The sequence below is a fragment of the Lissotriton vulgaris genome, chromosome 2_2, assembly GCF_964263255.1.
Source record: "Lissotriton vulgaris chromosome 2_2, aLisVul1.2, whole genome shotgun sequence".
Taxonomy (NCBI): Eukaryota; Metazoa; Chordata; class Amphibia; order Caudata; family Salamandridae; genus Lissotriton; species Lissotriton vulgaris.
In genome coordinates this window covers 51,401,600-51,545,778 of record NC_141688.1, presented here as the reverse complement: position 1 = coordinate 51,545,778, position 144,179 = coordinate 51,401,600, and positions in this window count along the sequence as shown.

Below are 144,179 nucleotides of genomic sequence, written 5' to 3'. Positions count from 1 at the left end.
GTTCTTGCCGCCTGCAGGCAGTTTTACATTGCCATGTTGGCTGGTCATTTGAAACCCCTTGCCAAGCCTTAATCACCCCATTTATTACAAATGTCACCTCTAAGGTAGGCCCTAGGTAGCCCATATAGTAGAGTACTATGTAATTAAACAGTAGGATATCTGATTTAAAAAATTTTATGTCCTGGTTGTGAAAAACCTCCAAACTCATATTTCACTACTGTGAGGCCTACCTCTATCATAGGATAACATTGAGGATTCCTTATTACATTTAATACGCTGTAATTCCTAATGGAGAGGTTGATTTGTCAGTCAATCATGAATTTGTAGAGCACGCTAATTCCCTGTGGGGGTTCCAAGCGCTAGGTCCAGTCTGCTCAGGATTTCAGTTGAAGAGCGAGGTCTTGAATCCCCTTCTGAATTCCTGGAGGGAGAGAGTGAGGGAGGGATATGTCCTCTGGTGGATGGGGAGTCTGTTCCGGGGGTTTAAGGTGAGGTAGGAGAAGGAACGACTTTCACTGTTGCTGCGGCTGATGCAGGGGTGTGTGACGGAGAGAGAGGCAGAGTACAGGAGTCTTGAGGGACGGTTGATGCTCAGGTGGTGGTTGATGTACGCTGGTCCTTGATTGTAAATGGCTCTGTAGATGTGCGTCAGGATCTTGAATTTGCATCTCTGTGTACAGGGAGCCGGTAGAGTTTCTTCATGTGGGGGTGATGTGAGTCTGGGGAGGTCGAGGATGAGTCTGGCTGCCGAGTTCTGGATGGTCTAAAGTCTCTTTAGGAGGTGTGATGTGATTCCGGCATAAAGAGTGTTGCCGTAGTCCAGGTGATGAGGACTTGAGTGATGGTACATCTAGTGGGTACAGGGAGCCATGCGAAGATCTTAAAAAGCATGTGGAGGGTGAGGAAGTAGGTAGAGGAGACTGTGTTTATCTGGCTCAGTTTAGTACCAATGGAATAGTAATGGTAAATCCTTAAAGTTGCATTTATTGTTAGTATTTTGAAAATGCCACTTTTAGAAAGTTAGGCATTTTCCTGCTACTAGCTATTTGGTGTCTGCTGCCTGTCTCTGATCAGTGCATGGGTTATGTGACTGATGGGCTGTGTGTATTCCCTCTAGATACCCACACACAAAGGGAGCTTAGGTATGACTGAATAGGTCTTCCTGGCAGGATAGAAGGGAGAACCGAGGTACAAGAAAGCAGATAAACAAACATGCAAAACACGCAAAGAGGGCAGGGTAGAAACAACCTGACTCCCTAGGCCTGCTAAGGGGGTCCCACAAGGACCCGCAAGGCCCCAATTTTTTTTAAAATCACAGGGTACAAAGTACCTTACTCTGCACTGTACTCTGTACCTTCCCGAGCACGAGCTGCATGGTCATTGGCTGTCAACACTCCAAACCAGGAAGTGTTGGCAGCCATCTTGTGCCTCAGTAGAACCGAGTCACAAGCAGGCAGGGAAACAAACGTGCAAAACACGCAAAGGGGACAGGGTAGAAACACCCTGGCCCCCTAGGCCTGCTCAGGGGGTCCAACAAGGACCCTCAAGGCCCCCCACAATTTCTTTTATTTAAAATCACAGGGTACAAAGTACCGTACTCTGTACTGTACTCTGTACGGTACTCTGTACCTTCCCGAGCGCATACTGGAGGTTCCTGGTGGGCTAGTTGGCCCCCAGGGACCTCCAGTATGCAAGGGGACTTAGTTCCCCCTTTGCAAACTCGCCAGGGGGCTGCGTTGCAGAGCGGTGTAAAAAGGGGCATGGCCTCATTACACCTCTCTGCAATGCAGACCCCTGGCGCATACTGGAGGTTCCTGGTGGGCTAGTTGGCCCCCAGGGTCCCCCAGTATGCAAGGAGACTTAATCCCCCAACTTAGAACGCGCTACAGGGCGCGTTTGCACAGTGGTGAATGTAGGGGGCAGGGCTTGAGTTGATGTGAGTGCAAACATTCCCTGTGGCACGTTTTAAGGGGCATATTAGGATGACGGACGGACCTGCGTCCGTCTGCCACCCCAGAGTAGGAGGGACCGTCTGCAGGGGTAGCGGCGGTCCCTCCGTGCAGATTAGGATGTGACCGCCACCCTGGCAGTCACATCCTGTATATTTAACATTGCGGCGGGTGCTGCTTGAAGCAGCACACGCCGCAATGTTAAAAAAAACATGTTTTCCTTTGCATGCACGAAGCTGCAGGCACCGTGTGGTGCCTGCCGCTTCGTGCATGCAAAGGCAGGGGGGCACCATAGGTACCCCCCCATGTGCATCCCCCCACCCCCCTTCATGCCTGGGGGCCCACAGCGGGCCCCCAAAGAAAAAAACGTATGCCTTTCCACGGCAGAAATGCCACCGTGGAAAGGCATAGGACCGCCGCCATCCTAACATGGCTGGCGGTGTCTGATAGACACCTGCAGCCATGTTAGAGCTTTTCCGCCGCAGACGGAAGGTGACTGCGGCGGAAAAGCGGCAGACGGAAAAAAGATCCCCCAGCCATCCTAATCTGGCAGGGGGTCTTTTTTCTGTCTGCAGCGGTTAATCCGCATCCTCTGGGCCGGCGGTGGCTTCCGCCGGCCCGGAGGATGCGGATTAACCGCAATCCTAATGAGCCCCTAAATTGGGGAATTATTTCCTCTTCAATCCAGAGGTCCCCTAGGGGGCAACTAGTCCAACAGGTATCTCCAGTAGCTCACGGAGCTGTGTTGCAGAGTGTTGTGAAAAGGGGGCGTGCCCTTTGAACACCTCTGCAACACAGTTTCCTGATGCATACTGGAGTTACCTGGTGGGTTAGTTGGCTCACAGGGGACCTCAGGATTGAAGAGGAATTAATTCCCCAATCTAAAATGCACCACAAGGCCTGTTTGCACATGTTACCTCAGGCCCCGCCCCCTTCCTTCTCTATTGAGCAAAATATTCCTGTAAAATCAGCCGAACTACGAATTCCGATTTACTCACCTGTTATCACAAGAAACGTCAGTGCTGCATCTTTGAGCTCACTACTGATCCTGAAAAGTAATTCTAACCATACTTACAGTAACTTGAATTTCCTTATAGGCTAACATTGACTGGTTTCACTTGGAAATTTTTTTAAGTGTGGAGTTTTGGAACTTAAAAAAATTCCTCAAAAATCAACCGAACTACGAATTCCGATTTACTCACCTGTTATCAGGAGATGCCTCAGTGCTGCATCTTTCAGCTCACTACTATTTCTGAAAAGTAAATTTAACTGTACTTACCAGTAACTTGAATTTCCTTCCATAGGATGTCATTGCCTGCTATATAATATATATATAAATTAAAACATATTAAATTAAATAAAAAATATTACAATTTCAATATTTTTAAGAACATTTTTTTCAATTTATATTAAAAATATGTAATGTAATTAAAAAAATTAAATATCAAAAAATAAATACTTTAAAACAATGTAGTAAATTAGTATGAAAAAATATAACAATTAATACATTTAAAAATTATCATTTACAAAACCTTTGAAATTCACTGAAAAAAACATAAGTTTCAGCCACGTTAAAGTTAGGAATTACCATTTGAAGAACCTTTGAAATTCACTGAAAAAACCATAGGTTTCAGTCACGTTATAGTTAGGAATTAGCATTTAAAAAACCTTGCAAATTCACTGAAAAAACCATAGGTGTCACACATGTTAGCTGGACATTTCACTCATACAAAACCATTGAAATTCCCCCGTTATAGTTAGTTCAGCTAACTATAACTTGCGCGCCTGCAATGCACTGCTGATGATGTCACATATTACATCACTCATGACATGGTCAGTGACATCACTCATGACATCTCAAAAGACATCACTGATGATATCACTGATGACATCATCCAGTGAATTTGTGTCTTTCTGAAAAATAAATATTTTTTATATATGTATATCTAAAAGTTGATGGAAGAATAAATGGGTAAATAAGTGTCTAAATGTTTTTTTATTGTAAAATTGATTGTATAACTGACTTATTAAGTATTGTAGCAGGGATTCTGATCCTACACAGTACTGTGCACAGAGACTTGGAACCTCAGTGAATTAGGATGTGCCAAAACTCACCTTAGTATCCAAAATCCCCTACCAGACTAGCAATCAGTGTCTCATTGGTTCTTACCGACCCCCAATGATTTAGACAACCCAGAACATGGACTTAGAACACCTCAGGTAACGTGGAACACATGAACACTCTTTCGTTATACTAACATATCAATCCAGAACGAGGAGTAAATGAAGACACGTGCAAGTTTGAAATGTTTATTTCTAATGCAGTGTTCTCAAGCGCAGTATCTTAGCTAATAAAAGCAAACATATTATAAGGAACAAGGTTAGCAGCATAGTTAATATTCCATAAAATACAAAGGGAGAAAGCATGTTAAAATGCTAAAGGAAAAAGGTCTAACTAGATCCTCAGTTTACCCTCCCTTGCTAGTATATTATATTATATCTACAGAAGGTCTCTTTGGGTTCAGAAGTGCGGGCCCATACCTTTGGTCTTAGCAGAAATGGATCACATCATCCCCTGCACCAACTCTCTGCATTCTCTGTGCAGTGCATTATTAATCATGCCTAAAACCCAAAGTTGGCCACAGCTGAATATGTATTATGTCTAGCCGATGTGCTGGTCAAACTGAACAACATGCGCTGTGTTGAAATTACCTTAAAGGCCTTGGCACTCACTGCACAGACAGAGTTTGCCAAGCAAAGCTGATATTATAAGCAAACATATTATTCTTGTGTGAAGCTAAATGTTTAACTAGGCGAAAAGCTTTAATAACAAAATGTGTTGTGTGCAGAGGCTGCAGAAAAAGGAAAATGGCGTTTACACTTCTAATAAGCTCATGCTAACATAACACAGTGCAAAGGCAAAACCAAACCAGTTGACACCCTCCCTTTGATCCGCGCACGGATATGACAAGTAAAAAGGGGAAAATTTTAGGAATGCAGAGTTCAAGATCGATAGTCCGAACACAAGTCTCCAATTTGGTACCTCAAGGGTAGTAGAAAAAAAATAAACATAATTGTTAAAAGAGAAAAAAATCTATCCTTTGGACATTGATAAAGTCAATAGGTTGGGGCTCAAAATAATTGTGCGAAAAATAAATCCCATTATACAATGAAAAGTGTCGGTCAAGGAAGCGAGACTGCAAACACAGTTCATCCTAATAATGAATACGCAAAATATGCAGCAACAGCCTCCAACAGGAAGTCACTGTTGTCATCCGCAAATAATTTGGCCTTCCAATTCAACAAAGGGAAAGAACATACATGTTCTTCAATTACTGGAGCCTCTTGCACCATCAGAGGACAACTCGGTGAGTTTTCGAGGAAGCTGCGAGCCAAGAAATCTTGCGCCGCTGCGAACACATTCCAACGACCCAGTATTCCATGCATCGCTGCAAAGGCCATATTCCCTCCATCAGAACAAAGCAATTCATGAGCAACTAAGAGGCTCATAAGTTGATTATAATCTGCATCGGAAGACACCGTATTGCAGAGACACAAATCCAGGGCCCATTCGAAGTCACAACTCAGGCAATGAAAGACAGGCTGGACACATGTAAAGTAGGAAAATCGAAACGATAATCCATAAACTGCACTCAATGTAGAGAGAGGCAGCGCTCCATAGTACTCAAGCTTCAGGGCACGAAGCAGCCCTAGCCGAGACAGCTCGTCTTGTAACGCAGGATGTGCATCCATTTTGAAATAAACAAAACAGCAATAGTACGCCACCAGCAAGAGCTAGTAGTAAGGGAAATCCACCGAACAGGCTGGATAAAATAGAATGAAAGAAAGCAGTAAAGACTCCGAAAATCTTTTGAAAGGAAGGGCCCGATTCACAGAATGAACTTAAGACTCAATCCTAAACTTACTACTACTTTGGTATTCACAGAATGAATTTACTACTTTTGGTATTCACAGAAGTTAGGATTTTGTCTTAAGTTTGTCTTAAGACAAACTTAAGACAGACTTAAGACAGACTTAAGACAAACTTAAGACAGACTTAAGACAAAATCCTAACTTAAGTCTGTCTTAAGTCTGTCTTAAGTTTGTCTTAAGACAAACTTAAGACAAAATCCTAACTTCTGTGAATACCAAAAGTAGTAAGTTCATTCTGTAAATGCCAAAAGTAGTAAGTGCATTCTGTGAATGCCAAAATAGTAGTAAGTTTAGGATTGAGTCTTAAGTTCATTTTGTGAATCGGGCCCAAGGGCCACTGCTTACAGCTTTAAAAAAGTGAGCCAGCCCCGATGTAGAGGATGCATTGAAGATTGTGTGAATTAATTCACCAAAATACAAGGGAAAATCAGTATTTAATAATGCATGCACCTCTGTGCGGGTGTTAGCCACGTGAAGGACAAATGTTTCACGAGCAGATGTGAGGACAACTTCTTTTTGGGACAATAGAGCTCTTATGCCCCTCATCTTATTGAACTCTGCTTTCAAGGTCGGAATCTTAGGCCAGATGGAAACATCAAGTTTCCCATGCGGGGGTGGATACATTACATTCTTGCAACAAACCACATGCTCACTGAGAGTAATGACATAAGCAATCCCTTTTATTAACCCATAGCAATCTTCATTGTTTAAAAGTAAATAACTCCCATTTGCCAGTAATGTGAATGTGGGAACGCTTGCAGGCATGGGGGTACCTGCAAAAATACAGGCTAAATTTGGCTTGTTTTGATTGCAGGAGCCATGTAATTGGATATGTCTACACATTAATGAATGATCCTGTGTTTCAGTGCATTCTTCACCATTCAAATAAACTTCCTTTCCCTCCCTAAGGCATCTATATGTAAATGGAAGCGACCAAGCTTCATGGAGATAAGAAATTCCAAGAGGCTCGTATCTACCAATGGCAAAGTACTTCATATAGTTTTTTAACTCAAACAAAGGAAACAGTAGAGTTATTAAACAGTGATTAAGCCACGTTGCAGAATTGGCCTCTGCCACAGAAAACGATAAAGGCTCCAACCTTTCAATGTGTAACATGGAAAATGAAGCCTCTTTCATCGACACTAAGCGCTGCTTGGCAGTCAAATTAAACAGGGCAAACATTGATGATGTATTTATGTAATGCCAAGGCACTTTTACTGCCTTAAGGGTCTGCAATGTCCATGCAAACTGCATGATGGAACGCAATTGATTTTGACCGTGGTACAAAACAGACACTTCATCTTGCACAATATCTACAACAGATGACACAATATTATCTAACGTGTAAATGCGGGAAGAGAGCGTGTTAATGCTGTTATCTTCAACTGCTAGCACTTTTTCTAAATTAGCTTGATCTATAGCTCTAAGGCGGGTAGCCGCCTCAATCTGGGATGTTTTCCAGAATTCGTTATAAACAGCATATATCCATCTTTTAGATCTACCTTTAGCCAGGCCTTTTATGAAATCATTCAGATCAACATCGTCAGTCAACTTAGATAAATGCAGTTTAACTGACGCCAAGGTAGAATGTCTGAGCCAATTCTGACATAATTTGCCTACAGAATAGGTAGTCACGAAATGGTCACTTTCAAAATGGGGATCCACCCTGACCTGTGTAAAGCCATGAGCTAAACCCTGAAAACGATGCTTGCATGAGTCAGCACTTCTGTGCCAGAGCAACCAGCCTTCGGGATCCAAGCTGGATATGTTAAAGGAGGAACTTAATAACAGAGTTTGCAACTCTCTCATGGAAAATTTAGTAATATTACTCCAACCGGAATATTCCTCTAAATCAGGAAAAGAAGGGGCATTTAATCTTTTAGGAGTGCCCAATCCAAAGCATGTTGTCTGCGAAATTATAGAATTCAAAAACAAGATATGGTTCGGGATGAGGCATGCACGGTGCAAAGCCTCAGTGCCTTGCACTGGCCAGCTTCTAGAACCCCAAACTGATTTAAGGTCAATGGTATCCTTCCACAACTCGTAACCCCCAACAGCTAAATAGGCTAGAAAGAAGTTTGAGTACAATAATTTAGTATCGGTAAGTCTAACTTTGGATGTGGACTTTTCAGTCATTTTAAAATAAAATGCATTGGGATTAGACTGATTATAATATGTAAAGTAAGTGAACCTTTTCAAAAAGGTAGTAGAACTGTCTTGTACAGGAGCTGGACAGTGCTCCCACTGGGTGTAATTTACAGTGAGCCTCCTGGTATTAGCTTTATGTAGGTAGTGATTGCCAAAATGTTGATAACAATACAAATCATCGTAATTAGCAGACTCCAAATATAAATCTTCAGCATCAAAAGCAGCATAATATTTCAAATCAGAAAACAATGATTCTACGGCCTGAACATCCCAATCATCAGAACGTATATTTTGTTTAACTACATCCCCCATAGATACTCTAAGCACATTAGGGACATTTATAACCTCAGTGAGCCCATGCATTCAAAATCGAACAGCATCCCATACAATCCCATCTAAGAAAGGCCAAGCAGTGATATTAACAAAAGCCAAGTCTCTCTTCAATCTGTGTGATGAGGAATGGGGAGCCAATGTTCCATTGATATGTCGAATGCATGTTCTCTCCTCGACATAGTGTCCATTAACGAGACGGAAAAAAGTAAAACACAAAGCCAATTGACATAAAAAGGTACATTGAAAAAAGTACCATCCAAATATAGGTCCAAGGGGGAATAAAAAAATGTTTTTTAGACAGCCTTGCCAGAACAGAAATCTTCAAAGGCTTTTTTGATGTGTGTGAATCAGTGTCAAATGAAAACCTGGATTCTGTAGCCAAGCGGGTTTGCAAATCAGGCATCGATAAGTCAGTTGGGTAAGTGTAATCAGTTTCATCATGTTGAGTACCAGGCAGTATGCTCATTAAAGGACTGGAAATAGCAGGCATCTCGAGAGCAACATCAGGTACAGGATTGGAAACCGGGGCCAAAACAGAATTTCTCAAAATCGAAGGACATGAGACTGCCGATGTCATACTAAGAAGAATCGGCCATTCTGTGTATCTTGACATTGTCAATGGAAATATACCTGTTATCCTTAAGACCTGGGAGTGGTGGTAAAATGACTGTTCTTGTGCCCTTCACACCAAGCACTGGAACCAGAGCTCGATAAGAGGGACCAAATTCTTTCTTGTTTTCGATCTTTTCACAAACCAGTTCTCCAACTTGGGGTAGCCAGCCTACTACCGAATCTGCAACGCATCATCCGAGGTGGAGGGCAAATGTTCCTTTGCAAGAATGTCTCTTGTCTTTTGTAGATCCTGTAAAACATTGCAATGTTCATCTACATCAAAGGAGGTAGCAAGAGCCACCGAGTCTAGACCGTCAAGGTCCGGGACATACATATTGATACCAAAGAGCATCTCTTTGGGGTCCACCTACCCAGAGACCTTCTAGAGAGATTATTAGGAGCACACTGCATGCCATTGAGGTGGGCCAGCCAGTTCCTGCCAGTGCCTATAACTCGAGCTGTCAAAGACTACTTTAAATCTCGGTTCATTCGTTCCACAACACTATTACCATCAGGTCTGTATGGAGACGAAAACTTCACTTGTACCCCCAACGAAGTCATAGCATCCTTATACGCCTTAGAGGTGAAAGCCGGACCCTGATCCGAATGGAAGGTACCACAGGCAAAAATTCCTACAAAGACACGCAAGTCTCTTATGACAGTCCGTGAATCAGCGCTGCAATGTGGCCACAACCACACAAAGCATTTTCATGAATCAACTGCTACTAAGATGTACATATACGCAGTATCAGAAGAAAAAGGTGGCAGTGATCTAAATAAACACATCCAAGTGGTTTATTAGAAATATACAACTGTGTCTGGGGCATAAGGGAAGCATTTGAAGGCTTAATCTGCTGGCAAATGTCACATTGTAGGACATAATCACACGTCTGTTTGTACAGTCACCCGCCACCAGAAATGTTGTTGTAACTGAGCTATAGTAGCCGAAACGCCCGCATGCGCAGACGCATCACCTTCATGGGCTGCGGTAACCAGTGTAGGCCTGCCGTCCGCGTTGGGAATTAACTTCTCACCATCATCAGGTATTTTCACATAAGGAACTCTATCAGGACTTAAGTGGTATGAATACTTCGAAGGGAATCCTTTTGGATATTTACTTCCCTTCTCAGTTGCAGCAACATCTGCCAAGAAATCATCATCACTCTTACTTTTGGAACGTGTAACTGCTTCAACCAAAAATGTAGATACTGCTGATTTTGCTGCCTCATCGACAAGCGAATTACCAACAGCGTGGACTCCCACGCGCTGATGACCAAGAGTGTGAATCACAAACACGAGCTGCAACTGCTCTTTAAGCTCAGCCACTCGGACCCAGATCATTTTATGTTTTATTGTGCTACCCTTCGAATCACGAAAATCATTCTGAATCCAAAAGAACAGGTTTTCATTGTGAGACTGGACACAGTAGTAAGAATCACTCACAATAAGAGTTGTCACACCAGGATGAGCGCACTCCAATGCAAGCATCAGAGCATGAAGTTCAGCAAATTGTGCGGTGCAGTCCCCTAGAGTCTGCGTGTGCATGACTCTGGACTAGAACTCATCATTCACCATGGCACCTACCACAATGGCGCAAGCTGAAACATATGCATGCTTAGACCCATGCGCAACCTACGCCGAACCATCAGTGTATATGATGCAATGGAAACCCTCCAAAGGCCGCATAGCCAAAGGCACATATTGCAAAAACTCCAGCGACTGTAAGGAGGCATCAAAAATAAACGTGACATCCGGAGATGTCAATGATGCTGCCCATTGTATCCACCGTGGGTGCAGACCTTTAGAATTTGGTACTGCCTCTAATGCAGGAAATGGGGTAACAACCAACATGCGTTTTCCCTGCGACAGCGCACATTCCTTAAGAATCGCCATTTGCACTGCTGTCGAAACTTTTTCCACAAAGGAAAACCGCATTTTAGCTGAAGTGTACAAGTGTGACTTGTAAGCAATAGGTACTGTGTCTCCTTCGTTAAAAGTAAGATCTGTGAAACCGACCGCCTCAGGGATGATTCTTATCACCAGGTTGGTGTGGTTGTCACGAGTCAGTAAGAATTTAGAATCTAGAAGATCAGACTGCAAAGATTGCAAAATAGCTGAATGTTCTGGCAACCAGCAAGATTTGGTAAAAGTTGGTTGTATCAAAGCATACAAAGTTTTGATACGCTGGGCATATTCTGGAATATATCTACGCCCGAAATTCAAAAATCCCAGCAAGGACTGTAATGTTTTCAGAGTTGATGGAGCGCGCAGCTATGCGCATTTCTCCAAGAAGTGAGGAGCCAATCCTCTACCTTCATTGTTGAGCTCAAAGCCCAGGAACAACACTGTGTACTCTGCAATGTGAGACTTTGCAAAGTTAAATTTGTAACCAAAGTCCGCAAAGTTACAAATTATGCGGTCAACGAGACACAGATGCACCCAAAGCTCGTCGTCTTTGAGATAAATGTCATCCATATACGAACACGCATCCGTATCTATCCTCTCTAAGAGAGAGACTATACGGGCAGCAAACAGGCCTGGACTATTTTGTAGCCCATAGGTAATCGTTTATACTGGCGTTGTTTGCCACCACAGGTAAAACTGGTCCACTGGGAACTCAGTCCATCCAAATTGTGGGCAAAAAAAACGTTGAATATGTCAAGTGTGGTTTTAAAATGCGTACGCACAAGACCATCCACAAGAGCAGAGCCGTGGGTATTCTGTACTGCACAGGTACGGCAATGCGAGTTTAAATGCCGGTAATCCAATACCAAACGGTATGAGACGTCAGGCTTGGTCACAGTCAAAAGAGGGTTATTCATTGGTGACACACAAGTTTCAATCACACCTTGATATTCCAATTTTTCAAGAATTTCCACAACCCAAGCCTTAGCTTCACGTCGGATGGGATATTGAGGTTGAGCCTGTGGCATAGACCACAAAGGAATCTCGTGGTGTGGGGAAAATGTATCCCAACCACACTGTGTACGGTACAGAGCCGGCGCAAGAAACTTAGCCTACTCTTCTGCAAAATTCAGCATGCTGTTTCGAGACAGTGTGCGCGAAACTAGGGAGGATTACCTCCTCCCCTCTCAGGGCTGCGAGCACAAAAGGTGGGGGCCAGTCAGCCTCCGCTAACAAAATGTCATAGGTAGTCGTAAGATTTTCCCAAAATTGATTGTACGCTGTATGTCACCTTCAATTAAAAGGACTATATTATAAAGTCTATCAGGGGGAGCTACTCTAGTATCAGCTGTCTCCACAGCAACATATTGGTCAGTCGCTGTCACCTGCAGTAGCTGATGCAGGGCCTCTTGTACTATGGTAATCTCTGCAGCACTGTCCAGCAAGGTCAGGGCCCATGTCTGATTCCGAAGCTGCGTTCTCACTATCTGTGGCATATCTCGCTGTTAAAGCGGCAAATTTCTTTTTCTGAAACTGGGGTATTTTCGGTGTTGAATCGTCCTGCTTGCCTTTATTGTCTTTCGGGCGGGGTTGGTCGCGTCCTTGCTTGCCACCCTGACCTCTGCCGCCTCCTCCACCACCAGTCGATGAGGCCGATGAGTCCTGAAAAGAACGAGGAGAGCATTGTTCAGAAACCTGAAAACGATCAGGTAATTTTATCATCGCGCGATCGCGCAAGTCATAAATGCGTTCTGTAGGCGCAGGCACTGCAGATGCAGGACGAGACTCCTGTTTCTGCTGTTGTTGTTTACCCTGTTTCTGTTATTTTGGCCAATTTTGCTTTTTAGCCTTGGGCTGTTCGTCAGTCTCTGACTTCGGCCCTTGGGGTTGCTTTTTCTCTTTAGTGGAAAATGGCTCGACTCCCAAACTATTGCTGCCCACGGTCTTATAAGCCGCCACAATAATTCTTGGTAACTGTCGGGGTTTGTCGGCATCAGGTACAGCCTGCAGAGCATTAGACACCTGAAAGGTCACAGCATCGCCCTTGACATTTGCAAGAACGAGATCGGATACTACGTCAAAACTGCTGCAGAGGCGCATACCCAATTCACCCGCTGCCTCAGGTCCGTGCTCATCTTGAACTTGCTTAACGACTGTTGGATGGACAGTCATTGACGGTGTGCCGAAGCACCTCGTATATACTGCCGCACAGATCTTACCCCATGACTCACAGTCACCAGTTTCTGGGATCAAGTCTTTAGGCATGCTAATTGTCAGAATCCTGTGTTTCTCACCAGGAGTCGTGTTAGGATATACTGCTTCCAGCTGGTCAAACTTCTCGGCAAGCCAGAAAGGAAAATCATCCTTATTCTGGGGGCGCTTGCCCATCACAGCGTTGACCATTACAGGACTAAGCTTCATTCCGCCCTGTCCGGCTGGAAGCGCTGCACCACCCGCGGCCCCGCCCGGGAGATTGCGGGAAAATGTATTGCAGTAACGACCTAATTACGCTAATTGCGACTACATGTAGTCATCTTATTTCAGCAAGGGTACACGCCCCGTGCTGAGGATGAGGTGTAAATCCAGCCAAAAGAGGCTAAGTCACGCCTGGAATGGACAAAGGACCTAACCTCGGTGCTGTCAAAGTGTGGGGTAGGGAGCAATTAAAACAAATTCGGTGTTGTCAAGCGTTAATCGGAACTTCCTGTGTCCTATATGGAGCATAGTCCAGAGGCACAGCAGTGGGAGTATACGTGTCGAACACAGTAGTATTTGTGTTCACAGCTGGGAAGGTCACCCACAAGTAAAAAATTTCGAATGGGTAAGCCACCTCGGCACTCACCACCATAATTACGGTCATGCCATCCACGGGGACATTATAAGTCTGCAAGTGATTGCGCACCGCAATGCGACTATGTTGCGGAATGTCCACCGCGGCCATAGTGACAGAAATAGGTAGAGAAACAATAAAAACGTTATAGCACAGCTGGGTAGTAATTCAAGGAAACCGTTTTGAAAGAATCAAGCTTGAAAAGACCTATGTAAGTATAGGTAGGTTTGCCCGACACCACTATTTTCCGGAAACAATAGTGAAGGGTGTTAAGTATCGATATAAGTACTACTCAAGTGTCATGTAATAAGACAACCAACGATCAGGCGCCATGTAGCAGGGATTCTGCTCCTACAGAGAACTGGGCATAGAGACTTGGAACCTCAGTGAATTAGGGAGTGCCAATACTCACCTTAGTATCCAAAATCCCCTACCAGACTAGCAATCAGTGTCTCATTGGTTCTTACCGACCCCCAATGATTTAGACAACCCAGAACATGGACTTAGAACACCTCAGGTAATGTGAGATACATGAACACTCTTTCGTTATACTAACATATCAATCCAGAACGAGGAGTAAATGAAGTACCAGTACTTAGACCGTACAGGCACCATACCTAGTTGATGGAGGATGTTCCATCTGGTCCTCTCTTGTCACCAGTAGGTTGTCAGTTGTATGGTCAACAAGGACTCCCAAATGATGAAGGGTGGTTCTGTGTGGTGACTGATGAGTATCCTTGGCTGATCACTACGAGGTCTGGGAAACTTTCCCTTTAATTAGGTTTGACACCTTAGTGTTTTGTCAGATTTCATATCACGGTAGACACCATTTCTTTAGACCCATTGACACTCTTGTGTTATTAATTCATGATAGAGAACGTGTCTTTGCTTGGTCTCTAAATTCCCTTGGGCCCCCTCCCACCGTAATCTTAATATTGATATTATAAGCAAACACATTATTCTTGCGTGAAGCAAAATATTTAACTTGCCGAAAAGCTTTAATAACAAAATGTGTCGTGTGCAGAGGCTGCAGAAAAGGAAAAGGGCGTTTAAGCTTCTAATAAGCTCATGCTAACATAACACAGTGCAAAGTCAAAACCAAACCACATGACAGTATATCTTAGTGAAAACATGTATTAGTTGTAATAGTAATGTTTAAATATGTGAATATCTGTATCAGTGTCTCACTTTGTGTATAAGTGACTGCATGGGTTAGTGAGTAGCTACATGAGTTTCTATATGGGTTATTATTTGTGTTTTTGAGTATCAGAATGAGTGTCTGCATAGTTTGGTGGGGGGTATTACTTAGCGCACAGATGCATGAATGACTGAGTCACTGTTTGTATGTGTTTTGAAGACAGCATGTGTGCAGGACTGTATGGGTGGATGAGTGTGTGTATGGGTGTGTTAGTGAGTGAATGACTGCCTCAAAAGCGTCTTTATGAGTAAGTACATATGTTTTAAACTAGTATATGTGAGTATTGATGTATAGAAGTAAGTATATATGACAGTGACAGATTGGAAGAGTTCCTGTATAAATAAGTATGTGTTTCTATAATTGATTGTTTAAGAGAGTAAGTATGTGTACGTTTCTGTAGAAATAAGTGTAGTGGTGTGTGTAGAGCTGTATATGCAAGTAAATGGATGCTTGATAGTTTATTTGCATGTGTGAGTGTATGTGTGAATAACTCTATGTATAAGTGTAGGTGTGTAACAGGATGTATAGGTGTATGAGTACATATGATGAGTGAATACATGTATGAGTGACTATATAGAACTATTGGATAATGAATGGATATGCATGTAGATTTTGGAATTATGAATAGGTTGTTCTAACTGGTATTGGTATATCCATCTTTTTGAAAATTTTAGGTTCGATTTTTTAATGTGTGTATCAAAGGTTATATTAGGGTGAGAGGAGGACTGCCACTCTTTCACAAGGATGATGTCATCAGTGATGTCATTTGAGATGTCATGAGTGATGTCACTGACCATGTCATGAGTGATGTAATATGTGACGTCATCAGCAGTGCATTGCGGGCGGGCGAGTTATAGTTAGCTGAACCAACTATAATGTGGGAATTTCAATGGTTTTGTATGAGTGAAATGTCCAGCTAACTATAACGTGTGAAACATATGGTTTTTTCAGTGAATTTGCAAGGTTTTTTAAACGCTAATTCCTAACTATAACGTGGCTGAAACCTATGTTTTTTTCAGTGAATATATATGTATATATATATATATATATATATATATATATATATATATATATATATATATATATATATATATATATATATAATCATATATATATATAAAAACCATATGTTTCACACCAGTTATAGTTAGGAATTAGCATTTAAAAAACCTATTAAATTCACTGAAAAAACCTTAGGTTTCAGGCCAGTTATAGTTAGCTGGAAATTTTACTGACATAAAACCATTGAAATTCCCACGTTATAGTTAGTTGGACTCACTATAACTTGCGCGCCTGCAATTCACTGCTGATGACGTCACATATTACATCACTCATGACATGGTCAGTGACATCACTCATGACATCACTGATGACACCATCCAGTGAATGTGTGTCTTTCTGTAAAATAAATATGTTTTACAAATGTATTTGTAAAGGTCGATGGAAGAATACATTTTTAAATAAGGCGCGCAAGTTATAGTGAGTCCAACAAACTATAACGTGGGAATTTTAATGGTTTTATGTCAGTTTTTATGTATATTGTTCATGGTTTTTTCTTTTTTTTGCCCTGGAGCGCTCCCGGTGCACGTCCCGGTGAGCATCCTGTTAGCGCATTTGCCGCGAATGAAAACATCATCGTGACGTATCGTGTAGCCGCGTCCGCGTGATACGCACGCCGTAAACGCACCCGGAAGCACTCGAGCGCATACGATCGCGCAACGTAAGCAACCGACGCCCTTACGCTACACGCCCCTTTCGTTTCCAAATGATGAAAGCCTTGGTCATGTGACCTTAAAATAACTCTTTTCATTGGTTGTTATCAGTTTTTTTTACAACTAATGAAAACCCCTCCCATTTCCTTCATTTCTTCTTTCACTTTGGAGACAGCAAGACCTGTTTTTTTCCGTCCTACCATTTTGTGCAAAGAATGGCAGCTAGACCATCCAGCAGTAGTGTGGACTCAGATGGCTTCATTGAGGATCAGCCTCCTCAGCCCAAGATCAAGGAGCATTTTATTTGGAAATTTTTTTCAATACCTGAAGGATTAAAAAAAGGTGAATGCTCCCAAAGTAGAATGCAAAATCTGCCAAACTGTGCTTTCCCGAGGAGACCCAAGAAGGAAGTACAGTTTTGGCAATTCGACAATGATTCGCCACGTCCAACACAGGCACCCCCAGAACTATGCCCGGGAGAATGTCCGAGACCTGGCACGTTATCCCCCAAAGGATGGTGCCTCTACATCTACAGGAGGAGCCACAACATCAGGGAGAGGACGTGCAGCGGAATTGGAGATGATTCCGAACATTCAACCTGTTTTTAGTGACATTACTATAAAGTGCAAGCAATGCGATGAAATGCTTTGCTATGGTGAGCAGAGCATCAAGCTCATTGCACGCAAGAGGCAAGAACACTGCTGCCTTCCCCAGCCCTAATTTGTCCCCTTTTTTTTGCTCCTGTTGAGCAGTTTTGCATTCCCTGTTTTTGTTTTTGTTCGGAAAAAAACATAAAAAAAGAAGAAAAAAACAGTTCTTTTTAGAACTACCTCCAGTTCTCAAAAAAGAGCTATATTCTTATCAAATTCAAAATGAGTAACTGAAGTGGTGTGCAGTGAGAGAGGAGAGGAAAGGAAAATGAGTGAGAAAGCAAAGAAAGGGGCGAGAGGGGAAGGGAAGTGAAGTAGGGGGACTGAAAGTGATGGAGCTGGGATTCGCGTGCAAGCGCCCTACTCTCATGCAAAACCCTTGTCTAAATTGCATAATCGTATTAACACTGTTGTTCGTCATTTATAAAGTGTTTTTCCCAACACGCGGGTGTCCCCAGGATGCTTGCCTGTATGTCTTTTCTCATACTAACGAAGCTTGCACTAAAAGCGGCTGCTTCGCTGAAATTCAGTCTGCGCATGCGTCGGTCATACCCATGTGATGTGACGCACTCGCATTCTGGAGGGAGTTTGTGCTCATGCGCACTGTTGCAAATATGGCTGCTTGACTCTCACCACGCTCTCCGCTTATTGCTGCTGCTTTTGCTTATCTGTCTTTTCGCACTAAACAATAACGCTATAGTCATTATAAAGTAAGGGTTGGTTAATATCTCATCATGGTATACAGTGTGATCATTTTGTATATGATTTTAATTTGTTCTCGCTTATTTTTCATGTACCGCGTCTTTGGGGGCTGGGGCATACGTGAGCAACGCCATCTTGAGGCTCCTCTGAACCCTGTCAGCTGACCAGGGAAAATCCTAACTGCGCAGAAGCTAAAACTAGCCAGCTGGCTCCTGAAGCTCGATGCGCCTGGGAACCCATCCCGAAGATGCAAGGTTGTACCTTGAACTGTCATACACTGTTGCTATATATTGAACTCGTGTATTGTACTCTGTATTCCTATGCCTGGGAACGTGAACCCGGGGGGCGGGTATGCAAACCTGAATATTAAATATGGGAAAGCTGAATTTTAGGAGGTGGTAATGATCGCACCACCTCTCTTGACCAATCATAATATGAGAAACTGTCACTTGCAACATTAGTGGGTGGTCTGAGGGTCCCCAAAACTGTATAATTGCCCTAGTTTAGCTTAGGAAAATTGTCCGACTTGTCCGAGTAGCAGACCTGTCACTGACCCTACGAACTCTATAGGTGCTCAATCTGAAGTGCTGCGGAGCACTCTGTCCATACTTTCCACAAACTCCTAAGGGGTGGAAAAATCCTAAGTGCTGGCGAAGCACTTTGCTGGGGAATTCGAAACCCAAATCGGGGTTATTGGCGGATTACTTGCAGAGAGGGGTAACGCAGGCGTTGCTGTCCGAAGCTGTGGGTGTTGGTCGTACCCTGGGAGGCCCAGTCCTTTTAACCGGAACCTGAGGGGTATCCTGTCCTGATCTGTCCGCGAGCTGTACCTGCTTGCATTTCTGGCATTCCTTCCTGAAGGTCCTTGTCCCCGTCTTCCCATCCGACCCGTGGCCAGGGTTGGACTTCAATCTGAACTTAGGTAATTATTAGACCGAGGGTTTGCGTCTCTCTCTTCTTTCTCTCTCTCTTTTTTTTTTTTCTCTCTCAAGATTCTTTCAGTAAAGCATTACTTGCCAATGATATTACTCTATTCTCTTTTTTGCGAACTATACGTGATTGTTTAATAGGCTTGTCCCACTTCTCTCCCCACCCTTAGCAAATTGTCAATCCGTTTTTTCAATAGTATGTTCCCGTTTTTCCCTTACCTTTAGTTGGTTGCAGTGAATTTAGTAAGAATAGTTTGAGGATAAGTACATGTTTTAGGTCCCAACCTTAAACTCGTGTCCTAGTATAAAGTTGCAGTGATTAGTTCTGTTCTAAAAATTCCTACCCCTAGTCTTCCCATATATTCTAATGGTTATAATTCTAATACAAAGTTACATATTGGTGTTGATGTTGATGTTTGATATATTATTCTGCATATCGCTTATTGTCTTGGCATCTTCTCTTTGAATCTTTATATAAAGTTTAAAACTTCATCAGGTGTCTGTGGTCATTTTACAGAAATTGTGGATAAGTATGATACTAATGTTAGAAAGTATTTGATCTAGTCCTGTCTGCTCTTTTCCCTGCTAAGCTCCAGATCTGTCGTAGGAATTGTGCCTGTGGTAAGTCAGGTACATGGTAAGCAGAGGTGAAACCAACCTTAATTACTCATAAGAGCGTGTAGCAGAAGCCAAATCACCCAGTTCACCCCGAAAGTCAATGGTGTATTAAATCTATGTGCACGCCGTGGGCCCAGTGCGTGTAAGAAATAGGTGAACTCGGTGACCCGGGTGAACTGCGCGCTCTATCAGTAATTTTCTGGCAGCCAGAGGATGGTTTGGACTAGTTAGATTAGGTAGACAGGATAAGTCATAAACAAACCGTGAAAATAAAACGTGCTGCTGATTTCTACTGTAATTTTTTTCAAAGTTTTGAAATGTTTAAATTTATATGTAAATGTACATAATTTTGCATTGCTGCTATAGATATTGCATGTTGAATTAACCCAAAAATTGTTTGTGAATGTTCAGTTTAGTCCGAATCCCCGGGGAAGTATTTAGCTAACGGTGAGCAGAATCCGGTTAGCTGTTGAAGTCACTAGGGTTTGAATCATTAGTGCAGGGTTAGGATAACTGGAAGCACTAATTAGGACCTTTGTTTTCTAGAGTGAATGATAGCTACGAGTCCTTTATAAAACTTTCATTGCGATATCACCTAGTAAGGGTCGCATACGGGAGGAGTAGTAGGGTCTCCGAGGCTTGTCTGGTAAGTAAGATAGTTCGCTGGTGAAATCCTGGCTCAGTACATATCCCCGACTGAGGTGGATGAGTCAGAAGAATAACGGGTTCTATGTTACTAGTGTGAAGGGACAGGCAAAGAAGTCTATCCAGAGTGAATGAGAAGTAGACAGAAGTGGTTTACTTGTACCGAGAGAAAGTTTTTCTATCTTTTTAGAACACTCAGACATAGTGGCAAACGTTGCGTGTTGGTAAATAAACTCTGTATTCGCACTTTAGGGAAAGTAAAAAGTTTCCGTTACCTTGTGAAGGAGGGAGTCAGTCGGAGAGCTGCTCTGACGTCACTCCGTGCCGCGCTGGTATTGGTCAAAACAGCGGGTGTGTAGCGGAGCTGAAATTGTGAAGGAGGGGTGAGTGCCGAAGAGTGAGACTCTGTCTCGCGAAAAGGCCGCGCACCCATTGGACAAGGGAATTTGTAATCACTGACCTGATTGGGTATTGTGAAATAAAAGTCGCGCTAGCATTGGAAGCACAAAGGTAAACAAAATTAATCAAGCCGAGTTAGAAGAGAGTCTGGAAAATTATATGTGGTATCCAGATTTTATACCGAATCCAAAGCACCTAGGATTTTACAAGGAGCAGCTTATACGAGGTAGACCGCACATGATGTATGGGGTAAAGAGGAAATTGTCATTTACTGACAAAGTAAAGAATTTTTTCAAAACCGACAAGCCCATTAGGACGAGGGAAGGTGTGCTTATACCCCCGCCGAATACCCCTGCTTCTTTTATGTTGTTTGATAAAGGGTATCACACTTGTGTCTGGTTAGAAAATTGGGCAAAGTATACTGTAGATGACGGAGTCCTAGCATTCCCTGTTGAAGGTACATTTAATGGTCGGATCCTGTTTAACCTAAGGACCCGCATGAATGAATTACACCCTAGACCTAGGCTGACCCAGTACGAAGCTCTGGAGGAATGGGAAATTGAGGCTGCAGAGCGAGATAAACCCCGGATGGATAAGGGAGTAAGTAAATGGTATCCCAGGCTTCCTACTCCAACTAAAGAGCAGAAAATGAAACAGTGGAGGCAATCTATGTTGACGGAAGGATTGTTTCCCATGATGGGGGTAGTAGAAGAAAAGGGAGGTAAATGTAAAGCAAAGACCCATCACCTAATGACTGTAGGGGATTCAGAAGATGAGCACCTGGAAGATTTGTTAATGAAAAATCCACCTCCCTATGTTGCAGAGTCAGAACCTGTGCATTCCCCAAATCCCTTTTCAAAGTATCCTAGATGTAGGAGGGATAGTGATACAGATGGAACGGGTACAGACAGTAAAACCAGTGACGGGGATGGATTTTGCAGACCTAAATCCACGGTCCCAAACTATCAGCCGTTCGGAGAAGGTCCACCTCGAGTGGTCACTCCGACTGCCCCGAGTATTTATCCGTCCTTAGTACCACAGGTATTGCATGACAATTCTGCCGAAAAAGCATTGCGGGAAAAGGAGAAAGAAGCCCTGGCTAGACAGCGGGAAGATTTAGTTCGAACCATTGCCCAGATACATCCCCATCCTGATTCTCTGACTATTCCAGTAACTATTGGCCCAGCTATTCCACTGTATAGAAATGACCTGACTAGTCCCCATCCTCCTGTTGTTCCCCCCATACCACCTACTCCTAGTGTCCCTTCCTCGAAGAAAGAAGTATTCATAGATGAGGACCAGGAAAGTGAATGTGAGTCTGTGGTGCTGATGGATTTGCCCATTAGAGAACCTAGGACTAGTACAATAGGGACAAGAAGTCAGCCTAGAATAAGAGAAGTGTCGATTGAAGGCGCGACTGGGATTAGGAGTGCTACTGTAGTAACCCCAGAAGAATTAGACAGATGGTCAAAGGAGCTGGAAAAGGAGACTACCCCCCAACCCAAAGCATTAGAAATATATAAATTGAGAATAGAAATAGAAGAAATGATGGCTGGAAATGTAGGAGTTGAACGCCTAAGCTCGTACAATGAAGAAGAGTTACTGTTCATCAGCAAAAATCTTACCCGGAGTGCTAGATTGCTCCATGAAAGGATAATGGATACAGCCACAGAAATGGGAATTGATGTCAGTCGTTCCAAAATTCTTCAGAAACCCTACAGAGTAGACTTTTCCGACAAGGATCTAGAAAGCCTGAATGTAATGGGGAAACAGATCCAAGTAAAAGAGTTGTTGAAGCTCCTGCAGAAGTGGGGAGAGGTGGGGAAATGGAGAACCCGGTGGGCAAAGAAAAGGGAAGACAGCAGGGCGAAGTCTCAGGCTTCAGAATTCATGTTAAAGGAAGTAACACCAACAGAAAAATTGTGCCCCATGAGAGAGGTCCCGGGAGGGAAATATGTCCATGTCCCTTGGTCCCGACAGGATATTGTGTCATTTACAAATGACTTCCCGAAGTTACGAGAGAAGCCAGTTGACTGGTACAGGCAGGTAGAACGCTTCATAAAGGTTCAGAAATGCCTCTTGAAAGACCTGGATGGGTTTTTCGATATTGTTGTCCCTGTAGACCTATGGACTGAATGTAAAATCGAAATTGATTGGCCCAGTGAAGAGTTCCCTAGAGATGAGAAAACAGGAGCTCCTGCACCTGAAGTAATGAGGAAGTATGAACAAGTCATACAATATCTCAAGAAAAAGGTTCCCGCAAAGGAGACAGATTGGACCCGAATAGATAGAACCACACAGGAACGTGATGAAACGGTACATTCATTTTATGAAAGGCTGTTGCAGGTATTTAAAACTTACAGTGGTATTGATAACGTAGACATGAAAGACATGACTCACTTTAGCTACAGATTCGTGCTAGGATTGAGACCTGAAATCTCACAATGGATTCGAGATAACAAAATCAGTTGGCAGGGAAAGCCCATAGATGATGTCCTGAAATATGCTAAGTACTGCGAAGATGAAATCGAAAACAAAAAGAAGGCCCTCAAGGAAAAGGTCATGTGGGCACAGGTAAAATTAGCTGAACAACAAGAAAAACAGTTAAGTCAGTTGACCACTGGTAACAATGCTCAAAATGCCACTGCTGGGGGAGGAGGGAAACCCCGCACTAAATTGAGTAGGGAAGAGGCCATGAAGAAATTTCCGTGCCATGGGTGCGGCCAGATGGGGCATTGGAGAGACGAGTGTCCACACCTGCAGGCCGGTAATGCCCCTGTAAATGGTTTAAATCCACAGGTGCCGAAAGAGGGGACGAGAAAGAACCAGCAACAGGTAAAACTACCTCCAGTACCTCGCGCTCCCAGACAGAATTTTAAGAATCAGGGTCAGCAGAATGAGAGGGCGGAAGTATGGGAAGTCGAGAGTGAAAGAAACGCAGTCATTCCACAGTATTTGTTAAATGATACCTTCCTCTGTGAAGATCAAGATTGACGGGGCCTGAGGGGGGAGGATGAGGAGTGCGTGCTTGGCGCCTCCTTACCGGTAGACCAGACTGGACCATACATTGAAGGAAAGGTTGAAGGAAAAGATGTCACCTTTCTGTTGGACACTGGCGCTACCAGATCTACTGTAAGAACAGTGGATGTCCCTAACCTACCCCTCTCGGGAGAAGCGATCCAAGTAGTGGGCGTCTCAAATCAGATAATAAGTACTCCAGTAACTGAACCGATGGAAATTTCTATAGGAAATTTCAAAGAAATGCACCGATTTGTGGTCTGTGATTCCAGTCCTGTAAACCTGTTAGGACGTGATTTGTTGTGCAAGATGCGTTGTACCATTTTCTGCACACCAAATGGCGTCGAAATTCAGACCCCTGATGAAGATGGCCTGTACAAACTGATGTTAGTCAGACAAGATTCTGATATTAAGCCTTTGACAATTGAGGATTTACCTGAAGAGCTCCAAGTAAGAGTAGTTCCAGAAGTATGGGATTTCACAGGAAAAGATGTAGGCTTAATGGCAAATGTGGACCCAGTTAAAATAGCAATAAAAGCAAATGCTATATACCCGAAAACCAGACAGTACAAAATGAGTGCAGAAGTAAAAGCTGGAGTGGCGACTGAAATTACCAGGCTACTCGAAGCAGAAATAATAGAGGAAGTGATGAGCAGTCCCTGTAATTCACCAATCATTGGGATCAAAAAGCCTAGTGGAAAGTACAGGGTAGTGCAGGATCTGCGCAAGGTGAACCAAATTGTTGTGCCTTGCTGTCCTGTTGTGCCCAACCCTGCAGTGATTCTATATCAGATTCCCTGGAATGCAGAATGGTTCACTGTCATCGACCTGTGCCATGCGTTCTTTTCCATCCCATTGCATCCAGAAAGCAAATTCCTTTTCAGTTTTGAATTTGACAGCCATATCTATGTCTGGAATCGTGTCCCCCAGGGGTACACCGAAAGTCCATCGATTTTCAACCAGATACTGAAAAAGTGCCTTGAATCCCTAGTGCTGCCAAGAGAGTCTGTTTTGGTGCAGTACATAGATGACCTGTTGGTGGCGTCTAAAACCCAGACTGACTGTGTCACTGACACAATTGCCTTGCTGAATCACTTAGGAAAGGGAGGACATAAAGTGTCGCCTGACAAGTTACAATTCTGTAAAAACTCAGTAAAATATCTGGGGCACCAGATAGAAAAAGGAATCAGGAAAGTCACTTCTGAAAGGATTAAAATAATTAAAGCAATGGAACTACCCAGAACTCAGAAAGAAGTGAGAATGTTCTTGGGAGTCGTGGGTTACTGCAGACAATGGATTGTAGGATTTGCGGCTCTAGCAAGACCCCTGATAAAAATGACAAAGAAAGGAGTAGAAGACCCCGTCAGCGGGGACAACGAAAGCATGAATGCTTGGGTAACTTTGAGAAACTGTCTATGTACCGCTCCTGCATTGGGTATGCCTGATTACACCAAGCCTTTTGAACTATTCTGTGACACAAGAGAGAATTGCGCTCTTTCAGTCCTGACCCAGGAGCACGGGCTGGTTAGAAGGCCAGTGGCCTATTTCTCAGCTACTCTAGATCCAGTGGCTGCTGGATTGCCTGGGTGCTTGAAGGCAGTGGCTGCTACTTGCGTCAGTCTGGAACAGAGTGAGAACATTGTCATGGGACATCACGTCACTGTATATGTTCCTCATTCCGTTGTAATCCTACTGACCAGAACTAAGACCCAGTACCTCACGCCTAGTCGACTGACTAAGTATGAGAGAATTTTAATTGGCGCCGAAAATATAACTATTTCTCGGTGCAACGTCCTGAACCCTGCAACCCTGTTACCGGTCCCTCTGGATGTAGAAGATGAAGAGGGGGGGGGAACATAATTGCATCGATTTTACTGAGTACAGTACAAAGCCCCGTCCGGATATCCGTGAAGTAGCATTACTTGATGGGGATAAGACAATGTTCGTGGATGGCTCGTGTTTAAGACATGAGAGTGGGGGCCTGAGTGCTGCCTATGCTGTGGTTACATTGACAGAAACCATAGAAGCATCTTACCTGAGCGAGGTGAAATCTGCACAAGTGGCAGAGCTCATCGCGTTAACTCGAGCATGTAAGAGGGGAAAGAACAAAAGAATTACTGTTTACACAGACAGTCAGTACTGTTTCGGGGTTGTTCATGACTTCGGCCAATTGTGGCTGCAAAGAGAATTCATGACTTCCTCAGGCACTCCTATCAGAAACGGAAAAGTGGTGCATAACCTACTGGAAGCTATTCAATTGCCCAAAGAATTGGCTGTGGTCAAGTGTGCGGCTCACAGATCTGGAAATGATGATGTGACTGCCGGTAATAGGTACGCTGACCAAATTGCACAATTTTGTGCCCGACACCATATGTCACTCCAAATTGCCTTGTGGAGTGGAACCAGCTGCCAACTTATGTTGTTTGAGAATGTGTCAACATGGGAAGAATTGAAAGAGTTGCAACAGGCTACAGACAGACAGGAGAAGGGAAAATGGGCAGCGGAAGGATGCAAATTGAGGGATGATGGTGTGGTGGTAAACACGACTGGTGTGCCCGTACTGCCTGATAGCTTGATTGACCCCATGATCAGAATGATACATGAACCCACACATATGGGAAGAGACGCAATGTGCAGAGTGTTTGAAAAGGTGTTCTGTAACTCAAAGTTCAGGAACCAGGCGGAAAGGCTGTGCCAGAGGTGCCTAGTGTGTCAGCAATTCAATGCAGGAAAGAGGACTGTAGTAGAACAAAGTACTGTTGGAAAGGCAGTAGGTCCCTTTGTTAGAATGCAGGCAGACTTTGTAACCATGCCCAAATGCAAGGGATATAGATATATCCTGGTCATAGTTTGCCTGTTCTCCAGGTGGGTGGAGGCTTACCCAGCAAAGAAAAATGATGCCCTAACTACAGCCAAGCTATTGCTCAGGGAGTTGATACCTAGGTACGGAATCCCAGAGACTATCGAAACGGACCAAGGTGGGCATTTTGCCAACGATGTCCTAGAAGAACTCTGTAAAGCATTCAAAATGAAGCAAAGACTGCATTGTGCCTACCGTCCAGAGGCTTCTGGGGTAGTGGAACAAATAAATGGCACCCTGAAATCCAGATTGGGAAAAATGTGTGACTCCACAAAGATGAACTGGATAGAAGCTTTACCCCTTGTGCTGATGAGTCTGAGGAGTATCCCGAACAGAAAAACTGGCCTAAGTCCCCATGAAGTGTTGATGGGAAGAGTGATGCGACAGGCATGGGTACCCGGACACAAACTGCTAAGCATTTCTGATGATATGGTATTAGAATACTGCAAGCAGCTGGGTGACCAAGTGCGTTCTCTCTCTCAGCAGATTGGAGAGACAGAAGACGAGTGGCCAGAGACTCCAGCGCATAAACTGCGACCAGGAGATTGGGTGGCGTTAAAGAAACACACCCGGAGCAGTTGCCTGAAGCCAAGGTGGGGAAAGCCACGACAAGTGATCCTCGTCACTACTACTGCTGTAAAGTGTGCTGGTGTATCGAAGTGGATCCACGCCAGCCACACGAAGCGGGTATCTGGAGAAAACGCGACTGGAGCTGAAGGCAGCGCAGCTGAAGACGCTTCTGAGGAAGAGAGTCCGGAGCTAGCTGACATTGAACTGCCGAGCACAAGTCGAGACGTTGAATGGTATCCCGCCGACGAACAGGTTCATGATCCAATACGAACCAGGAAATATTCCTACTTAGACAGTGAGTGGGATAGTCCAGGTGAGCTAGAACTAGAAGAAGAAGGTCAGGTCAACGAGAATCACATCACACCTGATCAGGAAGTAGGCCAAGTAGGGTCAGATCGAGACCTCGAGAACTCTCCTGAGACTCCAGAGAGTGAAGAGGGACAGTTAGAAATTAGAGCTGACGTTCATGCAGAAGAAAGCGAAGAGATCGAAGGGCATGAACAGGAACAGATAGAACTAGATCAAAGTGCTCAGACAACGGAAACAACAGTAACCAAAAATAAAAAGAAAGTGCGATTTGAATCTGAGCAGGGTCAGAATAGGGACCAGGCAGAAGAAGTAGATGAAAGACCTGGAACTAGTCAGACAGGCAGGAAAACAGAGGTGCCACAACAAAAAGTGAAAAGGGTGCACGAAGAAGGCCAAGTCTCCTCAACCACTGGGAGGCACGGAGGGAGAAGTGCACCCCGATACGTAAAGAGATTGAGGCTCAGACTAAAGACAGTCGAAGAAAACGATAAAGACCGAAAAAGGGCTCAAGGTGAAAGAAGGGCAGCCCAAGGAAAATCGCTGAGAAAAAGCGACAGACTAAAGAAACAGAACCGACGGTATCGAAGCCCTGAGTGGACTTACTTTGTGTTGGAAGAAATAGACGAACCACACCACAGTGGCAACAGTGAAGAAGAGTCCATTGCTGATCGGAGCTCTGACGAAGACCCTCCTTGAAAAAGCCCAGAAGTGAGCCTTTGGTGCAAAGAAACGAAGAGGGGTAGCGAAAGCCACCTGTAAGCTAAAAATGTCTGATCCGAGTGTCTCTGGGAGATCCCGGTGTGGGTGTCTCAAAACCTGTTGTAAGATATGCTTGTGTAGTATAGCCATGCTAATAGTAATGTGGATAGGACTAACAGTTTTTCTACCTTTTATGATAAGTAAAAATCCTAACTTGTCCCCCACTGAACCCGAAGCAGTAGACGTAGGAGATGTACAGACTGCAGAAACACCACGAAGCTTAGAAAGACGTGACAACCAAATCAGACTGACACACACACGACCTAATTTAGAAGCATCAGATGAGGATGGACTACATTTTCACAAAATGAAAAACAGGACGCATCTAAATGTTTTTGCTAACTTATTAGTGCATTACGTAGAAGCTATGGAAATAGAGGACTGTTATGTCTGCATGAAGCTGCCAACTTCAGTGGCTGAAGGCGTGACATACCACCATCTACCTTTGACCTATGGAATCTCCTGTAGTATATTAGCTAGCTTGTTCTATAGAAGCACCTTGCAATACTATTATTCAAATGATGACGTAGTATTTTCTGAACTGCCTATTAGAGGACACTTGAACCGTGTACATACTACAAGTGACGTGACCCGTTATATGGGAGAATATTTTCTGACTATAGGTAACATAGATTTAAATGAAGCTAGAGAATCTAATCTGACCTGTTCTCTGCAAGAGCAGGAAAAGATGTTCATTAAGATGGCAGACAGAAGGAGAGAAAAGTTTCAAAAGAAAGCAAATGATGAAAAGGATAGAGTCCCTAGGTGGGCTGAGCACATGGATAACACCTCGCAAGGCGAAGCTAATCCTGCCTTGTTGCTGGATTTTGAACGAAAGGGGAAACTTTGTATCCATAGGGAAAAGACAGAGTACTATAACAATGTATTCATCGGTTCCAGCGAATGTGAACATAATTACAAGGTAATTGGAGGTTGGGGTTTCAAAAATGGGTCAGAACCTGTGTTTCCCGGAATATATTATATATGTGGGAATAAGGCTTATTTTAAATTGCCGGATCACTGGTATGGAAGCTGCTACTTTGGCATTGTTTTCCCGAAAATATACCATGTGAATAATGCAGCTGGAAGCGATGAAGATACTAATGGCTTAGTGCGTAGTAGACGTGAAAGTGTAGGTGAAATTATAGGTGATATTTTTAGCGCACTGATACCTGGAATGGGGGTAGTTCTGAACACCCATAGAATCTGCAAATTGTCTACAGTGGTGGACCGGTTATCAACGGACACTGCTGCAGGATTCCTGATGGTCAATACCGAAATGGTTGCGATCAGATCAATGGTTTTACAAAACCGTCTTGCCCTTGACACCCTATTAGCAAAAGAGGGCGGAGTCTGTAGAATGCTGAAAGCGCAACATTGTTGCACTTACATTCCAGATAAAAGTATCGAATTAAAACAATATGTGAAGAACATAACTAATTTAGAAAAAGAACTCAAACCATTGGAGGTTGACAGTGCCTGGACGAGACTGACTGGAGGTCTCTCCTCTATAGGTAGTTGGTTTGCTAACCTAGGTAGAAATCTTTTATGGAAAATACTGATGCCAATAGTTGTAATAGGTATAATTATATTGATCATTTTTATCTGCTGCAAATGCCGGAAGTGTAAAAAGAAATATACAGTAAATAAGAGGGGGGTGAAAAGAAATATTGATGATTTAGAATTGGAAGAATTAAAGAGTGAAATTTACAAAAAGGTGAAAAATCACCACTCTCATAGAGAAGCTGCAAGGAAGCTCAACGAAAAGTTTGTTGAGATCCCGATGAGTGATATGGATGAGTGAGAAAAGTTGGCATCTGTTTCCTTCTGTATGGTGATGATAGTAAATATCATCAAAGAGGGGATTGATGGAGCTGGGATTCGCGTGCAAGCGCCCTACTCTCATGCAAAACCCTTGTCTAAATTGCATAATCGTATTAACACTGTTGTTCGTCATTTATAAAGTGTTTTTCCCAACACGCGGGTGTCCCCAGGATGCTTGCCTGTATGTCTTTTCTCATACTAACGAAGCTTGCACTAAAAGCGGCTGCTTCGCTGAAATTCAGTCTGCGCATGCGTCGGTCATACCCATGTGATGTGACGCACTCGCATTCTGGAGGGAGTTTGTGCTCATGCGCACTGTTGCAAATATGGCTGCTTGACTCTCACCACGCTCTCCGCTTATTGCTGCTGCTTTTGCTTATCTGTCTTTTCGCACTAAACAATAACGCTATAGTCATTATAAAGTAAGGGTTGGTTAATATCTCATCATGGTATACAGTGTGATCATTTTGTATATGATTTTAATTTGTTCTCGCTTATTTTTCATGTACCGCGTCTTTGGGGGCTGGGGCATACGTGAGCAACGCCATCTTGAGGCTCCTCTGAACCCTGTCAGCTGACCAGGGAAAATCCTAACTGCGCAGAAGCTAAAACTAGCCAGCTGGCTCCTGAAGCTCGATGCGCCTGGGAACCCATCCCGAAGATGCAAGATTGTACCTTGAACTGTCATACACTGTTGCTATATATTGTACTCGTGTATTGTACTCTGTATTCCTATGCCTGGGAACGTGAACCCGGGGGGCGGGTATGCAAACCTGAATATTAAATATGGGAAAGCTGAATTTTAGGAGGTGGTAATGATCGCACCACCTCTCTTGACCAATCATAATATGAGAAACTGTCACTTGCAACATTAGTGGGTGGTCTGAGGGTCCCCAAAACTGTATAATTGCCCTAGTTTAGCTTAGGAAAATTGTCCGACTTGTCCGAGTAGCAGACCTGTCACTGACCCTACGAACTCTATAGGTGCTCAATCTGAAGTGCTGCGGAGCACTCTGTCCATACTTTCCACAAACTCCTAAGGGGTGGAAAAATCCTAAGTGCTGGCGAAGCACTTTGCTGGGGAATTCGAAACCCAAATCGGGGTTATTGGCGGATTACTTGCAGAGAGGGGTAACGCAGGCGTTGCTGTCCGAAGCTGTGGGTGTTGGTCGTACCCTGGGAGGCCCAGTCCTTTTAACCCGAACCTGAGGGGTATCCTGTCCTGATCTGTCCGCGAGCTGTACCTGCTTGCATTTCTGGCATTCCTTCCTGAAGGTCCTTGTCCCCGTCTTCCCATCCGACCCGTGGCCAGGGTTGGACTTCAATCTGAACTTAGGTAATTATTAGACCGAGGGTTTGCGTCTCTCTCTTCTTTCTCTCTCTCTTTTTTTTTTTTTCTCTCTCAAGATTCTTTCAGTAAAGCATTACTTGCCAATGATATTACTCTATTCTCTTTTTTGCGAACTATACGTGATTGTTTAATAGGCTTGTCCCACTTCTCTCCCCACCCTTAGCAAATTGTCAATCCGTTTTTTCAATAGTATGTTCCCGTTTTTCCCTTACCTTTAGTTGGTTGCAGTGAATTTAGTAAGAATAGTTTGAGGATAAGTACATGTTTTAGGTCCCAACCTTAAACTCGTGTCCTAGTATAAAGTTGCAGTGATTAGTTCTGTTCTAAAAATTCCTACCCCTAGTCTTCCCATATATTCTAATGGTTATAATTCTAATACAAAGTTACATATTGGTGTTGATGTTGATGTTTGATATATTATTCTGCATATCGCTTATTGTCTTGGCATCTTCTCTTTGAATCTTTATATAAAGTTTAAAACTTCATCAGGTGTCTGTGGTCATTTTACAGAAATTGTGGATAAGTATGATACTAATGTTAGAAAGTATTTGATCTAGTCCTGTCTGCTCTTTTCCCTGCTAAGCTCCAGATCTGTCGTAGGAATTGTGCCTGTGGTAAGTCAGGTACATGGTAAGCAGAGGTGAAACCAACCTTAATTACTCATAAGAGCGTGTAGCAGAAGCCAAATCACCCAGTTCACCCCGAAAGTCAATGGTGTATTAAATCTATGTGCACGCCGTGGGCCCAGTGCGTGTAAGAAATAGGTGAACTCGGTGACCCGGGTGAACTGCGCGCTCTATCAAAAGAAGGTGAGTGTGGGGAACGAGAGTGAGGAGAAGGAGAGTGAACATGGGGAATGTGGAAAGTGAAGAAAATGTAGTAAAAGTACGGTGGAGTGGAAGGGTAAGAAAAGACTGACGCAAGCCCTTTCACATTATACCTGCGCCAGGTGTAATGTATGCAAAGGGGGCGTATTGACGCAAGAAAGGGTCGTAGAAGTGACGCAGTGAAATCTATGAGATTTCACTGCCTCACTTTTAGGACACCGTTGCGTCAAAATCTTGCGCCTGCCTCACAGCAGGCGTAAGCCTGATACAGGCCCTTTCACATGGGGCTGGCCCCATGTGAAAGGATGCATTGCTGGAGTTGCATCACTTTTGTGACACACTCAACCAATGTATCACTACCTCTAAGCACTTTAAATTATTATTTTACTGTTTCACTGGGTTTTCACCATGGGTGCTCCCCCCGCGCAAATCGAAAAAAAATATTTATTTTTTTTGCCCCGCGGGGCCCTTTTATGGCCCCCCACATCAAACCTAGGGGGTCAGGGGGGTCAACCCTGCCACCTTTTGGACATTTCCCCCTTTGTTTTTGCCACCTCTTGTGTCTCGATCCTACCGAGACACAAGATGGCGGCCGATCCGGACTGTTTGGAATGTTGACAGACACCCGAGAGGCAATCAGCTTTCCGCGCTTCAAACTCGTGTAGCGTGCCCGGTGCGTGTACCGGGGCGCGCCTATAGAAATATATATTTTTTTTAACCTAAATTACTCAAAATCCACTGGAGCACATATCTTGAGACATAGCAAAGGCACTTCGGGCTACCAGTCCGTACAATTTTGCCAAGTTTGGTGGAAAACCATTCAGCCGTTTGGGCTAAAAGTGAGTACAACCGCCCTATGGAAATTAACATGGAGAAAACATGTTTTGGGACCCCCCTTTTATCTCGGCCCCCGCTTGACGAATCCCCCCCAAACTTTCAGGGAAGGAAAATTTCAGGCAGATTCCTCAACCGGCGCCAAAGTTATTCCCAATAGAATGTTGCGAATTCCCTATACAAAATAATCCTAACTATAACTACCTACTGGCGACCGCCAGTAGGTAATATATATATATATATCTATATATATATCTATATATATATATATATAGATATATATATAGATATATATAGTTAGGATTTTTTCTCTATGGCATTTTTGAAAATTCTATGTCTAATAACTTTGGCGTTTGTAGACGGAATTGGCTGAAATTTTCAGGAAAATGGCACATTTTGTTTCTGAGCAGCTCCTGAAAATTTGGGGGGTGTTCGTCAAGGGGGGGCCGAGAAAAAAGGGGGGTCCCAAAACGCGTTTTTCCCATGTTAATTTCCATAGGGCGGTTGGCCTCACTTTTAGCTCGAACGGCTGAATGGATTTGCACGAAACTTGGCAAAATTGTAGGGACTGTTAGCCCGATGTGCCTTTGCTAGGTCTCAATATATGTGCTCCAGTGGATTTTGATAAATTAACGTTCAAAAAAATATATACATCTGTAACAGCGTCCCGGGTAGTGCTCCGGTTCGCGTACTTTTCGCGTAAAGGAACTTTGCGAAGCGAAGCTGATTGGCTCTTCGGTGTCTGTCAACATTCTAAACAGTCCAGAGCGGCCGCCATCTTGTCTCTCGGTAGGATCGAGAGACAAGAGGAGGCCAAAATGAAGGGGGAAATGACCATAAGGGGGCATAGTAGATCCTCCCTGACCCACTAGGTTTGATGTGGAGGCTTTAAAAGGGTCCCGCGGGGCAAAAAAAAAAAAAAAATGTTTGCGTTATCAATAGTGTTGTCCGTATTCCCAGTCAGTACCCTTCCCCGCCCGCCATGTGCACAAAGACCGCATACATCCCCCATAACGTCAAGGCTAAGTAACTAGAACGTCATAAGGAGTTGCAAGTCGCTCCCATACTGGCGCCATTTTGGTCGAGGTCAGGCAGGTTCAGAGTATAGTTCAATGTCTCCAATAAGTAGGGGCAGGACCAGAATCCCTTTCGGCAGTTTTGGCTTCGTCATTACAAGCACTAGAAAACAAGACATTCTGGGCAATACCACCCTTGAGGCAGCCCTTTATTGTACAAGATGGTGTCTTTCAAAAGCCAGGGGTATAGCAGTATGTAACAAGCGAGCCATTTAATTGAAAAAACTAAACGTGACAAACGGTTGTAGGATCAGTGAAGGTTGATTTTTTAATTGAAAGTATAACAGGATCAGTTACAATAAAATCCTTCATACGCACACCATGGGCGAGTATCATGGGTAATATTACTTCGAAGCTTTATTAATACAATAATCAATAATGAAAAATCGACATCAATAGGGTTGTCCGTATTCCCAGTCAGTACCCTTCCCCGCCCGCCATGTGCACAAAGACCGCATACATCCCCCATAACATCAAGGCTAAGTAACTAGAACGTCATAAGGAGTTGCAAGTCGCTCCCATACTGGCGCAATTTTGGTCGAGGCCAGGCAGGTTCAGAGTATAGTTCAATGTCTCCAGTAAGTAGCGGCAGGACCAGAATCCTTTTCGGCAGTTCTGGCTTCGTCATTACGAGCACTAGAAAACAAGACATTCTGGGCAATACCACCCTTGACGCAGCCCTTTATTGTACAAGATGGTGTCTTTCAAAAGCCAGGGGTATAGGAGTATGTAACAAGCGAGCCATTTAATTGAAAAAACTAAACATGACAAACGGTTGTAGGATCAGTGAAGGTTGATTTTTTAATTGAAAGTATAACAGGATCAGTTACAATAAAATCCTTCATACGCACACCATGGGCGAGTATCATGGGTAATATTACTTCGAAGCTTTATTAATACAATAATCAATAATGAAAAATCGACATCAATAGGGTTGTCCGTATTCCCAGTCAGTACCCTTCCCCGCCCGCCATGTGCACAAAGACTGCATACATCCCCCATAACGTCAAGGCTAAGTAACTAGAACGTCATAAGGAGTTGCAAGTCGCTCCCATACTGGCGCCATTTTGGTCGAGGTCAGGCAGGTTCAGAGTATAGTTCAATGTCTCCAATAAGTAGGGGCAGGACCAGAATCCCTTTCGGCAGTTTTGGCTTCGTCATTACAAGCACTAGAAAACAAGACATTCTGGGCAATACCACCCTTGAGGCAGCCCTTTATTGTACAAGATGGTGTCTTTCAAAAGCCAGGGGTATAGCAGTATGTAACAAGCGAGCCATTTAATTGAAAAAACTAAACGTGACAAACGGTTGTAGGATCAGTGAAGGTTGATTTTTTAATTGAAAGTATAACAGGATCAGTTACAATAAAATCCTTCATACGCACACCATGGGCGAGTATCATGGGTAATATTACTTCGAAGCTTTATTAATACAATAATCAATAATGAAAAATCGACATCAATAGGGTTGTCCGTATTCCCAGTCAGTACCCTTCCCCGCCCGCCATGTGCACAAAGACCGCATACATCCCCCATAACATCAAGGCTAAGTAACTAGAACGTCATAAGGAGTTGCAAGTCGCTCCCATACTGGCGCAATTTTGGTCGAGGCCAGGCAGGTTCAGAGTATAGTTCAATGTCTCCAGTAAGTAGCGGCAGGACCAGAATCCTTTTCGGCAGTTCTGGCTTCGTCATTACGAGCACTAGAAAACAAGACATTCTGGGCAATACCACCCTTGACGCAGCCCTTTATTGTACAAGATGGTGTCTTTCAAAAGCCAGGGGTATAGGAGTATGTAACAAGCGAGCCATTTAATTGAAAAAACTAAACATGACAAACGGTTGTAGGATCAGTGAAGGTTGATTTTTTAATTGAAAGTCTAACAGGATCAGTTACAATAAAATCCTTCATACGCACACCATGGGCGAGTATCATGGGTAATATTACTTCGAAGCTTTATTAATACAATAATCAATAATGAAAAATAGACATCAATAGGGTTGTCCGTATTCCCAGTCAGTACCCTTCCCCGCCCGCCATGTGCACAAAGACCGCATACATCCCCCATAACGTCAAGGCTAAGTAACTAGAATGTCATAAGGAGTTGCAAGTCGCTCCCATACTGGAGCCATTTTGGTCGAGGCCAGGCAGGTCCAGAGTATAGTTCAATGTCTCCAGTAAGTAGCAGCAGGACCAGAATCCTTTTCGGCAGTTCTGGCTTCGTCATTACGAGCACCAGAAAACAAGACATTCTGGGAAATACCACCCTTGACGCAGCCCTTTATTGTACAAGATGGTGTCTTTCAAAAGCCAGGGGTATAGGAGTATGTAACAAGCGAGCCATTTAATTGAAAAAACTAAACGTGACAAACGGTTGTAGGATCGGTGAAGGTTGATTTTTTAATTGAAAGTATAACAGGATCAGTAACAATAAAATCGGCTATACGCACACCATGGGCGAGTATCATGGGTAACATTACTTCGAAGCTTTATTAATACAATAATTAATAATGAAAAATCGACATCAATAGGGTTGTCCGTATTCCCAGTCAGTACCCTTCCCCGCCCGCCATGTGCACAAAGACCGCATACATCCCCCATAACATCAGGGCTAAGTAACTAGAACGTCATAAGGAGTTGCAAGTCGCTCCCATACTGGCGCCATTTTGGTCGAGGCCAGGCAGGTCCAGAGTATAGTTCAATGTCTCCAGTAAGTAGCGGCAGGACCAGAATCCTTTTCGGCAGTTCTGGCTTCGTCATTACGAGCACTAGAAAACAAGACATTCTGGGCAATACCACCCTTGACGCAGCCTTTTATGCTACAAGATGGTGTCTTCCATTCAGAAAATATTGTTGGCAGCATTTTGAAAGGAAAGATAAACGGCCGTTCTCCTAGTGAGTCTCACATTGTTACATTTATGAAGAATGTTGTAGAGTAGTATGTTGAAAATCTGAAGCCATCGTTCTACAAACTCTCAACCAGCCTTGGATGGAAAAATCCTGAGGAATGTACAAACTGAAAACCAGTTTTTGTTTGCATAGCATCAGCAGCAACACTTGAGTCAGCTTTGTGTGAAGCCGCCATCTTGATCCAATCAATACCGTCCCGTTGCACACATTCAGGGACCAGGCCGCAGGACGTGTCTTCAGGTCAAACGGATTGTGGGACAACGGTCCAGAATGGAAGAGTCACCAAAAGGCAAAAAGTTCAGCCGGACCCCGGGAGACGGCCGCCTATGTCGGGGGCGATCTCAGGCCACACCAGGGCAACAAGACTTGGGGAGGGGGTAGGAGCCAAGCGCCCCCTCCCAGTCCGCGCCACCACACCGCCTCTTGGGGGCCTCCGTCAAGCGGTTCAGGGAGGCACTGCATCACATTGCTTTCCAATGCAGTCAAGTCCTCAAACAGCCCCCACTTACACTCACCTATGAAAATCTTACTATTGATGCTTGACTGAGACCAAGGAGATCAGAGTGCATGTCTGTGTAAGGTGATGTACCTCTGGGGAGACAAGGTCCAGAATGGAAGAGTCGCTGTATCGCAAGAGTGGGTGAAATTTAGCCGGATGGCGGGTGAGACGCTGTAATAGCAAGAGCAGGTGCAAGTCAGCTGGCCGAGAGAGACTTGGGGAGGGGGCAGGAGCAAAGCGCCCCCTCCCAGTCCGCGCCACCACACCGCCCCTGGGGGGCCTCCATCAAGCGGTTCAGGGAGGCACCGCAGGCAGCCGTTCTTCAGATCAGTGGCTCTCACCGGCAAGGCTCCCCTCCTTTAGCAGCGATCGTTGGCGCTGTGGTTGCGGCCGGAGGCTCTTGCTTAGTCAACGCCCCGGCCTCTCCATGTCATAGGCCGCAAGAGTGGGCGCAACTCAGCTGGCCGAGCGAGACTTGGGGAGGGGGCAGGAGCCAAGCGCCCCTTCCCAGTCCGAACCAATGAAAAGTGTTATTTTTAGGTCACATGACCTAGCCTTACAATATTAGGAACCCAAAAGTGAAATGAACCAATGAAAAGTTTTATTAACAAGTCACATGACCTGTTATGCTTACGTTACGCGCTCCGCGCCGCGCCCCGGATCACTTCCGGGTAGCTGCTTTTCGCGCCTCGCGCACCGGAGCACTTCCGGGTGCGCTAACGCGGCGCGTCATATGACAGAAGGGACAGGCAACAAGAACCATCAGTCAAAGAGGGGAGGGCAAGTTCTTCTCTACTGGGTCACATTGGGGCTCCACCGGAACTGGTCGAATTGGTAGTCTACAGTGTTTTTGGATATTTCAGACTGAAGCTGGCGTCAGCATGAGAGCACCACCATCTCGTGACTCCGTCGTGGCCATTCCGCAAGCAATCATGGCAGTCGCTCCCCACCGTAAGTCTGCGGGAGTCAGGTGCCCCGGTGACTCTTGTAGAATCTTCAAGGCTGAGGGGACGCTTTTGGGAATGGGGCCCATGCCCTAGCAGTCAAGCGTCCGAGTTCCAGGGTTGCCCAGAGCCATCCTTGCAGGCCAGTCCCAAGTCTGTGGAGTCGACCGCCATTTCCTGAGCTCCGTGGCAGCCGCCTCTCGCTGTACTGCAAGAGTGGGTGCAATTCATCCGGATGGCGGGTGAGACGCTGTAATAACAAGAGCAGGCGCAATTCAGCTGGCCGAGGAGGCCCTGTGCCGCAGTAGCGGGCGCAACTCAGGTGGCCGAGTGAAGCGCTGGGGTGTAGCTGATAAACCTCCACCTGGGGAGGTGGGGGAGGCTCGTTCACGCCGCCTCTCCCTTTCAGTGCCCCCACGCCGTGTCCTGGCACAGGTATATGTGATGGTTGGACCAGGGCACCGCAGGACGTGTCTTCAGGTCAAACGGATTGTGGGACAAGGTCCAGAATGGAAGAGTCACTAAAAGGCAACAAGTTCCGCCTGACCCCGGGAGCCGACCGCCTATGTCGGGGGCGATCTCAGGCCACACCAGGGCAACAAGAGTTGGGGAGGGGGCAGGAGTCAAGTGCCCCCTCCGAGTCCGCACCACCACACCGCCCCTCGGGGGCCTCCGTCAAGCGGCTCAGGGAAGCATCGCAGGCAGCGGTTCTTCAGATCAGTGGCTGTTAGCAGCGATCATTGGCGCTGTGGTTGCGGCTGGAGGCCCCGCTTAGTCAACGCCCCGGCCTCTCCATCTCGTAGGCCGCAGAGTAGTCGGGGAGAAATCCCGGGAACGGCGGCATGCATTTGGATCGATGTTGCAGCAGGCTGCCATGTAAATAGTTATTTAATAAAACGTTTTACCCTGTTACTTTGCTGGTGTGTTGTATATATTTATAATATTTGCATAGTGTTTGTCGTTGTTTTGGGCGGGGTGGGCGGCGGAGCCGAGCTGTCTTGCAGCCATCACGGCGTCGAGCTCAGTTCCTCTCACTAGTTTCATATTTCTCATGAGGGGTTGTTCCTAATGTTTCTATTTTAGCGGGGTCAAAAAGAGATCCCATTAGTGGCTTACTGATTTTGCTTGATTCCTTTTGTTGTTTCTAACGATTTTTCACTATCTGCAAAGAATAAAAAGAGTATTGCGACTCTGTGCTTGTTTGTAAATAGAGAATGAACCAAAGAGAACCAATTCTAAAACAGTAAATGCTTGGATAACAATAAATCAAATGGAGAGGGAAGCAGGCACGACGTATTACAACGGGGGCAAAGGCCTGCGTTACCTACCCTTCACTATCTGCAAAGAGAGAATACTCCTAAAAGAAAAGAGGGGGGAGGGAGGGGGGGGGCAGCGTTCAAAGCACATCAGCGTGCATAGACACGAAAATGTTTTTAACTACCACGTACTTGACATTTTAAAGCTTTTGATATTTGCTATTAAAAAACCATTGAAATTCACTGAAAAAACCATAGGTTATTGCGGGTGCGCGAAATATAGTTAGTAAAACTAACTACATAGGAGCAATTTCAATGGTTTTCTAAATGCTAATTCCTAACTATACAAGGCCTGAAACCTATGGTTTTTTGAGTGAATTTGCAAGGTTTTTAAAATGCTAATTCCTAACTATATAAGGCCTGAAACCTATGTTTTTTAAAGTGAATTTGCAAGGTTTTTTAAATGCTAATTCCCAACTATATAAGGCCTGAAACCCATGGTTTTTTAAGTGAATTTGCAAGGTTTTTTAAATGCTAATTCCTAACTATATAAGGCTTGAAACCTATGGTTTTTTCAGTGAATTTGCAAGGTTTTTTAAATGCTAATTCCTAACTATATCAGGCGTGAAACCTATATTTTTTTCAATAAATTTCAAAGGTTTTGTAAATGCTTATTCTATTAGCGGATAACGTTTATATATGTTATTATCCTTCTGGGACCACCTGAGCAGCCATCTTGTTTCTCAGGAGAAGTGAGGCACAAGAGAGCACAAAACAAGAGTGGAAAACGCAAAAAGGGGACAGGGTTGAGACCCCCTGACCACCCAGCCCTTCTCAGGGGGTCCCATAAGGACCACCAAGTGCAACATTTTTTTATTTTATTTTTTAAATCGCGGGGTACGCGCACAGTACGTGACTATACGCGTACGGTGCGCGTACCCCGCAATTTTTTGGGGACCCCCTGAGAAGGGCTAGAGGGTTGGGGGGTCTCAACCCTGCCCCCTTTTCGTGTTTTCCACTCTTTTTTTGGGCTCTCTTGTGCCTCAGTTCTCCTGAAAAACAAGATGGTGGCCAACACTTCCTGGTTTGGACAGTCTGGAATGTTGACAGTTGACTGCCAGCCAATCAGAAACTCGCTCAAGCACGTAAGGGTACGCGCACGTACGCGTACGGTGCGCGTACCGTACGCATACGGTGCGCGTACGTTGAGCGCATATAGATATATAATTTGCTCATATTCAATTTTCTCAACAACTACTGGAGGGATTTTCACCAAATATAGAAAAGGCACTACTGCATACCTGTCCCTACCATTTTGCCAAGTTTGGTGTAATTCCGTTCAGCCGTTTGGGCTGTAACCGTGTCTAAAGGTCCCATAGAAAATGCCATTTGAAATTTTTCAAATTCAATTTTCTCGAGAACTACTGGAGGGATTTTCACCAAGAATAGCAAAGGCACATCTGCATACCAGGCCCTACCATTTTGCTAAGTTTGGTGTAATTCCATTCAGCCTTTCGGGCTGTAGCCATGTCTAAAGGTCCCTATGGAAATTAACATGGGGAAAACACGTTTTGGGACCCCCCTTTCGGCCCCTGCTTGATGAATCCCCCGGAAACATTCAGGGAAGGAGCAGAGCGGAGCTGGCCAAAATTCTGGAAAATTACATACAGATTCCTCAATTAGCGCAAAAGTTATTCCCAATAGAATGTTGAGCGCATATAGATATATCATTGGCTCAAATCAATTTTCTCAACAACTACTGGAGGGATTTTCACCAAATATAGGAAAGGCACTACTGCATACCTGTCCCTACCATTTTGTCAAGTTTGGTGTAATTCCGTTCAGCCGTTCAGGCTGTATCCGTGTCTAAAGTAAGCATGGGCGAAATTTGCGAATACGCGTTCTGTGAATTAGCAGATTTCCCCGCGAAATAGCAAAAAAAATCTGCGAATTCGCACATTTTCCAGTAAAATCGCGGGTGTTTTTTGCGATTTGTCCTGGAGTACTTTCTAATGGCTAATCCAGTAAGTGCTCTCTCATTGGGTAAATGTATAGTGCTTTTACTATACTGCAGCTGCGTAAAAAGGCCAGAAGATGTGTCTCCAGTGACCATGTGTGCCTGTAACACAGGCACCGGCACACATGGTCTCTGGAGACACATCTTCTGGCCCTTTACGCAGCTACAGTGTAGTAAAAGCACTATGGGGCAGATTTACAAGCCGCTTGCGCCTCTTTTGCGCCGCAGTTGCGTCACTATTGTGACGCAGCGGCAGCACAAAAGATGCGCCATGGTGCTGGGTATTAACAACGTGACGCATCTGAGAGATGCGTCACGTTGTAAAGCCCTGCGCCATCAGGAGGCGTTCCGGCGCAGGGGAGGGCGTTACTGCGCAGGAACGCCTCCTAAAAGTGGCTGAGTGAAATCTACAAGATTGACATAGCATTGTGGAGATAGGGCCCCCCAGAGCATTGCTGGAGCTGTGACGCGCTTGCGGCGTACCTTCAGCAATGCGCTCCTTTTACGGCACAGATGCGTGATGCATCTGTGCCGCTTTTGCCACATGGTGCGCCTTGAGCACTTACTGATTGGACAGTAGAAAGTACTCCAGATTAGTAGAGGTATTACACAAAAAGGTGGCATCTTCGTGGACAAACACGCAGGGCGGGATTCATTCTGCCCCCTGTTAGACTCGTTTTTTGTGCCCTTCTGCCCTCTGTTAGACTTGTTTTTCCCTTGTTTTTCTGCCCTTCTGCCCTCTGTTAGACTCGTTTTCCCTTGTTTTTCTGCCCTTCTGCCCCCTGTTAGACTCATTTTTTGTTCCCTTCTGACCTCTGTTAGACTCATTTTTCCCTTGTTTTTCTGCCCTTCTGCCCTCTGTTAGACCCGTTTTTGTGCCCTTCTGCCCTCTGTTATTCCATTGTGTTTTTTTCCCCTTCTGCCCTCTGTTAGACTCGTTTTTTGTGCCCTTCTGCCCCCTGTTAGACTCGTTTTTTGTGCCCTTCTGCCCTCTGTTAGACTCATTTTTCCCTTGTTTTTCTGCCCTGGTGTTCTCTGTTAGACTGGTTTTTTGTGCCCTTCTGCCCTCTGTTAAACTCGTTTTTCCCTTGTTTTTCTGCCCTTCTGCCCTTTGTTAGACTGCTTTTTGTGGCTTGCTGCCCTCTGCATCACCACATCATCACTCAGCGCTACCCCAGCATCAGTCAGCACCACCACATTATCACTCAGCACCACCACATTATCACTCAGCACCACTACAGCACCACTCAGCACCACCACAGCATCACTCAGCACCACAACAGCGCCACTCAGAATCACAACAGCATCACTGAGCACCACCACAGCACCACTCAGCACCACCACAGCACTACTCAGCGCCACCACAGCATCATTCAGCGCCACCACAGCATCACTCAGCGCCACCACATTATCACTCAGCACCACCACAGCACCACTCAGCATCACCACAGCACCACTCAGCACCACTACAGCACCACTCTGCACCACCCCAGCATCAATCTGCGCAACCATTCAACAACAACTGATTCAAATATGTTCTCTCAATGTTTCAAGCTTTATTACAAATGTCACAAAAAGATGTTAATATTTCACTTCTGTTCTTGGATTTTCATCACAATAAAATACACTGAACATAATCTTCACAAACGTTATTTACAAAAGTTTAAGCTATTGTCATTATAAATTAAAATCACTTTTATTTAAGTATTAATTATTTTAAAAAATTAAAAGCCATTGCAATTTTTAATATCAATACATCTAAGTCACGTAAATACAAAACATGTTGCATTATAAATGCTATAGGTGTCACATTTGCAAAAGATATAACTATTGGCATTGTAAATGACAAAGCTATTAATTTAGCTATTTTCAAAACCAACTCATAAATAAAAAAAATTGTCATTTACAAGACCAATAGCTCAAACTTTCCTAATGCGAGACCTTTTGCATTGCAAATGCTTGTTTTTATATCTGTCAGTGCTTCCTGTTGAGGTTTAATTTTCGTGAGAGGAGCCTCATTGCCTACTTGTAATTATTCTCTGACCCTGCTTCAAGGGTCAGAGAATAGTTGCAAGTAGGCAACGAGGCACCAGGAAGCACTTACAGGCTTACAGCAGCAGGTGCCCAAGTTGAAGTTCATTTCTTTGTAACCCTTTTGTAAAATGTTACAAAAAATTAGCTTCAACTTTTGCACCGGCTGCTGTAACTCTGTAAGTGCTTGGCTGAAAATTCGTCCTCGCTGATTCGCGGATTTTTCAAATTCAATTTTCTCAAGATCTACTGGAGGGATTTACACCAAACATACAAAAGGCACTGCTGCATACCAGTCCCTACCATTTTGCCAAATCTGGTGTAATTCCGTTCAGCTGTTCGAGCTGTAGCCTTGTCAGAATGTCCCTATGGAAATTAACATGGGCCCCCCCCTTTTTTTTCGGCCCCCTCTAGACGAATCCCCCCGAAACTTTCAGGGAAGGAGCAGAGCGCAGCGAGGCAAATTTAAGGAAAATTACAGGCAGATCCCTCAATCGGCGCCCAAGTTATTCTCAATAGAATGTTCAGAATTTCCTATGGTAACTAGGTCCTAACTATATATACCTACTGGCGACCGCCAGTAGGTAATATATATATGTATCAACACAAGGTCAAAGGGACATTATAATTAGGAGTTGTAATGATATCTTACTTTAAATTAAAAATTAAGGGGCAGATTTATGATGCCCTTGCGCCGCAATTGGTTCACTTTATTTGACGCAACTGCGGCGCAAACAATGCGCCCTATTTACAACGTGACGCAGCTAGGAGATGCGTCACGTTGTAAAGCCCTGCGTCATAAAGAGGCATTCCTACGCAGGGGGGGGGGCGTTCCTGCGCAGGAACGCCTCCTGAAAGTGGCTGAGTGAAATCTATGAGATTTCACTCAGTCACTTTCAAGCCAATGCTGCGTCAAAACCCTGCGCCTGCTTGAAGCAGGCATAGGTCTTGATGCAGCATTGTGTAGATGGGGCACCCCCGAGCCTTGCTGGAGCGACGCAACTCCAGCAATGCGCCACATTTCCGGCACAGATGCGTCACGCATCTGTGCCGTTTTTGCACCATGGTGCGCCGCATTATAATAGCGGCGCACCATGGGTGGCGGAGCTGTGGCGCACTGTGGCGCACGTTAACTGGCGCATCCCTGGGGATGCGCCAGTTAACATAAATCTTCCCCTAAAACCTTAGAAATTCACTGAGTGAATTAAAGGCTAAACGTACATTATACTTAGGTGAAAAAGACAGTTAAAATATGCCATTTTAAACTAAAAAAATTGCAATTCACCAGTTATAGTTATCTCAAGTATTTATAAGTTGCGCTGAGTTGAAACACCAGGATTCAAACTGTGAGTGGAGAATGTATGACGTTACAACACATACATTTACAGCGCTTGCACAAAGTAGTTTTTACATCACACCATCCACTACAAAGCATTCCATTACATCGCATGACACTACATCGCATATTAAAAACCTATCTTTACAACGCATTCTATTACATTGCATACTACCTTTACAACACATACCATTACAATGCATACCATTACAGTGCATTTAAGGGAAGTATTGGATAGTATAGGGGTAACAATTACTATTCTAACTCCAGGGGGTGCAACAGTAGGGTAAGTGTTGGATAGTGTAGGGGTACAAATTACTATTGTAACTCCAGGGGGTGCAACATTAGGGTAAGTGTTAGATAGTGTAGGGGTACTTTGCATTGTAATGGCATTTATTGTAATGGTATGCGCTGTAATGCCTGCGTTGTAGTGACATGCGATGTAGTGTCATGCGTTGTAATGGTATGCGTTGTAGTGACATACGTTGTAAAGGATGTTGCGATGTAATGACTGCGTTATAAGTGAAGTGCGATGTAATGACTGTGTTGTAAAGGTTGTTTCCCATGAGTAGAAGGTCTAACACTGATCCAAGTGAATACATGAGTGTATAAATCCATCAGACTAATATAATCTGTTTGGTATCTTCAACATAGCTTCATTGCACACATTATTGTGGAGAGTGGGGACTTGAATTTGTCACACACTATCAGGGTAGGGACCATGATGACATCCCTATTATCACACATCATCTCTCTGGGGACATGAACATCCCTATAATAACACATTATCTCTGTGGAGACCTGGCATCTCTATAATCACACACTATGTCTGTGGAGACCTGGCATTTCTATAATCACACACTATCTCTGTGGGGACCTGTGCATGTCTATAATCACATTCTACCTCTTTGGAAACCTGGCCATCGATATAATCACACACTATCTCTGTGGGGTCATGGCATTCCTATAATTACACACTATCTGAGTGGGGACATGGGCATCCCAATAATAACATAGTATCTCTGTGGAGACCGGCCATCTCTATAATCACACACTATCTCTGTAGGGACCGGACATCCCTATAATCACACACTATCTGTGTGGGGTCCTGGGCATCCTTATAATCACATGCTATCTCTGTGGAAACCTGGACATCAATATAATCAGACACTATTTCTGTGGGGACCTGGGCATCCCTATAATCACACACTATCTTTGTGGAGACCTGGGTATCCATATTATCACACACAATATCTATGGGGACTTGAACATTACTATAATCACACTCTATCTCTGTGGGGACCTAGCATCCTTATTATCACATACTATCTCTGTGGAAACCTGGCCATCAATATAATAACACTATCTCTGTGGGACCCGGGCATCACCTATAATCACACACTATCTCTGTGGTTACCTGGGCATCCCTATCATATCCCACACAACATCTGTGGGGACTTAAACATTACTATAATCACACACTGTCTCTGTGGGGACCTGGGCATTCATGTCATCTCACACTATCTATGTGGGGACCTGGACATACTTATAATCACACATTATCTGTACGGGGACCTGGCCATCACAATACCCACACACTATCTTTGTTTTGGCCTGGGCATCAATATAACCAATCACATGCTATCTTTTCACGTCACTGCACCTGCCTATATTCATACACGTTCTCTGTGGGGAACCTCGAAACACCATTCTCACACACCATCTCAATGATGACCTAGACATCCCATTGATAACACACTATCTCTGTGGGGAACTGGGCATTCCAATAATCACACACTATCTCTGTGGGGATCTGGACATCAATATAATCCATCATACACTATCTTCTTGAGGAATCGATCATGGCTGTCATCACACACTATCTCACTGGTGACCTTGCCATGTGTATAATCACACACTGTCTCTGTTGGGACCTGGGCATCAATTTAGTTACACTATTGCTTTGTGGGAACTTAAACATTATTATCATCACACACTATGTCTGCAGGGGCATGAGCGTGTCTGTCATAATTGTTTTCCATCAAGAGACTTGTACTTGACAGTTGTCACACACTTTCGCTGCAAGTCTACACTCACTATCATTGTGGGGATGTGGGAATCCGTATTATCACACACTATCTCTATAGGGCCTAGGCTTCACCATAATCATACAACAAACAATCCCTGCTGGACCTGAGCAAGACTATTATCACCCAATATCTGTGCAGGCAACTGGGTATGACTATAATAACATACTATCCCTACAGGGACCTGAGCATGACTATTATAACACCCTCTATGTGAGGACTTGAACATAACTATGATTCATTCACTATCTCTGTGGGGTTTTGAACATAATTATAATCACACGAAATATTAGAGAGACCTTGAACATGAATATAACCACACACTATCTGAATATGGTCTTTAGAGTGAGTATAATTAAACACTTTATTTGTGGGGACCTGAGCATTACAGTAATGACACACTATTTGCACATGAACATCAGTATGACTGTCATCTTACCCTATCTCTACAGGGACTTGATTATGACTAATATAACACTTTCTATGTGGGGACTTGAATATACGCAAAAAAATCTGAAGGATTCAGATCAAGAAAACCTAGCTGACAGATAAGACATTTCCAAATTTGGGTATGTCTTAAGGGGAACAAAATGGGCAAGGGGAAAAAAAAACTTTTTTTCTTTAGTCCCCTCACTCACCGGAGTTTCCTCACGGTGACATGCTTCATCATAGGGGCTTCCCAACCCGCTGCGGGTTGAGGCGTGCTGCGACTAACGATGTTGCGTAGGAGCACTTTTTGTGTGGACTATGTGTCGTGTCATGTGAAAAGGGGGAAGTGAGTGGAGTGGTGAGGGTTAAAAATATCCTACTAGTGAGCTAAACAAACTTTATTCATGCGCCTAGCGGATATATTAAAAGTGGGGTGGTTTACTAGGTGGGCTGGTTCTATTAGGAAAAACAGTACCCTAGTAAAAGGTCAACTAGTTTCGAGCTGTACCCCGCAGCTCTTCTTCAGGACTACACAGGGTCCCGCCCTGTGAGTGCCACTCCAAAAAAGTGAAAGGTATGCCTATTTTAATATGAAATTATACATACTATTTTTCTTGCAAATCAATGGCATATCTGTAAAGAGAAAAGACATTTCAAATGTTATAGGCTCAGAACATTTCTTTTCTGTACTAGCATTAAAACGAGTCTATAAGTTCAAGATTCAGAGGTGTCTTGTGATAATCACAGAAAATAGCATTGTGTCCATAAAGACGGAGTCGTCTAAACTTGCACCATTTTTACATGCACCCTTAAAAATGAGTGGTCCCAAATGTCCGAACACCCAGTGTAACATACTGTGAAGGTATTTACATTTAAAACACAAAAGTAGCGCAGTGTCTAAATACAACACAGAACATGACGGTCACAAACACAGAAGAAAAAACATACGTTTTAAGAGGCTAAACTGGGCCTCATGGTCAATCCCGGGAAGGATATGGAGTCCCCGTAAACACCTGTAAGGTGGAGTAATCAAGGATTCATTTTAGTCTTATCATGTAGGTTCGGGTGTACCGCGTATTTCAAAACGCGGTCCTCGTAACACATCCTAGATGTTTAGAAAGATTCTTACTTGTTACAAGACTCTTTTCAGGCGGAAAACCTACTCGGCTTCCCTTGGGACCGGCGGACGCTGTCTCAGTCTCGCGGGGAAAATATCAAGCTTCCCCAATCGTGGTCTGGCTTCAGGTGGGTAGCTAGACCACGTATGCTGAACCAAGATGGACGTTCGTATTGGAACCAAACGGTGGCCATCTTTGAATACTCGCAAAGGGGATAAAATTAAAATAAATAAAGTGACATGTACAGACAACGAAAAACACAAAGGGGCTTACGATTGTTTTCAGGGATGTTCATTTTACATTCTTTTCATGTGGAAGATAGAGGTTAAGATTATCAGGTCGTGGTCATTCTCAAGCGGTGTATTTATGATGTTACAAAAAGGACCCTTTACATTGTTATGATTGTTTTGCCAAGAGGCCCCACGGAATGATATTGTTTAATCCCTTGGTATCAGTTTTCAATTTGTACACCCAATGTTGTTATTTTTCCAGAAGACGTTGTTCCAAGTTATCCTGTCCATGTAGTTTGTCAAGGATTACCCACTTCATGTCATTTGGTGTGTGGTTACATTCAATAAAATGGGATGTCATTTTTGTTGTGTTCTTTTTCCGTCTGATATTGCTTCTATGTTCCACTATCCTGGTACTGGCTTTTCTGGTTGTCATGCCAATATAGTGTAGGTTACAGTTACAAGTAATCATATACACTACACCCGAGGTGTTGCAATTGGTGAAGTCTTTTATTTCCCAAGTCATGTTGTTATTGAATGTTATTTTCTTCGTGACACTTGTCAAATGACAGACACCGTTCGGTTCCAATACGAACGTCCATCTTGGTTCAGCATACGCGGTCTAGCTACCCACCGGAAGCCAGACCACGATTGGGGAAGCTTGATATTTTCCCCGTGAAGCCGAGTAGGTTTTCCGCCTGAAAAGAGTCTCGTAACAAGTAAGAATCTTTCTAAACATCTAAGATGTGTTACGAGGACCGCGTTTTGAAATACGCGGTACACCCGAACCTACATGATAAGACTAAAATGAATCCTTGATTACTCCACCTTACAGGTGTTTACGGGGACTCCATATCCTTCCCGGGATTGACCATGAGGCCCAGTTTAGCCTCTTAAAACGTATGTTTTTTCTTCTGTGTTTGTGACCGTCATGTTCTGTGTTGTATTTAGACACTGCGCTACTTTTGTGTTTTAAATACCTTCACAGTATGTTACACTGGGTGTTCCGACATTTGGGACCACTCATTTTTAAGGGTGCATGTAAAAATGGTGCAAGTTTAGACGACTCCGTCTTTATGGACACAATGCTATTTTCTGTGATTATCACAAGACACCTCTGAATCTTGAACTTATAGACTCGTTTTAATGCTAGTACAGAAAAGAAATGTTCTGAGCCTATAACATTTGAAATGTCTTTTCTCTTTACAGATATGCCATTGATTTGCAAGAAAAATAGTATGTATAATTTCATATTAAAATAGGCATACCTTTCACTTTTTTGGAGTGGCACTCACAGGGTGGGACCCTGTGAAGTCCTGAAGAAGAGCTGCGGGGTACAGCTCGAAACTAGTTGACCTTTTACTAGGGTACTGTTTTTCATAGTAGAACCAGCCCACCTAGTAAACCACCCCACTTTTAATATATCCGCTAGGCGCATGAATAAAGTTTGTTTAGCTCACTAGTAGGATATTTTTAACCCTCACCACTCCACTCACTTCCCCCTTTTCACATGACACGACACATAGTCCACACAAAAAGTGCTCCTACGCAACATCGTTAGTCGCAGCACGCCTCAACCCGCAGCGGGTTGGGAAGCCCCTATGATGAAGCATGTCACCATGAGGAAACTCCGGTGAGTGAGGGGACTAAAGAAAAAAAGTTTTTTTTTCCCCTTGCCCATTTTGTTCCCCTTAAGACATACCCAAATTTGGAAATGTCTTATCTGTCAGCTAGGTTTTCTTGATCTGAATCCTTCAGATTTTTTTGCGTACATTAAGTTGTGGAGGGCGAACCTAGCTGCTTTCTCCTCTACCTCCCCCCTCTTTTTGAATTTTGGGACTTGAATATAATCATGACACACTCACTCACTCTGCGAGAACTTGAACCTGACAATAATCATACACTATCTCTGCAGGGACTTGAACATGCCAATAATCACGAACAATCTCTGCAGGTATTTGAATATGACAATAATCACACACGATCTCTGTGGGGACTTCAGCATGAAAACCACACACTATCTCTGCGGGGACTTGAACAAGACAATAATCATAAACTATCTCTGCAGAGACTTGTACATGCCAATAATCACACACTATCTTTGAGGGACTTGAACATGCCAATAATCACACACTATCTTTGGGGGGACTTGTACATGCCAATAATCAAACACTATCTCTATGGGGACCTGGGCACTTCTTGAATATCAGCATGAACTGCAGCATGACTGCTATTGTAAACTATCTGAAAAGGGACCTGAACCTGACTTTAAACAAACATGATTATAACCAGACACTGTTTTGGAGGTTTCAACATATCTAAAATCACACACTATGTGTGCGAGAACCTGGGCATTCCTATAATGTAGGGGTGGGCGGAATTTGCAAAATTCGCTTTCACAAACCATCGCGAAAATGCCAAAAATCCCCATGATCACACGGAAAATCACGAAGACGCAGAAGTTTCCCCGCCCGTTCGCGATATTTTCTGCGTGATTGTGGCTCGCCAACTTACCCATGCGGTCGCTCACGGGTGCGGCCATCTTGTTTTCACTTGTCCCACCCGCCCGCGATGCTTACTTCCTGTTCCCGGTCACGCAATGCCTACTCGCGCCCATTCGCGGACGTATTTCCTGTTCCGGAAAGCTTTTAATTGTTCGCGCCGCTTTTTGCATGCTCGGGGAGAAAATATTGTGCGATTTTGAATCCTCCCTGTATCTTTGCAATCCTTTGTTTCCAGCCACTTTTTAAAAATCTTTTTTATTAATTATCTCTCTAACTATTTTTCTGCTTCTATTTTTTTGGTTTTTGTCGACTTTTTTGAGTTTTTAGCAACTTTTTCACTCTTTTTCTATTCCCTGCTATATCCTTTACTTACTTTTTACATTTTATTACCTTTTCTTTCTCGCACCGTATCTCTCTCCCCAGAACCATGCCAAAGGGTAGGGCTCGCCGCAGCCAGAACAGCGACCACAAGGGGTGCAGGTGCAGGCATGGCCTTATTTGGAGAGGTGGAATTGCCTGCACTTATCTTCTTTGTGCAGCGCCATCTCCTTTCTACTCTCACAGCAGGTGGCAGGCCTGGGTCCGGGTACGAGCTCTGGGAGCGTCAACAGCGCTGGGGGAAGGTGCGCCGGGCAGTGTTCCGCTGCCCTGGGGTCCGGCGCACCCAGGCGCAGTTGACGCACCGGTGGTCTGACATTATGGACCGTGAGCAGGACCTGCTGGACCTGCTAGGAGTGGAGGTGTCGGGTCTTGGTGATTAACTATTTAATTATTACTACTTTGTGTCTGTTCTTCTGCTCTGTGTTATATATTGCGAATATCTTTTTATCTTCCAACCAGCTGGAATGTTGCTGCTTACATTCCAGGTTAATTAGGTTTACAAGTCTTCTGTGATTGTTATGACACAGGTGCTCCTCTGCTCTACTACTAATCTTACTTGTTTGCAACTTTGCGTTTGTGCTAGCTTAGCGAGAGAGTTTATGTTAGAGAAATTAAGCTACGTAATGCTATAGTGACTCTAGTCCTTACTTTGTCCTGTCACTAAGAGATAGGGGAGGATTGATACTTAGCTTTAGTTACTTTGTATGAGTTTGTAATTTTTTTACTGGTATGCGTGATGCCCCCTCAGTTACGTCATGTGCTGCTGGTTCCCCAGTCTTTATTAGTACCTTTTCTAGTTTGTTCAATGAGTGGTGGTAATAGGCTTAGCACTAGGAAACATCAGCATCAATCAATCAACCCCAAATTTGGTGTATACAAAAGATTTAGTCATGTGTCCTCCATTTGACCATATGCATTGTTGAGGACTAAAAGAAGTGGAAATGCATACTTAATGTACAATTGGCATGCCTGGAATAGGTGGGCTAGGTCGGGTGGTAAGTCATACTTATGCTTAGTTAGTATTCTGGAATCAGAATGGAAGACGGGATTAGTATTGATAAATAGGAAGTAGTCGGTCCACGAATACCCCGATACTATTTGTTGACCAGATGAGATCTGTCATTTTAGTTATTGCAATTGTTGTTTACATAAGTGTTTTTTGACAGTTCTTTAAAAATATTTTATTTGTGTGACCATCTATCAATGTTTGTCTCTTTATCATATCTTTCCTATTCAGCACCCAGGGGCAGGCAGACACAGACAGGGAGTGGGACTCAGTCGGCGGGAGAACCACAACACCAGAAAAACACCAAAGAGGGCTCTTCTGCTGGCCCTAATAAGTCTTCTTGTTTTTAATAATAATTCCTATTCCATAACTTTTACCGCACCATATTTTTCCTGAACTATTGTTTCAGTTTCCTAATGCTATTTTTTACCAACAATTATCCTTCGATCTGTACTGTTTCGAAAATCTTGTTATCCCTGCCTCTGCTATGATGACTCTCTGTACTACTACTACTATTACTCTGTCTGTACTGTAGTAGCTAAGCTTGCCCAGTTGGCCACTCTTTATTTTAAAGGTTGTAAATAAAACTTATATTCAGCAGTAGCTCTAGCCATTGAGTCCAGTCCTTTTGGTCGTCCTCTTGTACTACTTCTAGTCTTATTGATCTTGAGTCTTTGTTAATCTTGAGGCCTTGACAATTCACACCAACAAATGCCCAAGCAGATGTATTACTATTCTGATATGATAGGACATACTACTACTGTTGTAGGGATTTTGCACATACGAGCCTTTGCACAAGAAAATAGGATGTTGGTGATGGTAGGTTGTACCTTCCTCACACACCTCAATCAGAAGTTCAGAACCCACCACAATCCCTGCCCGACCAGTTATAGTAGTGTCTTGTCATAACTATTAGCTCTCCGAACCCTCTCCCCAAGATACCCTGTAGACAACCCAGAACATAACACACCCAACCTCTCAGTCGTGGAAGCAAAGCACATGCTTCCTTTAATTTGCTCACTCGTGTAAGTCCACACCAAATACCACCAAGTCTATGTAAGTTCCAAATGTTTATTGACAAGCTCTGTACATTAACATAAACATTGTTACACTTACTTACAGTTGTTAATTAAATCATGATAACTGAACAGTGGTGGAAGCACCACCATCCCCTAGGTAGGAATTTAGTTTATATACATTTTTAACAGAAGATCTCTAAGTGAAGGGACCCCTCACTTTAGAAGAACCTAGTACTGGTAGTTGTTGCATCATAACCTCTTCAAAGCTCTGGTTCGTAGAAGGGAATCTTCCGTCTGTAATACGAAAAATGAAATGGTGCGCGTTAGTATATTGCAAGCATTTCTCAGCCGTGCCAAAAAGTGTAGCATTTATGGATCAGCAATATGGACTAACAGTACACCAGAACTTCATAAAAAAGTGGCCTGTTAATGTTTTGGTTGACGGCTTGTACGCAGCGCTTACACAGTAGCAGTGTGAGGTCATTTGGGCTCAAAGGTGTCTTACACAACAAGCTGCAAGGGAACGTCACATGTGAAAAAATAAAAGACACAAAAGTAAAATGGTTGCATGGCTCGGGCTAGCTAAGCAAAGGCTAGAATGGCCCTAGGGACCATATATAACTACTAGTGTCTACTCGACTACTACCTGATTTGTACTAGTGATGTCTGTTATATACTATTAATTCATTTTTCAATCTTGCTACTGACCAATAGGGGGGGGTGTATATGACGCCTAAAAAATGTGTAATGTTTTCTAGGTGCACTACCCACGACCACCATTGCCGGGGCCAGCCAAGGCGACATGGAGGGAGAGGATGCGGCAGTTGCCGAGGATACTGATGGAGCGGTAGGGGGAGTGCTAGCACCAGTGGCGGGCGGTGGTAAGTTAGATTCATAATCCTTAACTATTGTTGACATTACACTCACTGCAAGGGTTGCCCCCGCCATGCCGGCGGTAGTCACTGCCGACCCCGCAGGGGCAAACCTCCCGCCATCCCTTTAGAAAAGACCCCCGCCATATTACAATGGCTGGGGGTCCGCAGCAGATAGAAACCGTCCGCTGATTTTCTGCTCAGTTGACATGTCGACCGGGCGGAAAAGGTTTCAATATGGTGGCGGTGTCTGAACACACCGCCAGCCATATAATCTGCATTTTGGAATGCCTTTCCTTGGCGGCATTGCCGCCATGGAAAGGCATGCAGAGTATGCTTGGGGTGCCCGATGTGGGCCCCCATTTAGGGTACCTACCTATGCTATGGTACCCCATGCCTTTCAAAGCACAACGTGGCAGGCTCCTCGCGGGGCCTGTCATGTTTTGCTTGGAAAAGCACAACATGTATTTTTAGCATTGCAGCGGGTGGTGCTTTCGGCACCGCCCACCACAATGTTAGAAATACGGGATGTGCCCGCCACTGTGGCGGGCGCATCCTAATTGTCCCCACGGGACCTCCACCCTTATGGCTGGTGGTCCCTTTTTAGCGTAAGTAAGAGTTGTTGTGAACGTTTGAAGAGTGAAGAAGACAGCCTTTAATTGGCAAAGGGGCGGGAGTATTGAGTAACCAATGGCCTCATCTATCTGTGATTTCAACTCCGCTTTGAAAATGTTATGGAGAAGACTAAAAGTCAGATCAGATCACCTGGTGTTCAACTAAAAACTGAAAGACGGGTGGAAGGAAGAATGGGCGAGATTTAATAAATGTTATGTACTTATTGTGCTTTATAGTGCTACCATGCTACTATGTATATAACTATAACTTGTCTTACTGTTTTTCTAAGAGTATGTTTTACAATTCTCTTGTTTCTTTTTGATATACAGCTACTCCTTCCAAGGTTGATAGGAAGGAGTTGGCAGCCAAAGCACAGCGCCGGAAGCTGGAGGCAATACAGCGGGAATACCGGTGGCTGGTGGTCCTGGCGGAGGAGGAGGAGAGTTGTGCAACACTTGAAGCCTCGTCCAGTTCCCCGGGCCCCAGCCACCGCCCTCCAGCGGTATGGCGCCACCATCTGGCAGCCGCCTACCGCCCTAGCCACAACACCATCTCTGGTGCCCCCCACCACTGCTGCTATTGCTACGGCACTCTCAAGCGCCGTGTCCGCCGTTTAGAGGATCAAATGCGTGTTGTCCTCCAATCCCGCCACCAGTCCCTGTCTTAGTTCTTACCCTTTTTTAATTCTTGTTTGGGTGGGTGGAAATTGGGCATTGGGGATTTTTAGACATTTAAACTTCAGTTTCTTTCTCACGGACATTGGTTGAGGTTAGGGAGCGGTCTTTTTCATATTTTATTTTTTTTAGGGTAAATTAAATCTATATTTATACTATACATGCAATGTTGTTAATGTTTTGTAGGTGGGGTTACTGTTTTATATCACACTGTTTCCTTGCTGGTGCAGGTCCGCCCATAGCCAGTATTTGATTTCAATAAATGGCTGACTGTGTAAGACACAAACAGATAGATGCGACACCCCTCAATGATTGAGTTGTCCTACAAGTACTTTATCTCTCTCTTCTAGTCTTTGCTTTCTTTATCTGGACTCAAAGGGGTGTGTGAATTTATTGAAAACATGCCCATTATTAATTATGCCTCCCCCAAACTTCTCTTACCTTTGCTTGATGTTTAACTTAGGCACAGCGATGGCTGCATGGTGAAGATGGTTTCCTTTTTTCTATTCTAACATGCCATGATTGGGGTGGTTGTGGTAGTAGTAGTAGTAGTAGTAGACTCTGGCAGGGCAGCAGCTTTTGCAAAAAAAGAAAATGAGACAGTCAGTCGCCTTTAAAAGACTGTTCGAGGAGTAGTAGAATGAAGAAACAGTACAGAACTTACCGAGCAACAATAATATGCTAAATATTTTACAACAAAACCTAATGGTAGTGGGGATAGCCTACTAGACAGAGTTACAAAAACTATAGTTGTGTCGAGTCACTTGACTACGCCTACAGCGTAACAGTTAGTGCTGTGTATGAGGAATGCCAACAAATTCAATCAATGCTGAGGTATATGTTCCTTTGTTAAATAAAAATCCCCTCTAAAATGTATTGCTCATGGACGGGCAAGCAGAAGATCATCGCTATGCCTTGAAATTGAAGTACTGTTGCTTTCACCACATCTGCCCCAGCAAGCTTGTGATTAAATATTGGTGTCCATTTAATTTAGTCACACCTCAATAAGTCATACAGCCCGGGTGAAGAGGGTTAGGGTTTGTTGAATGGATGGAAAGGGGTTTGGGGGAAGGATTGACAGTGAAAAACAGTACGCATGGACAAACAAACAACAATCTTTGAAGACTATCATATCCATATCAATATGTTAAGGGAGAAAAAGGAAATGCATGCATGATGATGATTGATTAGGAGACCCGGATTACATACACTTCTTGTTCAGTTGTTCCGGGCTTAATACTTTTACAGATAGCAAATAGAATTTTTAAATATTGGTAGGGATGAATCATAAACAGAGAGCAAACCTAATGATAATAACAACAACAAGAACACACTGTTAAAAAGATTGTAGACAAACAAAATGAATTAAATTATTTAAAAGAAGGTGAAAGTTGATACTGTTACTGTGTTATCCTGGTCAAAAATGTGGACTGGATTTGCATCTCGGCATTCCTCTTGGTCCTCTCGTCCATCAGTCTTGGGTGTCGCCACTCGCCAGTCGCCACTGCCCTCCTGGAAAAAAATGAAGATTTATTGGTAAGGTAAGTGTGCATTGTAATGTTTTCCCAAGTATAGGGAAAGGCCCGGCCTGTAATTGTAGATGGAAACACAAAGGGGATATTGAGAAACAAAGTTGAAACAAATGCACAAGTTATGGTGTAGTCATTGTGCAACACAAGAACACTTTCCGGGGCGGCATGTATGCATCATTTCTACTCTAGTCTGTTTCCAGCATTGACCTTCAACAACAACAGGACAGAGCAGGCCCACAGTGACAGGCCTGACGGCACGTTGCTTAGCACATCCTCGGTTTAGATTTTTTTTTTTAAAGAGTTGGACAAAGGCAAAGCACACATCTATTCCAAACATAGCATTTTACAATTTAAGTTAGATAATTAAAAGCACTGCAGTCATCCTACCGCTATACTCGACTCCACTTCTACATAGACATTTGGGTCTGCTGTGGTTGCTGTTGACGTGTTTACCTTTAGGCTTTTATGCCACGCATGAATCATCTCTGATACTTGTACTGACTGACTGTGAAGGTCGGCCTGCAGTAGAAGTCAAATTTTGTTATTACACAACAAGAGTAGTACTATTATTGACTTGAGTCACTCTTTAGTGTGTACAGTAAGACTACTAATACACTTTGACTTCACTTCGTGCACAACAAACAAACAACAAAAACACCTTTCACTCAGAGTCAGGTGTCCAATGCATGCCATTCATTTTCATTACCTGTTTCTTCTTATCTAGTTAACGGGCTGTCTTTTTCACCATCATCATCATGGACGGTGCTGTGGTCATACTCAGTGCGCAGATTGAGTCCCCTTCCTGTATTCAATCATAAGTAATATATCAAGCTGCAGTAGAAGTACACATTTCTTATTTGCAAGACCGGGAAAATTCACCTTGAGTTACGTTTAGTGTGTACTGTAGAAAGATGATTAGTGCACAATGACATAACTTCATGCACAACAGACAACAACAAAATCACTCAGTCTGCAACTCTGTGTCCAATGCATGGCATCAATCATCATTACCTGTTCCATCTCATTTTCATTGGGAGTCTCTCTCGGCTCTGAAAGGAGGATAGCTATAGTAGTCATCATGTTCTACTTCTTTTGGCGGTACTGGGAACGTTTTTATTTTTTGCTTCTATTTTCCATCATCCAATCATCATGAGGGCAATGGATTTAGGCGGGAGATTCAGTATGATGGAGCGGAGGATCTGGTTTCGGAGGACTGTACTGTCAAATGCAGACACCTGAAAGTTGTATATTGAAATAAAAAGAGTAGAAGACGGTGGGAATGGAATGGATTTGTTGTGATTCACAAGTTTGTAACCGGAACGACAGACACAAAAAACAAAGGAAAAACAGGGAGGAAGACAGTAAGTACAAGCCTAATTGTCAGTGAAGTATAGCTCGTCCTCAAACTCTGGGGGTTCAGCCAGTAGTAGGTAATCATCATGTGACACACTACTTCCGCTGTCCTCTTCAACTTCCTACCTTGCTTCATGTATTGTGTAATTCGGTGGTATGAAGTGCTGATTCATTTTGATCATTGTTAACCTCTCCACGTTTTTTGGCGAGAGACTGGTCCTTCTCACTGTTACAATGGAACCAGCAGCACCGAAAACCCATTTGGAAGAGACACTTGCGACTGGGCAAGCCAGATAGCTTATCGCCAGCCTGCTGATCAGTGGCCAAAGTGTGATTGAGACGTGTGTGTCACGGATGAATAATCCTCTTTTTACTGTATATAAACCTGATAGGTCTTATTGAATAGTGTTAGATTACCGGCATTTGAACTTTCGTTGTCGTACTTTTGCGGTACAGAATACCCGTAGCTCTGCTCTTGTATACAGTCTTGTTCGTAAGAAATATAAAATGACACTTGACACTTCCAATGGCTTCTATAGCCATAACCTGTCCCTTGAATACAGTAAATTGACAGCATTTACGGCCGATGGAAAACAGAAGAAATGTTGGCGTTTACCTTCGGGGTATAAGAATAGCTCCGGGGGTTTTAGCTGCGGGTGCTGTCTATTTGTTAGACAGCATTGACCCAGATGCATACTCGTACATTGACGATATTTATCTGACAGATGACAAACTATGGCTGCACCTATGCCGTGTCGACTGCATCATACTTATGTTTGCGGAGTACGGTTACAAATTTAATTTTGCTAAATCATATATCGCTTGTTATACAGTGCTGTTTTTAGGCTATGAGCTCAATAATGAAGGTAAGGGCTTGGCACCCCTCTTTCTGGACAAATGCGCATGTTTGCAGTCCCGTCTACACTGAAGAATCTTCAGTCTTTGCTGGGATATTTACATTTTGGGCGGTCTTATATTCCTGATTATGCCCAGCGTATCAAGCCTCTTTATGCTTTGATACAACCTACATTTTTAAAAGCCAGCTGGCTTCCGGAACATTAAGCTATACTGCAATCTTTGCAGTCTGATCTACTTGAATCTAAGAACTTGTTGACCGGTGATAACCACACAAACCTGGTGATACGTATTGTGCCAGGCGCACTGAGTTTCACTTTCTTGATGTACAATGAAGGCGACACAGTACCTATTGCATACAAATCTCATTTTTACATTTCAGTCGAACTGCGGTTTTCTACTGTTGAAAAAGTTTTATTAGCTGTGCAGATGGCAGTCCTGAAGGAACGCGCACTAGCGCTGGGTAAGCGTAATTTGGTGGTTACTCCTTTCCCTGCTTTAGAAGAAGTAACTAAGGCGAGTGTGCCAAACTCTAAAGCATTACATCCCCGTTGGATATAATTGGCTACTACTTTGACGTCTCCTGATGTCTACGTTTATCTTTGACCACACTCTTTAGACACAGGAGTTCTTGCAGTATGAACACGTTCAGCCCCCTCCTCTTTCTTTGATTCCTTTAGAGGAGTACAAATGTATTATTTACACTGATGGTTCGGCACAACCGGCCACCAGCTCTAAACATACTTATTCAGCGGCTTGTGCAATTGTGGCTGGTACAATAGTGAATGGGGAATTCAAGTCTAATAAAGTGCCTACGCAGGTGCTAGGAGACTGTGCCACCAACTTGGCTCTGGTTCTTGCTCTCGAGTTTGCAGATCCAAATGTGTCTACTCTCTTGTGTGTGATTCTTATTACTGAGTTCAGTCTTTCAATGACAACTGATTCTATTGGTCTCAAAATGATTATCGAGATTCTAAAGGCAGCGCAATTATGCATGAAACGCTTTGGGTTCGAGTGGCAGATCTTAAACAACGTCTGCTCCTCACACATGTTATAGATACTCTTGGCCATCAGCGTGTGGGAGCACATGCTCTTGGTAATTCTTTAGCTGATGAAGCAGCCAAATCTGCAGTAGCCACGTGTTCCACAGAAGCCGGTACAAGGTCCATGACTAACATTGACAATGAAAGTTTGGCAGCAATAGTTGCTACTACGAAGGGAACCAATTACCCACAGGGTTTCCCTTCAAAGTATTCTTATCAGTTAACTCCCGAACAAGTTCCTTTTGCAAGAATACCAGACGTTAGTGATCGGCTGATTCCCTACACGGACAGCAGACACTCTTTGATCAAAGCCGCACCCAAAGGCATGGCTTTGGCCCATGCCGGAGAGTCTGCGACAGTTTGTATCTTGCAGCAACATTACTGGTGGCATGGTTTATATAAACAGGCCTTTAAATATGTACTTTCTTGTGACATCTGTCAGCAAATTAAGCCTATTATGGTAACATGTCTACCACAAACAAAGCTATGCATTTCTAATCTAACTTTTGGTTGTGCATAGCTTGATCACTGTGATCCGCTGCGTTTTCTTCAGATACTGCATATAAATTCATTTTGGTTGCAATTGATTTGTGCACTAGATTCCTTTGGGTTTGGCCAGAACAAAGTGCTGATGCTCAAAATGTCATCAGGGATTTGTGTGTGTTTGTTGGGATCTTTGCCTGTGGCACCTTTCAATCAGACCAAGGTCCAGCATTCGCCTCTAAGGCATACAAGGACGCGATGAAGTCTTTGGGGGTGCTGATGCAGTTTTTGTCTCCATACAGGCCTGAGGGCAATTCAATTAGGGAGCGGATGAACCGTGACTTAAATCAATATTTGACAGCTAGAGTCTTAGATACTGGCAGGAACTGGCTAGCCCATTTGTATGGGGTTTAACGTGCACTTAATAATCTCCCTAGAAGACCTCTGGGTGGGCGGACTCCATATGAGATGCTCTTTGGCATCAACATGTTTGTGCCAGACCTTGATGGTCTAGATGTTGCGGGGGCTGCCACAACCTTTGACGTAGATAATCATTCTACTATGTTACAGGACCTACAAGAGGCCCGTGACAGTCTTGCAACTGAACATTTGCCCTCTGTCACTGATACTGCAATGCTGATTCCGGTGGCCGGCCTGCTTCCGAAAATTGGTGACCTGGTCCGGGAGAAGTTGGAGAACAAGAATTTGGTCCCTCTAATTGTGCACCGGTTCCAGTCCTTGGCTAAAGGCTACTCAATCAGTCATTTTACCACCACTTTCTGGTCGCAAAGACCCCAGATACATCTCAGTAGACAATGTCAAGTTACAATTCAGAATAGTGTGATGCCTGCTGTTTTGTGCCCAACAATTTCTAGAAATCCTGGGGTTGGCGCATCTTTCAACTCACCACACAACACTGTCATTGTCATCGGGATGGACCCTATTGTTGACCATTTGCATGTCCCTCCTGCTTCCTCCTGCAACAAGGAAGTTGAATATGCATAACCCCACAGTAGAGTCTTTGCATGGATTGCCCGAAAGTCCTTTACACCATTGCAGCTCTTCTTATGACTCGTCCTCCACCACCCCAATTGGCCCTACCAAATTGACTATTTTTGTCTCTTGTTTTAAACAGACTTACTTAGTTCCTCCTTGGACATACATCTGGTTGGTACTCATCCTGTTTTTTCGCTTCATGTCTATTGGTATAGTAACGGTGTTTTTCTGTCTCATCAATGGTCACTACTTACCCGAACGCTCTGCAATGAATTTGATTAATGGTATTTTAGCTCCCCACTCATCTTCCCACATCATGAAACGTGACCAAACTCTTGTTAACGTTTCAGAATTCCCAGTTGCAGATGGCATCATTTGGGATAAAGTGGATTTTCAGGTCCATGGTACGACAGAAATCATCAACGTGCCATTCGTATTTCGTGTCTTCATGGGTGATGTGGTAACACATGACATACGTTCAGATGACTGGAATGTGCATGCAAAACAATCATTGTTTTCAGATTTGAAGTATTAGGCTGCTGTTAATGCTGAAGATTTATATTTACATTCTGCAAATTATGCAGATTTGTTATGTTATCAATATTATGGGCATCATTTCCTACATAAACTAAAACATTACGGACGTTTTTTAATTACACACAGTGGGAACATTTTCCTTCACCGTTTAAAGGAAGTTCAAAGGCACTTAGAAATAAATGTACACACTTCACAGATTTTGATAGGTCAACACCTAAGTCCTATTATTCTAAATTAAATATTTCTTCAACTCCCAAAGTCATGTTGACCCATACAAAATAAATTTATTCAAATTATTTCAGACATGATCTGTCAGTAAGGGGTTATGTTCACTGGAAGGCCACCATTGATTTGAACTCAATTTGGGGTTCTAAGAACTGGCAGGTGCGAGGCACTGAAGCCTTACATTGTGCCTGCTTCATCACAACACAAATGTTGTTTTTTAATGATACAGTGTACCAAACAACTTGCTTTGGTTTGGCAACTGCAAAGAAGTTAAACGCCCCTGCCATTCCCTCTTTAGCTGAATATAATAATTGACGCTCATACACAAATTATATCATTGATATCTTTCAAGCTTTATTTCAAAATAACACACTTAATGTTTCCAAAGCGGATCCTTCAGCTTGGCTGGTATGGCAGACGAATTCCAATGCCTGTCAACTCCGTTTTTAAAACACTACTTCAGGTTATATGCAAGACAGACCCAACTCAAGATTTCCAGATACACATTTGTGAACAACCTATTCGGTTGGAAAATTATGTCAACAGTGGTTGCAGCACTCTACCCTATCCCTATCGTCCGTTAAACAACACTTTTTGTCCAGTAACATGAATTTTGCAGACTTTGTATTGGGACCCAGGGTTCCTAGAACCAAGAAACCAAGAGATTCATTTACACAGCTTACAATCTTTAACAGATTGAAGCAGCGTCACATCTACAGAAAGTGACCAACAAACTTAGAAAAGGTTCCTGCTGTTGTTGGCAATAGTATTAACACACTGTCTTCCCACATTTACACATTGGATAATATTGCTTCTTCTGTTATTGATATTGTACAAGAAGATGTGTCTTTGTTATATCATGGTCAAAATCAATTGCATTCTGTGATGCAATTCGCATGAGCTTTACACACTCTAAAAATGGGAAAAGTACCATGGGATTTTTTAAATGCATCTGCTTTGTTTTTCCATTTAATTTAACCAACAAAGAGCTGTTTATGTCCATGAAACATGCAACCTACACTCTTCTGCACAAAGAAAACATAGACCCTTTGCCCTTCTCTGTGTCAGAGACTGACTCTGCTGTTTGGCTAATTCATGGAGTTATATACTTACCTTTCTCATTGTTTCACTTCAGCTCTTGTATGAAACATTATCCGCTAGGACGCTTTGAACTCCTGGGTAGCGCTTTTTTGCACAAATTGTGGTTTTTGCCTTTTACATACAGATGTTTAAGGGAAGAGAAGGAGGTATACCTTACGGGGAAGGACTGTGATTCTACAGTAGGTCATTCCCTTGTTTGTAAAATCATAAAGTGTAGCGTAGTTCCTATTTTCCCAATAGGCCCTGCGCATTGGAATAACATAAACAGTAGTATCGACGTAGAAGTGCGGATCTTCCAGGCCTCTACTGACTATGCTAAACTTAATTGGGTTTGTTACCAACTAGCTCAGAGATCACTGGAAACTTTCTTGACTGAAATAGGAAGTGATCAGCTTCCCTGGCACAGACAAGAAGGGATTCAGTTTTCCAACAACCGTGCAACATGACAACTTTGCTCCTCGGATCAAGAGTCAATCTCTAGGGTCGTGTGAAACAATAGACAGTTATTTTACTCAGTCAGGATGGTGCAGTTTACTTTCACAATATGTAGAGAACAGAGAGACGGGCGTTTGTCAATAAAGGGTTAACATTTATTGAACAGTCTTTCTTCTCGTACAAGAGAAATGAATTGCCACAATTGCAAGACTTGTTATTATAAAAAGTACGTACAGTAAGATAAGTATTGCGAAATAATACTGTAAAAGCATTGATATGGTTTCTTAGCCATACAATGGTTTAAAAGTAATACAACATATATACATTCATATATATATTAGGCTAAAATACTCAACTGGTGCTTCTAACTACGCCTACCCCAGTGTACCTGACCTAAGCCTAATACTTGGGAGGGGAGTAAGTAAGTAGCGCTAAGTTAAGTTGGTTTTGCCTAGGTTTGCTTCAAGAATTCTCTCTCAAGGGTTTAGTCAACACCATACCTCTGGAATAGAATGATGGAGGTCTGGTATCTCCCTCAGGGCTCGATATCCCAGTCACCCGCAAGGGTAGACCAGAAACGCCGGAGCTGGATTTCTCTGCAGGAGAAAGACAGCGTCTCTTCTCAGCGCGTCGAGGAGGAGAAGGAGGGGGGACAGCGTCCGCGGGCAGCTTGCATCTGCTGGGCTCTTTGCAGGGGGACGGCTGTTCAGCTCCTAGGTTCACCACACCATCGTTCGCTAGTTAGCAGCGATAGCAGTAGCGATAGCAGCTATGATATCTTCAGCATGACAGCTTCTTCAGCAGCAGCGAAGATAGCAGCGATGGCATTAGCGTAAACAGCAGCAGCCTTTGCTTAAGGCAACGTTGGTAGTATTTATACCTGAAAGGTGCCTTGTTTGACGTAAGTTTGCTGGACATAAGATGTCAATAAGATGTCACTAGGAAGTGATCGTCTATCAGTGCTCATTAGAGTTCTATTACTAATCAAAACACAGCAAGCGGGGATTTCCAGGTTTGCTGAATTTTTATCTTGTTGAAGAACTCAGAGTGTTAATCTAGGAATCTCAGATAGTGACTTCTGCTCTGTCATTGCACTAATTGGTTGCAAAGGAAGTGGCAGAGAAAGCTATTCTGGAATGTGGCTCTGTTCGTGTGAGGCCAGAGATGAGTTTCTGAATATCGTACTTGAACGGTTATGCCAATATAGGGAATAAATGGATTTATAGCCGAATAGGGGCATAAGGTCACAGTATCGATCAGGATCCTAGATAAGCACGCAACACCCACTCCACGAATTCATGTCCATCAAATTACTAAAACTAGAGCAATATGTTGCATGTGTAACATTGCCCACCCCAAAATACATATATGCATTTGAAATAGGCGTATTTGTAATACGTGAAAATTTAGGTACTGTACGTTTTTGAAGCATAGAAATCATTCAAAAATTATAGCATATGAAATCAATGAACGATTATGCAAAAAGAATTACACATGAAATATCTCTGAAACAGAAGAAGGGCGAGATAATTTCATCACATATAAATGCATTGCAATAATATGTGCTAGAGGCTGGTGTAAGTTATTATGTCTCTAGATGTGTTTAGAAATAGAAGTTGAAGCTTCTGTTCTCTAAGAATAGTTTTTACTTTAAGCAAAGAATTTTTTGTGCCAAAAAAGGGTGAATATTAAAAAGTGTTCAATTCAAAAGAATTATTGCTTGAACGGGGAAATAGAGTTCCAACGCTTTTTAGCAGTTTTTGTTGTTCAAAACTGAAGGCCGAATTCAGAGTTCATGGGAACGCTGTGTGTCGTAAAGCTTCTCTAAAGTTATTGTTTCTGTCCGGGTGAGAACATCGTATCAGACAGGCTCTCAAAGAATTGGTCTACAAAATCAGGTGACAGTTCAACCAAATTCGCTAGTGCTGTAACTTGGCAGGTGTGAGAATGATTGCTGTCATCATAGTCGGGATCAGCAATGCTCACAGAAGGTCGTACCTGGGTGATGCTGCTTTTGTCACTCGCTCCACTGTTACCACCTAGTCGTAGCACAGGAGTCTCAACGAATGCCGTCATCAGGATTGGTAGCCGCTGGGGACAACACAATGCGTGAGCCGTTATCGGACTGAGCAAAGTATCGACGTCCATTGGTACTGCTGATGGAAGTGAAAGACAGATGTCCAACACGCACTCATCTCCGCATAGCATACATCGAAGTACCGGTAAGATACAGTTCTGCCATATAGGTCTGAATGAAAGGAACCAGGTCATGTTTAGATCTCTCAGCCTGGCCAATCCAAGGACTCTAGTTATTCTGTCCCGGTAGCGCATTGCTAGGATTGTCTCTTCCATTCCCATGGGAGCTATGTCTGAGCTTTGGCTTGCCATAACGAAGCAGGAGGGTCAAAAATAAAATCCCTGCTACAAGTCCCAAAAATAGGGGTATGCCGCCAAAAACAGAGTGGACAAAATTTGGAACGATTCCCAGAATTGCTTGAAAAGGTGTTAGCAGTCCCGTAAAAATCGTCTTAAATATGCCTGGGATGCCTATGGCACTAGACATGTTAAGGAGTTGGCTAAGCATTTCTACGAAATGCACGGGGCAATTTGTTGATAAAAGGTCATGAACCTCCGTAGCTGTCCTTGCAACTAGAAAATCATACGTCTCTTTTGATGACGTTATGGGCACTGTTGTCTGCAAAAGCACAGACTTCATTTTGCTTAACGTATCAATTCGTATAGAATAGAGATTCAGACGAGGCCAGATGGGAGTCTCTGTGTCTGCAAGCCCGCTCGGAAACAATGCTTGCATACAGCATTTGACCATGGATGTTACACTTACTAGATAACTTTTCCCTGGCACTAGGCCACAACATCTGTGATCCGTTCTAAGAATGTAACTCCCGTTAGCAAGTTGCATAACGAAGGGCTCTATCTGAGTTGCAGGTGTGACAAGCTGGTGGCATGAAAGGTTGTTAGAATTACCTTCACAGGCTCCGTGTAAATTAATACCCTGGCACAAAAGTATACCGCTTAGTGAATGTTTACAATTTTCACCACTAAGAAATACATTTTTGTCGCTGTCACTGTAGCATGAATGTGTGTATGGTAATTTCCATTCTGATTTTACATATCCTTTACCCAATCGTTCATACTGGCCAGTAGGTATGTATTCAAGGCACTTTTTAAATCGGAAAGTTGTTATCGGAATAGTGATAATTCCGTGTATTATCCATTCAATGACAGGACTTTCTGACATTGTCAATGGTAATATCTCAAGTTTTTCGATGCTCAGGATTGTATAGTCTGCTCCTTTCTGTGCCAAACTGATTTGTTTATCAGTAAGGTTAAAAATGGAAAATAATGACGTTGTTTTGATTAAACGCCAAGGCACATAGCCCGAACGAAGATTTTGCAGCGTCCAGCCCAATTGTACAATAGAACGTAATTGAGATTGGCCATGCTGTAACATTAGCAAGTCTCTGTCTATTATGTCAAAGGCAGAAGATACAATATTGTCCAACGAATATATTCTGGAGGACAGAGTCATTAACCCATTGTCCACTACAGAAAGTGATTTTTCCAAATTAATACGATCAATTTCTCGTATTTTTTCTGCTGTTTCAATTTGTGTGACTTTCCAAGCCTCGTTGTACGCAGCATAGATGCTGGCCGCTATGAAACGTTTTTGACGCTGTTTGCGTGGTCCAAGAATGAAATCGCGCAAATCAGCACCATCTTTTAGTAAAGACAAGTGTTGCTTAATTTCAGCCAGTGTGGATGTTCCTAGCCATTCAAGGCAGAGTTTCCCTACACTGTATGTTGTTACTATCCCTGGATGTTGTCTCTGGGAGTATCTAGGGTCTTGTCTGGTCATTTTTAACCCCTGTGTTTTGTTCAGGAATCTATCTTGACAGCTGTTTGTGTCAGTAGGCCAGATTAACCACTTTGTCCAATCAGGATGTGTTCTGTTAAAATGTAAAATGTGTGATACGTCTATCTCAATATCTGTTGTTGCATTCTCAGGTATTGGCTTTGGAATAGACGGTTTGTTAAGGTCTTTGATCTTAGCTAGGCCAAGACAGGATATTTGGTGTATTGTGTCATTTAAAAACATCATTTGTTCTGGTATCATGCAGGTTCTGAATAGTGCTTCAAGGCCTTGTACCTGCCAATCTTTTGTACCCCAAATGGTTTTCGTTTCAATGTTATTTTTCCAATAATCAAAACCAAATGTCATAATTTTTTCATAAAATGCTTCTGAATATATTAATTTAGAATTTGTCAGCATTGTTTTCATTCCTGTTTTATCTAACAGTTTATAATAAAACGTTTCTGCATCACTGGTGTTAAACCCTGAGAAGTACTTGAATTTCTCAAAGAATGTCTTAGAACTGCTTTTAGGTGGTGTAGCACAATGTTCCCATTGATTATACTTAAAAACATTTCTAGGCTGTGCAGATTTATGCAAATAATGATCGCCATAATGTGTAAAACAGAATAACTGCTCATAACGAGATGAACCTTGTAAATAATCATGTTCTGTGAATCTAGCTGACATTACTAAATCAGACATCATGTCATTAATACTGTTAAAGTCCCAATCATCAGAGAATGTACTAGGTTTTACAAAGTCACTTAAGGAAACCTTCAGTTGATGAGGATACTTCAGGATTTCGACCGGACCATAGATCTCATAGTCAGTTTTCTCCCATACTACCCCACCGGGTATTGGAATGGCTGTGACATTTACTGTTGACAGTTCTCTTTTCTTCACGTGGGATGATCTGTGTGGTTTGAGGACTAGGTTGATGTTCTGACTTGCTGTGTCCATACTACTATATTTTCCCTCAATGAATTTTCCCAAACAAAGTACCAGATGAGCCAAAGCAGGAGGAAAAATACACCTAGACCGAACCAGAACTCTAACCAAGGTGAAATAAGGTAGATTTCCTTCAGTTGATGAAAGAGTTCAGTTTCTTTTTCTTTAAAAGTCTTTTTTGTTTCTGGCATCACTTCGGGGTCGTTTTGATCTTCAGAGAAGTTGTCGAAGTTGATGAAATAACCAGAGGCAGTTCTGTCAATTGTTGGGATTGTTCTTTCAATCTGTCTCTCGGTAGCACTTTCTGATGCCACATTATTGTAGACTGGTGTTTCTTGACGAACTGTTTCAATCTGTGTCTCAAGAGGCACGAGTTCCATGGCATTATTGCATAGTCCTTCTCTGTGCACTGCAGGCTGATCGAATGTGATTAGTCTTTCAGTTTGAACCTCTTGGATTGTTGCAAGTTTGGGTATTCTGTTGTTTCTTGGGAGTCCACTGGGCCTACTGTTGATTATAGGCCACATGGTTGTGGTTTTACCAGGTCGATAGACATGACTCTGTTCTCCTTTTTACCAGCAAGGGGCGGTAGTGCAACTGATCTTGTTCCGGTGACTGCCAAGACAGGTACTGCTTTTCTGTAAGAAGGCCCAAATTCCTTCTTCACCGCGATTTTTTCTCTGACTAGATCCCCAATCTTTGGAATCCAGACAGGCCTTGCTGGGGCTGTTGCTTGTGGTGTCTCATCAGTGGTATCTGGCTGTTGCTTTAACTTTATGTTGCTTAAGGATTTTCTTGTTTCATTCAGTTCCTGTAAAACAGCCAAACGATCTTTGATGTCAAAGTCTGTTGTTTTTTCTTGTACCACTGATACCTGACTATCTAAGTCCTGAATTCTCATTCTAATTCCGAACAATAGCTCGTATGGGCTGAAACCTTTTAGAGATTTTCTTGGCAAATTGTTAAGACTGGACTAGACACTTATTAAATGTTTGACCCACCCAGCGCCTGAACCTAATACCTTCGCTGTTATAGATCGCTTTATGTCCCGGTTTTTTCTTTCAACCACACTATTTCCTTCGGGGTGCGACGGACAAGAATACCGCAACCCAATTCCCATGCCGGCCATGGCCTCCTTATACGCTCGAGAGCTGAAAGCAGGACCCTGGTCAGAATGGAACGTGGTAATTGCGTATGTGCCGATAAAGACTCGCAGATCTTTCATAACCGTTCTAGCGTCAGCCGAGCGCTGGGGCCACATCCATATGAACCTCGTACAGGAATCCACTGCTACCATGATATATCTATAGTTGCCATCCCTTTGTAGGGGACCACAGTGGTCCAGGTAAACACATGCAAATGGTTTATCCGAGATGAGAAGGGGTGTCTGCGCTGGTCGTTTTACTGTTGATACTTTTATCCTTTGGCATATATCGCATTCTAATACATACTTTTTAGCTTGTATTCTCAAGCGAGGCCACCAATATCTCTGTTTTAATAGTGATATTGTTGCGGAAACGCCAGCGTGTGCAGAGGCAAGCCCTTCGTGTGCCGCTTTTATTAGTCATAACCTGTGTTCCATGTTTGGAATTACCCTATCCCCCACTCCAGGGATTCAAGCAAAAGGAACATTATTCGTATCTGTTGAATATAAGTACTTTTCTGGAAAGCCTTTTGGGGGTGTTTTCTTATCATTTTTTACTGACGCACTGACAGCTTGTAGAATATCGCTGTCTATTTTTGTTTGTGACCGAGTTATCGCAGCTACGGAAGCCGTTTGCACAGCTGCCTTCGGGGCTTCATCAGCCAATGAATTCCCTGCAACGTGAACGCCATCACGTTGATGACTCAGTGTATGTATCACATGAGTCTTTTGTAGTTCTTTCTGTAAAAGAACTACCTGTTCCCAAAGCATTTTATGCTTTATTGTGCCACCTTTTGCATCTTTGAAACCATTTTCCACCCAATTCTGCAAGTATTCATTATAAGATTGTACGCAATAAAAAGAATTGCACACTATTAGTGTGGGGAATTCGCGATCGGTATTTTCTAGCGCCATCTTAAATTCTACTAATTCAGCTCGTTGAGCCGAGCAATCTCCTAGAGATTGTGTTTTAGTGACCATTGGTCTAAATTTTCCTTTGTGCCAACGACCTTTAACAATCGCGCACGCAGCACTAGAAGCTTGTTTGCCCCCAACTGCGGGTTGTGCTGATCCGTCAGTATATATAATACTACCGTATTCTTCGAGAGGCAGGATTTCAATTGGCAGAGGACATTCATATTCATATTGTAAAAATTCCTGTGTTTTTAAGTTAGGATCAAATTCGTAAACTACGTCTGTTGCAGCAAGAGAATTAACCCACTGAATCCATCTCGGATGCAAAGCTTTAGCATTAGGAATGCTTGCTTTAGTTACCGCTTCTAAAGCCGGTATAGGTGTAACGATTATTATTCTTTTACCTTGTGCTAGGGGCCTTACGTTTGCTACAGCAGTCTGAACCGCAGTTAGAATTTTCTCCGTTGAACTGAATTTTATTTCAGCCTTTGTGTACAAATGTGATTTGTAAGCTATTGGTACCTTTTCTCCCTCATTAGAGGTCAGGTACGTGAATCCGCATCTTCCTGGGATGACTCGGATTACAAGATCGCGTGTGTTGTCACGTGTATCTAATTTTGTTTTAGCTAACATGTCTGTTTGCAGTGATCTCAAAATTTCTGTGTGTTTTTGAGTCCAACTGATTTGTTTAAAATCAGGTTTAATTAGTTCATAGAGAGGTTTAACCCTCTCTGCGTAATTAAGAATGTAAGTTCTTCCGAAATTCAGAAAACCTAGTATGGATTGTAAATTCTTCAGCGTTTTTGGAGCTTGGAGTACAGCACACTTCTCTAAGAAGTTGTCCGCTAGGCTTTTTCCTTCACTTGATAATTCGTACCCTAAAAATAGTACTGTCAGATGGGCAATACGAGACTTTTTAAAGTTGAATTTGTAACCCTCTGCTGCGAATCCAAGTATAATGGTGTTCACTCTTTTCAAGTGAGTATCCAAGTCGTCGTCTGTGAGATAAATATCATCTACGTAAGATAATGCCTCATCATCATATATTTGTAGTAACTCTGTTACCCTAGCTGAGAATAGTCCTGGGCTGTTCTTGAACCCTTGTGGGAGTTGATAGAATTTTTTCTGCAACCCAAATGCTGAGAAAGCGGTCAAATATCTGCTTTCTGGTGCAATGTTTTGACAAAAGAAACCATTAGATATGTCTAATGTTGTTTTATATTTTTTCCTAACTATGTTATTCATTAGGGCTGCACTATGCGAGTTTTGTACTGCAAAAGTTTTACAACAAGCATTAACCCCTTCGCTGCTGGGCCTTTTCCCCTCCTGTGCTGAGCCCTTTTTTGGCTATTTGGGGTAGTGCGCGCTTAGGCCCCTGTAACTTTTTGACCACATAAGCTATCCACGCCAAATTTGCGTCCTTTTCTTCCAACATCATGTGGATTCCAAAGGCGCCCAGGGTTTGTGGATTCCCTTGGAGGGGTCCCAGAAATTAACCAAAATATAGTAATTTTTTTGTTTTTTTCAGAAAATGGGAAAAACGGGCTGCAAATGAAAGCCTCTGGGTTTTTCCCTGAAAATGGTATCAAAAAAGGGTTTGTGGGGCTGAAATCTCCGTTTTCTCAGCTTTCAGGGAATGACAGTCTTTTGTCAGGGAACCAACATTTTTCACACAGTTTTGGCATTTTTCTGGGACATAGCCTATTTTTGCTATTTTCAGAGCTTTCCACCTCCTTCCAATTAATGGTAGAAAAGAGTTTGAAAGCAATAATGGATCCTAGAAAGCTGTACATTTTCGGAAAGTAAACAAAATTCTGAATTCAGAAAGGGGTCATTTGTCTAAATCCATGAAGGATTCTTTATCGAATGTAACAGTTAAATCTTGGAATAATAGAAAATTTGTTGAAAAAAACAGCCTTTTGTCTCAACGTTTTCACCTATAACTTTTTCTAATCTTGACAGCTCTTGGAAAGCAATATACTGTTACATCCGTTAGACCTTCCTGGTTGTGGGGATATATAGGACTTGTAGTTTCACCAAGAACCCAACGAACCCAGATCCAAAAACTGAGCAGCAACTTGCAATGGTTTTTTTTCTTTTACTGGGTATAGAGCACTTTGTCTTAGAAAATGTATACATGGAAAAATCTGTATGAAAGACACCTATGTATTTCTGATTTGGGTACAAAATATAGAGTTCAGAAACAGTATATAATTGCACATTTTCAAAATTGGGAATACCCATACTAGCTTGAGAATTATTGGTCATTTTTCAAAAACATTTTTTTTTTACACAATGTCTGTCATTGAAAGGGAGAAATGCTAGAAAGCTCATTTGGTAATAACAGTTGATTTACAAATCTGAATTACCCGAAGTCTCCCGATAAAAACGGTACCTCACTTGTGTGGGTCGGCCTTGTGCCTGCGATAGGAAACGGCGCAAAATGCAACGTGGTCACACCTCAATTTTGCAGTTACAAATTGACCCTTTTATGGCAAAGTGCCTACCTGTAGTTTTTGCACCCTAGCTCTGCCGGCACCTAGGGAAACCTAGCAAACCTATACATTTTTGGAAAGTAGACACCCTGGGAAATTCAGGATGGGGTGACTCGACTGCCTACCACCAGGCTTTGTTACCCAGAATCCCTTGCAAAGTTTAGAATTTGACAAAAAAAACAAATTTTCCTCACATTTCTGTAGTGTAAAGTTCTGGAATCTGCGTGGATCAACAAACTTCCACCCACCCAGCGTTCCCCCAGGTCTCCCGAGAAAAATGGTACCTCACTTGCGTGGGTAGGCATAGTGGCTGCGACACGAAACAGCTCAAAATGCAACGTGGTTGCACTTCAATTTCCCAGTGAAATCTTGTGCTATTTGAACAAAGAGACTACCTTTTGTTTTTGAGTCCTAGCTCTGCCAGCACATAGGGAAACCTAGCAAACCTATACATTTTTGAAAACTAGACACCCAGGGGAATTCAGGATGGGGTGACTCGACTGCCTACCCCCAGGTTCTCTTACCCAGAATCCCTTGCAAAGCTAAGAAATTGGAAAAAAAAACACATTTTCCTCACATTTCTGTAGTGTAAAGTTCTGGAATCTGCGTGGATCAACAAACTTCCACCCACCCAGCGTTCCCCCAGGTCTCCCGAGAAAAATGGTACCTCACTTGCGTGGGTAGGCATAGTGGCTGCGACACGAAACAGCTCAAAATGCAACGTGGTTGCACTTCAATTTCCCAGTGAAATCTTGTGCTATTTGGACAAAGAGACTACCTTTTGTTTTTGAGTCCTAGCTCTGCCAGCACATAGGGAAACCTAGCAAACCTATACATTTTTGAAAACTAGACACCCAGGGAAATTCAGGATGGGGTGACTCGTCTGCCTACCCCCAGGTTTTGTTACCCAGAATCCCTTGCAAAGCTAAAATTATGACAAAAAAAACACATTTTCCTCACATTTCTGTGGTGGAAAGTTCTGGAATCTGCGTGGATTAACAAATTTCCACCCACCCAGCGTTCCCCCAGGTCTCCTGAGAAAAAATGATACCTCACTTGCGTGGGTAGGCATAGTGGCTGCAACACGAAACAGCGTGTTGCACCTCAATTTCCCAGTGAAATCTTGTGCTATTTGGACAAAGAGACTACCTTTTGTTTTTGAGTCCTAGCTCTGCCAGCACATAGGGAAACCTAGCACACCTATACATTTTTGAAAACTAGACACCCAGGGGAATTCAGGATGGGGTGACTCGACTGCCTACCCCCAGGTTCTCTTACCCAGAATCCCTTGCAAAGCTAAGAAATTGGAAAAAAAACACATTTTCCTCACATTTCTGTGGTGGAAAGTTCTGGAATCTGCGTGGATCACCAGATTTCCACCCACCCAGCGTTCCCCCAGATCTCCCGAGAAAAATGGTATCTCACTTGCGTGGGTAGGCATAGTGGCTGCGACAGGAAACAGCGCAAAACGCAACGCGGTCACAACTCAATTTTTCTGTGAAATTGTGGCCTTTTTGGGCAAAGAGACTACCTTTTGTTTTTGAACCCTAGCTCTGCCGGCACCCAGGGAAACCTAGCATACCTATATATTTTTGAAAAGTAGACACCCAGGGGAATTCAGGATGGGGTGACTCGACTGCCTACCCCCAGGTTCTCTTACTCAGAATCCCTTGCAAAGCTAAGAAATCGGAAAAAAAACACATTTTCCTCACATTTCTGTGGTGGAAAGTTCCGGAATCTGCGTGGATCAACAAATTTCCACCCACCCAGCGTTCCCCCAGGTCTCCCGAGAAAAATGGTATCTCACTTGCGTGGGTAGGCATAGTGGCTGCGACAGGAAACAGCGCAAAACGCAACGTGGTCACAACTCAATTTTTCTGTGAAATTGTGGCCTTTTTGGGCAAAGAGACTACCTTTTGTTTTTGAACCCTAGCTCTGCCGGCACCCAGGGAAACCTAGCAAACCTATATATTTTGGAAAAGTAATCACCCAGGGGAATTCAGGATGGGGTGACTCGACTGCCTACCCCCAGGTTCTCTTACCCAGAATCCCTTGCAAAGCTAAGAAATTGGAAAAAAAAACACATTTTCCTCATATTTCTGTGGTGGAAAGTTCCGGAATCTGCGTGGATCAACAAATTTCCACCCACCCAGCGTTCCCCCAGGTCTCCCGAGAAAAATGGTATCTCACTTGCGTGGGTAGGCATAGTGGCTGCGACAGGAAACAGCGCAAAACGCAACGTGGTCACAACTTAATTTTTCGGTGAAATTGTGGCCTTTTTGGGCAAAGAGACTATCTTTTGTTTTTGAACCCTAGCTCTGCCGGCACCCAGAGAAACCTAGCAAACCTATATATTTTTGAAAAGTAGACACCCAGGGGAATTCAGGATGGGGTGACTCGACTGCCTACCCCCAGGTTCTCTTACCCAGAATCCCTTGCAAAGCTAAGAAATTGGAAAAAAAAACGCATTTTCCTCACATTTCTGTGGTGGAAAGTTCCGGAATCTGCGTGGATCAACAAATTTCCACCCACCCAGCGTTCCCCCAGGTCTCCCGAGAATAATGGTACCTCACTTGCGTGGGTAGGCATAGTGGCTGCGACAGGAAACAGCGCAAAACGCAACGTGGTCACAACTCAATTTTTCTGTGAAATTGTGGCCTTTTTGGGCAAAGAGACTACCTTTTGTTTTTGAACCCTAGCTCTGCCGGCACCCAGGGAAACCTAGCAAACCTATATATTTTTGAAAAGTAGACACCCAGGGGAATTCAGGATGGGGTGCCTCGACTGCCTACCCCCAGGTTCTCTTACCCAGAATCCCTTGCAAAGCTAAGAAATTGGAAAAAAAACGCATTTTCCTCACATTTCTGTGGTGGAAAGTTCCGGAATCTGCGTGGATCAACAAATTTCCACCCACCCAGCGTTCCCCCAGGTCTCCCAAGAAAAATGGTACCTCACTTGCGTGGGTAGGCATAGTGGCTGCGACAGGAAACAGCGCAAAACGCAACGTGGTCACAACTCAATTTTTCTGTGAAATTGTGGCCTTTTTGGGCAAAGAGACTACCTTTTGTTTTTGAACCCTAGCTCTGCCGGCACCCAGGGAAACCTAGCAAACCTATATATTTTTGAAAAGTAGACACCCAGGGGAATTCAGGACGGGGTGACTCGACTGCCTACCCCCAGGTTCTCTTACCCAGAATCCCTTGCAAAGCTAAGAAATTGGGAAAAAAACACATTTTCCTCACATTTCTGTGGTGGAAAGTTCCGGAATCTGCGTGGATCAACAAATTTCCACGCACACAGCGTTCCCCCAGGTCTCCCGAGAAAAATGGTATCTCACTTGCGTGGGTAGGCATAGTGGCTGCGACAGGAAACAGCGCAAAACGCAACGTGGTCACAACTCAATTTTTCTGTGAAATTGTGGCCTTTTTGGGCAAAGAGACTACCTTTTGTTTTTGAACCCTAGCTCTGCCGGCACCCAGGGAAACCTAGGAAACCTATATATTTTTGAAAAGTAGACACCCAGGGAAATTCAGGATGGGGTGACTTGACTGCCTACCCCCAGGTTCTCTTACCCAGAATCCCTTGCAAAGCTAAGAAATCGGAAAAAAACACATTTTCCTCACATTTCTGTGGTGGAAAGTTCCGGAATCTACGTGGATCAACAAATTTCCACCCACCCAGCGTTCCCCCAGGTCTCCCAAGAAAAATGGTATCTCACTTGCGTGGGTAGGCATAGTGGCTGCGACAGGAAACAGCGCAAAACGCAACGTGGTCACAACTCAATTTTTCTGTGAAATTGTGGCCTTTTTGGGCAAAGAGACTACCTTTTGTTTTTGAACCCTAGCTCTGCCGGCACCCAGGGAAACCTAGCAAACCTATATATTTTTGAAAAGTAGACACCCAGGGGAATTCAGGATGGGGTGACTCGACTGCCTACCCCCAGGTTCTCTTACTCAGAATCCCTTGCAAAGCTAAGAAATTGGAAAAAAAACACATTTTCCTCACATTTCTGTGGTGGAAAGTTCCGGAATCTGCGTGGATCAACAAATTTCCACCCACCCAGCGTTCCCCAGGTCTCCCGAGAAAAATGGTACCTCACTTGCGTGGGTAGGCATAGTGGCTGCGACAGGAAACAGCGCAAAACGCAACGTGGTCACAACTCAATTTTTCTGTGAAATTGTGGCCTTTTTGGGCAAAGAGACTACCTTTTGTTTTTGAACCCTAGCTCTGCCGGCACCCAGGGAAACCTAGCAAACCTATATATTTTTAAAAAGTAGACACCCAGGGGAATTCAGGATGGGGTGCCTCGACTGCCTACCCTCAGGTTCTCTTACCCAGAATCCCTTGCAAAGCTAAGAAATTGGAAAAAAAAACGCATTTTGCTCACATTTCTGTGGTGGAAAGTTCCGGAATCTGCGTGGATCAACAAATTTCCACCCACCCAGCGTTCCCCCAGGTCTCCCGAGAAAAATGGTACCTCACTTGCATGGGTAGGCATAGTGGCTGCGACAGGAAACAGCGCAAAACGCAACGTGGTCACAACTCAATTTTTCTGTGAAATTGTGGCCTTTTTGGGCAAAGAGACTACCTTTTGTTTTTGAACCCTAGCTCTGCCGGCACCCAGGGAAACCTAGCAAACCTATATATTTTTGAAAAGTAGACACCCAGGGGAATTCAGGATGGGGTGACTCGACTGCCTACCCCCAGGTTCTCTTACCCAGAATCCCTTGCAAAGCTAAGAAATTGGAAAAAAAAACACATTTTCCTCACATTTCTGTGGTGGAAAGTTCCGGAATCTGCGTGGATCAACAAATTTCCACCCACCCAGCGTTCCCCCAGGTCTCCCGAGAAAAATGGTATCTCACTTGCGTGGGTAGGCATAGTGGCTGCGACAGGAAACAGCGCAAAACGCAACGTGGTCACAACTCAATTTTTCTGTGAAATTGTGGCCTTTTTGGGCAAAGAGACTACCTTTTGTTTTTGAACCCTAGCTCTGCCGGCACCCAGGGAAACCTAGCAAACCTATATATTTTTGAAAAGTAGACACCCAGGGGAATTCAGGATGGGGTGCCTCGACTGCCTACCCCCAGGTTCTCTTACCCAGAATCCCTTGCAAAGCTAAGAAATTGGAAAAAAAAACGCATTTTCCTCACATTTCTGTGGTGGAAAGTTCCGGAATCTGCGTGGATCAACAAATTTCCACCCACCCAGCGTTCCCCCAGGTCTCCCGAGAAAAATGGTACCTCACTTGCGTGGGTAGGCATAGTGGCTGCGACAGGAAACAGCGCAAAACGCAACGTGGTCACAACTCAATTTTTCTGTGAAATTGTGGCCTTTTTGGGCAAAGAGACTACCTTTTGTTTTTGAACCCTAGCTCTGCCGGCACCCAGGGAAACCTAGCAAACCTATATATTTTTGAAAAGTAGACACCCAGGGAAATTCAGGATGGGGTGACTCGACTGCCTACCCCCAGGTTCTCTTACCCAGAATCCCTTGCAAAGCTAAGAAATTGGAAAAAAAAAACACATTTTCCTCACATTTCTGTGGTGGAAAGTTCCGGAATCTGCGTGGATCAACAAATTTCCACCCACCCAGCGTTCCCCCAGGTCTCCCGAGAAAAATGGTATCTCACTTGCGTGGGTAGGCATAGTGGCTGCGACAGGAAACAGCGCAAAACGCAACGTGGTCACAACTCAATTTTTCTGTGAAATTGTGGCCTTTTTGGGCAAAGAGACTACCTTTTGTTTTTGAACCCTAGCTCTGCCGGCACCCAGGGAAACCTAGCAAACCTATATATTTTTGAAAAGTAGACACCCAGGGGAATTCAGGATGGGGTGACTCGACTGCCTACCCCCAGGTTCTCTTACCCAGAATCCCTTGCAAAGCTAAGAAATTGGAAAAAAACACATTTTCCTCACATTTCTGTGGTGGAAAGTTCCGGAATCTGCGTGGATCAACAAATTTCCACCCACCCAGCGTTCCCCCAGGTCTCCCGAGAAAAATGGTACCTCACTTGCGTGGGTAGGCATAGTGGCTGCGACAGGAAACAGCACAAAACGCAACGTGGTCACAACTCAATTTTTCTGTGAAATTGTGGCCTTTTTGGGCAAAGAGACTACCTTTTGTTTTTGAACCCTAGCTCTGCCGGCACCCAGGGAAACCTAGCAAACCTATATATTTTTGAAAAGTAGACACCCAGGGGAATTCAGGATGGGGTGACTCGACTGCCTACCCCCAGGTTCTCTTACCCAGAATCCCTTGCAAAGCTAAGAAATTGGAAAAAAAAACACATTTTCCTCACATTTCTGTGGTGGAAAGTTCCGGAATCTGCGTGGATCAACAAATTTCCACCCACCCAGCGTTCCCCCAGGTCTCCCGAGAAAAATGGTATCTCACTTACGTGGGTAGGCATAGTGGCTGCGACAGGAAACAGCGCAAAACGCAACGTGGTCACAACTCAATTTTTCTGTGAAATTGTGGCCTTTTTGGGCAAAGAGACTACCTTTTGTTTTTGAACCCTAGCTCTGCCGGCACCCAGGGAAACCTAGCAAACCTATATATTTTTGAAAAGTAGACACCCAGGGGAATTCAGGATGGGGTGCCTCGACTGCCTACCCCCAGGTTCTCTTACCCAGAATCCCTTGCAAAGCTAAGAAATTGGAAAAAAAACGCATTTTCCTCACATTTCTGTGGTGGAAAGTTCCGGAATCTGCGTGGATCAACAAATTTCCACCCACCCAGCGTTCCCCCAGGTCTCCCAAGAAAAATGGTACCTCACTTGCGTGGGTAGGCATAGTGGCTGCGACAGGAAACAGCGCAAAATGCAACGTGGTCACAACTCAATTTTTCTGTGAAATTGTGGCCTTTTTGGGCAAAGAGACTACCTTTTGTTTTTGAACCCTAGCTCTGCCGGCACCCAGGGAAACCTAGCAAACCTATATATTTTTGAAAAGTAGACACCCAGGGGAATTCAGGATGGGGTGACTCGACTGCCTACCCCCAGGTTCTCTTACCCAGAATCCCTTGCAAAGCTAAGAAATTGGAAAAAAAAACACATTTTCCTCACATTTCTGTGGTGGAAAGTTCCGGAATCTGCGTGGATCAACAAATTTCCACCCACCCAGCGTTCCCCCAGGTCTCCCGAGAAAAATGGTATCTCACTTGCGTGGGTAGGCATAGTGGCTGCGACAGGAAACAGCGCAAAACGCAACGTGGTCACAACTCAATTTTTCTGTGAAATTGTGGCCTTTTTGGGCAAAGAGACTACCTTTTGTTTTTGAACCCTAGCTCTGCCGGCACCCAGGGAAACCTAGCAAACCTATATATTTTTGAAACGTAGACACCCAGGGGAATTCAGGATGGGGTGACTCGACTGCCTACCCCCAGGTTCTCTTACCCAGAATCCCTTGGAAAGCTAAGAAATTGGAAAAAAAACGCATTTTCCTCACATTTCTGTGGTGGAAAGTTCCGGAATCTGCGTGGATCAACAAATTTCCACCCACCCAGCGTTCCCCCAGGTCTCCCGAGAAAAATGGTACCTCACTTGCGTGGGTAGGCATAGTGGCTGCGAAAGGAAATCGTTCAAATTGTACGGTGGTGAATTTACAATACCAAATTGCTAATCAACCTTCATTTTTGGGGGGGGGCACCTGAGTTTTTGGCCCGGGGCTCGGTGGTATTCTTTGGAAAGTACCAAACCCAAACAGATCTGAAAAGTAGACCCCTGGGGGAGTCCAGGGAGGTATGGCATGCGTGGGTCCCCGAACGTTTTCCTACCCAGACCACCTTGCAAACCTTAAAATTAGGTAAAATAATCATTTTTCCAAACTTTTTTGCGTGGGATCACCGTGCCGGCAAAAATGTCCTACCACCCAGCGCTCCCCCTGTTCTCCCGAGTAAAAGGATACCTCACTTGTGTGGGTGCCCCAAAGCAGAACAGGCCAAAAATGAATGTTGAAAAAAGTAGTATTTCAGTGTTGCAAATTAAGCCCCCCTGCCTTAGTCACAGGCCTTTGGCCCACCCACACAAGTGAGGTATCATTTTACTCGGGAGAACAAGGGGAACGCAGGGTGGTAGGACATTTGTGCCGACACGGCGATCCCACGCAAAAATGCATGGAAAACTGTTTTTTTAACCTAAATTTATGGTTTGCAGGGATTTCTGGGTAGGAAAACATTGGGGGACCCACGCATGCCATACCTCCCCAGACTCCCCCGGGTGTCTAGTTTTCAGAAATGTTTGGGTTTGGTAGTTACCAAAGATGCCCGCCGAGCCCCGGTCCAATAACTCAGCCCCCCCCCTAAAAAAAGAAGGTAATCTTGCTATTGGTTATTGTAATGTCTCTACCGTACGATTTGGACCTTTTCCTGTTGCCGCCACTATGCCTACCCACGCAAGTGAGGTACCATTTTTATCGGGAGACCTGGGGGAACGCAGGGTGGGAGGAAATTTGTGTGAGCCCAGTGACGCCACGCTTTCCCACGCAAAAAAAGTGTGTAAAAAATGATTTTTCCAGCAAAAATTGAGGTTTGCAAGGGATTCTGGGTAAAGGAACGTTGGAGGATCCACGCAAGCCATACCTCCTTGGAAGCCCCCGGGTGTCTACTTGTCAGAAATGTGTGGGTTTGGTAGGTTTCCCTACATGGCCGCCTCGCACGGGGCCAAAAACCCAGGTAACCCCTCTTGCAAAAGCTGGTGGTATTGACATTGAATACCACCAGCTTTTGAAAGAGAGGTTACCTGGGTTTTTGGCCCCGTGCGAGACGGCCATGTAGGGAAACCTACTAAACCCACACATTTCTGAAAAGTAGACACCCAGGGGCTTCCAAGGAGGTATGGCTTGCGTGGATCCTCCAACGTTCCTTTACCCAGAATCCCTTGCAAACCTCAATTTTTGCTGGAAAAATCAGTGTTTACATACTTTTTTTGCGTGGGAAAGCGTGGCGTCACTGGGCTCACACAAATTTCCTCCCACCCAGCGTTCCCCCAGGTCTCCCGATAAAAATGGTACCTCACTTGCGTGGGTAGGCATAGTGGCTGCAAAAGGAAACGGTCCAAATTGTACGGTGGCGAATTAAGTTTTCAATTTGAGAGCGTGTGATTCAAGGAAATTTTGACCGACAATTTCAAGTTTGCAGGAGATTGTGGAAAAAAATCAATAAAATTCACCAGAAAGACATGACCATATACTTCCATGGTTTAACAATAAAATCTAAATTTAGTAAGTTATTTATAGCTATAATGTACACCGTAACAGAGTTACTCAAAAGTCAAACATTCAAGCACGGCTAACTATTCCTCAAAGACACACACATACAGGTTGGATTTGGCACGAGGGCGAGTGATGGTTCAGTACATAAAATTTTATTAACAAGATATTTCAAAAAATGAAATGCTCTGTCAATAAATAAATGCATAAAAACCAAACCAGTGACTCCCAACTCGTGAGCTGTAAAGCCACGACAAGGCACCAACCGTTTTACAGGCCATTCACGCACCTTTCATACCTGTTACACACCAGACCATTGACACCATCCGGAAGGAAAAGCAACACATTACAACATTCACAAAAAGGGACAAGGTACACCCTACTTCTAAAAGGGAAAACAAAAACAAATATTACTGGACAGCCATCTAAACCGCAAACACACACACATACTGGTTGGATTTGGCACGAGGATGAGTGATGATTCAGTACATACAATTTTATTTGCCAGTAATTTCACAAAAATGAAATACACTGCGTATAATTGAAAGTATGATAAACTGAACCACTGACTCACAGCTCGTGAGCTGTAAAGCCACGTCAAGGCACCAACCTCTTTACAGGCCATTCATACACCTTTCGTACGTGTGACACATACAAAACATTCACGCCGCCAGCCGCGGACCCATCACATTACAACACTCACACCAGCAGACAGCGCCATTCAAGGGCCCATCACTTTCACACGCCCATATATCTGCCACAGCAACTACACAAAATGATGGACTGCGTAGAGTGTCACTCAACTAGCAGTGTATGTAGTGACCAACAGAAAGTTAGTACTCACACACCGCCAGCCGAGCGCCAGACCACCCACACCACCATCCAAGCACCAAACCATGCACACAGCCAGCCAAACATCACTCAGCGCACACAGACAGCCAAGTACCACACCACGCACACCGCCAGCCAAGTACCACTCCACGCACACCGCCAGCCAAGAACCACTCCAAGCACACCGCAAGCAAAGCGCCACTCCACGCACACCGCCAGCCAAGCACCACTCCGTGCACAGACAGCCAAGTACCACTCCACACTCACCATCCAGCCAAGCGCCACTCCACACACACCGCCAGCCAAACACCACTCGACACACACCGCCAGCCAAGCAGTACTCCATGCACAGACAGCCAAGTACCACTCCATGCACACCATCCAGCCATGCGCCACTCCACACACACCGCCAGCCAAGCACCACACCGCAAGCCAAGCACCACTCCGCACACACCGCAAGCCAAGCACCACTCCACGCACACCATCCAGCCAAGCGCCACTCCACGCACACCATCCAGCCAAGCGCCACTCCACACACACCGCCAGCCAAACACCACTCGACACACACCGCCAGCCAAGCAGTACTCCATGCACAGACAGCCAAGTACCACTCCATGCACACCATCCAGCCATGCGCCACTCCACACACACCGCCAGCCAAGCACCACACCGCAAGCCAAGCACCACTCCGCGCACACCGCAAGCCAAGCACCACTCCACGCACACCATCCAGCCAAGCGCCACTCCACGCACACCATCCAGCCAAGCGCCACTCCACACACACCGCCAACCAAACACCATTCCTTGCACTCCACCAGCCAAGCACCATACACTCACACTGCCAGCCAAGCACCTAACCATGCACTCCGCCTGCCAAACAAAAATCCACACACACCACCCGCAAAACACCAAACCATGCACTCTGCCAGGGAGGCACCAATCCACACACACCTCCAGCCAAGCGCCAGTCCACGCACACCGCCATCCAAGCGCCAGCCTGCACACACCACAATCACATTTAGAATTATTCTTTTCAAAAAAACACTAAACAAATGGAAATACCTACAAATCAACTTACACAAATTCTAAAACCAAACACATTGCACTAAAGCCAAACCTTGAAACAAACCAAATTTTTTTACAGAATACAGACCAGGCAATTCACTTCACAGCTCATTAAAACTCCCAATACTTCTTTTTCGTGTGGTATGATTTAAAACAAGCTGACAGACACAATCCAGGCTTAGAAGGACAGTCAGGGCAGTACATACGAGACTCCTTCCGCACGCCTCTACGCCAACAGACTCTGCATCTTCTAGTCGGAAAGTCTTTTGCGGTAGTGGGAGGAATGAATTCAGCAAAGTGGCGATCTTTCAATCTAGCCACCTCCTCCACCACTCCAAATCTAGGAACACTTGCCTGCTCCACTAGTACAAGGCTGGCTATTACAGACTCCTGAAACTTAACAAAAGGCATCTTCGACTCAGGACAAGACTTCTGGAACACAACAAAAGCATTGAAGGATGCCAAATGGAAAAGATGAATAGCCAATTTCTTGTACCAAACGTAAGCCTTTCGAATAGCATCATAAGGTTCCAACCTCTGATCTACTCGGTCAACACCACCCATGTATTTATTGTAATCTAGAATGCACACAGGTTTGCGCACTTCAGCAACCTGACCCCAAACAGGCAGAGGTACAGTACTTTCGTCATGGATAGTAGTCAGCATGTACACATCTCTCTTGTCTGAAAACTTCACAGCCAGAAGCTCCCCACATCGCAATGCAGTAGACTGTCCCCTCACAAGCCTTTTGCAAACAAGTTCCTTTGGGAAACCTTTCCGGTTACTGCGCATTGTGCCACAAGCAACAGTGCCCACTTTGGCCAACTCCTTGAACAACCGCACACCAGTGTAGAAGTTATCTACATACAAATGGTGGCCTTTGTGAAATAATCCTCTACCTAGTTCCCATACAATCTTCTCAGTCACTCCAAAAGTGGAAGGACAACCAGGAGGGTTAATGCTGGACTCCTTACCAGTGTACACCCTGAAATTGTAGACATATCCAGTCTCACTGTCACACAACATATACAGTTTGATTCCATAGCGTGCCCTCTTACTAGGAATGTACTGCCTAAAAACCAAGCGGCCCTTGAACAATAGCAAAGACTCATCCACTGCAATTTCTTTTCCAGGAGCAAAGATCTCAGAAAAACGATCAACAAAGTGATCAAGGACAGGCCGAATTTTAAACAGACGGTCACAATCAGGGTGATCGCGTGCCAAGGCTAAACCATTATCAACAAAATGCATCATCCGAAGAAGAAGCAAAAACCGATCACGACTTATGACTGCTGGATATATAGCTGTTGTCATCAAGGGACTAGTGGACCAATATGAAGACATTGATGGCTTCCTTAGCAAGCCCATCAAAAAAGTTAAACCCAAAAACTTCTTCATCTCTTCAACATTTGTGGGAGTCCACAGAGTAGCTCTAGAATGGGGCTTAAGCCTGGCACTATTGTCCCTCAAAAACTGTTCTGCATACAAATTGGTTTGGTCAACAATATTTTGCAAAAACACATCGTCCATAAACAACTGAAAAAAATTTATTGGCTGAAAATTCTCAGTATTCACTCTACACCCAGGAACACCAGTGAACTCTGGCAATGCCGGCTGCACCATGCCAGGGGGAACCCAGAGGCCATCCCCATGAACGGGGGGAGCAGCCACCTCAGCCTGCAGACCAGAAGCCACTTGTTGCTGTACACGTACGGGAAGCCTAACATCCACAGATACTTCTGGCTGCACATCACCAACAGAAAACATAGCATCCCCAGAAGACTCTTGCTGCACTACACCACCGGGAAACAAAGCAGGTCCAGATGCATCTTGCTGCTCTACAACAATGGGAAGCCTACCAGCCCCAGATGCCTCTTGCAGCACTTCACCAACGGGAAGCCCAGCAGCCTGAGAAGCTTCTTGCTGCACTACACCACCGGAAAACAAATCAGACCCTGATGCACCTTGCCGCTCTACAACAATAGGAGGCCTAACAGCACCAGATGCCGCTTGGTGCACCACAGCAATGTGAAGCCTTTTGGGCGCAGGCTGTAGCCCACCTGCCTCATGCCGACGTAAAAAGAAAGGATACCTTGCAGCCCTAGGAAGTAGCACAGCTGCCTCTTGGTCCACTACCGGCGCAACAATGTCCTCCGCTACCATAGACACTTCATCAGCACTAGAAGAAGATTCTTCATCCGATGATGATGAATGCAGGCAAAGAGAAAACTCACTGCCTGAATCTTCTCCACCAACCTCCAAATCCGAATCAGAGTCAGTCTCTGAACCATGGTCAGAGGAAGACTCAAAAAGCAAACTAAGAACCTGCTGAGCAGTAATCCTGCGACTAGCCATTATCCTTACAAAGAAAGACAGCACACACAAGTGAACAACAACCTACACTGTGCAAAGTAGGAAGTAAACAAGGTAAGGCTTTCACACAAAGATCAATACAATCCAAAACAATTTCACTCTTACCAAATACAGCTACACTCACCAGCACCTACTCTGCTGAGACACAGCAAAAAGAAATGATATCCCACTAGAAAGAAAAGAAAAAAAACAAATTAGAAATCAAAGTGCACATAAAACACTAATGCTGAAGAAAAAAAGCAACAGAGCCACACAAAGTGATATAAGTACAACCTTTTTCAAAAAGACAAAAAACAAGGGAAAGTAGTACAAAATACATTCACTTACCAAGCACAAGCAACTACACAAGCTGCAAAACCAACAGTAACGGACCCGCAACCTACAACAATCCAAACAGCAAAAGCCTGGAACAAGGCAAAAATGGAGAAGATAAAAAAATTACTACCACATTTCACAAACAATATAACAATTGAAAAAACTACACACAAATTTGCCCCCCAAATTTACATTTGCACAGAGGGGCCATCAAATAGGGCAAAGACCAATTGGGATTAGATGAGGTTTAACATCAAGACACTGGTTAATTTTTTGAATTTATTTTACTGCCTAACCCCTTTGGTGCCAGTCGGTCTTCTGCTCCTACCAGTACCCCCATCACACGGGGGCAGTAAGGACATTCATACACCTTTCGTACGTGCGACACATACAAAACATTCACACCACCAGCCGCAGACCCATCACATTACAACACTCACACCAGCAGACAGCGCCATTCAAGGGCCCATCACTTTCACACACCCAAATATCTGCCACAGCAACTACACAAAATGATGGACTGAGTAGAGTGTCACTCAACTAGCAGTGTGTGTAATGACCAACAGAAAGTAGGTACTCACACACCGCCAGCCGAGCGCCAGTCCACCCACACCACCATCCAAGCGACAGACCATGCACACTGCCAGCCAAACACCACTCCACGAACACCGCAAGCCAAGCACCACTCCACGCACACCGCAAGCAAAGCGCCACTCCACGCACACCGCAAGCCAAGCGCCACTCCACGCACACCATCCAGCCAAGCGCCACTCCACGCACACCATCCAGCCAAGCGCCACTCCACGCACACCATCCAGCCAAGCACCACTCCGTGCACAGACAGCCAAGTACTACTCCACGCACACCATCCAGCCATGCGCCACTCCACACACACCGCCAGCCAAGCACCACACCGCAAGCCAAGCGCCACTCCATGCACACTGCAAGCCAAGCACCACTCCACGCACACCGCAAGCCAAGCGCCACTCCACGCACACCGCAAGCCAAGCGCCACTCCACGCACACCGCAAGCCAAGCACCACTCCACGCACACCATCCAGCCAAGCGCCACTCCACACACACCACCAGCCAAGCACCACTCCGTGCACAGACAGCCAAGTACTACTCCACGCACACCATCCAGCCATGCGCCACTCCACACACACCGCCAGCCAAGCACCACACCGCAAGCCAAGCGCCACTCCACGCACACCGCCAGCCAAGCACCACTCCACACACACCGCCAGACAAGCAGCACTCCGTGCACAGACAGCCACGAACCACTCCACGCACACCATCCAGTCAAGCGCCACTCCACACACACCGCCAGCCAAACACCACTCCATGCACAGACAGCCAAGTACCACTCCATGCACAGACAGCCAAGTACCACTCCACGCACACCATCCAGCCAAGCGCCACTCCACACACACTGCCAGCCAAGCACCACTCCGTGCACAGACAGCCAAGTACTACTCCACGCACACCATCCAGCCATGCGCCACTCCACACACACCGCCAGCCAAGAACCACTCCGTGCACAGACAGCCAAGTACTACTCCACGCACACCATCCAGCCATGCGCCACTCCACACACACTGCCAGCCAAGCACCACACCGCTAGCCAAGCGCCACTCCACGCACACCGCAAGCCAAGCGCCACTCCATGCACACCGCAAGCCAAGCACAACTCCACGCACACCGCAAGCCAAGCACCACTCCACGCACACCGCAAGCACAGCGCCACTCCACGCACACCGCAAGCCAAGCGCCACTCCACACACACCGCAAGCCAAGCACCACTCCACGCACACCATCCAGCCAAGCCCCACTCCACGCACACCATCCAGCCAAGCGCCACTCCACGCACACCATCCAGCCAAGCGCCACTCCACACACACAGACAGCCAAGTACTACTCCACGCACACCATCCAGCCATGCGCCACTCCACACACACCGCCAGCCAAGCACCACACCGCTAGCCAAGCGCCACTCCACGCACACCGCAAGCCAAGCGCCACTCCACGCACACCGCAAGCCAAGCACCACTCCACGCACACCGCAAGCCAAGCACCACTCCACGCACACCATCCAGCCAAGCGCCACTCCACGCACACCATCCAGCCAAGCGCCACTCCACGCACACCATCCAGCCAAGGTCCACTCCACACACACCACCAGCCAAGCACCACTCCGTGCACAGACAGCCAAGTACTACTCCACGCACACCATCCAGCCATGCGCCACTCCACACACACCGCCAGCCAAGCACCACACCGCCAGCCAAGCACCACACCGCCAGCCAAGCGCCACTCCACGCACACCGCAAGCCAAGCGCCACTCCACGCACACCGCAAGCCAAGCGCCACTCCACGCACACCGCAAGCCAAGCGCCACTCCACGCACACCGCAAGCCAAGCACCACTCCACGCACACCGCAAGCCAAGCACCACTCCACCCACACCATCCAGCCAAGCGCCACTCCACGCACACCATCCGGCCAAGCGCCACTCCATGCACACCATCCAGCCAAGCGCCACTCCACACACACCGCCAGCCAAGCACCACACCGCAAGCCAAGCACCACTCCACGCACACCGCCAGCCAAGCACCAGTCCACACACACCGCCAGCCAAGCACCACTCCACGCACAGACAGCCAAGTACCACTCCACGCACACCACCAGCCAAGCACCACTCCACGCACACCGCAAGCACCACTCCACGCACACCGCCAGCCAAGCACCACTCCACGCACACCGCAAGCAAAGCGCCACTCCACGCACACCGCAAGCAAAGCACCACTCCGTGCACAGACAGCCAAGTACCGCTCCACGCACACCATCCAGCCATGCGCCACTCCACACACACCGCCAGCCAAGCAGCACTCCGTGCACATACAGCCAAGTACCACTCCACGCACACCATCCAGCCAAGCACCACTACACACACCGCCAGGCAAACACCACTCCGATTTGCCCCAAGGGGGGGCAGAAATTCAAAAACAATTACTTGCCACCAGGAAGAGACCCTTCCCCAAGGGGTCGCCTCCAAAACATATACATTGCCTCAAAACAGTTCCCTGGTGCCAGTGGGGAATTTCTGCCCCCACCTGGGGGCAAAGCAACTAAAAAAATGGGCTGATTTGCCCCCCGGGGGGGCAGAAAAACAAAAATATTATCACAGCCCACCTGGAAGCGACCCTTGCCCAAGGGGTCGCTTCCTAAAAGCTAATTTCAAGATCCCTGGTGCTAGTGGGCATTTTCTGCCCCCCCCCGGGGGCAAAACGGCAAAAAAAGGCCCTATTTGCCCCAAGGGCGGGGGGACAGAAAATAAACAACAAAATCAAGGCCCCCTGGAGGCGACCCTTACCCAAGGGGTCGCTTCCCAAAACAAACATGCACTAATAAAAAATCCCTGGTGCCAGTGGTTTATTTCTGCCCCCCCTGGGGGCAAAACGGCCGAAATAACGGGCCGATTTGCCCCCAGGGGGGGCAGAAAATCGTCGAGAAAATGTCTGCCCACCTGGAAGCGACCCTTGCCCAAGGGGTCGCTTCCTAAAAGCTAATTTCACGATCCCTGGTGCTAGTGGGCATTTTCGGACCCCCCCGGGGGCAAAACGGCAAAAAAAACGGGCCGATTTGCCCCCAGGGGGGACAGAAAATAAACGACAAAATAATGGCCCCCAGGAAGCGACCCTTACCCAAGGGGTGGCTTCCAAAAACAAACATTGCCAAAACAAATAATCCCTGGTGCCAGTGGTTTATTTCTGCCCCCCCTGGGGGCAAAACGGCCGAAATAACGGGCCGATTTGCCCCCAGGGGGGGCAGAAAATCGTCGAGAAAATGTCTGCCCACCTCGAAGCGACCCTTGCCCAAGGGGTCGCTTCCGAAAAGCTAAATTTACAATCCCTGGTGCTAGTGGGGGCATTTCCGCCGCACGATCGCGACGCTGTGCGCGATCGTGAGGCAGAAATGCCCTGCAAAGAGACTTCAGGGGAAAGGAAAATCTCTTTCCTCTCCCCTGATGCCTCTTTGCGGCCCCAAACCCCCGCCGGACACGAGAAACTCACCTTTCTCCTTGGCGCGCAGGAAGCAAATGGCTTCCCGAGCGCAGGGAATCCCTGATGATGTCAGCGCGCGCTGTGCGCGCTGACGTCATCAGGGATTCCCAGGGGGGGGGGCGGGGGCGGCAGCGGAAGCTCTTCCGCTGCCGCCCGAGCAAAACAACGAAGATCAGAGAACCTCGGGGGGAGCGCCAGCGCTTCCCCCGAGGGTGGGGCTCATGACGAGCTGGGCTCGTCATCAGCACACGACCACCGTGCACCATGACGAGCCCAGCTCGTCATCAGCATCGAAAGGGTTAAGGTGTCTGTAATCCAAAACTAGACGATATGAATTGTCTGGCTTGGAGACAGGAAACAAAGGATTGTTCATTTGAGAGGTGCATGTTTCAATCACCCCCTGGTATTCAAGTTGATCTAAGATCTCCCTGACTTGTTTTTTAGCTTCTTGCTTAATGGGATACTGCCGTTGGGCAGTTGGTTCACTTTTTAATTGGATTTTGTGAGGAGGAGAGTCCTCATCCCATCCTACATGATTTTTATATAAGGCCGGTGCCTGGGCTACTGCCCATTTCCTTGCATAAGTATATTTTTTGTGAATCGGGATGTGATTCGAGAAGGCAGGCATAATCATTTCTTCGCCACGAGGGCACTCCCTGACAAACTCTGGGGGCCAATCTTTTTCAGCTAACAGAATATCATAGCCTTTTGAGAGTTTGTCCCAAAATAGACCCTTTATTTTCCTAGTCTTATCACCCTCTATACGCAATGTTATTTCATATATTTTATGGGGCTCGCTAAGTCTGGTGTCGGCAGTTTCAACCTGAATGTATTCATTCGTGTCCACTGTCTCCAGATGACTCATCAGGATCTTGCGTGATATACTGATTTCTGCTGCACTGTCCAACATTGTCAATGCCCACTCCCCGTTTTTCAACTGTGTCCTCAGTATTTTCGGCATGGTTGATTACTCTAATACTGGCTACCTTCTTTTTTGGAAATTGAGATTTTTTACTCTGAGCAGGTTCCTTGTCTTTGGACTTGGTGTGCTCTCCTGGGTCTGACCGTCCTCTTCTTTCCGATTTCTGCGAAAAAAGATCGAGAGGGACGTGTATCAATACTTTGATATCTATCAGGTTTTTTCAGATTATCCCTATTTCTAAGGTTATATCTTTTCTCAGAGGGCTCCCTCTGGGGAGACTGGTGTTCTCGAGTCGGAGTTCTTTCCCTCCGTCGAGGAGACCTTCCTCTGGACTGGAAAACTTTTTCCTTGGGAGTGGATTGTTTATTTCCATCCCAGCTCTTTTTAGGAGTGTTTGAATTATTTTTAATAAATAATTTTTCAGGATTTTCGAGCAGTTGGGGCTTTACTGGTTTTCCACCCAAGCTGTCTCTACCTAATTCTTCATAGCATTTTTCTATGATTCTGGCAAGCTCAACTGGCTGATCTGTTATATCTGTTTCCTTCAACTTCTGGCGGATCGCCACAGATGCTGCTTCTCCTTTAATGTTGGCTAATAATATAGCCGCGACCTGCTTAAAGTCTTTCAGTAATTTCATACCAAGATTTAAAGCGGGCTCTGGACCGTATTCATTTTGAATCTGTTTTAGCACTTCTGGTATTACCGCCATAGACGGAACACCGTGTGTTTTTGTGTAAATGGAAGCAAAGACTGTACCCCAAGTGTCGCAGTCCTCCACGTGTGGTGTGATTCCCATAGGAAGGCAGATGGTCAAGATTCTGTGTTTCTCAATAGGGGTAGTATCAGGAAATACTGCCTCTATTTGAGTGATTTTCTGTGCTAACCAGAAAGGAATTTGTTCCCGTTTTACGGGTGTTTTACCAAGACATGACTGTATGTTCTGTGGTGTGATTTTATTAGTGTTCCCCTGATGAGGGGTCAGCTGTGGTACGTTAACAGCTGGCTGGACTGTTGCAGTCCGCATTACATATTGGACTAATTGCCTATGTATTTTTATAAGTGTTTTTAGCTGTACTAACAGCTCTTCTCTAGACATTTTTGCAATGTCTGGATGTGGTGTGTAGCCGGCTAGAACCGGCCACGTTGCTACTGGTCTACCTAGTGGACCGAGCCTGGTAATATGATCATTATGTTTTAGGGCGCCATTAAACCAGAGCAGGTGCTCTTGGAATTTTAGTGGGATTTTAGTCTCCTCGAAAGGAGCGTACTCTTCCGGAGGTTTCTCTATTTTGTAATAGTGAAACTCTTTTGTTCTAGCGTTTGCCGCTGGAAAGTTTATCCATGAATAGAATACCTCTGTCTGCCGATATTCGTGTGCCTCTATCACGAAAATTACTGTACCACCTTGAGGTGTCAGTCCGTTTTCTATAAGTTTTAACGTTATAGATTTTCTTAATTGTACCGGGATGATTATTGCATCCGGGTCTGTGTCATCGGGTCCCTGCTGAGTCGCATCTGCTGCGGCCCCAGTGGTTCCGTTATCTCCTGGCATTGTATAAATGCAAGGTTTGCAGAATAGGTCTCCAAGGAGACAAAGATTAGGTGCACAATATTTTGGAACACTGTATCCTTCAACGTTGAACAAACCAGAGCTTTACATAGGAATCTCTTCCTACTGAGTTCGGGCGGATTTTAACCTTTCACCCACTCCAGACGTCTATTGGAGTATTTACGGGAGAAAGGGGTCTGTGTGAAATATGCACGACTGAGTGACTCTAACGTCTTGCGTTAGTTTATCGCCTTACCAAACGTTGGGCGCCATGTAGCGTAGTTCCTATTTTCCCAATAGGCCCTGCGCATTGGAATAACATAAACAGTAGTATCGACGTAGAAGTGCGGATCTTCCAGGCCTCTACTGACTATGCTAAACTTAATTGGGTTTGTTACCAACTAGCTCAGAGATCACTGGAAACTTTCTTGACTGAAATAGGAAGTGATCAGCTTCCCTGGCACAGACAAGAAGGGATTCAGTTTTCCAACAACCGTGCAACATGACAACTTTGCTCCTCAGATCAAGAGTCAATCTCTAGGGTCGTGTGAAACAATAGACAGTTATTTTACTCAGTCAGGATGGTGCAGTTTACTTTCACAATATGTAGAGAACAGAGAGACGGGCGTTTGTCAATAAAGGGTTAACATTTATTGAACAGTCTTTCTTCTCGTACAAGAGAAATGAATTGCCACAATTGCAAGACTTGTTATTATAAAAAGTACGTACAGTAAGATAAGTATTGCGAAATAATACTGTAAAAGCATTGATATGGTTTCTTAGCCATACAATGATTTAAAAGTAATAAAAAATATATACATTCATATATATATTAGGCTAAAATACTCATCTTGTGCTTCTAACTACGCCTACCCCAGTGTACCTGACCTAAGCCTAATACTTGGGAGGGGAGTAAGTAAGTAGCGCTAAGTTAAGTTGGTTTTGCCTAGGTTTGCTTCAAGAATTCTCTCTCAGGGGTTTAGTCAACACCATACCTCTGGAATAGAATGATGGAGGTCTGGTATCTCCCTCAGGGCTCGATATCCCAGTCACCCGCAAGGGTAGACCAGAAACGCCGGAGCTGGATTTCTCTGCAGGCAAAGACAGCGTCTCTTCTCAGCGCGTCGAGGAGGAGAAGGAGGGGGGACAGCGTCCGCGGGCAGCTTGCATCTGCTGGGCTCTTTGCAGGGGGACGGCTGTTCAGCTCCTAGGTTCACCACACCATCGTTCGCTAGTTAGCAGCGATAGCAGTAGCGATAGCAGCTATGATATCTTCAGCATGACAGCTTCTTCAGCAGCAGCGAAGATAGCAGCGATGGCATTAGCGTAAACAGCAGCAGCCTTTGCTTAAGGCAACATTGGTAGTATTTATACCTGAAAGGTGCCTTGTTTGACGTAAGTTTGCTGGACATAAGACGTCAATAAGATGTCACTAGGAAGTGATCGTCTATCAGTGCTCATTAGAGTTCTATTACTAATCAAAACACAGCAAGCGGGGATTTCCAGGTTTGCTGAGTTTTTATCTTGTTGAAGAACTCAGAGTGTTAATCTAGGAATCTCAGATAGTGACTTCTGCTCTGTCATTGCACTAATTGGTTGCAAAGGAAGTGGCAGAGAAAGCTATTCTGGAATGTGGCTCTGTTCGTGTGAGGCCAGAGATGAGTTTCTGAATATCGTACTTCAACGGTTATGCCAATATAGGGAATAAATGGATTTATAGCCGAATAGGGGCATAAGGTCACAGTATCGATCAGGATCCTAGATAAGCACGCACCAAAAGTTGCACAGGGCTTGTAATGTGTCAGCTCTGAAGCTTGCTTGTGTTTGAAAAGGTAATGCAGTTCTCGCAATAACTCCCACATTCACTCTGCTTACTAACAATAGTTATCTTATTTTAAATAACCAAGAATGCGGCAGCTTGCTGGCTGGAATACAGTACATTGTAACAGTTTCACAGTGCGCGATTTGTTGTCAAAATTTGCTATTTCCTTCCCCGCGTGGGAAGCTCATTAGCTCAATTTGGCATTCCATACCAACTTTGAAAATAGTTTTCAACAAGTTGAGCAGACTAAAAGCTCTTTTATTCCAACAGGAAGTCTCCCTTACTTCAGAGCAAGAGACCATCAATATGCAGGTGACTAGAACAGCTCTCGACATTCAGACCCTTCTGAACACTAACCTCCCACTATATTTTGGGGAGCTTATACACCACATTTTTAATGCGTCTGATACGGCATTGCACATTTTTTTAAAGCTCTAGGCTCTGGCCTTGTGACTTCTTTTCAGACAATATTTGGTGTAATACCTGCATTTATTCATTCTATCTTTTTCAGCGTCTTTGGTGGATTCCCTTTATTACGGGCATTAGCTGCTGGAATCCTGCTTCTACAGTGCCTGCTGCACAATGGCTGTTCCTCTTGTAGTGCTGCACAAACCGGGCCAGCTACAATTGCTCCTTGACTGTATGCATGGTACAGTACCACTGGCAACAGTGTGACTTATGGGTTGTCCTTCCGCTTTGGGTACTTCACTTGCGTGCAACAAGTCTTTTCATGTTTACGATATCCGTTTACTTGGGCGTTGGATTTACGCCTCTCCAACACGTCATGTTCGGACCTCGATTTTGACCAGTTGATGGGTCCCTTAATGGCCCATGAGCCTTACTCAGTGGGATATCTGTGAGGCTGCACAGAATCTTCTACTTCAAAGTTACATCGAATATCAGGCATGTTGTCCGGCGATGCTCATAGAGGCACCCGACTGTGAGGAGGACGCTTGTTCATTAAGCTTGCTGAATTGGATGGTATTCCTTTTTTCTACCAACAATAATGATGCCCTTTTGGAGGGTGTTACATACTTTTGCATATGCACTCTGATGGATTAACTTTCCTAATGCACCACAGGCATCTCGCTGGTTCTTAGATGTCTGATGTATTTCTTCGAATTTATTTCCTTAAATGTTTTATTTTCCTTTTCCCTCTTCCTTAATTTTTAACCACTGGAAGCGCTTTTGAACTCTGTTTTTGTCCTATGTCTACATGCTATGGACTTAACAAGTGGAGGATGTAGTATGGATGGTGGGTTCATTGTCGGCAGTGCTACGTAAGCATGAGCTTCACTACCATGAGGCTGCTTTTGCGCACAACACTACATGCGTTTATTTTGCAAGTCTTTGTTTGTGCCCTTTTCACATGAGAGCTGTCTGCTTTTCACGTTCTCTGCTGTGCTCTGAGGTTTAGTCTGAACACGATGTACAAGATTGATAAACAATGCCCCTTGTTATTCTGTTCTGGTCAGTTCCTCGCTCCTAGACATAAAATGACTCACAGCTGCACTACTGATAGTGGTATGCTTTAGTATTGCAGCGAAGCATGTTGTTCACACACTTGGAGAGAGACCTTTCCAGAGAGAAGAGCTGTGATTGTCCTGAGATGTAAACCTTTCGTCTAGGCCTTTAGGTATGGGGTCTGCTGACAAAACCCAGAGGTCTTCTTTTTTATAATGAACTACATCTTATCACGGGAGGATGGTTAAGTACTATAGCCCTTTTTCCACTGTCTTTATAAAATGATATCCCTGTTTGTATTCTATGGGATTGTGACAATGCTGACGATATTGTGTTTATGCATTTTGCTGCTAGTAATGGCACGTGTACTGTACCATAGAGCGCGTTAATTAAAATAAACATGTTAAATTATATCATGACTCCGAATACTCCTATTGTGGACAAGTATGAGTGAGTGAGCGAAAGAGTTGTCTTGTTCCTGCGATTCCTATGAGAGTTGGGAGTGGTGTGTTCTGGGTTGTCTAATCATTGGTAGCTTCGCTGTTAGTCGGAGAACCAATGAGACACTATTGCTAGTCAGTTTGGGGGATTTTGGGCACTGAGGTGATAGGTTGGTACACCACTATCCACCGAGGTCCTGGTTTCCTGTGCATAGTTCTGTATATGTTCAGTATCCCTTCAACACCAGGAGCCTTAGGCTAACTATGCAGGAGATCATTCTCCCAGAAGATTTGGTGATCCCCTGAGGCATCATCTGCTGTATAGGAGAAGGCCTGTCACCTCAAGCCCACAAGAGTGTGACACTCTTTCTGAGCTCACAGCAACTTTCAGAGAACCTGAGACTCCCCTCCATTCAGAGCCACCAGTAAATGGTTCTCTTGATATTTGGCGACTACGATTTGGTAGAATGTGTTTGGTAGGACCTGCTCTGCAGATACCAGCTGGCACTTGACAATAGTCATGCTGGCTCCTGTGTCTCGAAGAGGCTCTTCCCATTGCTAGTGATGTTGGCCCACTACCTATAATTTGTAGTATTTGCAGGCATGTGGGCTTTATGCATCATTAAGGTCACCCTTGTTTGTCCCCCAATTCTAACTGGGACTACCTCCTCCACGAGTGCTACACTCGCCAACTCATGTGCCTGCCCACCAATGGGAGGCTGTGCCCTCTTGGGACATTTGGCATCACCCTTGTAGAGCCAATACTTGTAGTAATCAGGACACTGAGGTACATACCACGCTGTCTTATGCTCAAAGACCCCCTTCTTCTTATGATCAGACTTGGACTGGTTACCACTACTTGCATAAGATTTATTTTGGGAGCCTTTTGGGAACCCTGACAACCTTAGTGGGAATTCCACACAGACATCTTTCAGACACACTGGTACTAGCCCAGAGGTCCGCCTCTTCAGCAAGATTCCTAGGGCCAGTCATCTTACTGTCAACTAGATGCTGGTGCATCTCTGTATAACAAACACTGAGCATGTGCTTTCTCATGACAAAACTGTACAATCCAACATAGTAATAATTTTCTGCCCAGTACCCAACCATTCAGAGCCTTACTAGAGTATTCCACAAAATGTACCCAGGATCGGTTGGCGAGCTTCCGGCTGTCCCTGAGTCTCTGGCGATACTTCTCAGGGTTCAGCCCAAATTTGGCAATTAAAATGGCCTTCAGAGGGGTATACACGGTATGGTACCCAACCTCTAGTGTAAGAAGTGTGTCCATTCCTACATAGTCATGTGTTTCCACAGGGCATGTCCCCAGGGCTCATCAGGAACCCTGTGAACCTTCATATGCAGACGTACTTCAGAAGCAGAAAACCATTTATCAATGTAATCTCCCACCACATAACTGGGCACCAATTCCTTGGGTATGCAAACCCTTTTTTCTCTTTCAAGTACTGCATGTATGCTGCCACCATCACTGCTGGAATATGCCTGCCTGGCCTTGATATCCAGCTCCTTCAGACTCAGTTCATGAGCCAGTGAGATTGTATTCTCTGCTAAGGCTCTCTCTGACCCACGTTTCTTTACCACCAAGGCCCTTTCAGCCTTTTTCTCCTCCATTGCCAGTTTTTGTTTTTCCATTTTTAATTTGACCAACTGCAGCTAGAATACTCTCACCTACGTTCTCTCCGACAGTTCTTCTGGGGATATCTCTTCGGAAGGGAATTCCTCACTAGGGTAAAAACCATCCTTTGTGGCTCCTCCACCTCATGACTTTTTCCTGTGGTCTCACTTGGTATGGAGTGAGCTTCTACCTAGGCCCTCAGCGCCTTTTGCAGTTGTACCTTCCCGGTGGTGCTTTTGACAGGAAGTCCAAACTCCTTGCAGATGTTCTTGAGCTGGGCTACAGTACCTCACTTTAGGCAGCTCAAATACCATGCTTTGAGGTATGGTTTCAGATCCGACAGGCAAACCATGGTTTTGGAAAAAACAACATGCCAATCAGGAAGAATTTTAAATTTGAATTGTTCTTGTTATGGAATGGTAGTGTACACCCTATCATTGTATGGCACTGCACAAACACAAGTCCTTATCCTCCTTATTTTCACTGCTGATCACCAATGTTTGAAATTGAGTTGTTAGTTGACTAGGGTATAAGCCCAGGTCAGGCAACTACCACAAATCTAGTCAGCGTAAGAAGCAGACAAACTCTAAATTAATCTGTTCTCACACTTTGGTAGCTTGCACAGAGCAGTTAGGCTAAACTTAGAGGTAATGGATTAAGTATGTATGCAACACTTCAAACTGTAAAATATGAAAAATACTGCACATTGCCTTCATGGAGGCACTGCCACTGCCTGAGCCATGGTTAGAGGGCTACTTAAGTAGTGGCACAATGAGTGCTGCGGTCCCATTAGACACATTTAATTTACAGGCCCTAGACACATGTAGTGTATTTTAATAGGGATTTATAAGTAAATTAAATATGTCAGATCAGGATGAGTCAATTTTAGGGGGGAAAGCACAAGCCCTTTAGCAGTCGTTAGCAGTGGTAAATTGCACAGAGCCCTAAAGCCAGCAAAAAACGAGGTCAAAAAGGTGGAGCAGGAAGGCAAAATGTTGGGGGGGGGAGACCACCCAAGGGCTGTCAGCTATAACAGTGTTCTTGGTAGTTCAAATGAAACTCAGAGTAAATATATATTTCATATTGTCCAGGAAGGTTTGTAGCTTTATATGTGTGGAAAGGCCCAGTATCTGCATCTACAGATCAAATCCATCCATGAGTTAAACAGATTGCATGTACCACAAATGTACTGCACGCCTACATAGGGGGCACCTCTATCTTCGAGTTGTTATGCAACTGTTATCCTGTAATTTACCCCTAACATAATAGAGACTGCCATATTTAATGGGCAGATTCAATTAACATGAGTTCTAAAATGCTGAAACCACAGGAGGGAATACACTTGTATGAGCTAAGATTGACAAGCCTACAGAAAACGGAAGATTCCGATGTAATCTAAAAGATGTGAACAATATTACAGTGGACCTCTCCATATGTTTGCAATAATTGTTTTTTCGAGTGTCTCAACAAAAACTTCTCAAGAATCTAGATAATTTGGGCACACTGACAAAGGATTCAATTATGATGATCTGGGACACCCCAACAGCTCCAGGGGTTGGATTTCTAACCCAAATTAAAAGGACTTAGTTCAATGCACCAACACCAATTAGAAACCCTTTTGAACTGCGACCAATACACAGCACACTAAGCCATACTGTGCGCATGTTGTTTTCTGGTTACGACTAATCCGACTGGATACATTTAGGAACCAAACTTCAATCCTCTGTCGTAAATAAGCAATCCACTCAAACTAGCACTAAAAACATGGGATAAAACTCTAAAATGTTTATTTCTAAAACGTGATTCTAGTGCATAAAATATGACTTGTAACCACACAGAATGAGAAAATAAATGCAGCAGTGTGTCACACGGCCAGCAAATACAATATGAACAGCCCTAAAATGGTTAGTACATTCCTAGCATCCTAAAACTATATAGCTACTTCTAAACGCTATGCTAGAATTCAGCAGTTGCAGAAAATAGCAAGTCTATAAGTCTAGTTTATTAAAAAGGATCATACAGTATACCTTATCTCCCTAAGAAATAAGGGCCTCATTTATGAAGGACTTGCGCCACTAGTGCGTCACTTTTTCCCATTTTAAAAGTGACGCACCGGCGGCGCAAGACCTTCATAAATGAGGCCCTAACTGTTTAGCTATTCACTATCACAGCCCTTGTACGGAAATGAAAAATCATGCTGGGCTGAAGGCCACTTCTATTTGCAGCTCATGGAGCCCTGGACGAGCCACCGACAGATGCTGGTTTGTATATACCCGGCTTGTCTTCTGGCCTGATAGTTGCACTGCGAAGCCTCTCCAAACTATGGCCAAATGCAGGGGTTTTTATAGCACATTATTGCAGATTTTTATCTCATGTTTATTAGTTTGGCAACACTAATGTCCCAACAAGACAAAATAGGTATGACGAAAAATGTGTCATCTTGATTCACATGTTGACATTTTACCCTTCACTGTTAACATCCATATTAACGTGGCAGTAACCATAATATACACAAATCAATAGAATTATAGAGTGCTACTTGTCACCCATGAAGGTATTTAATTAATTAGCTGAATAGCTAGGTCTTCAGAGAATTTCAAAATTCTGGAAGAGATGGTGAGGTCTGTAGATGGAAGAGTAACTTGTTCCATGTCTTTGCAGCTAGGAAGAAGAAGGAGCAACATCGGTATCTGTTATGTCAGATGCAGGTGGTGAGAGTTAGAGAAAGGGACGTGGAGAAGAGTGTCTGGTGGGTTGATGGATATTTAGATGGTGGTTCAAGTAGGCAGGCCCGCAGTTGTATAGCGCCTTGAATGAATGGGTCAGGAGCTTGAACTGGCAACTTTTCTGTACAAGGAGCCAAAGGAGTTCCCTGAGGTGGGGCCTGATATGGGTTTGTTTGAGTTTGAGTTTGAGTTTAAAAATATTTATATAGCGCACTATCACCAGCGGTTTCATGGCGCTGCAACAGACAGACCCCCAGAGTGAGAGTGACAGAAAATAATAAGAAGGAAAACCAAAACAGCAAGTGATCTAGTTAAAAGATTTAGCAAATAGATGGGCTTTGAGCTTTTTCCGGAATTGAGGGTAGAGAGTTAAAGATCTAAGCTCTAAAGGCAGGGAGTTCCACAGGACTGGGGCAAGGGTCACAAACTTCGATCCTCCCCATTTCTTCCTCCGGAAACGGGAGACTGACAACAGGGATTGCGTAGATGAGCGTAGTTCCCTAGTTGGAACATAGGGAACGATCCCGGAAGTAATAAAGGCCGGAGCCACGCCCAGTCGTGCTTGAAAGATGATAGAAGCAAGCTTAAACTGGACGCGTTCACGGACAGGGAGCCAGTGTAAGGATTTGAGAAGGGGTGTTACGTGATGGGATTTTGGAAGATTGAACACCAGCCGTGCCGCCTGGTTCTGGATCAGCTGCAAACGCCTTAAACTATATGCAGGTATACCTGCATATAGGGCGTTGCAATAATCCAGGCGGGAGATAACCATTGCCAAGATGATCAATTTCAAGGCATCAAAGGAAAAAAAGCGGGATACCTTGCGGATGGTGCGTAGTGACAGAAAAGAAGAGGACACCACAGAGCTAACCTGGGAGTGAAGAGTGAGCTGAGAATTAAGTTTGATACCTAAAGTTTTAACTGAGGTAGAAGGAACCGGGGGAAAAACAAGGGAAGGGGGCCAAAAAAGTGAAGACCAGGGACTGGAGGAACCACCCGTCAACACCAGCTCGGTCTTGTCCGGGTTAAGTTTCAAATGGTTGTGGTTCATCCAGTCCCGGATAAAAATCATGATAGACTGGAAATTTAAGATGGAAGCAGGGGAAGAAGACAGATTGAAAACAAGTTGGAGGTCATCCGCATAATTGTATACGCTGACCTCCATTTGCTGCAATGAAAAGATAAGGGGGGCAATATAGAGGTTAAACAAAAGAGGTGAAAGGGAGGAACCTTGGGGGACCCCGCACTGAACTTTCCGGAAGTCCGCAGAAAAATCACCCAGGCGAACAGCCTGGGTGCGGTCCCTCAGGAAGGAGAATAACCACACCAGGGCGGTACCCCCGATCCCCGCCGCCCTGACACGGGAAAGCAAGATGGTATGGTCAACCGTGTCAAAGGCGGCTGAGAGATCGAGGAGGACCATGGCCTGGGCCTGGTTGGTATCCATTCCCTCCCTGAGGTTGTCAAGGACCGAGAGTACTACGGACTCCGTAGAGTGTGCGGGGCGGAAACTAGCTTGGCGAGGAGCCAAGACCCCATACTCCTCCACAAAAGTGCTCAAAGAACTGGTGACATGACGTTCGAGCACCTTAGCCAAAAATGGTAGGAGGGAGATGGGGCGATAATTGGCGGGGACCGAAGGGTCTGCGCCGGGCTTCTTTAGGATGGGAACAATAACTGCTGTTTTCAGTGAATTGGCTACAACCCCCTGAGAAAGAGAACTGTTGAGGAAGTGAAGAGGGGGGTCTGGACAAGTTGTATAAATATGGCGAAGGATGTGCGCGGGGCAAGTGTCCAATGGGGAGCCAGATTTAACAAGGGGAATTATCGAGGTCAGGGATTCCTTGGTCAAGGGAGGAAGGGCATCGAGTTGTCCCTTAGGTGGAGGACACTGAGGGTCAACAAAAGTAGGGGGGGGTGAGGGAATGTTGGCTTTAATAATAGCAATCTTCTCAATAAAGAAATTATTTAAGGAGTGACAAAGGTCCTGGGAAGGGGTGGGCTTAAGAGATGTCCTATCGGAAAATGCCAAATTGTGGACAATCGAGAAAATTTTCCTCGGTTGATTCTCAGCTGCAAGAATCTTTGAGGAAAAGTAGGCCGTTTTTGCAACCAAGATGGCCTTCTTGTATTGAGCCAGGATAGTAGTAAACTCAGATCTGAGTAAGGGACAGTAATTCCTCCTCCAGGCACGCTCGGCGTACCGCTAGTTTGATAGTCTTAAGATCCTCGTTAAACCACAAGTTGGCATCCTTCTCCCGCTTTGAAGTTACCCGCTTCAGCGGGGCAATGGAATCACAGCCTGAGGAGAGCCAATGTTCAATGGCAACGGCCTGAGAGAGAGTGGATAGGCCTTTTAGGGTGGGGTAGGAAGAGGTTAATAATGCGGATAGATTCTCCGGATCCACTCGGCTCCATGAGCGGACCTAAACATTCTTTGGAAGCGGGGGCCTAACCGTAGGGATGATGGGAAGGGTAAACAAAATCAAATGATGGTCAGACCAGGTGCAGGGTGAGATGGACAGGGAGTCTACCGGACAGTTCAAGGACCAAATCTGATCTAAGATATGTCCTTTGACATGAGTGGGAGAATGGACATGTGACACAAAGTTGAGGGATTGAAGAGTATCTGAGAACTCTCTTGAGGACGGACATTCCGCTGGATCTGAAGGCCAAAAATTAAAGTCTCCCAATAATAATATGGAAGAGTTATTGACCGTAAGTGTGGCCAGTACCTCCTGAAAATCAGAGAGAAACAGTAAGGGTGATTGTGGGGGACGATAGGTGAGAACACAAGTAAGAGGGGGGGTGGTAGATGTAGTACGAATGGCAAGGTACTCTGTTGTGGCGATATCTGGCAAAGATACAAGTTGGAAGGGGAGGTCAGCCCGGGTAATGACCGCTACACCACCCCCCGCCCTACCCGCAGAACGGTCTGCTCGTAGAGCATAGTATGGAGCGGGGAGAGTGGCCAATAAGACAGGGAGAGAATCATAACTAAACCAAGTCTCTGTTAAAAAGAGAAGATCCGGTGCGTGAAGGTCCAGCAGCACCGACAGTTCGTGTGAATGGGCCACTGCTGACCGGGTGTTAAGGTAATAGGCCGAGAGAGTACTAAGTGATACTAGGCTGGCATCTTCTCTGGGGAGATGAAGGGGAATGGGGGGAGGGAGAGGACGGGAAGATGAGGAGGCAGGAGACAGCTCAAGAGAAGATATGCGGGAGCATGTAAGGGCAGACAAAGGCCACGTGCCATGGAGACTGCGGAGTTGAGAGGAAGTGTAGGTGATGAATTGGGCAGAGTGACCTGCCCCTAGCCCCGGTCGGCCGCGGACGGGCGCAGACGGGCTTGACTTATGCGCGACTTCGGCGCGAAGTCGGCGCTCCCGCTGCGCTCGTCCGCTGCACTTACTCCAGGTCGCCATTTATGCCGTCTGCCGTGAGCCACTAGACCGCTCACCTGCACGGTGGAGAGGCAGGGCGGAAGTGGTGCAGAGCCAAGCAGGAAGTGTCGCTCGTAGGGAGGACCCTCCGCACAAACGGCACACTGCCGGGGCGGACCGGGGTCGAGAGCGGGATTGAAGAGGGTTTGTCTCAGGAGATTTAGGATGTCTGGCAATGGCGTTCTGTATGGTCTGTAGTCGTTGGAAGAGGTATGCTGCAATCCCTAAGTAGAAGCTTTGCCGTAGTCCATTCGACTGTAGATGAAGGTGTGAGTGAAGGTGCATCTTTAGCTTTGGGCTAGCCATTGAATATCTTACAAGCATGCGGAAGATGAAGAAGCAGGAGGTGGAGTTGGAGTTGACCTTAGTCGTCTTAGTTAGCTTGTTGCCCAGAATAATGCCTAGGTTCCTAGCGTAGTCTGTGGGGGTAGGAGTAGCTCTGCGTTCTGAGGGCCACCAGCATGCGTCCCATGTGGAGCTTTGGTTTCATAAAATCAGTACCTATTTCTTGTCGGCCTTAATAGCAGACGGACATGATGCTAACACTTGTCCGTGAGTCTAAACTTTACTCTTTGTAATAGAAAGAGATAAAAGAGTCTGCAAGCAAGCACATGATAAAAATAGAAGAGATTTATACGGGTCCTGTCACATTGTTCATGCGAGGTTGCTTGGTGCAAGTGGTGCACTTGGTTGTTTGATATTGGGTTTATATGGGCATGCAGATGTTTTAGTAAATTCAGAACTAGTTGTTCTATTGAATTTAGTCAACATAGCACAATTTGCAACTCGTGGACTGTTTATTTGTTGCGCATGTTCATTTGGGGAGACTCCATTCTCGCTCTTTTTGCAATGTTGCCTTTGACGCACTTCAGAGGCTTAAGCTGTGGCGTCAGTAGCTGGGATTACAATTTAGAACAGACAAAGAAGCTCAACAGATATCTAATCGCGTAGGCAGATATATCAAAGAGATCCCGAATGGATAGACGGATCAGAATAAACAGGCCGCAGATAAAGCACAGGTTCTCATTTGTCAGGTGCGACGTCAATGCCACGGATTTCTTCAGCCCTTTTCCTTTCATAATGCATATGGTCTGTGAATGTTTGCTTCTGATCTCACCGCAGCAGCAGTCATCCGAGAGCCGCAAGAAACCGAAGTGACATGTTAAGTCCTTCCTCGCTTTGCCCCAGAGGTGGGAGTCGGTAAACTCGTTAGAGTCGCTTTGGTTTCTGAGGAGGTACATGATCTCCCGCGTGGGTAAGCCGTGGCTGTCAGTTCCGGTGACTCAAATGAGCTGTGCCTGATCTCTGACAGCCAAATGGCGTCTCGCGTTTCCGGTCGAGAATGAGACGCTGACAAGCTGGCGCGCGTGAGCCCGAGGCAGAACTCACTGACATTAGAGAGGGCTGGGAACTTTCTTCATGCAGATTTGATATTACGAGTACCGTGGTGATTCTTCCTCGTGTTCCCAGCTTTCCGATTTCCCAGACCCATGTGTCAAATGTTGCTCCAGGTCAGGAATATTTTTTCTTGATTTTTAGGACTTGTAGGCCGGTTTTATAATGTAATAAACAAGTCGACTTATCCCAGAATTCAAAGAAATAAACCTGAACTAGAGCAGCACATTAGGCACGGATCTGGGAAATTTGGCAGGCTGCGTATTTCTTCTCCCAGAGCTTCCAAATGTAGCTGTGCTAAAGCCCATCTGTTCTTACCTCATCACCCACTTCCATCCCAGCTCTGGAGCCTGTCTCCTGGACCGTGCATCCTTTCCTGTTGTCAGACTGATATTGACCCCGAGCTACCGATGCACCGGGATTGCGATCAGAACAGTCGCTGATGTTCCAGTATTGAGGCACAAAGGCAGGGCCGAAGCCAATGCTCCTATGTTCAAGCATGGGGCTCCTCTGCTATTGTCAGGCTGACATTGACTCCGAGCTGCCGATGCACCGGGAGTGTGAAAGGAAGAATCACTTATGTTTCACTATTGAGACGCACAGAGCGCCCTCTCCCACTTAGGTCTTAAGAATATCTTGGAAAGGCGGGCCAACATCGGCCCCGCCGTACTTATGGCAGGGCGCACCGACACCCACTCGCCCCCGGGTCCCTTGGTGACCTGGAAGTGATTGAGTCACTTCCGGGTCACGAATCAATCAATCAATCAGGCACATTTATATAGCGCGCTACTCACCCGCAAGGATCTCAAGGCGCTGGGAGGGGGGAGGGATGCTGCTACTGCTCGAAGAGGCAGGTCTTGAGTTGCTTCCTGAAGGAGAAATTGTCCTGGGTCAGTCTCAGTTCATCGCCTTGGCAGCCAGGTAGGAGAAGGATCTCCCTCCGGTGGTGGTTCTGCGAATCTGTGGGACGGTGGCGAGGGCGAGGCTGGCGGATAGGAGCTGATGGGTGGGTGTGTAGAACGTGAGGCGGTTGTTAAGATATTCGGGGCCCATGTCGTGGAGAGCCTTGTGAGCGTGGGTGAGTAGCCTGAACGTGATCCTTTTGCTGACAGGGAGCCAGTGCAGGTCTCTCAGGTGGGCAGAGATGTGGCTGTGTCGAGTAATGTCCAGGATGAGTCGTGCAGAAGCGTTTTGTATGCGTTGGAGTCTTTTCTGTAGTTTGGCTGTGGTTCTGGCGTAGAGGGCGTTCCCGTAGTCCAGTCGGCTGGTGACGAGGGCCGGGGTGACCGTCTTTCTGGTTTCGGTGGGGATCCATCGGAAGATCTTTCGGAACATGCACAGGGTGTTAAAACAAGATGACAAGATGGTGTTGACTTGCTTGGTCATCGTGAGGGAGGAGTCCAGGATGAAACCTAGGTTGCGTGTGTGGTCCGTGGGCTTGGGGGCGGTGCCCAGTGCAGGGGGCCACCAGGACAGGCAAAGGGGGATGGTCCCAGGATGAGGACTTCCGTCTTGTCTGAGTTCAGTTTCAGATGGCTGAGCTTCATCCATTCCGCGACGTGTTTCATTCCTTCCTGGAGGCTGGCTCTGGCGGTGGCGGGGTCGTTGGTGAGGGAGAGGATCAGTTGGGTGTCGTCAGCATAGGAGATAATGTTTAGGTTGTGTTGGTGTGCGATGGCTGCGAGGGGGGTCATGTAGATGTTGAAGAGGGTGGGGCTGAGCGAGGAGCCTTGAGGTACGCAGCAGATGCTCTTGGTGGCCGCTGAGCGGAAGGGAGGGAGGCGGACTCTCTGAATTCTGTCAGAGAGGAAGGACGTGATCCATTCCAGGGCAATTCCTTGGATCCTGTCGTGGTGGAGGCGGTTTGTTAGGGTGCGGTGGCAGACTGTGTCGAATGCGGCCAATAGGTCGAGGAGGATGAGGGCAGCAGTTTCCCCGTTGTCGAGCAGGGACCTAATGTCGTCGGTGGCTGTGATGAGGGCGGTCTCGGTGCTGTGGTTTGCTTGGAATCCAGACTTCGATGGGTCGAGGGAGCCGTTGGTCTCGAGGAAGGTGGTTAGCTGTTTGTTGACGGTCTTCTCGATGACTTTAGCGGGGAACGGGAGGAGCGAGATGGGGCGGAAGTTTTTGAGGTCTGTAGGGTCCGCGGTGGGTTTCTTCAGGAGGGCGCTGATCTCTGCATGCTTCCAGCTTTCCGGAAAGGTGGCAGATGCGAAGGAGTTGTTAATGATGTTCCGGAGTTGGGGGTGCGATGATGGACGAAGGGAACAAAGGCCAGGCCGGTTAGATCCGGCCTGGCCTGCGAGGGGTTAAAAGGCTGTGCAACACTGAAGTCGGCCTCTTTGACTCCTGCGCGCCATGGCCTGCCCCTTCCAGCCTCTAGGAGGCTGTAATTAATTTATTTTTTGCTTGGTCTCAGGTCCCAGAGGCGGAGGCTTCAGAGAGTCGGTGCATCAAGGTTTTTCCATCGCCCTGCACCGTGGCGGGCCAAGCGCATGATCAGTTCTCATCGGTGATGCTGGCTTGGACCGGAGAGACCACGACACGTCCGGGAGTGAAAACTGAGGGGTAAGGCAGGGGGGCTCTGCGGACGAGGGCAGTGCGGAGAGCCGAGAAGGGACGATTCGGCGCACACGAGGGGTTATACAATGCCCAGCAGTCTCAGGAAGCAGCACCGGTACAGAGCTACGCCTCGGACCGGATCGTCAATCTGTAGCACACGTGCATCGGTGAGTATGACTACGCTCGGTTGACAATGTGTGCCTTGCATGGTGGATTAGGGGCCCTATATATGCCCAGGAAATGCAAAGGGGTACAGAAAAGGGGATCAACCCAGTAGTTGTAGGGACCTGGGTAATCGTGTGCTATACAGAAAGTGGTCCCCGACCAGTTATGAGTGAATTAAAAAAAAAAATTTAAACTCACAACCCGCCAAGAACTCACAGCTCTTTGCATTTCCTGAAAGTGGTCCCCGACCAGTTATGAGTGAATTCCCCCCAATTTTTTTTTAGAATATAACGGGACCAGCGGCATTATGACCTTCCCACAACAACTCCGATAATAATCTCACGAGAAGCGTCCTAGCAACCATCGGGATGCTAGCAACCACGTTTACCCTGGGAGTTCTTTCTTTATTTTTAGTTCTAACGTAGTCACGTCACGTGATACGGAAGTGACTTGAGGCTAACTTTGATGGCAATTCCTTACACACTCCCGACTTTCGCGGCTGATGTGCAGGATGCCGGGGACGACGTTGCCAGACCTGCTCACTTAGGTAAGAGGACCCGCAGTCTTTTATCGGCCCCTACCACCTAGCCGATTGTGTAACCTGAGGCAAATAACCTGGTAGACCCATAATATCCATTTTACTGTTTCAGCGGACAGGTCAGCAACAAATTAGGACCCGAGCCGTGACCGGTACCCCTCGATCACTCAGGTACGAGCTGGCTCCATTAGCATTTACCAAAAAGGTTTTATCCAACTACAAGTATATTGATTTAACTATACGCTATTTTTCTTAGAACGGGGACCAACAGATAGGCCAATCCATATGTATTAAACAATGGACCAACAATGAACATCGATCACTCCTCTTAGGATACACGTAACCCCCACCCAGGTAAAATCGCGAGCATGTGTATGTGACCCCCTAGAGTGCACCCTGCATGCCGGTAGAACACTAAATCTTCCTTTATCCATCCACGTAGGAATGCGTTGATATGCAGCTACTACGCCTCCAATGCTAGACTTCACCATATAAAATGAACATGACCGCTTTCTGGTGTCTTGACAAGGTATAATGACCCTTTCACTATTTAAAGTGCTGTACCTAATACAACTGGGATGTTTAAATTAAATAGTTATCCCCTTTTCCTAGGATTATTTGCGCACATGAGTAATTTATGTCCAACTGAAGAGTCGCGGTGATATCTATGCACAAGGTAACAAGGCACCTCCCCTTACTGTTTGACCTAGCTAGTATGGTCTCAGACCAGGCCGATTGTGTAAACAACAGTATCCATTACGTACTAACAACGTTCCCTCCTGGGAAGACTCTGAGTGGTATACTGCCTATGAAGTAATGACAACGAGACTGAAATTATATTACCTGATGAATTTGAGGTTCCTCCCTAATTAACTACCCAACTCCCACTGTATAAACACCCTTGACAGAAACGAGCCTGACACCTTGACCTTGGTCCTTGCTGGATCGAGTATAGGTTCTCATGAGATATGACGCGTATATATATGTACCCCTGTGTAAATAAATAAATAATCTCATTTAGTGAAAATTAAGTAACTGTTTCCCAATGTCCTTTCCCTATAGGAACTGCCCACACCTCCTCTTTGCACTGTCCTGAGGAAGACCCGCCGAGTAAGGGTTATCATCCCTACCACGAGGGTCGAAACGTCGACTACCAATTGTTGCACATAATCAGTGTGTTATTTTGTACACCTGTTATTTATGATGTCTTACTGAATGGTATACTTAATCGATGATTAATTCTGGTAAGGCTCCTCCTGGGAACCCATCATCAATTGTTAAAAGTGATATACAATTGAATTGTCACTTCACCTACCCACACCACTCCTGAGCACTACACTCCCTCCCCCTTTTCCCTGTACTGTGGGCACTGTTAAAAATGTATAGTATATGTTTGTAAATGAAAAAAATACAGTATTCAACGAATCAACACTATCTGAATAAACAATAGTGTTTTATCAAGTGAACGGTTAATGAATATTTTTCTTAAATTTTTTTTTTTAATTCACTCATAAATGGTCGGGGACCACTTTCAGGAAATGCAAAGAGCTGTGAGTTCTTGGCGGGTTGTGAGTTTGCGATTTTGCAGGAGTTTATCGTATTTTAGGTATGTAGGGCAGCTGCTGTATACTGTGCAGCTACGTCTGGGCCAATCAATAGGCAGCGCACAGCGGGGCTTTGAAACAGTAAAGTTTTAATAAGCCGCCCTCACCTAACGGGCTGACAGATAACAAAGGGGCATATTACCAACAACTAGCGATAATTATCGCTATGTTGGTTTAGCGGGGATATTTTTATCGCCGAGCTGCGGCGATTTTTATTGCTTAGGAACCTTGCTATTATCAAGGTTTATCTCCTAAGCGATAAAAATCGTCCGAAATGCATGAATATCGCTGAAAAGTCAGCGATATTCATGCATTACCGAGCTAATGCTCTTAGCCATGTTATCCACCTACCATTGGATAACATGGCTAAGAACTGCTCAGGGGAAGGTGTTAGCTTTTGGAGATATTCGCGCTTAGCGAGAATATCTCCAAAAGTTGGTAATGGGAGATAGCAATGTTAGCGACTGTTTCCAGTCGCTAACATCTTGGCACGCCCCCTTTGCATATCATTAGTGATAAATATCACTGACATGCAAAGTGGGGCCCAAGATGGTCGCTATCTCCTACTAGCTGTCGCTAACTAGTGTTAGCGGCAGCTAGGTAATAGGGAGATAATTTTATCTCCGCTTTCTTGGCTTTTAAAGCCAAAAAAGTGGAGCCCCCTTGATAATATGCCCCTCAGTTTGGGACATGCCTCTTGTATGTTGCTGGTGTTTCCGAGCTGAGGTACATTCTGGAGCCTTTGATTCCTGCGGGCCATGCATTTAACCCTGTTCCGTGCGCTGTAATGTCCACACATGGTTTCGCGCTGGTAGCAAGGGTAGACAAAGATCTGCGTTTGCCTTGCCAGTAATTTTGCAACGCTTAAGTGGATGATACTTGCTGCGCGATGCCAAGGTATCTGTAATTTCTTTGTTTAATTTGAAGAAGCACAACGGTTGTTTGATTCAATCAATGTACGGGAAAGATTGCCGAAATTGCACTCTGCGCTGAGGATGCTGAGTCTGCGGAAAGGAAGTTTAGTGACGTCCGTACCTGCTATATTAAAAGCAAGTCTGTGAGGAACGCGTGGCCGCATATGTTTCCGCTCTGCCAAAAAATTGCTGTTCGGAAAAATCGCTCTGCATCTCTGCTGCTGCATTGAATATCGCCACAAGTTAAATGTGCACTCCTCTTTTGGCTTTAAGTAACAGGTTTAGTTTGCTTTAATTAAAATGCACTCGAACAGTTCGAAATGGGAGACTTTTCAGCAAAGTATAGTGGCATGAACGTAATAGAGTTAAAACGCTATCCAGCAAATGTTGCATTACTCTTTGACGCTGTAATACCGAAAGTTACGTGAGTAGTGGTTGGTAATGGGGGGCCTCGAAACGGTACTCTGTCGGGCCCCTGGGCTGCAGGCACATCATGCGCGGGAGGAGCATTGTAGGGGGAGGGAAATCCTTTAAAGAGTGATTTGTCATCTGGTTTTTCAACTCTCTTTTTTTTTTTGGAAACCTAAGAGCTGCAATATTGTTGTTGTGTCCCCAGGGCTTCAGATGGTAGCGGGTTCAATATTATTACAGGCCACGGTTGCTGCTTATTTATCGCAGGCAGCGAACAGCCACTGACAAAGCCAATAGTCCAGACTTACAGGTATGATACTTGTAATATATAACTTGGGGTAATGACAAATCTTGCGCAAGGAGCGGCCATTGACAAAGCCAAATGGTCATGAATTAGGGGTATGGTACTTATAATGTATGTCTTTGTGTAATGACAGAAAAAAGCTACGAAATGTGAGGTACACTATGCTAATCACAGTGCGACTTAGTAGGGGAATCATGATTGTCCTCCCCCTCAACTTTCCTTAAATAACTGTGAAGCATCTGGTTCCAGTGGTAAAGCGCTTTGATGCCCCCAGACCAAGCTAATGCTACAAAAAACTATAACATGGGAAGATGTGTACGTAATTGATATATGTATCAATATTATTGACAGTGCTATTTCTGGGTCGCTGGGGTTCTTGCTGATTCATTTCACCACTTGAGTAATTGCTTCACAACATTGGGCATCCCCCCTCTTTATTGCTTTTTAAATGTGAGGGTTGTAATTGAGCCACAAGAATCTCTCATTGAGTCGTTTCTGGGTTGGATGTTTATCTACAGAGTTGATAGTTGAAACAATCGTGGTAACTCCTCTATGCTAATGCCCTCTTTCTGGGGTCCTCTTTGCGAGTAACATGTATTTAAGTGTAGGGCTTGACGATGGTGTGAAAGCCAGTTTCCAGGTTGAGCGGCAACTGTGCTAAGCACAGACGTTAACCACGTTCTTTTGCAACTCAAAGCAGAAAGCCAGACAAAGGACTTGAATATTTCATTTTGAAGGCAAATAACACCGTGGTGGGCCTAGTAATGAATTCAATTTGGGGGAACCAGTAGTGTCTAAAAGACTCTTGTCTCATTTATCATTATGGGAAGTTCAAAAAACGCAAAGTTCAGCAAGGCACCTGAGGTGAGAAAATTTAGTGTGCTGCTGATGCTGAGAGTGCTCTACACGGGAGCTGCCTTCCACCTAAACTGGAGACGTACCTAGAGTCCTCTGCTTCTGTTTTATTGCATAGTTATGCAGCACTGTATTTTTGAACGGGTTTTTGTTTGGACTAAACTAGGTGTGCCTTTTGGGTAGGGACAGAACTATACCTCTCTGAGGAGGGTGAGACACATGTCAGGGGTTGCCTTGATCATTTCAGGTTGGCTTGGATGGTACTTTACCAAAGGCCAAAGTAGTAATGTTGTGCCGGGAGTGGTATAAGGCTCTTGGGCCATTTTACAGCCCGGCATGGATAGCACTGTGCTAGTCCTATGCTTAAATGAAATGAAAACCAATTTATAACGGGCAACTTTGCCCAACGGGCGTCAAGGCGCCTAAAGACTTTGCTGCTGAACTGGCAAAAAGACTGTGTCCCTTTCAATCTTATATACTATGCCTAAAGACTTGGATAGAAAAGCAGAAATTGAAGTGATGTTAGGGGCGTTCAACATCATATTTATTCAACTACACTGGACGCACAGCGCTCCGAGTCCCTTAGCTCCAGGTCAACCAGTCCTGAAAAGAGCTGACCCATTATTACATTATTGGCAGGCGCTCTCATGGGCAAGTTACTCATGTAAGGGAAATAGTGCTGGATATAGCGGGGGGAATCTTTCATAAGGGACTTAAGATCTCTGATTTATACGCTATGCCTTCCTGAAGTAGCTACGAAAACACTATGGAGTCATTATAGATACGGCATGTGTCCTCGGCAGAAAGTGCAACAGTAACTAGGTTTACGGTTTTTCTGGAGCTATAAGGGGGGTGCCAGGGCCTGTAAGCCAAATGCTGGTAGTGGCTTGCATCACCGGTAGGCCCTGTTGTCATGTCTTGAAGGGTATCCCTGCTCTCAGTTGCGGGGGTACATTGGAATGCGGGGCCTGTGTCTAAAACCATAAGCAACAAGTGGTAGTACGCGTAAGCTTTTGGGGGGGGGGGGTGTAATGTCACACAGATACGCTCATACACGTATGTGTGGACAGACTTCGGGATTGCTAATAGCATTGGCCTGGCAAGAAAAGTGCTGGGCTGCAGCATACCTTTTACTATCCTTGAATGCTCTATTTCACTGCACTTCACACTGTGTACTGTCCTCAAGTATTCATGGAGGGGCTATTGCATTCACTGTAGACTCCATGTTTATTCTTTAATCAAGGTCATACTAACAGGCACCCTCACTGTAACGCTAATTCAAATGCTCCGCATGTGACACAGACTAATGCTATGCTACACACTCGCAGTTGCAAGTTCGATGAGAACGCATCTGGTGCTAATCTTAGCTAAGGCTTAGCATGTGACAGCAATGTAATACGGGCATGTGTACTGCATCTTTCGTCAGGAAGCCAGAAACACTAATTGTTTGTGTTTGCTTTTCCATTTATGCATGGCCGGATCCATGGCGGATACATGGGAAGAGCTCCACAACGCAACAACTGCAAGAGGTGGACAGCCATGGGGACCCGTACATCAGGAACGGGAGTTGCAAGCAACGGCATCAAGTGAGATGGGGGATCGATCAAGGGCTCAGGATGTGCAAACACTAGGTTGATTGTTTAGTGGTGTGTTATCATAGGTTGTGCTGGCCGCGGTAATGTAGCAGGATGTTGCTTCACATAATATGGCAGTATAGTGACATTGTTGAAATCATTAGAAAATAACTAACCAGGGACTGTAAGCAGAATAAGAGCACTAGAAAAGGATGGTTTAGTACTGAATGCACGAAAGCTCATACCAACTAAAAGAAGGCTTTAGCCAAAGTGGAGAGAGACAGGGAGGAGATCATAAAACTAAGGAAGGCCTATGCGCTTGCATTACGAACCAGGAAAAAGGAATTACAAGCCAACTTATGGGCCCAACTACAGAGAAGTAGCATCCTAAAGGATAGCACAGCCTTTTGGCAGATAGTGAAATCTCCTTTCCTAATAGATAAAGTAGATGCACCATCTTTAGACGTTGCTATCGATGCAGGAGAATGGGTGCAACACTTCTCAGAGGTTTTCAGCGGGAAAGAAGTCCCTGAATTAGAACATCTAGAATCTTTGATTCCAGTGAAATATCCACTAGCCTTCCACTTCACACTAAATGAGATAGAGAAGGCAATAAAACTGCTAAATCCGGAAAGGCACCAGGACCGGATTCGGTCCCTGTGGACCTTTTTAAACATAAACCAGACTTGTGGTACCCGTTATTCACCAACGTACTGAATGCGGCCAAAGAGGTTGGCTTAATAGATTCTTGGTCGTCCTCGATATTGGTTCCCATCTTTAAAAAGGGAGACAGAGACAGTCCTGCCTGTTACCGTCCTATCTCACTCCTGGATACGCTCGGGAAGATAGCTGGGCGCATTCTTCTCGACCGTCTCCAGGAGTGGACGAATGACCACGAGGCAATCTCTGATCTGCAATACAGGTTCAGGGCAGGGTTGAGTACGGTGGATCAGGCCCTAAATCTGACATTGCTGGCCGGAAAGTATGTAGAGGCAAAAGGCACTTCTCTACACATGGTATATGTGGATTTAACAGCAGCGTTTGACTGCGTTGTCCACTCAAGGTTGTGGACAATTATGCTGCAAATGGGAATTGACCCCCCAATAGTCAATTTTCTCCGTGAAATATACTCAGGGGCAACAGGAAGAGTGAGATTTGGGACTGGAGGCCAACTAACTGATAGCTTCTTGATAGAGAAGGGGGTCAGACAAGGGTGTGTGCTGGCCCCTTCCCTATTTACCTTGTACACCAATGGGTTAGAGGTTGCTATGTTAGAGGGCGCAGAAGATCTCCCAGCAGCCGGTCGTCGGCAGATACCAGCCTTATTATACACCGACGATGCGGTGATCCTTGCCAGAACCCCAGTCCAGCTCCAATGAGTTCTGAACAAGTACTGCTCGTTTATGGCCAGCTTGAATCTTAAAGTAAACATAAAAAAGACTTATGTGATGCATGCTGGCATAAAGCGTAAAAAACCCAAGAAAATTCATGTGGACAAATCCCCCCTTGAAAGAACGGAAGCATATCCATATCTAGGGATTTTAATAGACGAGGCTTTTAAATGGAGGGAAGCCGTCAATTCCCGCAAATTGGCTTTTTTAAGGGCCGTTGCTGCACTGAAGGCTTTTTCAATTCGGTTGGGCAAGAGACCCCCGACTGAAATGCTCAAAATATATAATGCAAAATGTCTTAGCATTGCGATCTATGGAGCAGGGGTCTGGGGTGGGGCGAACGTAGATCAGTTCCAAAAAATTTAAAACTAATTTCTAAGGTTTTTGTTGACAGTCCCAAAAAGTACCACAACATATGGTTGTCATCTTGAACTTGGTTTGGACTATATTTCAGATATCATTAAAATCCAACCAGTCATGTTGTGGCGAAGGATTTGGGCAACGGAACAATGTCACCTCACAAGAACAATTGTCCAAGACTGCATGAAACTTGACAATATGGGGAAGATCATGTGGCTGGTTTATGTCAAATCATTCCTTACTGACATTGGACTTGCAAGATTTTTTGACGACCCTCCATCAGTATTGGACTTCTCAAAAAAAGATCTAAAACCAGCATGTTTGTTGCATCTGTCCCGAATGCGTTTGTTAAACGAGATAGGGAAACCTTCTGTACAGCAATGTTTGCTAATACAACTTGTTCCTACTATCCAACCATACCTGCAGTTCAATTTAAATCAGTATGGTAAATTTTTGTTGACCCGTTTTAGGTTTGGCGTGTTTCACCGTATGATTTCCTTCCCTTCCCAAAATGATTGGTCTACAAATCTCTCCCCTTTCCCCTGTGATTCTATTGCCTTACAATCTACTATTCATGTACTTTTTTTCTGTAAATTTTATGTTTCACCACGCAGGCGGTGGATAGTACCACTTCTGAAGGTCCTGAGGTTGCGTCAGTGTCGCCCAGCCTATCTGGCCTTACAGTTCTTGGAAACTGAACTTATGACAAAATCCATAGCGCACTTTCTTAAATTTTGCATTAGACATCGTACCAATATGTGATAAGTGGTTCAAATTGTTTTACGTTAATATGAATACTGGCAAAAAATAGCTTTTAATATTTGAAAATCAAAATGCGAATTCTTTTTCTTTGCTTTTAAATGGGCTTTTATACATGAATATGAAATTGATGTATTTTATGAACTTTTATGGTATTTTAAAAACAATGAGAAACCGAATAAAGATATTTGATTGATTGATTGAATATGGCAGTATATTTCCAATCGGGAAACAGTATTTCTACCGATACGGCGTCTGTGCTCGCAGTAGCAGGATGTTGCTTCACATAATATGACAGTATGTTCCTTATCAGGAAACAGTATTTCTACAGTAACGGCGCCTGTGCTTGCAGGGCCACCGTGGTTGTCATAGTATATTCATAGGTTACCAATTGGTGGTGCCAGCGGTAGGAATGTGGCAGTGCACAGGGGTGTGTCTGGCCAGCTTGGCCAAACACAGGAGTAATAGGCGTATTCAACACCTCAGCACCCCTTGTCGGGAAGCTGGACTCTGCCTTTACAGGGCCCGAGCTCCCAGTTGCCATTTTAGTAGAGGACGTGTACGTCAGGTACCACACACTAACAGTGGGTCTCAGTGTCATGAGCGCCGTGTCTTATCGGGCACAGCGTAATGCCAACAATTAAGTCCATCTAGTGGCCCTATGGCGCCAGGTCTAATTTCTGGATCAGACACCCCTAGATTAATTAGCACTCATTTTGTTGGGGTGGGGAGGGCCTGAAAGAACATGTACACCGGGGCGCCTGGGTAGAAGGGTGGTCGACATGTCCGTACTCTGGGTTCCAGATCTCCCGAAGGTGGTAAGCGTGTCTGTGAGGCCATTTTGCCCATGGAAGCAAATACCTAGTAAAAACAATAGTGAGGCTTGCTAATTTCAGCCCATAGCCCAGGGGTGCATCTGGGGGGAGTTGTGCTTCTTGTAAATAGGCGTCCGTTTGTCCACATCAGGGTTTCAAACAATTGTAGAGAATTTTTCTCGTCTACTAAAGGGAGTATAGGGGCAAGGAAAGACCTTGCAAGGAGTTGGTAGGGCCCAATAGTCGGACTAAACATATAAGGGCTAGGTGTGAGGATTTAGTTTTAGGGCATGACCTTTCGGTGTAGGAGGGTAGGGGGGGCCAGATAGTCGGTCAACTACGCTGGCCTGTGGCGGTAAGGTCATGATTGGTGAGCAGTTAATTTAAGGTCCTTAGGGGGCAGCGCCATTCTTGAATGGAGACACCCAAAGGGAGAGACAAGTGGTCTCTCATAGAACTCCAGGGGCAGGTACAGCCTGTTGGGTACATGGGTGCAGGGGAGACAGTCACGCTGTCTCTAGGATGTATGGCCACCCCTCACGTGCACAATGACGCCAGTAAACGGCTCAGAGATGCAAGAGCCCCCATTAATGGAGTCAATGGAGCATACGGGGGTAACCGGGGAGTCAAAGTACCCTGACGGTAAGCGGGCCCTCTGTGCATGCGCACTTCGACAGAAGGCCGTGGTTAATAGGGCGTACAGGGGTAACCGGGGAGGGGATGTGCCCTCATGGTAAACGTTCACTCTGCGCGTGCGCACTCCGACAGGAGGGCGTAGTTAATAGGGCGTACGGGGGTAACCAGGAAGGGCGTGTAGCCCCACCGTAAACAGTCCCTCTGCGCATGCGCGCTCCGCTCAGGAGGGTGTGGTTTAGTGATAAGGATCTGACACCAGTTATTGACCTTGCCGTAGGCCCCAATAGGTACGCAGAAAATAAATATTATATAATGTGATTGATATGTTAGTTTTTGGATAGGAAATTCCTTGTACTAGAAATATGTTAAGGTTAGCCATCTGAATACCTGTATATAACAATTGTAACATTTTCTGCGTAATTGTGTAAATATTGTTTATTTCAATTTTGATTTATTTTGTATGTTTTAATAAATACGGCCGGGCGGTCGAAAGATCCCCCGGCTTCCAAAGAAAGCCCTCTCATGTCCTGTTAATAATGTTATGTTGGTTAATGGAAGGGTGGGGGTCCTCCGGCAGTCCCTGGCCATATCACTCCTGATAGTTCTGTACTTGGAAGTACCTCGGCTTTACCCTAAGAGCACCTCTGGAATGAAGGCGCAACCTCCCGAGACTCCAGTGCCTGCACACGCTGCAGTGTGGGCATCTACCTGCTATTTCATCAGTTGAAGTCTGGCAGAGCTTTACTGCAGGACTAGCAACGCCAGCAGTCTGCACATATTGCGCCCCCCTTCACAGTGAAAGCACAGTTATAGCACGTTGGGTGCCTCTCACCGCTTGACACCCATCAGGGGCACCACTAGACCTGAACTTGGGGCGAGGGGGGCTAACGCTTTAAGAATTTGGTCTAACACTTCAAGCAGTGAGGGTGAAGCTTTCCACAGGGCCAGTATGAGAGAGTCATAAAAAACTCTGCATTTTTATCATATATTAACATAGTAGACAGACCGAATAGGATTCTAATAAAAATGCTATTGTGTATTTTATATATGTATGTATTGCATATATTGTATTGTACTCTAGTTGCATTCATATAGATCTTCATACCCCTCGCAAGGGACTGAAGTGTATTTGCAGACAGGTAGGATGCGCTGCGTTGGAGTGTTATGATTGGAAGCATTGGTTTTTGATGCATGGATGATATGAGAAGTTTTTTGATGTCATGTATCAGTACCAAAGTTGGGCTTTTACTGTGCCTATGTATGAATTTAAAGCTAAAAGTGTGAGGCCTCAGACATTAAACATCAAGTGTGAGAGTAGGTCATGGCCTATGTGAAAAGTGTTTCAATCACTCAATCAATCATCGGCATTTGTATAGCTCGCTACTCACCCGGAGGGTCTTAAGGCGCTGGTGGGGGGGGTGCTTACTGCTCGAAAAGCTAGGTCTTGAGGAGCTTCCTGAAGGAGAGATGATCCTGGGTCAGCCAGAGGTGGGTCGGGAGGGAGTTCCATGGCTTGGCTGCCAGGTAGGAGAAGTATCTTCCCCGGGCGGTGGCTTTGCAGATGTGTGGTACGGCGGCGAGGACGAGGCTGGCCGATCGTAGCTGGCGGGTGGGCGCGTAGAAGGTCAGACGGTTGTTGAGGTACTTGGGGCCCAGGTCATGGAGGGCCTTGTGTGTGTAGGTGAGGAGTCTGAATGTGATCCTCTTGCTGATGGGGAGCCAGTGCAGGTCTCTCAGGTGGCTGGAGATGTGGCTGTGTCGGGGGATGTCCAGGATGAGTCGTGCGGAGGCGTTCTGGATGCGCTAGAGTCTTTTCTGAAGTTTGGCTGTGGTTCCGGAGTATAGGGTGTTTCCGTAGTCTAGTCGGCTGGTGATGAGTGCCTGGGTGATCGTCTTCCTGGTTTCAGTGGGGATCCATCGGAAGATCTTGCGGAGCATGTGCTGGGTGTTGAAGCATGATGAGCAGACGGCGTTGACTTGTCTGGTCATCGAGAGGGAGGAGTCCAGGATGAAGCCCAGGTTGCGTGCGTGGTCCGTTGGTATGGGAGTGGTGCCTAGGGCAGGGGGCCACCAGGAGTCGTCCCAGGCGGAGGTCGATGATCCCAGGATGAGGATTTTGGTGTAGTGTACGTCTGGAAGAGTTTCTAAAACCTTATCATAAAAAATGGGTAGCTGCACCTACACATACGGGAGTAGGAGAAAATTGTGCGGCTAGATGCAGTCGCTTAAGCCAATTGATAAGAACTTCAAGAAGCAGTGGGCTGCATTTACAGATGAAACCACATAGAATATGGGCATAGGAAAGTTCCCAGATATGAAGGTGCTGCTTGCGCACTACCTTTAGAAGCACCCTCACCTCAAGTTTGGATGCTATCTAGTCATGGCAAAGAAATAATCTAATAACCAAGTGTGGGGCATGCTGTTACATCCACTCAGTAGCAGCACCGAGCAATGATCTATAACATATGCTCCCAGGAGTCCATCTAGCTCAGCTCCTTAGAAAATTTAGCTGTGTGGCAGGGAGGAAGACAGCTAACCATAGGAGTGAGTATTATCCAGAGGTCCACCTCAAGTGCTGATAACCCAACCCATCATTTCTATACCATTAAGGAAACCGTAGAGGGAGTCAAAGGAGTGATTCTATAGAAATAGTGTGTTTATGTTACAGCACAAGAGTGGGGGGAAGAAGGTTTGGTTGAAGGAAGGATGTGATAAGTTGGAAACTGGGTGGGGATCTAGCCTTAGCTCTTACCTTCCCCTAACAGAGTGAAGAAGTATGTAACCTCTTCACTTTTAACCTGGCAACTCGGGCCTTTTATCTGGAGTTCTTGGGTAGCTGGAGATCTTGGCAGAATACCAATAGAGGGAAGTTTGAGTTGGGCCAAAGTGCTAGGAGGAGAAAAACTGTATTCTCTACTACACTTTGCTTAAGTCTACATATTCAAGGGCAGGACCTGGTCACGTCACCTGGGATCAGTGGAGATGAATTGATGGGGCTGTGCAGGTAACAAGAAACTCTGCCCTTGTGATGCCGACCTGTAACTGTTGTGCAGAAGGAATAAAACTGTAATAGGGCAGAGAAGGACTGGAGATGCACTATGATTGAACGAAATGAGAACTACCAAATCTGTGCAGGGCTTCTATCCTAGACGAATTAGTGGAAACGATAGAAGTCCCCTATTGAAACAATGTCATTCACGACTAATGAACTGGAAGTTATCTGGAAGGAAATTCTGGACATGCAGGAGGATGGCTCCCAATGGAAACCCGAAAAAGTATGGATCTCTGTGATTTAAGGAGAAGTACTTAGCTCACATGGTCAGATAATCATAATGTTAATACTGGACAGGCTAATATAGGCTTGGGCTGTCAGGGCAGAAACCTACCACCACCTCGTCTCTCAGCCTCACATGTGCAGGGTGCCAGTCTGGCTACGACTATAGACCATCTATTTGGTGCTCATATACATTTGGGAGCATGATAGTGGCTTGGGGGATGAACTCCCTGCTCCCTAGCAAGAGTAGGTGAAATAAGGCCCTTTTAAACACTGTGCAGTTTCTTCACTGGTGGCAAATCTTGATTTCTCTTCGATTTCTTCCTTGCTTATGAGTTCTGTTTGTACAATAGTAGGCAGTATGACAGCCTTTTAAAAAAGGTGATAGCTACTTCTAATGTCATCAACTCCGATTTTTGACAATTGTATTTATTTAAGAGCATTTCTGACTTGTGTATGTTGCCTTATTGATTACTAGGCTGTCTCCAATTTCTCCCTTTTTGATATAGACACAAAAATACCCCATTACCCCTCTGGCCTGGAAGGTGCTGGGTAGCTGCCTGTATGTTTTAGTCCTAAATAAATTATAATTGTAGTGCCTTTCCCTCACACCTTCACTAAAATCACTTTGTTAGGGGATCTGCCTCTACTCTTGATAAGAGCACCTTCCTGTTCACAAGAGCATGACACCCAAACAGTTCTTATGCAAGATCACAATTAATACAACGCTCTGCCCACCACACACTTCCCTGTGGTGCTGTATGCTACTCATCAGAGAGTGCACTTGTTTTGTTATGTTACGTTATGTTACACTATATCATTTAGGTTTGTTTGGCACATCTTATCACCCTTGAGGGTATCCAGGCCCCAGAGCAGGTGCTCCTAGTTGAGCATCCAGGTCTTCAACTTCTTGCAGATGTTGAGGAGTGGAGTGGCGGCCCTGATATGTAGAGGGAGTTCATTCCAGCTTTTGGCTGCGATGAAGGAGAAAGCACAGACACCTGTCTTTCTTCTGTGCCTGCGGAGGATTCATGCAAGGGTGAGAAAAGGGGAGTGTAGATGTCTGGGAGGTTGGTAGATTGGGAGTAGTCGTTGAGGTAGGCTGGCCCTGCTTTATGGAGGCTTTTGTAGGTGTGGTTGAGAAGCTTGAATTTGCAGTGTTTCATGAAGTGAAGCCAGTGCAGTTCCGCAAGGTAGGAAATTATGTGTGCGCTTTTGGGGATGTCAAGGGGTATGAAGCTACAATTGAATAAAATCCCCTTAGCCCATTACCCAACACCATTTGTCCATAACTCTGCGTCTTTATCTCTGCACCCTTTACCCACTGTTGTAATTCTGTACCCTTTAGATACACTCTTAGACTTGTACCCGAACACAAGCAGACTATAGCCATAACTGCACACTCATGACTCAGCAACCTGTACCCATATCCCACTCATAACATTACATTCTCTATCTTTTATTGTTTCCCTGTACCTATAACCATTACACTTGTACATTTAGCCATCCACCAATAATCGATAGCCCTTATGGTTGCATCCATAACGAATAGCTCTGTATTCAAAACCCTGTATCCTTAGCCCTGTACCAGATTCATGCAACCAGAAGGAATATCAATGTACCCTTGACCCTTTATCGTGTATCCTTACCCCTGTATCTTATACCCATAGCCCTCATCCACGCAGTTTTCAGTGCCTGCACTCACACAGTAGCTCGACGAGTGAGAGAATGTACTCCAGACAGGTCAGCGCGGAGATACCCCTGCAGGGGTGATTACAGCGCTTTACAAATTCTTCATTCATTAATTCATTCATCCATGCATGTTCTAGCATGAACTATTTCCTTGACACATACTGCTTAACATTGTACAGAGCCTTGTGTCATTAGCCCTCCACCCTTAATGCCACACCCTGCAGCCATAACCTCATGTCCATAGCCCTGTACCCTTAAGCCTACACCCATAACCATGAAAAATTATGCCTGTAGCCCTAGTGAGGTACCGGGTTTTTTATGGACCCGCGGTGCCAGGGAGAACACCCAAAGACCTTGAGTCCTTCCTGTTTCGGACCACAGAAACACAGAGTCTTCTAGGTGAAGTCAAAGATCGTATTTATTGGCTGCAACCAGTAACAGGTATCCTAGAAGTACAACAGCATGTAGGTTCTCAGGAGACTGCTCGTTTTTACAGAACCAGCCTTCTCTTTTTATACGAAATTATAAGCTTCAGGCAAGAATTCCTTGTTTTACAGTTGGTCATACAAATATTTCTACTACAAAGAAAAAGCAGAGTCATGATGACAAGCCCACATTTCAGTTTGTCCAGTTCATGATAGATTACCCGGCAAGGCTCAGAACTTTCATCAGATATCGACGGACCCCTAATAAAATCGGGCACCTCCTCCATGTAAAACAGGCCATAAAGAAGAAACAGGGACAGGTGTGTGTGAGATAAAACATAGCTTGTATGCGATGAACGGTTTATGACATGTTGTGCCTTGATACTAATCTCGCTCAGCCACTGGGAGAGGAACTGCCCAAACAGGTTTGGCTTGAGGCAGTGGAGTCAGCTTGCCCAGGTCACAGAGGAGTCAGCAAAGGTGTACGTATCCTTTCAGATCGAATTCGGCCTTAGTTATTAGGCTATGTAAGGGCAATCACAAAATGGCTGCCGCTCACAAAATGGAACCCGAGGGTTCAAGACGAAAACTATGATTTCAGGGTGATTTCGTCACTCGATCATGACGCAAATGTTTATGTATAGTATCCCAATCATTACCGGTCTGCCAATACCAAAATCGTCATGATACGATGATATTTCTGACACGAGTGCAGAGCTTCGGTACCACACAATAGCAGGGTCCAGAATGTTCAGTACCACACTAGCCATGTATGCTGTGCTCCTTGCCTTTTACCCACAACCCTGCACCCAGCATCCATAGCCCTGATTCCTTTTCGCTGTATCTATTTGCCTGTACCTTTAACCCTGCACCATTAAACTTTACCCTTATCCTTGTATCCTCTATCCTGTATTATTTTTCTTGTTCCCCAAATCTTGTAAATTTAGACCTGCGCCCATAACCCTGTACCTTGGAGCTGCATGCCTATCTCACACATCCCCTCCTCATCACAGTGCTAGCACTATGCTCCAAGGAAAGATAAAAGCACCTCTCAGGCTGCACATTCTTTACACCAAATCAATTCCCATAGAGGATCACAATAAATGCAACACCCTGCCAACCAAGCGCTCCCCCATAGGGAAGCGTGCTACCTGTCTGAAAGTGTTCTTCGGGTCCCCGCTTCCGGGTATGAAGCCTATACGAATGCTACAATTCAAAGGTTGCGATAGAAATGGCAAAGGAACAATCATGTAATAGTTTGTGATGCAGGCAACTACAAGGCCAGAGAGTTTATCCAATCCACCCAAAACAGCATCTGTGGTAGGGAAAAACAAATACATGGCATAGAACAAAAGAGCCTGAAGCACCTGTTGTGTTCTAGTGTTTGACGCCAGCCATGCGACCCATACCAATAAATAGGGTCCAGCCACAGACGTACGCCAGTTGGCGGCGACGTGCGGACTAGTTAAGCACTACCACTGTGTCCGAGTGATTATTGTCGGCCTATTCGGTCGACACGCACTAGACCTCCACCGGGCCTCCCACTCACTGCGAGTGGCCCACCTGATAGGTGTCTGAAAAGTCCCCGACACAATAGCTGGCGAGGAGGGTGGGATCCCTCGCTGTGTGTGTTGTGTTTGCCTCGCTGGGGCGGCCACGAGCTCTGCCACATGCTCGCGGTGCTCGTGCCCATGGACTCGGCTCGCTCAGTGTGATCGTCAGCCCAGCTGGTGACCCGGCATCAGGATCTACGATCGACGGTGAGCCGCCCTGCCCGTCGACCTCACTCTGAACAGGTGCACGCAGGCACGTGTGCTGCACTTCCTGCAGGGAGGGGCGCTCTGAGCCACACACATGAGCGGAGGACTTACTGGCCCCCCTGCTGTACATCTGAGCGCTGGAGGAAGCGTCGCTCGAGTGCATAGCCATGCCCCCTTTTACCACGGCCATGCCCCTTTTCATCACGTGTACCGCGAGGGGAATAGGAGACAGGGAAACCTTCTCCCCCAGGCCAGAGTAGCACGTGGCCAGACGAACTGAGCCCGGGAAAAGGTCAGAAGTGGGCAGCAGAGAAGCAAACCAGGCTGTCTACATCAGCTCTCGGTCACTGAGGGAGGACACAGTCACCATTCATGCAGCCCCAACAGCAAATAAAAGAAAAGAAGCCAACATCAAGAAAAAGCAGGGATAACCCCCACAGCTGCGCCCCAGGGATAGTGCCCACCAACAAGCAGTGGCACAACCAACATGCAATAAAGCCGGAGGGAGCGGAGACAAGTTTGCCCCCGGTCACATCTACGCTCATCAGAGCACGGGGTCAGAACATGGTCAATATACCCCCGATTGAACCGTTTCTCGTGGACAGGTCTCCATCCTCACTAGCCCCGAAGTGGAAGGACTGGGTAGACCGCCTCCTAGTATTCTTTGAGGCAACCAAGGTGCACAAAGATCAAAAACGTGCCATGGTCTTTCACCTAGGAGGAAAAGATGTCCACAACATAGCAAATGCACACTTTGAGACAATGGCCAACCAGGACTATGAGATGTTCATATTCCGACAGGCAAGGCAGCTACCGGAGGAATCGCTAAACATGTATCACGGCAGGTTGAAGAACTTAGCGGCGACCTGTGGATTCGCAGACACCATGGAAGAGACACGTGGTCAAATTATCCAGGGCTGGGCCTCCGTCAAACTCAGAGAACGCATTCTAGAAGAATCGGGTAAACCGCTAGCGGACATCTTGACCCTAGGACACACCAAAGAGCTTTCGAAAGCCCGAGATGCCCACATGGAAGCGGCGCTCCAGGCACGGGTCAAAGCTGAGCCAGTCAACAAAGTGACAGTGAGATCCTTGACGAAATGGAACAAGAAAGGCGCAGGAACTGCGGTGGGAACCACGCCAAAGACATGTGGATACTGCGGGGGACAACCCCATGACACTCCGACAGAATGCCCTGCCAGAGGGAAGCGGTGCTCCGTGTGTGGGTGCCTTAACCACTTCGAGAAGGTCTGTCGCTCCAAGAAGTTCTGAAAGCCTAGACAGGTGGTAAATGCAGTGCCAGACAGAGACCCCAATCAAAATGATATGGACGATGACGAGGAGGAGGAGAGAACGGTGCACAGGGTGCACATGATTGGCACCGCCGCCCCAAGAACCAGACTGCTGCCCCAGTGTGGCATCCAGGTAGGTGCGCAAGAAGTAATGGCCGTGGTAGACAAGGGAGCAACTATCAACCTCATGGACTCTTCCCTACATCAAACACTCGCTCATAAAAACTGGTACTTTGCCCCTCTGCCATCACCGTGTTCGCATATGGACAGGACACACCTCTCAAGATCCGAGGAAAGTTCAAAACATCCATCTCGCACAGAGACAAGTCCATCACCACCAATGTCTTCGTCTCGGAAGATGGGCAAGGTATGCTGCTAGGGTGCCGAGCAGCGGAAGACCTGGGCGTAGTCACATTCACCTTTGGGGTACACCAAGAGTCCATCCAGCAGCTGATAGCGAAATTTGCTGATGTATTCAAGGGAATTGGGAAGTTCACAGGAAAGAAGGTACATCTCCACATTGATCCGACTGTTCAACCTGTGGCCCTGTGACACCGCCGAATTGCGTTTCACCTAAGGCCCTCAGTTGAGGAAGAACTCAAGAAGCTGGAGGCGGCTGGAATAATTGAGAAGGTGACTAGCCCAACCCCGTGGGTATCACCCATAGTGGTCACGAGGAAGCCCAAGAAGCCGGGAGCGGTGCGGATCTGTGTCGATATGCGACTTCCCAACACGGATATCAAGCGAGAACGCCACATAACCCCCACCATTGACGACCTCATTGGGGAGATGGCCGGAGCCAGCTGGTTCTCCAAACTGGACTTGCGATCCGGCTACCACCAGCTGGTGCTGGATGAACACTCACGCAACAGCACGACGTTCTTAACGCACGTGGGACTTCGGAGATACACCTGTGTAAAAGGGGGCAGATTCAATTGATAACCTTTAAGTATTGCCCGGCATTAGTCGCCTCTCGTACCATTCGAAAATTATCAAACAAAGAGGCAGGCGCTGGGGACTGGAAGGCAGGAAACAGAAGTTTATTCCGTCGGAGCAGAACACATCAGATCAGACAACAGGGTATCGTCTCAAGGTGCTCTAACCGCATCTCAGAGGCCTGGCCTCTTATACACAGGTTTATGGTCTTTATTGCAGTTTATTACATGTGGCACATTCTTGTAAATACTTTGAAGTACGGAAAGACATCCTCGGAATCCCCGCTTAAGGCCCGTTCCCACACATATCTACAGTAGAAGCCCCCCTCCGATCACAGTAGGTGATGACTGTCACGCAGCTGGACATTCCGCCGGTTCCCGGAATGTGTGAGGCTGATCAGATCTCATGGGGTCGGAGCTTTGATCAATCGCAGCTCCTTTGAACAGGGGCAACTTCTTACAGTAGGGGGCAATAAACTGCATCCGCAGGACCAGGTGATGGCCTGGGATCGGGTCGGACAATCGGGAACAGAGGAAGGGGTTCATCAAAGGATGTGTGGTCATGAAAGGGATGGGGGGAGGCGTCAGCCGGGTACGGGATGTGGCTTCCGAGGCAGGGTCGCGCTGAAGGGGGTGGCTTATGGCCCAAGCATGTGAGAGCGGGGGCTGTCAGTGCGCAGGGGATACTTGCGAGGTCAGAGAGAGACGCGCTGGCTATCGGCACTGGGCAGAGAGGCCATGGTACTTAAATTGGCTGCTGCTTACGCACAAGTATGAGCCTGGAATAGGGACAAGATGGTGCTGATAATGTTTACGCCGCAACCTAGATTTTAACAGTCCTCCCTTTTCAACATATCTAGCCAGCTTGTCAATCTATATCTATCCCGATTATGTTACGGATTTCCACTTCATATAAAGCTTTCATGCGTTCAGCTTCGAAGTCCAGAGTCTTTGGGCAGATACAGTTAGCAAAAAGTGAGCACAGGGGCGGCAAGCATTGAACACCCAGGCAGAATCCACATATTTAAGCATGGGCGGAAAATCCGTTCCGCTCGCGGATTTTGCGGATTTTCGGTAAATTTGCAATCCGCGAGATTCACGAATTTCCCGCAAAATCCGCCAATTCGCACGCAGCGCATTTTTTTTTCTTGGTGATACAATTTTGCGGCGCGCGGCGTTCACTTACCATCATTCAGCGTTTGCCGAGTTGTTTTTCTCGATATTTTGCGAGTGCTGCGCCATTTTGGATCTTGCTGCGGGATCCCGCGGGAGTTTGGCGACCGCGAATACGTCATCGCGGCTTGCCACCTTGCACAGCGAGAGTTTGTCAATGCGAGTACGCCGTGATCACGTATCACGGGAGTTCGCAATTGCGAACACGTAGATGCGGCGGGCAGCAACAATCTCGCACTCGCGAAATTACAAAATTTGCAATTCTGCACAAGAAATCCACCAGCAAGCAGCATAAACCTTCTGGAAATGATGATTTTTATCAGAATAACTCCTCAGGTTGACATTTGCCTGCACTTTTTTTTGCAAGGAGTCCATTTTTGGGGGGGGGGTGGGAGGAAGGAAGTGCCCCACAGTCTCCAACTTCCTGTTCCTGTCCAGCAGGCTCCTCCCAGTACTTTCTTCATGTGCTGGTCACTTTCATTCGGATTCTTCACCTGGAAGGATTACTTTTTGTGGATGCTGCTGGATATTTGGATTTGAGGCCTTTTTGACTTCCTTTGGATCACTTTTGGATTAGAAATTTCACAAGTAAGTTTGTTTGAGGCATTACAGTTGCTGCAACTACAATTTTGGAATTTTCGATTTTTGGGCTGTTGTTGGGGCCTTTTGCCCAGGGGTACTCAGTGGTGGGTGGACTGAGTCTTTCTGTGGGGTCTCTTTAATAAAAACATCATGGAGGGCCTGGATGGCTTGGGATTGTGCTGATTTTTCTGAGATGTTCGTTTTTTTGGGCTGTTGTTGTGGCCTTTTCACCAGGGGTAGTGAGTGGTGCATGGGCCTAGTCTTTCTGTGGGGTGTCTTGAATTTAAACATCATGGAGGGCATGGATGGCAAGGGATTGTGCTGATTTATCTGTGATTTTCGTTTTTTTGGGCTGTTGTTGTGGCCTTTTCACCAAGGGTAGTGAGTGGTGCATGGGCCTAGTCTTTCTGTGCGGTGTCTTGAATTTAAACATCATGGAGGGCCTGGATGGCATGGGATTGTGCTGATTTTTCTGTGTTTTTCGATTTTTTGGGGTGTTCATGGGGACAGGCCATGTGGGTGGGGGCCGTTTTGAGTGCTGCTACAGGCAGGCCCTGGCCATGTGCTGGGAGGCAGGGGGCCATTTTGAATGCAGGCAGTGTTCTTAGGTCTGCAACCATTTTGCCTAGCTTTCAACCTTTATGCCCAGGGGTAGTGAGTGGTGCATGGGCCTAGTCTTTCTGTGGGGTGGCTTGAATTAAAACATCATAGAGGGCTTGGGATTGTGCAGATTTTTCTGTGATTTTCGTTTTTTTGGGCTGTTGTTGTGGCCTTTTCACCAGGGGTAGTGAGTGGTGCATGGGCCTAATCTTTCTGTGGGGTGTCCTGAATTTAAACATCATGGAGGGCCTGGATGGCATGGGATTGTGCTGATTTTTCTGTGTTTATCGATTTTTTGGGGTGTTCATGGGGACAGGCCATGTGGGTGGGGGCCATTTTGAGTGCTGCTACAGGCAGGCCCTGGCCATGTGCTGGGAGGCAGGGGGCCATTTTGAATGCAGGCAGTGTTCTAAGGTCTGAAACCATTTTGCCTAGCTTTCAACCTTTATGCCCAGAGGTAGTGAGTGGTGCATGGGCCTAGTCTTTCTGTGGGGTGTCTTGAATTAAAACATCCTGGAGGGCTTGTGATTGTGCTGATTTTTCTGTGATTTTCGTTTTTTTGGGCTGTTGTTGTGGCCTTTTCACCAGGGGTAGTGAGTGGTGCATGGGCCTAGTCTTTCTGTGGGGTGTCTTGAATTTAAACATCATGGAGGGCCTGGATGGCATGGGATTGTGCTGATTTTTCTGTGTTTTTCGATTTTTTGGGGTGTTCATGGGGACAGGCCATGTGGCTGGGGTCCATTTTGAGTGCTGCTACAGGCAGGCCCTGGCCATGTGCTGGGAGGCAGGGGGCCATTTTGAATGCAGGCAGTGTTCTTAGGTCTGCAACCATTGTGCCTAGCTTTCAACCTTTATGCCCAGGGGTAATGAGTGGTGCATAGGCCTAGTCTTTCTGTGGGGTGTCTTGAATTTAAACATCATGGAGGGCCTGGATGGCTTGGGATTGTGCTGATTTTTCTGTGATTTTCATTTTTTTGGGCTGTTGTTGTGGCCTTTTCACCAGGGGTAGTGAGTGGTGCATGGGCCTAGTCTTTCTGTGGGGTGTCTTGAATTTAAACATCATGGATGGCATGGGATTGTGCTGATTTTTCTGTGTTTTTCGATTTTTTGGGGTGTATAACTGAACTGATGTTCCTCTGTCTTCCATTGCTTTGAGGTGCACAAGACTCAAGAGAACCACCAGTGCCAGGAAGAAGTCCTGCAGCGGTGTGTGTGTGCATCATAACATCACGCGAAGTCACGTCTGGCCACAGACAACTCTGCAACTCGTGCAACTGCGGCCTGCTGTTCTGACCTCTGAAGAAGATGGCCCCCAAAAAAGTTCCCCGTAGCTCCTCTAGCAAGAAAGTTGCCAGTAAGGAGCAGAAGAAGCAAGTTACCAAGGAGATTGGTGTGTCGCCCGCCACATTTTTTGGGAGTAAAAAAAAAAGTACGCCTGCAGCAGCAGCGGGATCTGCTGGGGACCAAGCTGGGAGCAGCACCCCCGCTCCATTGGGCTCAGTGCCACCACAACCACCACGCCAACCGAAGTCCAAGCCCTTGAGTGCTGCAGAGGCACTTAGTCTAGTTGTTCAATCACCATCGACCAGTGATGTTGGCTCATCGCAAGAAAGTAGCAGCAATGTCCCTCAATCAACACAGGTTGTTGTAACTCATCTGACGAGTGTTGAACAACCACAGCCGCAACAACAACCAAATGTACAAGTACAAGCCCAAGTACTTGTGGAAGGAGAGGCAGCGCAAGGAGATGCGCAAGCAGAGGTGCAGGGAGGGTCACAAGTGCCCACAATAGTTGTTCCTCCAGAAGTAGGGGCACATCAGGAAATCGACAATCAAGCCGAGGTATCATTTGAGGAAGCCACTCCTCCTGATCATTCATTGTCTTCCTCATCCCTAGCAAGGAAAAGATCACGGGTGGTGTCTACATCTTCTTCAAGCACACCTCCTTCTGATGATACGGATCAAAATTGGGAACCAGTACCACTGCCGTCTGAGAGTGAGGCACACCATGATCTGACAAAGGTAGTTAAGCGTAAAAGGAAGCTCGTCAAAAGTCTCATAGTTATGGAGTCTGATGAGGCTCAACAAGAAGTGGCGGATACTGCTGCTGATGAAGACTCTCACGACGACGACCCAGTCATCATAAAGGTCACTGCAGCCCCAGCGGGCCTGCAGCAAACAGACATTTTGACCCTAGCCCGAGAAGCTGCTGAGCGTGATGATGTTGTCGACGAGGAGGCAATGGAAACAGCACAATCATTCGAGTTAACTAGTACACCAACACCTACCGCTTCCATATACCTTCCTCGCCAGAAGGGACCTCCATCCACCTCGACCTCAATTAGTGGTGGTGAAAGTGCAAAACGTACTAAAGTTCGGCAATCCACATCCTCTGGCATTAGCAGCAGGACCACCACCACCACCAGTATCGCCGCCTCCTCCGGCCCCCAAAGACATTTCAAGTCCGCAGTTTGGGATTTCTTTAGTGTTTGCCCAAAAAAGGAAAACTTAGCCATTTGTAGCATTTGTAAGCATGCAGTTAGTCGTGGTAAGTTTGGTACCAACTATGGTACCGGAGACCAGAGAGGTCATCTTAAGAGACAGCACGCTGTCCAATGGTTTGCGCACCTAAAGGAGATCAAGGAAGCCCGAATTGCAAGTCAAGAAAACGTTGATGTTTCATCTGATGATGACGAGGAGGAAGAAGACGTGTCAAACACTTCACTTACACCCAGTACCCCTGTCAGCAGCACACCCCATGTGAGCCACACTAAGAGTGTGGGAGAGAGTGAGACACCAATGCGAAAAAGTTCATCAGCGAGCGTAACTGGGTCGAAGAAGTCATCATCATCATCATCCCGTAAATGCTTGGTCCAGGGCAACATTAGAACCATGTTGTTTACAGAAGCGCCATATGAACGCAACCACCCACTGACGTGTCTGTATAACACTAAGCTGGCTAAAATGCTAGCTCTGGACCTTCTCCCTTTTTCTTTTGTAGGAGGGATTGGTTTTCTAGAATTAGTGGCAGCGCTCTGCCCTAAATGGAAGGTTCCTAGCCGGTTCTATTTTGCCAGAGTTGCGGTTTCAGCACTACATGAAGATGTGCTGGAGGTGATTGGGGCAGCTTTGCAGAAGAGTGCTGTTCACACTATACATCTGACAACAGACATGTGGACCCGTGGCGCAGGCGCTGATTACATGTGCATCACTGCACACTGAGTCTCTTTTTCAGGGGTTAAAGCAAAGCTAAACACAGGTGTTGACCCGGACCAAGTTTTTAAAACTGCTCGGAAACATGCAACACTAGCCATGTTTGGCTTGGAGAAACGTCACACAGCAGAAAACATTTTGAATGAGTTTAACACAAAGGTCTTTCACTGGCTGTCCCCAAAAAAACGCCAGATTGGTTATGTTTCCACGGATAATGGCGCCAATGTCGTTAAGGCCATGGAGCTGGGTCAATATTTCAGAGTGCCGTGTTTGGCGCACTGTATAAACCTGGTTGTTAAAAAATTCTTGAGTGATGAAGACAGTCCAGCGTGCGAGTTAGTGGCCACCTGCCGAAGAATGTGCAACCATTTCAGCCATTCTTTTAAGGCCCGGAAGCATCTGAGGAGCCTGCTACATGAACGTCGAATGCCAGTGAAAGCACTCATCCAGGAGGTGGCAACACGTTGGAACTCAACCTTCTACATGCTTGAGCGTCTGTATGAGCAGTATACGGTACTCGATCACTATTTCTTAACACTAGGTACAGCTCAGAAGGACCTGAGGCTAGATGCTGCGCAATGGAACCTGGTTAAAAGCCTGACAGACATGCTTCATCCTTTTGAGGTCTTCACGCGTGCAGTCAGCAAGAAGGACTGTAATTTGGGAAAAGCTATCCCATTGTTGCGCATGCTGGAGCACCAACTGGAGGCGGTGTCTTCTATGTTTCAAAAAGATGAAAAAAAGCAAGACGCTTTTGTTTTGGCAGAGAAATTATTAGAGCGCCTACGTGGTGATGAACGTCTTAAAATTATCCACTCAGAACAGCATTACATTTGTGCTACTATTCTGGATCCACGCTACAAAAAGGCGCTGGCAGGCAGAGCATTCTTTTCTTTTGATGATGAAAATGTTACAAAGTACAAACTTTGGCTAGCCTTGTCAGCCAAGAGGTTTGAAAGAGAATGGCAGCAAATTGAAGGAAAAGGCAGTACATCAGCATCAGCAGGCCATCCCCAGTCAAAAGAATCCACTTCTGCACCTGTGGCTGTGGCACAAGTGACCTCTCAGCCGTTAAAGACACCGGCAACTGGATCATCTGCACCAGACACAACAGTAACATTGGATGCAGAAGAGGATTGGCTAACTCGGCTTGGGTTTGGTTCTCAAAAGGTCACAGCAAAAAGTAAGCAAAGTGGAGGAACCTTGGAGGACCTTGAGTCGATGGTGCAGGACTATCTGAATGACTCAACAGAGGTCTGTGTTAATGCTGACCCATTGGCGTATTGGCATGGGAAAAAAGAATTGTGGGCACAGCTCTCCAACCTGGCTATAAACTACTTGTCTTGCCCACTCGCAAGCGTGTCTTCTGAATGTGATTTCAGTGCGGCTGGTGGCATTGTAACTTCCAAACAGAGCCGCCTCTCGCCCAAAAATGTGGAGAGGTTAACAATGATCAAGATGAATCCGCACCTCATACCACCAGATTACAAAGTATGAGAAAGCACTCCGGCTGAAGACGAGGAGGACAGCAACGTAGATGAGGGAATTTTTTCTCTGTTAGGTGACCCTGACCTCATCCTGCCTGAATTCGCAGAGTATGATGACGAAGCCTTATTCTTATTCCCTGACACCGAGCCCTGAAAATGAGACAATGAATCAATAACTTTCTTTTTCGTCCTTATTAACTTTTAGTCCTGTGTGTCTGTCTTTCTTTGTTTTGCACAGTTAATATAATTCAAACTTTAATCACCTAATCACAAAAACAAGCCCATCAGCAGAACTGTCTCACTTGTTTGCTTATTGATTTGAAGATGCCGCAGTCTGCATTCCTCAGGTTCACAAGTTCAGAAGAACATGCTCCTCTATCCTCCTCCTCCAGACTCCTATTTCCCTCAAAGCAGAGGGCTGGATTATGCCCAATAAAGAAAGACTCGGCACTTGTGGGGGTGTTCTACTTCCTTGCGGGTGAGTTGACGGCTCTGGGGCCATTGCTGGGAAGCTCTAATACCGGATAAAAGTGGTTTGGACCAAATCGGAGGCAAAACATTTTTTGCATTTTTGCTGACTAGCTTGCCTTTGAGGTGCTCTTTTTTGGGGGTTCCGGGTGTGAGTTTTGGGGTCTGGGAGCACTGCTGGGACAGTCTAATTTTCATTGCATTTGCTTTTCAGGAAATCTGTGGTGGAAAACGGGAGATATGACCTAGCTGCACAGCGCGTTTGGACCAAAGGCCAATAAATATTGTAAGTATGAGATTTTCCTTTTTGGCTGTTTGGGGGTGTTGTGCTTTTTTGCGGGTGGGTTGGCGGGTCTTGGGGCATTGCTGGGAAGGTCTAATACCGGATAGAAGTGGTTTGGACAAAATCCATGCAGAATTTTTTTTTGCTATTTCTGACATTTTGCTCAATGTAGCGTTTTCGGGGGACTGTTTGGGGGGCTTCCTGGTGTTTGTGGGTGGGTTTCTGGGTCTGGGAGCACTGCTGGCTATGGATACTTTAGATTGCAAGAGGTTTGAAGCAAATCCATGGTGGCAGAGGGGAGTTAAGGCCTAGCTGCAGAGCGCGCGCGGAGTGATTTTGGAAATTGCCAAGAAAATGACTCAGTCCCCATTTTTGTACTTTTGCTTTTTGGCTGTTTGGGGGTCTTCTACTAGTTTTCGCCTGGGTTGACGGCTCTGGGGCCATTGCTGGGACGCTCTATTACCGGATAAAAGTGGTTTGGACCAAATCGGAGGCAAACATTTTTTTGCGTTTTAGCTGACTTGCTTGCCTTTGAGGTGCTCTTTGGGGGGGTTCTGGGTGGTTGTGGGAGAGTTTTGGGGTCTGGGAGCACTGCTGGGACAGTCTAATTTTGATTTCATTTGCTTTTCAGGAAATCCGTGGTGGAAAACCGGAGATATGACCTAGCTGCACAGCGCGTTTGGACCGACGGCCGATAAATATTGTAAGTATGAGATTTTCCTTTTTGGCTGTTTGGGAGTGTTGTGCTTTTTTGCGGGTGGGTTGGCGGGTCTTGGGGCATTGCTGGGAAGGTCTAATACCGGATAGAAGTGGTTCGGACAAAATCCATGCAGATTTTTTTGGTGCTATTTCTGACATTTTGCTCAATGTAGCATTTTTGGGGGCCTGTTTGGGGGGCTTCCTGGTGTTTGTGGGTGGGTTTCGGGGACTGGGAGCACTGCTGGCTATGGATACTTAATATTGCAAGAGGTTAGAAGCAAATCCATGGTGGCAGAGGGGAGTTAAGGCCTAGCTGCAGAGCGCGCGCGGAGTGATTTTGGAAATTGCCAAGCAAATGACTCAGTCCCCATTTTTGTACTTTTGCTTTTTGGCTGTTTGGGGGTCTTCTACTAGTTTTCGCCTGGGTTGACGGCTCTGGGACCATTTCTGGGAAGCTCTAATACCGGATAAAAGTGGTTTGGACCAAATCGGAGGCGAAACATTTTTTGTGTTTTTGCTGACTTGCTTGCCTTTGAGGTGCTCTTTGGGGGGGTTCCGGGTGTTTGTGGGTGAGTTTTGGGGTCTGGGAGCACTGCTGGGACAGTCTAATTTTCATTGCATTTGCTTTTCAGGAAATCCGTGGTGGAAAACGGGAGATATGACCTAGCTGCACAGCGCGTTTGGACCGAAGGCCGATAAATATTGTAAGTATGAGATTTTCCTTTTTGGCTGTTTGGGGGTGTTGTGCTTTTTGTGGGTGGGTTGGCGGGTCTTGGGGCATTGCTGGGAAGGTCTAATACCGGATAGAAGTGGTTGGGACAAAATCTATGCAGAATTTGTTTTTGCTATTTCTGACATTTTGCTCAATGTAGCATTTTCGGGGGCCTGTTCAGGGGGCTTCCTGGTGTTTGTGGGTGGGTTTTGGGGTCTGGGAGCACTGCTGGCTATGAATACTTTCGATTGCAAGAGGTTTGAAGCAAATCCATGGTGGCAGAGGGGAGTTAAGGCCTAGCTGCAGAGCGCGCGCGGAGTGATTTTAGAAATTGCCAAGAAAATGACTGTCCCCATTTTTGTACTTTTGCTTTTTGGCTGTTTGGGGGTCTTCTACTAGTTTTCGCCTGGGTTGACGGCTCTGGGCCATTGCTGGGAAGCTCTAATACCGGATAAAAGTGGTTTGGACCAAATCGGAGGCGAAACATTTTTTGTGTTTTTGCTGACTTGCTTGCGTTTGAGGTGCTCTTTGGGGGGGTTCCGGGTGTTTGTGGGTGAGTTTTGAGGTCTGGGAGCACTCCTGGGACAGTCTAATTTTGATTGCATTTGCTTTTCAGGAAATCCATGGTGGAAAACGGGAGATATGATCAAGCTGCACAGCGCGTTTGGACCGAAGGCCGATAAATATTGAAAGTATGAGATTTTCCTTTTTGGCTGTTTGGGGGTGTTGTGCTTTTTTGCGGGTGGGTTGGCGGGTCTTGGGGCATTGCTGGGAAGGTCTAATACCGGATAGAAGTGGTTTGGACAAAATCCATGCAGAATTTATTTTTGCTATTTCTGACATTTTGCTCAATGTAGCATTTTCGGGGGCCTGTTTGGGGGGCTTCCTGGTGTTTGTGGGTGGGTTTCGGGGTCTGGGAGCACTGCTGGCTATGGATACTTTAGATTGCAAGAGGTTTGAAGCAAATCCATTCTGGCAGAGGGGAGTTAAGGCCTAGCTGCAGAGCACGCGCGGAGTGATTTTGGAAATTGCCAAGAAAATGACTAAGTCCCCATTTTTGTACTTTTGCTTTTTGGCTGTTTGGGGGTCTTCTACTAGTTTTCGCTTGGGTTGACGGCTCTGGGGCCATTGCTGGGAAGCTCTTATACCGGATAAAAGTGGTTTGGACCAAATCGGAGGCGAAACATTTTTTGCATTTTCGCTGACTTGCTTGCGTTTGAGGTGCTCTTTGGGGGGGTTCCGGGTGTTTGTGGGTGAGTTTTGGGGTCTGGGAGCACTGCTGGGACAATCTAATTTTCATTGCATTTGCTTTTCAGGAAGTCCGTGGTGGAAAACGGGAGATATGACCTAGCTGCACAGCGCGTTTGGACCGAAGGCCGATAAATATTGTAAGTATGAGATTTTCCTTTTTGGCCGTTTGGGGGTGTTGTGCTTTTTTGTGGGTGGGTTGGCGGGTCTTGGGGCATTGCTGGGAAGGTCTAATACCGGATAGAAGTGGTTGGGACAAAATCTATGCAGAATTTGTTTTTGCTATTTCTGACATTTTGCTCAATGTAGCGTTTTCGGGGGCCTGTTCAGGGGGCTTCCTGGTGTTTATGGGTGGGTTTTGGGGTCTGGGAGCACTGCTGGCTATGGATACTTTAGATTGCAAGAGGTTTGAAGCAAATCCATGGTGGCAGAGGGGAGTTAAGGCCTAGCTGCAGAGCGCGCGCGGAGTGATTTTGGAAATTGCCAAAAAAATGACTAAGTCCCCATTTTTGTACTTTTGCTTTTTGGCTGTTTGGGGGTCTTCTACTAGTTTTCGCCTGGGTTGACGGCTCTGGGGCCATTGCTGGGAAGCTCTAATACCGGATAAAAGTGGTTTGGACCAAATCGGAGGTGAAAATTTTTTCGCGTTTTTGCTGACTTGCTTGCCTTTGAGGTGCTCTTTGGGGGGGTTCCGGGTGTTTGTGGGTGAGTTTTGGGGTCTGGGAGCACTGCTGGGACAGTCTAATTTTGATTGCATTTGCTTTTCAGGAAATCCGTGGTGGAAAACGGGAGATATGACCTAGCTGCACAGCGCGTTTGACCGAAGGCCGATAAATATTGTAAGTATGAGATTTTCCTTTTTGGCCGTTTGGGGGTGTTGTGCTTTTTTGCGGGTGGGTTGGCGGGTCTTGGGGCATTGCTGGGAAGGTCTAATACCGGATAAAAGTGGTTTGGACAAAATCCATAAGGAAAAGCCTTTTGGCACTTTTTGCAACTTAGGGTTCGTTAGGGTTAGCCCTAGCAGCAGGATTGCATGTGTTTCGGGGTGTTCTACATTTATGCAACTGAGTTCTGGGGTCTTAGAGCACTCGTGGGAATGTGTAATTTTGGTTGCAAGTGATTTGAAGAAAATCCATGGTGGGAAAGGGTGGATTTGGCATAGTTAAAGAAAGCCTTTGCCACTATTCTTAACTTACGGCTCGTTAAGGTAGGCAGTATTTGTATTGCATGTGTTTGGGTGGGGGGGTTTGCGAGTCTTGGAGCGATGCTGGGTATTACTTTTGCTTGCTTGCAAGTGCTTTGAATACAATCCACGGTGGGTAAGGGGGTATTTGGGCCTACTTTTACTTTCAAAGTACGTTTTGTGACCAGTTTTCTACTAGGCCTCGTTTTTTTAGATCTGATTGGGGGTCTTCTACATTTTTGCGACTGGCTTTAGTAAGGGTCTGGGTGGGAGCACTGCTGGGGAGGTCTAATTTTGTTCTAAAACACAGTTTACAGTACACCTAGCTTGAGGGGAAAGATCCGCTAAATTAATTTGCCCATACTTATTTATCCTTCAAAAGGAGACTCAGACAGAGTACGCACTTTCAAAAATATTGTACTGTCTATTAGGAAACTCAAAGTGTGACTTTTTGCACTACACAGCATACATACCTTATATTTATTTATCAGTGGTGTTCTAATATCACTTCCTGTTTTTCCGTCAATAATTACAGGCCGGGTTTCAGTCTGTGCAATGTGAAAAAAAGGATGGAGTCAGGCTTCACATTAGCGAGCCGCAATTCAGCATCCGCCAGGCAGGCAGTGGACAGGGTGTCTTCTGGTCACCAACATTGATGGACGAAGCGTCAGCTGGAATGGAGGAGTGCCGTTAATAAGAGGAAGTGTTTGATGCGTGGAACTTACTTACCAAATTCAACAGGACAACTACATCAACATACAGATACAGTATCCATTGTTTTCTTCTATGAGTGTGACTGCATTTCTTGGATCTCTCTCTGCTTCTAAATTGATCCCTACAGCCATTCTATAGGTTTTACTTCGGCTATTTTTTAAACCTAATTTAATGTAAGAAGTGTTTCTCTGAGTGCAGAGATAGGCAAGTGAAAACGCTGCAGCCCTGTACTGTCGCATTCTGTCATTCACGGTTGTCGAAAGTACTACTTACTTTCCAGTAACAATGCATGCAGTAGTGCATGCACTTCCTTTATGTCACTTAAAAGATTTATGGTTAGCTTTGTACCCAAAGATTTCTTTATCTTCAATTATTGTTTGTCCATGCTGTGCTTTTTTTTTCTTCTCTCAACAAAACCTACCCAAAAAGAAACCCCCATTCCCATCCATTTTCCAAACCCTAACCCTCTTTCCCAGGGCTGTGTGGTTTCGATTGATGTGTGACTAAATGACATCAATAATTCCACACACTTGCTGGGGAGGATAAGGTCATAGCAACAGGCTGGTGAAGGAATCCGAGGATATATTCTAGACTTACTCAGCTTCAGTACTATTTCTTGTAGTAGTAGCCAATGTCAAAGAAATTCAACGCAAGTACTAGTTATACTTTCAATACTTTACCATTTGTTAGGCTACATTGTGGCACAGTTCTAGTGTACTGTCACCTGCTATATTCTCTATCGTACCGTTGTAATGCTACAGTAAGGACAAATCAGGTTTAATTTTCTTTTTTTCCATAGGCATGCAACTGCCACTGTGTCACACCACTAGTACCACCGCAATGAGGAGGACATTTCATCCGCCCAGGATTGCTAACCTTAATCGCCATTTCCCGTGGAGCCAGCCCTGGGCCTAGCCCTACTTTCAAACACAAATTACAGGTAAGATAAGCGTTTGGTGGGAGGTAGTATTATAATGGAGTATTAGGAGAGACGAGAGATTGACGGTAGTACTACTAAAGTCCTAGCACTCTTGAATTCACTTACTCTGTGAGAGGCACTTAGTGTTGAAAACATTTAGCCATTTACACTTAAAGGAAGAAAATGACACAGACTTAAGTTTCAGGAACACAAACTTTCTGTTAAAACCCCACCCACCAGACTCAAAAGCAGTAAAAAACAGGTATGCTCAGATAAAGTTTCAAAAAGTATATTTTTGTAGCCCTAACAAAATAATCTCCGCAAGAACCTCCCTAACCCCAACGATTGTCCTTCAAAAGTCCCAAAAACAACCCAACTCCCAATTCCCACCCTCCAAAAGTCTCTAAAAAAGGGGCAAGGGACACTACGGCAGGCTGCTGTTCACTTTTGCGGCCAGGGCATCATACTCCTTGCGGAGGGTGGCATGGTCGGAGCGGAGGCCCTCCACCAAGGTCTTATACGTTAGAACCTCCTGCTCCAGGTAGGACACTCTAAAGCATAAGCGGTGCTGGCGTGCCTTGCGACTCCTGTGGGGGGCAGCTGCTGTCTTTGCTGCTCGGTGGTGTCGGTTGGCTTTGGTAGCCCAGCTCTGTACCGCTGGAGCACTGCGCTGGCTGGCAGCCCGTGGGGGCCCGGAGGAGGATGCAGCTGTCCCAGGGGATGTTGTACCTGTAGACTGCGGGTCCTCCTCCTCCAGGGCCACCAGCCGCCGATATTCGGCGACAGTGGCATCCAGCCTCCGTTGCCGGGCCATTCGAGCCAGCTCCTTCCTTGATGGTTTGTTTGATTTGGAAGGAGCAACTATATGAAGAAAGAAAGACATAGTCTGTAACCAATGCTCCTTAAGATTAACACAAAATGATTGAGCAGAAAGTTGTGTCACAGTACAAGTAGCAAATTGAAAGCACAGTACATAACTATTGAGGACAGTATCTATCTAACCTCCCACTTCTTCGTCCTTGCTCTAACATTAATGGGAGTTTAAGGAACAAATTCTACGAGCACTATGGACTTCCATTACAGTCGACTATGACAGTACACCAGTCTTCTTCTTCTTCTCTCTTGTTTAGGAAAATTGGTACGTTATCTTATGCAAGCCGGCATAATGCCAGCACAGTGAACTTGCACCCGAGAAAAACAGGCGCACACCATGATGAGTGAGACAGACTTGCGTTACTGTACCGGTCCAGTACATGCAGGTGGTGAAGCTCTTACTTTTCTATTACGGGTGGCACTGAGAATACTCTGTTAAAAGGGCTACTGCTTAATTAATTTAGCTTTCAACCTACAGTGCAAATGAGTACTAGAAAAGGAAAATGAAGAAGCTAAATAATCTGATTATCTATCACTTCACATGGGATGTATTTGATTACATATGGGATGAGTTTAGGTGCTTTGATTATTATTGAGTGAACAGTGATACACCCACACATGAATGACTTACTACTACTAAACTAAAGTTATTA